This window comes from Brienomyrus brachyistius, chromosome 8 (assembly GCF_023856365.1).
Source record: "Brienomyrus brachyistius isolate T26 chromosome 8, BBRACH_0.4, whole genome shotgun sequence".
NCBI lineage: Eukaryota > Metazoa > Chordata > Actinopteri > Osteoglossiformes > Mormyridae > Brienomyrus > Brienomyrus brachyistius.
The window spans coordinates 1087593-1189015 of NC_064540.1; the positions used below are offsets into that span (position 1 = coordinate 1087593).

The 101423-nt window shown below is 45.5% G+C and overlaps 3 protein-coding genes across 6 annotated transcripts; all 3 read left to right on the forward strand.

Moving 5' to 3' along the window:
- Positions 1–260: 260 nt before the first annotated feature.
- On the forward strand, positions 261–9153 carry pigu (phosphatidylinositol glycan anchor biosynthesis, class U). Its single transcript, XM_049023734.1, is given in 13 exon segments — positions 261–455; positions 1045–1109; positions 1261–1320; positions 1470–1532; positions 1865–1974; positions 2294–2394; positions 2484–2581; positions 3221–3375; positions 3635–3778; positions 4081–4108; positions 4110–4206; positions 5210–5352; positions 7096–9153. Coding segments are annotated over 13 exon segments (1311 nt in total). The 5' UTR covers positions 261–322; the 3' UTR covers positions 7210–9153.
- An 8603-nt stretch (positions 9154–17756) lies between these two features.
- osgn1 (oxidative stress induced growth inhibitor 1) lies at positions 17757–24006 on the forward strand. Of its 4 annotated transcripts, none has more exons than XM_049023591.1 (6): positions 17757–17847; positions 19710–19789; positions 20256–20392; positions 20478–20669; positions 21224–21315; positions 21554–24006. In XM_049023591.1, exons 2-6 carry the CDS (start codon positions 19732–19734, stop codon positions 22590–22592), a joined length of 1518 nt encoding a protein of 505 aa, XP_048879548.1. In that variant the 5' UTR covers positions 17757–17847; positions 19710–19731; the 3' UTR covers positions 22593–24006. The 4 variants fall into 4 exon arrangements, with proteins under 4 accessions (XP_048879548.1, XP_048879545.1, XP_048879549.1 ...); XM_049023588.1 differs by having other exon boundaries at positions 17775–17963; XM_049023592.1 differs by lacking the exon at positions 17757–17847 and adding an exon at positions 17978–18738.
- Positions 24007–28142: 4136 nt separating this feature from the next.
- mtss1 (MTSS I-BAR domain containing 1) lies at positions 28143–75218 on the forward strand. The gene is given in 16 exon segments (XM_049022195.1): positions 28143–28888; positions 42753–42814; positions 45441–45514; positions 60571–60655; positions 62745–62836; positions 63285–63359; positions 69417–69574; positions 69990–70097; positions 70321–70412; positions 70922–71033; positions 71686–71868; positions 72307–72450; positions 73102–73255; positions 73746–73772; positions 74215–74377; positions 74379–75218. Coding segments are annotated over 16 exon segments (2187 nt in total). The 5' UTR covers positions 28143–28816; the 3' UTR covers positions 74965–75218.
- Positions 75219–101423: the final 26205 nt, after the last annotated feature.

A 101423-nucleotide genomic window follows, 5' to 3' on the forward strand; every position in this document is an offset into this window, starting at 1 on the left:
TAACACATATTATAACACAAACACCACTGCAAACATTAAATCCCAGTGATACTGATAACTTGACCCGTACCGAAATTAATATTGCAAACAGGTAATCGCATTATCACTTTCTCGCGTTAATTGTTCGGCTGCTCCTCTTCAGTTCATTCAAGAGGATCACAACACGCCCACCGTCGACGCCGCTTCTTACAATTGTTCATGGTACTTGTAGTTTGATTGGGTTTCCGGTTTCATTGGTCTGTGTATAATAGTTGTTCCATAAGAACTTCAGTTTCCATAATGCTTAAGAAGGCATGGTGTGGAAGACGTCTTCCTCCCGGCGATGATGGCGGCTCCCTTAACTCTCGTTTTGATTATAGCTGTGACTATTAGGGCTATACTCTTTAGATCAAGTCTAGCGGAGCTTTTAATCGAGAGAGTGGAAGTAGTATCTCCATTAAATGCATGGAAACGAGGTTAGTCAGACGTTTCTACTTTTTAATTTCTTTCTTCGATGGGCATGTGCACCTGACTTGCGACCCGTGCTGTCTGAATTAACCTAGTATATGGATATTTTCATATTTTTTTGGTAACTCGTTCACTTTTTGATAATTTTATTATTAGAATTTTGTTAAATCACTTGCATTGTTTCATTTTTTTCAGCGCGTAAAATATTGCACATCGACACGTTAGCTAGCTTATTTTAGCCGTGGCTAATGAAGTTAAAACCATGTCGGCTACTTTATGTAATAAGATTTTTCTGTCATAAAATGCAATTTGAAGGTCTTTTTAAGCAATTTACCAGTCGTTGATGGTCATTTTTAAAATACCATGTTTTCCTTCATAAGTTAGCGGATGGAAACACTGTTAAAATAATTAGTGGTAGCATGTATGGTTTATACCTCGTCAGTGTTAGTTGTCAGAGGGTGGAGAGCGTCGTGGTCGAATGCTTCGTTGGTGCTTTAGCAGAACTTGAAAAACACGAGGAAGTCAAGTGATAATCTGGCGTGGGTACTACGTTAGCAACATGTACTAACAGGTGCATGCTGTCATTTTTGCCTTCAGTTGTGGAAGGCCTGGCTCTGCTCGACCTGGGAGTGTCCCCATATTCTGGAGACGTCTTCCATGAAGTGAGCTCCCCTTCCTTGCATGTAACGGTTAAAATACCGCTGGTGCATAATTTGGGTCTGTCTGAGTACTTTAAAAAAATAACTAGTTTTATTAAATGCCCATATTAATGACGCTACTGATAAATTGATATTCTCTTCCTCTTCACTTTAGACTCCTCTTATTATATACCTTTTTCATTTTGTCATCGATTATGCGGATATTGTGTTTATGGTGAGTAAATGGCTCCTGATATTTTAAAACCCTGTCATTATGTCACGAATGTCAGACATGGGTGGCTTTTTTTCCCTTCCTCTGTGCTTGGTGTGAAGAATCATCAAGTCTGTCAGGGTGCTAAAGGTATCCTGTGTGTCACGCTGTAGATAGCAGATGGAATCACAGCGGTGGCGCTTTACCTGACCGTGCAGGACTATAACAAAAATGTGGTGAGTGTGTAAGCATGTGCATATGCACCTGAAGATACTCTCTCTCACACACACACACACACACACACACCACTAAGTATTCATGAGTTGGAAAAGGTTAATACTAAAACTTTTCCTCTACATGCACTTTATTCTTCATTCTGCCTGAACGCTAATATGATGCATTTTACTGTGTTGTATTAAGAATGAAACATTTTAAAAGCAAAAAAAAAAGCATCTTTAAGCACATTGTGTGAAGGTTTCTGATTCAGGTCCTAGGAGGGGCTCTGCAGTATAGGTGCATTTTATTCTCTCAGGAAAAATAATGGTTTTATATTTCCTCTTTGACATAGTTCAGGAAGCAGAAATACGCTCTCGAAGCTGACCGCTATCCCGCCGACTGCCTGGAGCTTATTAGGACCCCGAAAGAAATGTACTACATCCCTCTGAAGGTGGCGCTGTTGTGAGTAGCTCTCATGCCTGCCTTATGCACATATACAGTGTTTTTTAAATGAAATCAGCACAGAATACCATCGTATTAAATTGGGATCCATTTTGTTTCATGGAAATTGGAAGTGTAATTATGTCCAAAATCTACGTAAACAGCTTATACAGATGAATAATAATTCCAAAAAGGCAGTTCTGTAATAATTTGATGATACTTTTTGCATCTGTGGGTAAAATTGCCTTGACATTCCTTGTTAGTCATGACTTTAGGTAGTGTCGTGGCCTTGCGCTGTGATTGGGTGCTTTTGTCACATGTCTTCCTTTTGGTCTTTAAGCTACCTGCTGAACCCTTTCACAATATTCTCATGTGTGGCCAAGTCGACCTGTGGGCTCAACAACGCCGTCGTTGCACTCTTTATCCTAAGCACGATAAAAGGTACAAAGTCGTTGCCGTTTCGAGTTGGGGTGGCACAGGCCAAAGCCTTGGGCCCCGCCCTGGTGGTCATGTTTCCCATCCTTTTGAAGGAAGTGCCTTGCTGAGTTCCATTTTCCTGGCTGTGGCCACATACCAGTCCATCTACCCCCTGACTCTGTTTGTCCCGGCACTGCTCTACCAGCTGCAGGTAGGTCCCCTCAGCTCCCCTTCTTTCATCAGATAAGGTTGGGGGTTGCTTCACTCCTGCCAGCACAGGCGGCAGACTTCCTACTGGGATCCTTTTTGTGCCTTCGTGGCACGCATTTGCTCTAAAGCTACTCGGCGTGTTATTATTGGGGGGTGTAAACTACCGCATTTGCTTCAGGGGGGGTTGAAAGTAGCCGTGGAAGAAATGAGGCATTGAAAATGGCGGTTTGTAGCTCAACAGGTTAGTGATGCGCTTCAAAGTCCAGAAGGTCGTTGGTTTCAGTCTTGTGGCTGGTAAAGTAATCGTATCATAATTGGGGCATTGAACAAGAACCCATGGATGCCGGACGCTGCCTGACCTTGAGCTCTGACCCCAGATCTCATCTCCATGTACATGTGTGTCTGTGTCTCTCTGGAGAATCAGGTTTGCTATTCAATGAATGAAGTACCTTTGAAAAGTGGGTGGGATTGTTGTTCATGTCCACTTTCCTCTGGATTAAACAGGTTGTGATCAACAGTGCAGCCACAGTGCAGTGTGTCAAAGCCTCTTTTCTCCCATCTTAGGAAAAACCATTTGTGTCTGTCTGTCTCGCTACGATGGTGCCGCTTCGATGCCCCCTGTCCTCCAATTCTGTTTCAGAGGCTCTACATCCCCGTAAACCTGTACCGGCCCAGCTTCTGGCTCTTCACCTTGCAGTATGCTTCCATGTACCTGGGCAGTCTGTGCGTCATCCTCTGCCTCTCCTTCTTCCTGCTTAACACCTGGGATTTCATCCCCTCTGTTTACGGATTCATGTGAGTCCTGCATCCTCCCCGGAGATCTGATATTATTATTTTTTAGCCGGCCAGTAATAATTTAGACGCTGTTCTTGTTAAAAAAAAAATAAATAAATAAATAAAGGTCAAATCCGAGAACACACACAACTTGTAACCCCATTACAATAAGTTGCTTTGAATAAGCGTCAGATAAATGAGTTGAATATAATGGGTGTATGTGTCCCCCCCCTGCTTCCATCCCACTGGTCCTGACACTTCAAAAACTCCACATCTGCAGCCTCTCTGTACCAGACCTCACGCCCAACATCGGCCTCTTCTGGTACTTCTTCGCCGAGATGTTCGAGCACTTCCGCCTCTTCTTCATCTGCGTCTTCCAGATCAATGTGTTTTTCTACACCATACCGCTGTCCGTCAAGCTAAAGTGAGTGCCTCTCTAGCGCCGCCCTGCTGTTGCGTATTCTTGGTGTAAGAACTACATTTAAAAACAAGTTCAGCAAAGCAAAATATAGTTGTGTTGCTATACCGTTTTCTTTAGAAGTTATTAAACATATTGACAGACCTTATCCAGAAAGTTCTATTTCCAATGGACAGTATTGTCTCTCTAATTTTATACAATTTGTTAGTCATTGTGGATCCCATTCACGTTCGTGAGAGTAACAGCTTTTTAACGTGCCATACAGGTAGTTTTTAATGTGTTTCCTTGTGCTTGTTTCCATTTTTCAGGGAGCATCCCGTCTTTCTGATGTTCATCGCAAATCGCCATCATCTCCATATTCAAGTCATACCCCACCGTAGGGGACATCAGCCTCTACATGGCCTTCCTGCCCGTTTGGAGCCACTTGTATCGATGTGAGTAGCCGGCTCGGCCCGCGACTGCAGGACCCTCAGTCCCACAGGGGCCGATGAACTTCGTGGCCTTTAGGGCCACTGCCGCATCGCTGCATCTTTATGAAAAAGTAAAATGTGTTTCTTTGAGTCATTTGTTCAGGAGATGATTGAGGAAATTATTTGTTTTTTTTGTTAAAGGTGAATAAACTATTCAGGAGTATCGAATGGCTGGTACACTGACCTCACACTTAGAGTCGTGGGTACAAATACTGAAGTTTGCATGTCCTCCTCCTGGGTTTCCTCTGGATGTCCTAGCTTCCTCCCACAGTCCAAAAACAGTTAGGCGAGCATGTGTGTTTCTGTGTAAGTGCTCCCCTGCCTTGTGACCTGGAACTCCAGGCTGACTATGACTCTACTGGATTGACGTTGATGCAAGATGGATGTAGATCTCTATATGGCCAGAAAGGTGTGTGGACACCCCAAATAATGAGAGGGATTGCCTAATTAAGTCACAGCTATTGCTGATTAATAATAATTAATCCCACAATCACTGAATCTCTGGCATTAGCAGCTGAATAAGTAGCTGTATACCTGGCACCTGCACAGGATGCCGTCTTTCCAGCAAGTCAGTTCGACATCTTTCTGCTGGAGCTGTCCTGGCCTGCTGAAAGTGAAGTGGTTGTGAAGGTCAGAACGTTTAAGGTGCAGTTCGGTTGTGAAGTGGTACAACCTCCAAGCTCACAGAATGGGACCTGGCAACCCAACATCAATACCCAACCAGAATGGCAGCAAATGCCACCAGCATTGTTCCAACATTTCATGAAAAGCCTTCCCAGAAGAATAGAGGCAAAAGGTGGGCCAGCTTCATGTTACCGCTGGTTTTGGTACGTGATGTTGGACAAGATGGTGTCCACATACTTTTGACCGCAGAGTGTGTAAGCAGTAAGAAAATATTCTGAATTGCATCACATGAGTAGCTTTTGAATTAGATGGTTTATTAAACCAAAGTTCCCCCTCTCCCCAGTCCTAAGGAACATCTTCCTGGTCGCCTGCGTGATGCTCGCCTGCTCTGCTCTGTTTCCTGTCCTGTGGCACCTCTGGATCTATGCCGGAAGCGCCAACTCAAACTTCTACTACGCCATCACGCTGCTCTTCAACGTAGGACAGGTGAGGGAGATGGAGGGCACGGGAAAGGGCGAGGTCACGTTGTACTTTAACAATGGTCAGTGTGGCGTCCCTTCCCATAATGCTGGGCTGATCCAGTTCTGCTCTCAGCATGGTGGAGGACTCCATAGATGTAGGGCACGTCCAAAATTGCATACTTGTTTGCCGTGTAGTAGGCGAAATGTAGTATGCGAAGTTTCCAAATCCTCAGTATGGACGAGACGGTAGGTGGACGGTACCCAGATGACATAATACATTCTGTGGAATTCTGAAGTGTGCATTCGATAGATGCTCTGCTATCCCAGAAGGCCACTGGGCCTGCAAACGGAGATGAACGTGACTTGCTCAGAATTTATCAAGATGCCGGAGGAAATTTTAAGTGGGAAAACAAAACCGAGTTACGCAAGTGATGCATTATTTTATTTTTTTTTGATAGTTTTTAACTTTAGCAGGAGTCAGTTACATCATTGGTAAACATCCAAGTCAGCATTGAAGATGGTGATTTACAATATGTCTGAGTGCATACACACTGTTCATTCATACATGCAGTATGTATTACATTAACAGACAATTAGTTGGCTTCTAACGAAATTCACTCCGTACTTTGTAAATGTGTGATTTCATTGCCGCCCACAGTCTGGGTCCTGCCATGTGGAGTAACAGAAACACTCAAATGATCTGTTTAGAAACAAGTACAAATTCTTAAGTATGAGTAACATCAGCAATGTCTAATAACCAGAAATTAAGCGAATACTTTTTTTTGCTGTTTGACCTGAAGGAGCATGAATACAATATTAAGTGCTGTATTCGTAATGGAGTTCGGCTCTGTTTCCTGTGTATTCAGTCCTTCCACGTGCTGTTCATACTATCAAAACCATGTGCCCCCCCCTTTTTTTTGTCCGTAAACAGCCTGTCACTGTCCTGAGTGTGTGGGATTGGCTGTCGTCAGGCACTGGATAGATCCATGTGACACTCACTCCCATGTGTGAAGATGAGCTTTTGTACATCAGTGGCATTTTGGGGCAGGGGGGGGTTACAGAGATACGGTCTCACAGCTTGTACCAGGGCTCCTGTGTATATTGCAAACAGCCTAAATTAGGATGAACGTGACTGGCTGTGTCTAAATGAATGTTACCTTTTATATAGCAGTTAGGACATCTAAAGCGCTTTATAGAAGCAATGGGTAGCTACTTCAGCCATACCACTGTGTAGCCCCCACCTGGATGGTGCAACTGCAGCAATTCTGCACCAGTATGCTGACCACACAGCAGCTAAGGTGGTGAAGGGGCAGGAGAGAATCCACCAGTTACATATAGGGGATGATTAAGAGGCGTTCAGAACTAACTGAAATAAACATCAAATACTTTCCATTGGTTTTTAAATATTATTGTATTTAAATGTATACTATTTTTTATGGTCACAATGTTATTTGCAAATGGGAACCATTAAAAATAACAAATGTTTTGCACATTTTGACAACATTAGTACATAGTTTGCAGTAAGATTCTCTAAAAATCAGGTACATAAAATAGTTATACAAGTTTCAGCATGGAAATAAGATGTTTTAAATGAACAAAAACTGAGATATATAGAAACTAAACAGACATCTTTAAAAACCAATTCCCAATAAATCAGCACTGAAAATGAAAGAAAACTAAACTGGATTTCAAATAAAATTTGAAATTAGCTCAGAAATATTAGCTAAAAATTAAAAAATGAAAGATTGTGGGCTGTCGTCCCTCGCAGATCCTGCTGGTGTCGGACTACTTCTACGCCTTTCTCCGGCGGGAGCACCACCTGGCTCGTGGGCTCTACCTGAAGCGGAAGGACGGCAGCGAGGCCACCCTGGTGCTGAAGTAGGCCACAGCAACATGGACTGTGACTGGATCTTAGCCGGCTGGGTCCGAGTCCACCTCTGGATGATTTGTTTTCCCTCCCCCCCCCCCCCCCCCTCCTCTTTTTAATTTTGAATTTCGTGATGCTTTAAGGACCTGCCCTCACACCAAAACTGTTCCCCCCCCCCCCCCCCATCCTAGACGGGACTGCAGATACAGGGATCCCAACACCTGTAGTGTAGCTTGGTTAACATGCTGCTATCTGTCAGGATGTTTTGTGAGGGCTGGTCCTCCCAGTCTAAGTCTGCATTTTGTGTGTCGTTTGACTGTGGACTGGTTTTGTCTCCCCACTGCAAAAAAAAAGTATTCAGTGGAATGTTGCTGCAGTTCTGGCTTTACCCACTAGATGGCGGCAGGCTTCTAGGGCTGCCGTTAACTAATGCTCTGGTCGAAGGAACTATTATGCAATTATCCGTTTCCCATCGGTTCAGCGGGACTAGCAAAGACCCGTTTAGCCTGATTTGTGAACCTCCATTTCTAACCTACAGGTGGTTCCAGAGATCTTGAGAATGAGATCTTTGCTACCTGTGACATCTATCATTTTTAAATTTTACTAAATCATTGTAAACGGTTATTATATGCCTTCATAGGTTATTGTGTGTCTTTGTATATATATATATATAAAATCCTATTACTAATGTGGCTGTCCCTAATCTCCTCCAAGAAACTGTGCATTAAGGTCCCTTTTATAAACACTTTAATGTATGGTATTAAAAGGAGGTAGTTGCTTAAGCCCTGGTCCATGTGTAGACTTGGCACCCCTGGTTTGCCCCCCACCCCATTTGTCCTTCCTCAGGGATTACAACCCAGGAACTGTCTGTAGTATTTTATCATGTTTAGCTGCCAAGCAATCCAGCACCGCGATGCATGACACTACAGATGACCGCTGTCTCCCGACACATGGACGAGTTCTGAGATTGGCAACGTTCACTTGGGTGCCTCTCATTCAGTTTGTCTTTTTTTTTTTTGCAATTGATTTGTTGGTGGGACTACATTGACTAAAATTACTTGACTGCTGCTGAATGGTCTGGATTGTTCCCCTGGTCCGTTCCCGATTACACCCCCCCCACACACACGCTGTGGGGACTGTATAAAAGAATGTCACTCGTGAGCCTTTGTTTCGATGTCCTATGATGCATCGCGGTTTGTCCAGCACCCCTGCCCGTCTGGCAGCCTGCTGATTGATCCCCTGCAGATTTGGTGTCTCGTCCTGCTGCTCTGCACTCCACAGCAGCCCACAGCTACACAGAGAAGGCTCAGGCTGCCTGAAATTTCAGGTATCTGATGTCGACTCGCGCATATTCGGAAAATTTACGGAGAACAACGTATAAATAAATCATGGTTGGCAGTTTTTTATTGCTTGCTTCAGATCACCTACACCCAACAGTTTTTTTTTTTTTTAGAAGGAAACATTTATGTACCACAACATACACTGTTCAAGTAGTAGTATTTTTTTTTTTTTTTTTTCCATTTAATTTTTAAATGCCTGGATCAGTGTGAGCATGTATACAGGTGTCATTTTATCTTTTAATGAAAAGCAAGTATTGTGAGCTGCCCTTGTGTAATAATATATATCTGACAAGATGGTCATATTCTTTACCTAGTGTTGGCAGCAGTTTCCCTGGATGTAGTCACAACAGAACAAGTTCAAAGTATTTACCAGAGACCTCATTCATAGCTTTTCTGTTCTTTCTTTCCTCCCCCCAATTTCCACTCATTAATGGTCCATTGACCAAGTTTTTATGCTCTTTATTTTTGCATACATACATACATACATATACACACACACACACACACACAAAGTTTTCAATTTATTTTAGCCAGGAAGGCGTGGGCCAGTAAATGGAGACGGTGGAAAAGTCCAAACACTGGGTTTTAAAGTTATTTGTTAATAAAAAGTAATACAATGCACCCTGTATGTCTATTTTTTAGCATTTTAAAAATTTGCAGTTTAATCACTGAAAAATCCGACAGAGGCACAAATCAGTGTCAGTTGGCTTTAATTTCACACATGAATATTTAATAATAATAGGTCATACATTAGGAATTTTGTTAATTTTGAATGAAGGATAAATGTCAGTGTTTTCTGACGGGATGCTTTTAATCCCTCTTTGCTCCAGCGATCACGCAAGAGAATACCGGACGTTTGAGGGTATTCCTCAGACTCTTTGAAGTCCTTTAAAATGCAGTGTAGCTACCTGGTGGATCGAGAAAGGTGCATCGTGCAGGCGGCTGTCATTTCCTCCGGCCGCTGAATGTGATCCGAATGTGAATCAGCTTTCGAACTGGCCCCAGACGCACAAACCTGGCCTTTCTGGGTGCTGAGAGAACTATGAAGAGGATGGTCATTTGAAGAAAGTGGAATTTCAGTGTCACAGGGTTTTCACGCGATCTCGGCCAAGACCCCAGCTTATAAGAGGGTACTGGAGAATATGTGTCTGTGTTACAGCATGTTGAAAATGACCAGTGTTTTTCAGCAGTTTCCACTGGTTACTAATAAGATGAATTGCTGATGCTAAAATGTCCACTGTGAATTTTAAAAATATATATCTAGAGTTGTCAGTGTGACCGGAGGCAGAGTAACCAGGCGAGGATCCAGAAATGCGCACAGCCAGATAGTTTATTGTGATCGCAGAAAGCGATACAATAAAAGGGAAATCCGTAAAGGATGGTCGTGAGTCGTTAGCTGGGGTCGAAAGCCAGAAGGATGGTCGTAAGCTGTGAGCGGAGGTCGAAAGCCGGAAGGTCAGTCCTACACAGGCACACAGGACACGACCACGACCACACAGGGGAAGGGGAACTGGAGAAGCCGGGATCAGCAGGTAAGCAGGGTCAGGTACGGGAGTGAGTCTGGGGAAAGGAAGAAGACAAGGTAAGGCAAGCACAATAGGAATACAGAACAGGGAAGGAACAGCGGTACAAGTAATTGCTTGGCAAGGCTCATAGTAATGGCACAATACTTCGCATTGAGCTGCAGGTGTTCCTGGTTTATCTAGAGCCTCTCATTACTGAGACATTTGGAACACCTGGGAAACCCTGCCTACTCGGGCGGTGCTGAGAAGGAGTGGGCGGCGGGTTCCGCCTGAGAGGGCGTGACAGTCAGGATTACTTGGATAAACTTTATTTCATAAAGGCAATTGTTTGAAATTTGCCTTCTCGATTACTCAGCAATTTGGAGAATTACCCTGTCTGTCGTTACTTCGCTTTAAAGGGGCACAGTTATGCTTTTCCAGTTTCTCACTTTCCTTTATATACAGATCTGGAAAAAATTAAGAGACTACAGCAGCGTTTTTAGATTTGCTCATTTCTCAGTATGTGGCTATGCTTCTCTGTAAAATCCGACCTGGCTCTTCTCTGGTCTTGTCATTGATGAAGGTCTGCTTCCTTGCTTTATGGGTCTTCAGTCCTGCTTCTAGGAGCTTGTTATGAACTTGTCCTAGCAGTGCACGTCACACCACTTAATGTTTCCCATTCTTTTTGAAGGTCACTTGAGGTCATCTTACATCTTCATGAGATACTATCAGATAAGCTGACAGTCATCTCTGGCATTAGCAAGTTGCTTCTGCCCTTTACCTGGCTGGTTTCTGGTCATTCCCAGGGTCTCCTGCTTTACCATGTTGTTGTGTACTGCTGTCTTAGAAATTTTAAGCCTGGCAGCAACATGCCACTCAGTGTAGCCTTCTGCAAGCAGAACCAGGATTAAATTAGGATGTAACAATGCAGATTCTTAAAAAATATGGAGTGATCTCTTAGTTTTTTCCAGAGCTGTAGCTTTGTGAATATGTAAATGGTACACACAAAAGGGAGTTACCACAGAAACTACTCTTCCCTAATCTGCCAGAAGTGCCTTACTGGAATTCCAGCCCTTACTTCCGTGACATGGTGAGGTCACCTCGTAACCCAATTCTTATTGGCCACCTACCTGCAAGGATCTTTCTGCAGACTGCAAGATAGGGGTGGAACATGTTGGGCAAGTATAGCATATAATTTTTTATGAATGTTTTTTGTGTATTGAGTTGGGCTGAACTGATTTTTGGAATTTTTTCAATAAATATTGCAATATTTCTAAAACAAAAAGGGGAGTTAAAATACACCCAAAATTAACTGGACCTAAAGAGAACCTGTTGATATCCCTCAAAAACTAGGCAGTGTTGCCACAAGTGGCGGCAACAGACACAAAGAAGTGCTGACAAGTCACTTTGTTCTGCTAAATGTCATCTGTGTGTGTATGTGTGTGCGTATGGAGTTTGCATGCTCGTGCTGTGTGTGTGTGTGCGTGTGGAGTTTGCATGCTCGTGCTGTGTGTGTGTGTGCGTGTGGAGTTTGCATGCTCGTGCTGTGTGTGTATGTATATATATATATATATATATATATATATATATATATATATATATATATATATATAGTTTTAATCAGCAATAGGCTATGTGATGTTCATATTGGTGCAATACTGTAAGAAACTGAACATTGGCCAACCACACCCTGTGAGTCAGAACAGGAAGACGTTCATTTTACTCTTCAAGTGAGAGAAAAAAATACTTCTGTAATTCCAATTCCAAGAAATAGCAGGAATGACAGTAATTAAACTAATTGGCACAAGTCGTCTGCACGCAGAGAACGCTTTTTGTAATTATTATTTTTTTTTATATAGAATTGATTCAAAATACCTGTTTTGCACAACATCCCACAAAACCAGTCACGGAAGTCAGGTCTGAACTACAGTCTTCAGGCGTTATAATTTTAAAACAAGTTGCCACAACACTCTGCATATTGCCAGGCAAGAATACAAGTTATTTACATGATGCTTCACACTGTGAACTTTCAGTGGCAAAGATGGATCGATGGATGGATGGATGGATGGCTGGATGGATGGATAATCACACTGAACCCTGCCCAGGCTCGAGTACTAACAGATACCAACGTTAGCAATGTGATGCATAAACCCAAACACAAGGACGCACACATAATACACACACATCTGTGCTTTCTTACGCGCAGATAAGATATTTAGCTATCAACAGACTCAAGTGACCTCCAGTGTTTCCTGTTTCCACCTGTTACAGTGTCCGGCCACAAATCACAAAAAATACAAAATAAGATGTGAAGCTACAATGACCCCAACCTGAACCCAACTGATGCAGGACCAAATTTTCGGACTTGTAGACCTACACTTGTACAGTATGGAAAATGGAAGGACATTAGCATTACACATGCTGGGTGACAACATGGCGAGACATCAAAACCAAGTAATTATTGAAAATAAACTAGCTCTGCAGTTCATGATGTCTTTGAGCAAAATCGAGAGTAAACAAAGATATAAACACGATGCACGTGCTTCCGTTCAGCTGCTGAGAGACTGTTCATCAGCAGGCCTCTGAGTTCTCCCTGTCTGCTCCACAAATGTCCCTATTATTACCATGGCTCTGGCTGGGAGGGCTTTGCCAGTTGTCGCATTCCCAGAAAGCCAGGCTACGGAAAAACCAGGAAGTGCAGCTGCGCTAAAGTTCACGCAGCGCTAACATCCCACAGCAGTGATGTTGGAGATGCAGTATTCTACTCAGGAACATTGCGCATTTAAGGTCACATTCGGACAAATTCATACAGATTCTGAGATGTCTACGAAGGCGGCAAGGATTCACCACAACAATCTAGAGGAGGGTTTAAGAGATGATTTCCGGTACGAGAGATCTCTAGCCTTCAGCCACTGTGTAGCCCAGTTAATGAAAAGGGGGAAGGTCAGGTCCTGAAAGTAAAAATCCAGACCAGGATTTTGTTTCAGCCAGCCAATTCAGTACTCTGTGACTGTAACTCTTTATGTTCAAGTGGTGGGTTGAAACAAAATCTTGGTCTGAATTTTTGCTTTCAGGACCTGAACTTTCCACCTCTGCAGTTAATGGCCTTTTAACCTTAAATATGTTTTTGGATTTTTAAGAAGGTCAGCTGGGTTGGTTGGGAACAGCAAGAGTTAAGCAAAGCAAGAGGATGGCATTACAATAGTTTCTGCTTGTATGTTTTCTTGTGTTTAAAAATGTTCATTGTTCCATTTTGTTTTGAGGTGTTTCAGTAATAAAAGCTTTGCGTAATTTAATATATTCCTCTCCTGCCCTTACAGTGGTTCCATTGGTAACATCGTGGCCTCACACCTCCAGAGTTGCGGGTTTGTTCCCCATCTTTGTACCTTGGAACAGGTTCTAGAGCCTGCTCATGTGACTGAATGTTATCTGAAACTCCTCTGGTAAAGTACTCAGTTGTACTAATAGGTTGCTGAAAATTAAGAGTTGCTAAAATGGCAACAGCAGAATGGCTGACGGGTATTTCTTTTGTTGTGTTGTCTTGGCACAGAGAAATGGAAAGGAAAACAAAGATTCAAACCCCACCCAGCCTAGGGTTGCTGCATCTAGATTGTGCATATCAACTTATCTTAGATACACAGGAGCTCAGCCAATCCTTCATCTCCACGCCTCCACCCAGTCTGGCATGCAAAAGTATGGGAACTAATGCTCCACTTTAACAATTTTCAGTGACTCTCCGGCCTCACACCCCATAGGGTGTGAGTGTGTATACATATGTGCATGTGTGTGTCCTGTGACGGACTGGCATTGAGTCCTGATTGTTCCCCTGCCTCATATCCCATGATGCCTGGGATAAGCTCACCACCCCCCAGCCCCCCACCCCCAAGTCCAATGTATCACTTATCTCCTGTGCTTATTTCCAGTCTGTTATGTACATTGCTGTTCAGTTTATCCAATAAGCTTGCTTTTCACTACAGCTGTCAATAATTTACCATCTGTAATTGGCTAGAACAATAGTACAACCTCAGAATTTTTTCAATTTTGCCTTAAAATATTGTGTTAACAACAAAACCTCTAATGGTGACAGCTCAGTTTTTTTCCAGCACTGTTGTTTGTGAAAGGCGACAACACCCCGAAGAATATTGTATTTTGAATTTGTCCCTCATGGTGATAAAATCCATACTTACTGAGGTTGTTGATCCACAGGCTAAAGTCTGCACAGGCAAGAGCGGACGGTGTAGTATTTTTTGCAAGATAATTTTCTGAGCTTTCTGAATTAAAAACGTTGAACAGTGTGAATAATGCACAACTGATCTTCATTGCCCCATGGTGAATGGCTTAAGTGCATGAGGGTCCCAGACGTATTGAAGCTGAGTGACTATATGTATCTCCTGTTTTTTCAGTTGTGTTTATGGATATATTTTGATGTAAATTATTGGCAGCTCTGAATAGAATAGACTTTAATTGTCGTTGTGCAGTAGGTCCGTACAACGAAATTTGCTTATGAAGCAGACACTCTGTCTAGGAGTTTTTAATTTGTATGCTCTCCGTAGGATTACTTTTCCTGTGTAAATGTGAAATTTTGCATGCATATGTACATCACGACTAGTGACAGTGGTTAATGATCCCCAAATTTAAATGCTTAAACGTAATGGGAGGCTCAGCTGGTAGCATTTTTGCATCTGACCTTCATAGCTGAGGTTTCACTCTGTTTTTCACAGGTTTTTCCTGTCTTGTGCAGGGTTTATTCCACACGTAACAGACATAAATTTCGGATAAAAATCGGCCCTTGACTTTGGGCTGATTCATAACTCATAGATCAAAGGGATGTATGAGTTATGAATTAGACTTTTTTTTTGGGGGGGGGGGGGGCACAAAAATAATGCAGTGTATGTCAGCCCTACTATGGACTTTCATCCTATTCAGGCTCTTACTCTACCTTGTGAATGGACTTAATTCAGTCATGATCATGAAAATTTCAGGTTTGCCTGCATCGAAAGATCAGTGACGTTGCCTTTCATGTGTAGCATTGGTCTTCATATCTGCTTTGTTTCATCTTAAATATCATTATGACCTGTTTCACAAGAGGTTTCGGTTGGTAACTATTCTGCGATGTTAATGTTGACCACACTCCATCCATTGAAATGTTCAGTCAAAGCATGACTACACTCTGCAACATTATTAACTGTAATATGATTACTTACTATCACTTATTGCCACAAACATATTGTCTCCCACAGAGGAACAGTGAGTGGACTGCAATTTTGCTGACTGGCAAATGATTGCACAACTATGTTTATTTAACTTTTTTGATGTTTGTTTTTTCAGAAATATATAATAAAAAAAATTGCAGTTGGGAGTGTTTATTAGGAATGAAGCATATACACCGAAGAGAAAAATCAAAGGTGAGTGTGATCATTCTGAATGGATTTGTATTTACTGCCATTTATCTTAACCCTCTATGGCAATGTGTCCCAAGCTGGTCCTCGTGGACCCACAGACAGTCCACATTTTTGCTCCCTTGGGAGCTTGGAGGGAGCAAAAACATGGACCAACTGTGGGTCCCCAAGGACTGAATTGGGAACCATTGCTAAACATACCAGAAAAATGCTCACTACAACATGTAGTACCTGTTCCAGGCACTGCATCACTTGCAAAGGGAAATTGTAAATTATGCAATGTCATTTCTGAACATAGTATCCTTTCTGCCAAGTTCTTGAAGGTACTACCTTAGATTATCTTTACATTTGTTAATAAAACAAAGTCCAAATTCATAAAAGCAATAAATAAGAGTATAAGTTTATAAATATGAGGTGATGGTTAATGTGTTTATCTATGTGATATATATTTTGGCCTATTTGCAGTCACCCGGTCATAAACATAGGAGGAGTGTGAATGAAAAGCCTTGACGGAAATGAGCCAGATGAAACAATGATCTCAGTGCTATTTGTGGGAGTAAAGCATGTATCCACATAGAGATCCAACTGTCCCCTGTCAGGGCCGGCAGTAAGAATGGTGCTGTTATTATGCTCACCCACTTCAACCGGCTTTCAAAGTGCACTCTTATGCAAGTCTGGAAATTGAGTTAAATATCATTTTCCTCTTGCGCTCTCCCATCTTTCTACCAAACTTGGTTACAAAACAGCTTGTACACGTACAGTTTGAACACATATTTAACTCAATCTCCAGACCTGCATAAGAGTGCACTTTGAAACTAGAAATCAGTCAGTACTCAACCAAATCCCTTTTGCTCAGTCGCTACATGGGGTTGGAATGGTGGCTCTGAAATTACCTTTACGAAAAATAAGTATATTTAAGTATACTAGAAGTATAATTTTTCTAAACTAAAAAAAGTAATAAGTATACTCTCAGTAAACTTCTTATGTACTTAACAGAGATATACTAAACAAAGTCTGACTTAAGTACACCTGGCTTAAACTGACATGTATTGAGAAAGTAAATATGTAAAATGTATTTTATCTTTAATTTTGGCATTCAAAACAATATTTGTTCATTGTGGGTGACTAAGAGAAAAAAAAAATGTGTTTTGGAAATTTTTATTAGCGTAATCTACATGTAGTCATATCGCTACTGTGCTGTTTGTAGCAATTTCAGGTATAAAATTATAAATAAGTAATATTGCTAAATAAATACACTTAAAATATATACTTTAATAAAGTAATAGTGGGCCAGTTTAATCCCAAGAAGTATATTTAATAAAATTAACTTTAAGTATACTTTTTTTTTAGTAAGGGTAGGGATCCGTGGCAGCAACTAGAAGGCTGATGTTTGGAATCCTGTTAATGCCAGGAGTGATTCTATGTCCCTTCACCTGCAGTTACTTTGTCCTGGTTCTGATGTTAATCTACATCCAGCCTTGCAAACCAGTCCTGCAACTTACAGTGGAAATTAGGGGGTTGGTGGCAGGATTGACACAAAAACTTCACACCGTCCAGTTCCTTTTGAACTAGTGTGGTGCTGAGATATAACCCACTGCACGGCTGCAGTCAGCTTCTCATCCCTGAGGTGGCTGTCATGTGGTGGGTGTGGCAACGTGCTGTATCAGCACATGCTTGCCTCTCACATAGGCACTGCATTGATACCAATGTTAGTCATATAACCATAAAGTCAAGAAACAGCCTCACTGTGTAGTTCTTCAACTGAAACTGACTTTCTCTATAAGACATCCAGAATGGACAGGAAAATTATGATCTGCACTTGATGACACCACAGGGTAAGCAAATACGATTATACCCATCCATGAGGTGTGTGGTTCTTCATTTGCGAGCGACCAAAACGACGAACTTTAAAGTGCATAATTTGCCATCCGTTTGAATTCTGCTTTAAACAACAAATACCGATCACCTCCATTTGATTTCGTAGGTTTCTAATGTCTAATGGGCCCCTAAGCGGATACCCATCGTTTCCTATGCTTTTGCTGGTAGATCAAAGTTGAAGCCACACCACTCATTCAGTCGCTGATTATCGTGAGGCGTCAACACGCCTTTCAGGAAAAGGATGGTTTGTTTTTCTCTTCGCAAGCAACGCGCTGAAGATTTCTATTGGCCTATAGACGCCATGTGATACTTATAGACCAATCATTTAAGAACGGTGTGCTCGGTGAAGAGGAGCGCTACACAGAAGCTCTGATCATTTTGCAGTGTTTCTATAATTACCCAATAGAATCACACGACGTCATTGGAGCTGAAAATGATTGGTTGGCGAAGGAACAGTACGGCGAAATGACAAGCACGCAAAGACTAATACTGTAGCGGTTCTGGTTTTTCATCAGCATTATATTTCCTTAATAGGTGGGTATGTATTGTTGAACGGCAGTATTTCGCAGCCTGAAGAAATAATTGACAAAATACACGGCGTCTTTTGAAAATCGCTATTATCTGGCCGAATTTAATCGGAGAATAACCAGGTATTTCTTTCACGATTTTCTTTCTTTCCGTGTTTAAAGCTCCTGTTCTCGTGGTCCTGCGTGTTCGCTTTTACGCTTGCCTGTTACGGTCGAATAGTGCGTGTCCTGCGTTTTGCATGTCTGACATCTCGGGGCTAAAAAAATATATTTCTTCCTTCAACCAGGCCGAGGACAGCTTTTTGAACGGCTAAGCGCGTCTAAATTTAATCCGTTTTGAATTGCAATCCCCATAGTAATTGCCTCGCTTTTTCCAGACCACCTGCACATTGTAACCTAGCCGAATCTATAGTCGCCCGTATTTATCACGCACTTGGCTCTCGCTGAGTAGTATGAAACTGCCGAAGAACATGTGGGCTTCTACTATGTAATGCTTCATTTTCTAACGTCGAATTATTGCATTTTTATTATTACTCCTTTTGGACTAGGCAAAAGTATAAATGTACAATCGACTTTTTTTAAAATGGTATCATTTAACGATCCTTCTGTCAAAGCTTCAGAAAGTTTTAATTTTGTACTTATGGTACGCTTTAAAAAGCGTAGTAAAACAAATTTCATTGGGATCTACCCTCTTATGGTATCGGCGCGTGAAAAGATAATCTTTTCTGGAACTTTCGATATTAAAACTCCCATCCGCACGTACGCTACTGTAACTGGATGCCCGCGTCTGCCTGACATATTGGCTCAGAGCTGCATCCAAAAAACATTCCATTGCGCTTAAGGCGCGATTATATCAGTATTTACGGGACACGCATCGACAGTGAAACGCTTCTTAAAGGTACCTCGTGCTAACATGGCATGTCGTTCGACACATCAAAAGCAGTTTTTCTGATCGCATTTGGCCAGACCAGCATGTCTCTCAAATTACTATCGAGCTGTTTTGTTCTGTTTGTGGCAATTTAGTATTAACTGAAATATTGACTTGATGCTTTAATATATAAATCTTAAATGTATGTAAATTTCCCAATCAGATATAATCTAAGGGGTGTTTTTGGAGATATACATAGGGTGCTGGAGGTGGGATGTGTTTTTATGATTCAGAACCGTGAAAACCAAAAGGTGGTTTGAAAGTCTGATGCTACTAGTTTTGCGCGATTCTGCTGAGACGCGGGTCCGCTTAGCGGCCCGGGCTGTGGCCAAATCCGACACTAATGTTATAACAAAACAAAAATAACTTCCCTAGAACGACAAGATAAATGTGTTTTTTTTCTTTCGAAGTCGCGGAGGTTATATTATGTTATATTATTTGAGTGTGTGTTTAGGTAAAAAAAAATGTGAAATATTCTCACAGCGTTGCAGGCTGGTAGTGGTACCTGCATTCAGGAAGAATTTCTAACAGTTTCCTCAAATATTACTGGTGTAAATGGGCTCTGTGGTAAGGATGGGTATGTAATTCAGTATTTTTAAGTGATTGTTCAGCACTTAGGCAGCGGCTTCACGTGAGCCGCTTTCTGCACTCGGATTCTCTGGTCAGCAAGTGCGGAATGTGACTTGGGCTGGTTTTTTTCTTTTTTTAAATTCTTTTCATTTTAGTTTTGCTGAGTCACGCTTACGATTAGCTTATTCACCCCCCCCCCGCCCCTCCCAGGACGTGCATGTGCCTTTCCACTGACAACAGGAACCTCTTTCTTCTATTATAGGCGCTAACGTAACAAGGCGATTCGCTTCTGGGAATGGGCGGCTCCGAATAAAAGGTTCTTTAGAAAGACATGAATTGGTGTATAATAGCTTATTAATCGCTTATGCCAGTTGCAGATAAGGGGAGGCGGCCATGGACCCTAACGGCCAGGAGACTTTCCCCGGAGGCGTACTGCCTGTCGTGGTTATTGGTAAGCGTCTTTTCACCCTTATTCTGGGCAATATTATACCAATATTACATTTTACGTATTTACTGTTTAAATTAATTTGAGTGTTTCGTTTTTATTTAGATAAAAATATACTTTCCTCTCGGAAATTAACTTGCTTAATGGTGCCAACAGCAGCAGCGTTGCTGCCCAGTATTGCAATTAATAAGACAAGAAACATATGGTCATAGGCAGAATAAAGTACGTTTGTTAATCTATATTGGAAAATCTCGGAAGTATTAGGTAACATTAAAGCGTTTTTGCAACAGAAGGGCAACCAACAATGCATAATTAAAAATGAAAGCAAATGGCAGCAATCATTTGTGCATGTGTTTGATTTGGGTAGGGAATTTCTGAAGCAAACTTGTGTGACGCCATCCTCTTCAAAGGAGATTAGTTATTTCAGTAATGCAGTGATGCCAGATTTATAATTTTGGATGGTTGCTTTCAGGCAATGGCCCGTCAGGAATCTGCATGTCTTACCTGTTGTCTGGGTATATGCCATATCTCTCGCCCGAGGGCACCCACCCCAACGCCGTTCTGCAGGCGAAACTGGAGCAAAACCCCCACCTGTCTTTGTTGGAGCAGGTAAATGCCAGCTTTCCTGGTTATTGGGGTTAGCATGTAGCTGTGTGACGGCAGCCGGTAGCATGACTGAGCTGTGTTTCCGCAGGATCTGGAGTACCTCTGTGAGGGGCTGGAGGGCCGCTCGTCCAATCCGGTGGCCGTGCTGTTTGACTCCCTTCTCCTGCCAGACAGTGACTTCGGACTGGACTGCCCCTCCCCGTTGCTATGGCGATACCAGCCTGAGCAAGCCACGCCCCACCTAGTCCTGGGCAGGGGTCTGCCAGGTGGAGCCTGGCACGTAAGTCCGTTTCTTTTTAACTCCCGACATGGACCCCCCCACAAACACTTGATTATTTAGAGTTGCTGGTTAAACGCTGGACAGCAGGCAACCTGGTGGTGGAAGACATGCATTTGTGACCTGATGGGTGCTGACATAATGGATGTAAGTAAGAAGCTCTATCCCAGCTGCATAATTTATGTCAAAATGATAAATTTGCTTGGGTAATCAAGACTTGCCCACATGCAGGTGCGTAGAGCTTACGGATTGCAAGTTGAATTGCAATTTAGCTTGTATACCTGAAGCGAAGTCACAAAGCTCAAAGTATAACTCGGCACATCCTCCCCCTCCAGGTTAAATGCAAATCCGTGAATATTAAGCGTAATGTATGATTACTTTTAATTAGAGCCTTTTTTCCCATAATGCATTTTTGGTGCAAGCTTTGGGAAGGTGTTGCTTAGACTGTGGGACTGAAATCGAGTTTGGGGAGAGGCGGGAAATGCCATTGGTGTGCGGTGTCACATGACTGAGCGGTGGTTTGCAGTTTGCCTCACTGACCCCGTGTCCCCTGCCAGGCCATGGAGGGCTCCATGCTCACACTCAGCTTGGCCCGCTGGATGGAGCTTCCAGGTCTGAAGCTGAAGGACTGGGTTCGAGACAAGCGCAGGTCAGTTTCCTGGTAACATCCATCGGGGTGTGGTTTCCAAACTGCTTTGCATCTGTTTTTTTGTAATCTGTTGTAATGCCTTTTCATTGTTTTAAGGTGGGATTTGTTTTGGGGGAAATTGTCTGTATCTGTGATTGACTGGCATCTTTTCCCTTTTCCCTGTACACCCTGTCATAGACTTTATGTGTTTGAAATCCCGGTGTTTGAATTCTGGGTCTGACGCTCCTTTGGTCCTCAGTTCCAGGAATGTTCGTAATGATCGGGCCACACCAGCAGAGGTTGCCTCTTACTACCAGTCCTATGTGACGCAGATGGATCTGCAGAAGAACTTCATCAGTGGCACCATGGTGACATCGCTTTGTCGTGTTCCCCGCAAAGAGGGAGGCGCCCCCGTGTGGATGGTGCAGGGACTGCAGCGGTTATCTGAGCCAGGGGAGGAAACGGAGTGCCCGTTCAGCTTGCGAGCAGAGAACGTGGTGCTGGCCACGGGCACCCACGACGTGCCGGCCCGGCTAGGGGTCGACGGCGAGGACCTGCCCTTCGTGCATTATAGCTTTTGGGAGATGGAGTCGGCTCTCATGAAGGGGAACCTGGACCGGAACTCTGACCCGGTTCTGGTGGTTGGGGCGGGGCTGACGGCAGCGGACACCATCCTGGTGGCTCACCACCACAGCGTCAACGTGTACCACGCTTTCCGTCGCTCGGTCAGCGACCCGGACCTCATTTTCAACCAGCTGCCCAAGGTGCTTTACCCTGAGTACCACAAGGTGCATCAGATGATGACCCAGCAGCAGTGCTGGCGAGGGATGCCAGTCACCCACCCCGAAAACGCGCCCCTACCCTTCTCGGGCTCTTACCCCGGGTATGTCAGCTTCCCCAAGCACCATGTGGTGGCCTTCAAGCCGGACAAGAAGTGCGTGCTGGAGGACGCGGAGGGGCGGCAGACCATCCTGCAGGTATCCATGGCCCTGGTCCTGATCGGCGCCTACCCCAACCTCTCTTTCCTGCCCGACGACGGTCAGCACCTTGGCCTCAGCCCCCAGGATCCAATCAGCTGCCGGCGTAACCCACTGGAAGTCAACCCCTACACATACGAGTCCGTGCGGGAGCCGGGCTTATATGTCATGGGCCCCCTGGTGGGTGAGAACTTTGTGCGGTTCCTCAAGGGCGGTGCCCTTGCCATTGCCAGTGACCTGGCCAGACGACGGCGCAGTGCTGAACAGAGTACAGATGGGGACAAGGAATGCGCACACATCACACCTGCTTGTGACTCATAGCTTAACGTAGACCGGACCAAAGTCAACTGGTATGAACTAGACTGGACTAGGTTCACAGCTCATTCAGAAAAAGGCAGCTTCCAGAATCCTATCCATGAGATTAAGGACTGTCTTTGTATTAAGGGCATTTCGTCCGTCAAGCATTACTTGGATGTGTTATAATAGCATCCAGAGATCCTTTCATCAGAAATCTGTCTCCCTTTGGGGGTACAGTAAGCATTATGTATAAATCAGTTTATAATATATATATTTGAAATGCACAAACTTAGGGTGGAAAATATTTTTTCTATAACACTTTAGCTGTAATGTTAATAGCCTAGCCTGTGAACAAATTAAATTTGAATCTGTTTTTGATGGGGTGTAAATTCCAAATAATGTCTGTCGCTGGAGAGGAAATGTCCTGGTTTTTTTTGTTCACGTGTGGGCAATACCTCACAGCATGTGACCTGTTTAAAGCACCAGTGTGGGGTGGCTCGGGTTTCCGATTCACAAGGTGAAGTACGGTCTCCCGGGTTACATGCCACGCTGCAGGTCTAGAGCGGCTGCTTTGTGAAATCGCATGCAGCTTTAAATGCAGTCCGGCTTTAATGCAAATGCGGAGTCACAGAATGCACGGGGAACGATACCAGCATTTCCTAAACAAATCTCTCTTCTTTAACGGAGAGAAAAAAATTAACAGGTATTTATTTGCAAAGTCATGCAGCATTTATGTATTTCTGTGTCGTTTTTAGTAGAAGAGGCCTTGGAACCAGAGGTTGGTCATTTTTAAAACAAAGTATTGCACCCATGTACAATACTCATGCAACACTTACACACGGTATAATTTCAGCAGATATACATCTGTGTAATTCAGGAATTTAAAAACCAATACAGCATCCAATTCTGCTTATTCTGAGAAATGTATGTAATAGTTTGTATTTTATGTGGGATTCTGTAACTCGTGTAACAATGTCATTGTCCTTCTTTTTGATAACAAACTTTTTATTCTGAACTTTATGGCACTTTCACTTAGTCTGTTTTAAACAGCTTTTATCAGACAATTCGAGATGTCTGGGGTGATACGCCTGTTTCTGAAGCACACAGGTGATAGCGATGGGTTATTTTAATACTACAATGTTTACCTCTGCAGATATTTAACACACTTATTCATGGCACATACACTATAAATCCACAGATATGCCTTCCTAATGATCATGCACCTGATTCTGACAGCCTGCTGTTTGTTGTTCAGTTGTTCAGATTTTGTACATTTTTAATTTTGGCAGTCGTTTTATTCAGCAATGATTTCATTTACAATTACTAATTTCCTGTAGTAAAGACTATTACAGTTTTGCATTGATTCTAGAAATGAATCAAAGCTTATTGCATTGCTAAGCTTTTGTATGAATAAAAGTACAATGTTTTTTCTAACAAACTCGTGTTTTTTGTTTGCGTCACCAAGCCCTTGAAATTTCTGCCGATGATTCACCACAAGATGGCAGCAAATTCAAATTCTTGCAAGGGGTATCAAGGAAACTGGCTTATCACTGAAAGTGACTGGACAGGGAAAAAAATGTGTACATTTGTGCCAGAGGCAGCTTTTTCTAAATAGTCTGATTTAAAGTTTTTCATGAAATTGTTTTTGGTAGTTGACCCAAAGTAGAGTTGACCATAAGGACACTTAAAAAAAAAAAAAAATTGGTTCTCGTCCATTTTTTTTGGATGGGGTGGGTAGGGCGGGCGGGATTTTTTTTATTATTTATTTTTTTACAAATTTTGATTGACTGTTTGGACTTTCAAATATATAAGAAAATACATATTACAAATACATACCGAAGAGAGCAGACCTACTTAGTACGCCTCCTCAGTTCTTCGAGTTTGTTGCGTTTCAAATATATTAAATGTAAGAAAATACAAGAATGTAAATTCCTTGATCCATGTGTATCTCATAAATGCCTTCCCAACTATGGATTTGGATACTTTATGCTGATGTTTCATTCGTGAATATAAAAATGATACTATTTGAAACCAATATTCTGTTTGTCATTCCCATTCTAAATGAACAACAAGATTTTAAAATATATATCTAGAAAGAAAGTGTATTAAAACATGTTAAAACACGAGGAATTTACAAAATACAGGAATCTGAATGGTTGAACAAGGAAATGCAACTCTACAAACAAGTACTTAAGAACATGTACCACATCACTTCCCCAGATTTAAATCTTTGCACCAGCCCATCTCAGGTAGAGGCAAATTTAGGTTCATGAAACCATTCCAAGACTAGGATTACACAATTTGGATCAATCGTCGATGTGGAATGCGCGGGAAATTCAAATTTCGTCATTCTTGGGCATTTTCCATGCGATTTTAACGAAATAAAAAATAAAAAAAAATTCGGGTCGGAGGCATTTCGGCGGGTCGGGAAGGGACGAAAACCAATTTTTTTTTTAAGTGGCCTAACCTCTTCATGAACTATTACTATTTTTATTAAATTAAAATGTTCAACTCGATCTGACCCACGTCAGATAACACAAGAAATTATAATTAAAGTTGCTAAAAACCCGTCATATACTATGGATGATTTCCTTGTTGAACAGTGAACAAGATATTTGGTTTGAACTGCAAAGATTTCATGGATTAAATGTCTCCATATTTTTCTAATGTACAGATTTGGGAGAATTAAAAGCAAATCATATAGCCTAATTAATACATGTATTCATGTGTTCATGGCGCGTGGGCCACTGATTTTTATGATCCACAATTGTTAAGAGCATTAATTTCAGCGGAGCCAGATGGGAAATGTGCGATATCCCGTCAGAAATTTACATAATCACGTCCTTATAGTCCCTTTCTAGCGCGATTCCAAAAACTGACTTTTATTTTAGACCGTGTCCTCCATTGAGCGGACCGAATGGAAGACCTCGGGAGTGGGTCCCGCGTGTATCTGAACTGATCGGATGTGGTGTGACGGATTGTTAATGCTTAGAATGGCCGCTCAGTTTCCCCAGATGAAATCTATCGTTCACGGCATATTTCGCTTCAAAGCAAGGAACGATGCATTAATTTGTTTGCGTAAATGAGAGCATAAATAGGTGTATTCATATACGACACAGCGCTCGTTTCTTCCAAGACTCAATACCAACCTTCACTGAAAGACTTGACTGTCATTTGAAAGGTTGGGGCTCTTGGATTGAAGGCTTTGATTCCTCTCGGTAACCTGGAATGCCTTCAGCACTTCAGTTTCCTGCACTTATTTCCAGTTTATGGCCATATTTTTGTAAAATGTCTTACCCCTCGTTTACAGAGGAGGGCAGTGTAGTACAAGCCTAAGCATCATTTGTAGTTCAGGACTCACTGATTGTACCGGCGGCAGATTAACCAAACGTCACAAAACATCCACACAAATAACGAGCAAAGAAAGTGAACTTTTTCACATTAAAGATACTCACCAAATTAACATAGCATTGCAATTTCCATTTCTTACCACCAAATGCTCCAGCCCGTGATCTTGCATGGCTGATAGATATCTCCTGTATAATGAAGTTTGCTCTGAAAACAGAAGCCGAGTTTTACTGCAGAATGTCCTATGGATACCGATGACTAGGTGGTAATCTGATGGGCAGGAGAGTTTACTGCATGTCCAAATAGTTTTAGCCCCACTGGTCATGAATCATCCAGGCTGAACTCTGGTGTAGCTACGCTTATGGTATGGCCTGTCTGCGGTGCGTTTAAGAGAAACGTAGGTTTGTGTAAAGTGGCTGTCTTCGAACATCCCTGAGTCTTATTGCCTTCTTTACATCGTTTATCTTCACGAAGAAAGATGAAAGATCCTTTCAGCCGGAGCAATTTAATAGTTTGTTTTTCAGTGTAGAAGTTCATGTGGGATAACTTAAACCACCCTTTTTCCCAGACATATATGCCACATGGTGGCCTGGAATGAGTCCTCTGCAATCTGTGATGACCTTCTATCATAAACAGTACGGTCTTCATATGAACCCTGTATAACTAAATTCCCTTCTAGACACTCACCTTTAAAACACACCCCTTGCTACACCGGTGTCACTTCCTAATTATAATCGAAAGACACAGATGTCCAAGCATGCCAGCAATTTTTCTTTTGGGGATTTTACTGGAGCAAATCACTTAAAATATCTTTTACGGCTATATCCTAGGCCTTGAACCAACAACCAACCCTCTGCTCATGCGCCATCATTTTTTTGGTCATTTTGGCCATCCTGTCTGCTAAAGTCAGCAGTGACAGAGGTTCTGTGAGGAGCGTGGTTTGGATTTGCTAGTGACAGGGAATCTGAGCAGGGCATCGGGGGTTGCTTATGAGCTACAGAGCTCAGAATGTCCAGATCCTGACCTTTACTGACATTAAGATTTAAATCGGGGGAGTCAAAGCCTCTGAGACCAGTCCTCTGCTGACCCATGACCCAAACCCAGTGATAGGTGAGTACTGGTCCCTATGATATACCTCCCGCGGATAAGATGGTTTTGTTAGTGGCTCAGAAAAGTCCAGAATATTTTCGTGACAAGATCTGGCTGTTTTTCACGTCCAAAGATAACTGTCCTGCCCGAGTTAGTTCTCTTTTATTAATCTCTGCATTCCTCAACAGCATATGTTTACCGTTACAGATAACCTTTCTTTACTTACCCTGAGAGATTTAAGCTCACAAGAAGATTAACGGTTTGTGCCATATCTCGTCTGAACACCGTTTGTAAATGATAGGAGCTGATATATTTTTTGTTGGAAATCATGATCAACAAGACAAATTTCTCTCCTGACTGCACTGAGCATTATTCTGCGATTCATTACACTAAAAATGGTTCACGTGGCATCTCCGTTCAGACATGAGGTTTCTGGAGAAAAATAACCGGAATAGTTAAGTATGCGGAAGTATACAATCAAATGTAACAGTTGAATTTACACCCATAAACAAGTGTAAATTGTATGGATGTGTTGTTGATTGTGTGTGTATTTTAAGAAGGAACTATTATGCATTCGCACAATTATGTTTATTTCATGCATGGCCACTTACAGGATGCCACAAGAAAACACCGAGGTGCTTTTTGAAATACTTATCTTCACTACAATTCAATGCAATTTATTTCATGCACCGTTCACAACACGGCTTCATCGGACGTTTAGCATAAAATATTGCAAGAGCAAAGTCATTAGGCAAATCATGAGACATTAGGCTTATATAATAACAGTCATGAGCCAAAGTATAAGCAAACGATTAAGATTCTGAAGATTAATCACCGACTAATAAGGGGTAGTGTTGTTTCCCAGTTGCAATGTGCACCCTCACGTAGAAGTGTGTGTATATATATATAACATCTGTTAATTAGACGTTGCATTATTGCTATTTTTACAGAAAGGGCACAACGCTGACATCACTCCACCAGCCACGGGATTTCACCCGGCGACTCCACTGAGGGAAAAGTTCCACGCACGATGGAACTTCGGGAAAAAAAAGCCGAACACTGCCGAATCGGGAGGGGAGGGCATTTCGGACGCCAGTTGCCGGTGGGCACACGAGCGGTGCCGAGAGAAGCCGAAAGGCGTTAGCTCCGCCCACAGCAGCAGCAGCAGCGGCAGCTGAGAGCCCGACTCGGGAGGAGCGGGGAAAGAAGGGAATTCGGAGTACGGCCGCCTGAAGATCCGCACAGCGATTCCGCCGAGAGATAGACGCGGGTCCGAATAAGAGCGCGTCGCCGTGAGAATTAGGAAAGAGAAATCAAGGGGGACCTGGCTGTCTGGCTGGCAGAAGGCGCGGGTAACACAGGCTGAGCGGACACCGCGTCTTGTCGCTTTGGAGCCATGGGGAGTAGGAAAAGGATTTATTGATCCGAACCAGCTAGCTAAGCGTTAGCGAGTTAGCTAGCTCGCGGCTAGTTACTGGTCTCCGCTGGTTACCAGTGCGTCCCATTGCCTGGACTGGGTAAATTCCTGCTGGCGGGGGAGCAGAGGGCAATCGACGGATTAAGAACTTGTTAAAACTTCCAGTGTATTTTAAAAAAAGTCCTGCTAGCCGTAATTGGGAAATAGTTTTTTTATTCATTTTCGTGAAAATTTTCCAGGCTTCATCCAGTTTTTTAGGTATTTTTTTGGAGGAGATCCGACCCACTTTGTGCTTGAAGTGAATACAACCTGGCCAAGGTTTAACTGAGAAATCTGTTTTCGGTATTTTTTAAAGAATTTTATTTATTTGTATCATTATTTTTGGACGTGGAAAATGGATGCGGGTATAGAGAAGGAGTGCAGCGCTTTAGGAGGGCTCTTCCAGACCATCATGAACGACATGAAGGTAAAAAAAACATCTAGTTAGCTGTGCTAGCTACTAGCGGGGTGGGTAGATGGGCATTGAAGAGAATGAATATTAACTAAATTAACGCTGCCCTGGCAATCCGAGTTACTGGTACCTTTTGGGTTTTGCAGATTAATGTGTAAATTGTGTGCGATGTACCTAGAAATACTAGGAATATCTTGCAGCGATTAATGCGTTTTGCTTTGGCTGCTAACATTTTGGGAAGTGGTTTTTGGTGTCAGGTTTACTTGGATAATGGAAACTGGACCGATCGTATTCTCGCGTACCTAGATCGAGGTAAATATGGCCATTATGCATGAATCGGCTGCATAGTAGCTGTAACTGGCCACGTTGACCTCAGATTGCATGTGTATGTGTGCGCATGTATGTATGTATATATATGTATATATATGTATATATATATATATATATGTGTGTGTGTATATATATATATGTGTGTGTGTGTATATATATATATATATATATGTATATATATGTATATATATGTGTGTGTGTATATATATATATAAAGAGTATTGTATGTAAATGCTTTTGGAACAGTGTGATCGAAATGCATTGTTTATGTGTGGGATAAAATGCATTGCTCCTCGTAAAATACGATATTTTGCTGTGAAGACTGTTGCCTAATACAGGTTATATAAACCGTGCTGTTTTGTCAGTGTATTTAGTGAAGTTTCTGCCCAGCACCAGTGCCTATCCAGTGGCTGTAGCCAGGCTGTTGCAGTAACACCCGTGGGCTTCGTCCTGTAGGGCGCCAGTAGTCGGATAAGTAGGTTCTGTGATGCCGGTCACTTCTATCAGTGACAGTACTACGCGGCCCCATAGCATCACCGGTTCTCAGAAAATGGTTGAAACGTTGGGGATCTGCAGTCGTGGAGACTGTAGCTCTCCCCCTTCCCTTTGTCAGGGGGTTGGGAGGTTAAATGCGAAGATCAGATGGGATGGAAGACCAAGAGGTTGATGAGCCTATGAAAAATCCACCGACTCACTGCTGTAAATAAAATATCGCTTGGTTTTTGAGATGATCAGGAAGTGAGTCACCCAGTTATTCCATGCTGAACTTGGTTATCTGTGGTTACATGTAATATACTGTAACATACTTGCTTACAACCGTGCTTTCAGATATTCATATACGCATGTGTATGTCATTCCCCAGAATATATGTTTTAGTGGAGTACTGTTGTTAACACATCTGTGTATGGTTATGACCTGCTTAAAATTTCTCCTGTACCATCAGATCCATTTCAGGGTTAATGTCCTGTCACTTGAACACCACAAGATGCAAATGCTTTGAACTTGCAGAAATGGAAGCTTGTTTTTTTTCACCCTTGTGACTCCTCCATATGTTAGGAGGGCTGTTGCTTCTCCCTACCTGTTGATGCATGCTCCCCTTAACGGCCCTATAAATTCCCTAAATCGTTTACCAAACCGTATTTTATTTTATTAGTCTTTAATCTGAAAGGGTCCTTAAGTATGCAGTTACTTATTTTCTGGTATACCTCTTATTTTCCTTTCCTGCAGATTTTCAGACTGTAGTTCCCATGTTTTCATCCGATTTTGACCACTCATGCGTCAGACACGTTCAAAAGGCAGTCGGGAGACGCATCCTATCATTTCACAAAATGGAATCTTTGTTTCTCGTCTGTTTATCCCATCAGAAATGCTGCATGTCCATTTAGCTGTGGGGGATTATTATGCTTTAGCCGAGCAGGTTTCTGTCGATTCATGCTATACTGTGACTCAGTAAATACAGACATCTGAACAAGGCCGTATGGTGGAACTGTGGTATAGAAAGGTGCAGCCTGAGTCACGTGGATGCCTTCATGTATGTACTACTTTTATGGGTGTGTGACTGTGGAAACCTTGTCCTCTTTCCCCATTCTCCCACCTGACAGAATTTATCCCACCCTTTGTAGCACTCTCTCCCTGGAAGATCCTTTTCGCATCAGAGTAAAAGCATTGCATTATGGGTTTGGCATTTTCTCTTGGTGTGTCCACATCACCCCCTTTTGCTGGATTTACACCTCATTGCCTAATTACTTTTTAATAAACAGATTCTCTTTAATTGACCATTAATGAGGTGAAATTAGTAAAGTTCAGTGGGTCGTGCTCTCAGGTTGAGGCGACTTACTTGCCATTCTCGAAAAATCCAGCCTGTGCTGGTATGTAATTCTCCAGAATCGTTGCTGTTGTAATCAGGCGTTCAGAGGAACAGAATTCCTGTACCAGTCACAATGTAGGTTTTCCTGTCTATGTTCTTCGTAAATCTTTCTCATAGTCAACCCATCTTCAAAAGTCTCTTGCTCTCTGCTCCTGCTGACCTTACTAATAACTTTACTAATACTGGCAAGTTATTTGGCAACAGAAACTGTGCTCTCTTGCTGTCCTACCTACAGAATTACATCCCGATTTAAAAAAAAAAAAAAAAAAAAAAAAAAAAAAAAATCTTTTTGTACTATTTGGTATAATGATATATTTAGATTAAGGTTTTGATCCACAGCAGGAGAAGAGGTCTGAAGGTAGATGGGAAGACCCTTAAGTATGTTTACTTGCCAATTCTGGAATATGCCTTTCTGCCAGCTCTTTCGCTCATGGATAACGGTCACAGTTTTGATTCGCGTGTCATCTCCGGCAGTGATTTCCTTTTAGAATTTTGGTATTTCTGCCCTTCGACTTATGCAAACGGTTAAACCCCTGCCCGATCAGCCCATCACCTTTATAAAATATTATTGTGTGGGAAGGGTTTACGTTGAGATTTTTAAAACTGCCCTACAGAAGGAGAGGTTCTCCTGTTCCCCTCTCTTGTTTTCACCCTAACCCTGCTCTCCTTGCCTCACCGTCAACTACTTACAGATTAAATCTTTTCCTCTTAATTCGATTGACCTTTCACATTCACTGTTGCTAACTGTCATTATTCTAGGTAAAGGACCGACCCACTGCCTTAAGCTATCTCAGTAGGCAAATTCTCTCTGCTATGTGCTGTACGTTATGGCTTAGTGCCATGTTGGCACAGAGAGGTCCACGCTTAAGTTCTTATAAACTTTTTTTTTTGTCACTTACCAAGTAATCAGCGAAGGAGTGTTTTTCAAAAGCTGTGGTGCTTCTCTGGAATTCCTTATCAGGGCAACTTGTACTATTCTTGTACTGTTGTGATGATGTTCCTGCTGTTCTGTGGTCGCTCATTAGGGACTGTATTTGAGTTTGTGTTAATTTAAAACAAATGGATCAGATCAGTGGATTTGTCCAGAAGTGTGTTAATGTAGGAAATTCAAGCCGACTTATTTGCAGTGGTTGAATAAGGTGATAGATTATACAAATAGAGCTTAACCTGCTGAAAAATGTTCACTGTATTCTAACTCACTTAAAGTTATTTGGCTTAAGAGTTAGTGGTGACAGGGTGTGTTGTGCCTCGTGCAGATCATTGTCAGCAAGTATAGCTTGGCGATATGGCAAAATATTTTCTTATGATAATTTTTCATATCAGTCTATCGATAATTATCACAATATAATTCAAGTCATCATTTCTTTATTTTGAAGCTCATTTTGCTTAAAATTCCCTCAGGATTTCCTTTGAACCTGTGAGAACATGAAAAAGAACAAATTGAATCAGTTGCAAACGGGAATCTAGTTTTAATAAATAGTTCATATAAAAATAACTTTTTCGTCATAGTGCGTAATACCAGAAAAGCCCAACAGTAACGTTTTTCTTGTTTGTTTTTGACTGCTTGTTGCTCCTAGGGCTCTGCTGCCTGCCCCAAACTGAAAACCAAAACTTTTTGTCCTGGTTTGAACTAGTTCATGATGCGATTTGTCCCATATTTCATGATGCCCCCCTCAGCTAATTGCAGTGTTTCATCTACCATTATATTAGGGGAGCGCCCCGCCCCCCCCTTGAAGGTCAAGTTAGTTTTATTTTCTCTAGCGCCAGATCACAACAGAAGCCATTTAAGGTTTCCTTTCCTATAGAACATGTCTATACATTGTCCTTTTGTTAAACAAACTAAATAGCCTTATGTTATTTATCTTATTTGCACAACAGCTTGTCATTTTTGTCTCTCCACGGTCGCACGTTTACAATTCTCCTCTGCTCTCTGTATCACGCATGGCAGAGCTCCGCCCCAATGTGCTCACTCAGACGCGTGCGTGCACACACAAGTGAGCGCACTAACACCAGCGGACAGAGCGTGCGTCGGAAAGTATGTCGTGGCAACCACCTGAAAAGCAGACAAAAATATCTGCGTTTAAGTTCTTCCAGGGTAGTGAATTGTCATAAATTGTCATAAAAAGAAATGTTCTAATGTCTTAGGTCAGTTGTTATATTGACTGCTGTCATTCAAATAAACACATGGACACCATGAATCCTGTTGGTGTCCGTCTGCCCCCCCCCCCCCCAAAAGCTGTACACCTAAGGAAACCAGTGAATTGTATTGTGGCGGACTGGGTGGGGTTTCATCCCATTTCATTTCTTTTACAGGTGTGAACAGAACCTGCAAACATGAGTCGCAAAAAAGGGCTGTGGAAATTTCTAGATATATTTTTCACGTTTGGGAAATTAACCAACCCCTCCAAAAAGGAGGTGCTTACCAGTCCATAGACTGTGGGTCGGGAACCCCTCTTTTACTGGATGGCAGTGCTGCAAGTTCATATAAGTTCATAGCATATCCAGTTTTAGTTGGCACCAGTTTTCGGCAAAGTTTATAGTACAGAGCACTAGTCTGTTACCGAACTTCCGCCATGTCACCTTTTTACCATGATTATTCACAGAATCTCCTTTTTAAACATGTTGTGGCTGCTGAACTGTTTTCTTCACTGAATCTAGAAGTTTCCTTTGACTGAGCGTTCATCACTCCCATGAGTCGCGTATATTACCAGAATAGTAGCGTTCAGTAGGCTCTGCTCGCTCAGTTAAACTTGCTGTGAGTTTGTTGGGCATATAGTCTCTTATTAAAGGAATACCATATGATTTCATTTGTTTCAGTGATGTGTGAGGCTGATGCCTGTTATCAAGAAATGTTCTTTATTGACATTGTATCAAAGTTAATCATTTTGTTAGCATTTAAATTTTATATGATGATAAATCGATATATTGAATATTCCACGGCCTTGTCAGCAACCTTTTCTTTTTTCATTTGTTCAGCAATCATGATGTGGGACAGGCAGAGAGGTGTTACTCAGATCAACAGTTCAGCTGTTCGACAGCTGCAATAATAGGTCGGATTTGCTAATGGAGCTACGTACGGCTGCCGTTTGAAATAAAACTGGCAGATCAAATTGCGGATTGACCTGGAGTGCCGTGTGCGGGCAGAGGCGCCGAATGTTCTGTAATGGAGAGGTTTTCCCAACATTAGTTACTTTAAGCTTGACGTGCTGCAGTTAATTTTGAAGAAGAATAAAGTGCACAAATGGCCTGTTTTGATTATATGCCTGGGACTGTTAATAGCTTAGTGTCCCGAATCTGTCAGAAAGTCTCGCCCCTGAACCCCCCAATGGGGCTTCATGTTGGCTTCCTATGAGTGAGGAAGTGAACTGACATAATGTTGTGGGGGGGGGGGGGGGTAAGTCTTTACCCACAAGTAAAAAGACATCTTACACCCATAGCTCAACTTAAACGTATCATCAAGCTTGGTTGTTAAGGTTGCTATTGTCTGCTTTGCCTGAGATTGTTGCAGCATGGCTGAATCCTCTGTTTATTATAAAAGACACTGAAAGGGAGAGAAGTGTTAGGGCAGGTTACTGATGCCAGTGGGGTGAGTCTCCCTTTGGTCCTCTGAGAGTTGCTGATTGTTATTCCAGTGCTCACTGAATAAGGTGTGCCAGGTGCCGGTATTTCCTGGACAAAGCACGTCGCAGTGGAGCCAAATTCTCCTCCCCCCCGATTCTGTTGAGGACGCTCTGAATGTTGCTGGTAAGGTCCTTGCAGTCTAACTTCTGCAGAGCTGATGAAGGTGAACCTGCATGCCTGCTGTCACCTAACTTGACGTCAACTTCATACCCAACGCCTATGATTGAACAGAGATAACAAAGAGTTGAAATTCCAAAGCAGTACTTGTGTATACGATTTGTTTGTAGTGCTTGTAGTGCTTGAATGTACAGCCCTCCCTATTGGTTGCCTTATAGCGTTTTGCACACTGAATGATCACAGGCCAAGCCTCCTGGTCAATGGGACAGCTCCCAGAGCAGCTGACGAACTGTGAGGCCTGTGATTGGTTGTCTCCCCAGGGAGCGGTTAAGTCTGGTGAGAGAGAAATCTTAGATATGTCTTTGACCTCTAGTGTGTTATTAGCTACAGGAGTTTACCAGTGGGCATAGTGAGATGAGTTAACTGGTGTTGTAGGGGTTTTTTGTGGTAAGTGGAGTGGTCAGTAATGTGCTGTGATTTTTGGGAATTTGACAGTAAGAAAAATGCTTAAGTTTAGCAAAATGTGAATTTATGGCCCTGTACTGGTTACACAGATGATATCGGCTCATTTATATGTTTCGATTCGTCGATTCTACCTCATTTCCTCAAATATTGCAGACCTTCAAGATTATCAACAGGGAGCATGAAACAAGTGTGCGAAAGCGCAGTGCTGACTGCTCATTTTTACCGCGCCGACAGCTGCTAAATGAATCAAGAACGAGGAACCAGTCATGTGGCCGGACTGAAAGCGTGGAATGAGCCCTAGTGGAGGTTACTTACCTTTAGTACTCTGAAAGGTTGAACTGGTAAAAACACATTTCCAGCACGTTATGAACTCACGGCTTTACTGGACAATATTCCGGTTTAGACATCTGTACTAGGACAACCATCCAATACACCTATTGTTGTGCATTTTTTTTTCTGGGCAAAACTTACAACCCAGATAAATAAGCTTTGAACATTTCCTTTCCCTTCCTAAGACAGTATCGTATCGTATGTTTACATTTCTATATATATGTTACATCACTATTGTAACTTATTTTTTTTTATTTGTTGGGTTTCTTATTACATTACTTTTTTTGATAAAAAAGAAAAAACTCATTTAAATGAAACACTTAAATGAAACACAAGTCATGAAGTTTAGTTATACATATTTTTTGCTGTGGTCACCCTGGTGTCACGTAGAACTGGGCTCAGGTGATGCGGAGAATTAGGAGTAAGAAAAGCGACAGGTGAATGAAGCGTAACTCATCCTCTATTTCTTTATTCATATGTTTGTTTACACCCTCCCCAGGTGACATGTTGATACAGATACCCAGGATAGGTGTAATACTGAGGCCCTCATTGTTTTCTTTCCTGCCCCACCCTGCTGTCATTCCTCCCCACCGGAGGGCTTCCCCGTCTGGGTACGAGGTGTCAGCCTGGTGGAGGGTTCTGGCCAAGCCCTGGGTCATGGAAGGAGACAGGAGGGTATTCACAGTTTCTATTCCCTGGCTTTGATTCCGCGTCCCTTCGAGCCAGGTTGGAATTTGGGTGTGGCACTTGAGTCAGCCAACCAACCCCCCCCCCCCCCCCCCCAACCGAGCCAATTAAAGGCGGCGTATGTGTTGGCAGAGCAGGAAGAGGATGGCGGTTTGTTTCCATTCAGTTGTCAGTTGGCGACGCTTGTTTGGACAGGAGGTTTAACGGAGTTTCACATGGAAGAGCCCGCCATGACTCTGCTGTTCCCTGCGGAACTCCCGTTTTCCTGACGTTAGCTGACGTTTTTTGGTATTTTTAGTTCAGAGATGGTCTGCCGATCGGCAGTTGTCTGATTTCTTCCAAGCAGTTGTCTGTGCAAATGTGTCCCTGGCTTTTTGCATTTAGTCCCCAAAGACTGCCAACCTCAGCCATATTTTTATTATAATAATAATAATAATAATCATAATAATACATTTTTGATCTGACTAATAATAATTTTATTCTGTTATACAGTTGTGTGACTGTAAATTGTTTTTGGCGATTTGGTTGTGGGTAGCTGCCTTTCGATGTCGAGGGTTTTTTTTTAAATTTATCTTTAATATTATTGTTTAGAGTCTGGTTTGCCCCCACAGTCCAAAAACATGCTCAGGCTAATTGGAGTTGCTAAATTGCCCGTAGGTGTGCATGTGTGAGTGACTGGTGTGTGAGTGTGCCCTGCGATGGGCTGGCCCCCCCGTCCTGGGTTGTTCCCTGCCTCGTGCCCATTGCTTCCTGGATAGGCTCCGGACCCCCCGTGATCCAGTAGGATAAGCGGTTTGGAAAATGGATGATTGGATATCATTGTTATTATTGTTTAGGAGGGAAATTGATCCTGGCTGCTTCGAGTTTCTTTTTTCCATGTGCTAAGAGGTTCGATGCTGATGACGATCTGGGGACTCGGATCTCGCGGAAGTTCCCCTGCGCCCGCCGGCCGCCGGCCTTACGTAATACTACGCTCCCTCCGCGGCGCTGCGTGAATGTAGCGGTCAGCAACTACTTTGTGTGTTACATAAAGAGTTAAGACGAGTAGCAAGGCGTTTCTCAGGCTGAGCCTATCATTGTGCTTGAGTTATACGTTTGCTTAATGCTTATTATGCCTGTGGCATTACTGGTATGGAGCGTAGACTCCTTTGTTTTAAAAACAGGTGCCGGTTTCACTCCCTAGGTGCGTCTTAAGTGAGGGTCAATTTCTAATCGAGCTGCCTAGGCATTAAGTCAAAGAATAACATTCGCCCCGGCAGTATCAGAATGGTTTTTGGCAAACGTTGTCAGTGCTTTTGTGGAGAACATGCCTGAAAGCATGACATCAGATCGTGGTTTTTTTTTGGGGGCGTGGGACAGGGGAGAGTACTGAATAATGAAATGCCAGGTCATCGATGAGCATCTTCTCATCCCGCTGACCTCCTCCACCAAACATTCGTGCCATTTCTGAAAAGTTCAATATTGCGTGAATCTCTCACCCACCCCTCTGCCCAAGGGACATTTTTGTCGACGTTTTGGCCGCACGGCCTCGTGAGGGTGACGCACCGATGCTCACAAGCAGGGCGTTTAATCTCAACTCGCTGCTTGATTGTAAATCGGCTGCCTGCTTTGTTCGTATTGTTTTATGAAATTTCCCTCACATACCGTCAGTTTCGTAGTTCAATATATATGTATCTATGTTTTTATACAATATGTAGTTTGCAAGTTATTGTAAGTGTCTTCATGGAGGTGGTGTGTGGCTCAGTGAGTTAGGACACTGTGCCCGGCATCAGTAGGGGGCCAGTTCGAATCCCAGGGTTGACTGATCGTTGGACTTGTGATCCAAGGCCCTTAACTCCCAGTTGTCTTCTTTACTGTATGTCGCTTAGGATGAAAGCGCCCACTAAATGTTATATGTATGTCTCGCTCTCACTCCTACACGTTTGACTGAAATCCCATCTATGATTTCCGGATGTGTTTTGTGACACTTTCGGTAAGTGACGACTTGAAAGTCACTGTAATTTGAGACGCGTGACACACTTCTCGTTAAGAGACTGGGATGCGGCTGCTGAAGTGTCTGATGTTTTCTGGGCAGCCGCCGATCCCTTCGAGGACGAGAGCGGAGAACACCAACACTGACAATCGGATGCGCACCTCACAGGTCTCACAGCACCCAAGATCAACCCGGGAGAACTGGGTTTAGTGGCTGTTAGTGGTGATGAACCATCACTGGCAGATGTGCTGTAGGACCATTCCCTGGTGTTTTAGAGATAAATACAGGCCATGCTCTGCTATATTTGTTCTCTCACTACTTGCATCGGTCAATGTTTGTAGTCGGACATGTATGACAGAATTAATTTCTGAGCACCTAAGTTTCATTGACTGACCTTAAAATATCTTCACTTGTCTGTCTGTAGAAAACCTACAAATCAACAGAATCGCTCCATCTATCTCAAGGCTACATTTTTGTCCGAATGCACCTGGGATTCGTCGCTGCGGATGCAGGCTCCTGTTGCACGCATCCTCTCAGACTTACACCCGCTTTCAGACAAACTAGGAAACTTAATCACTATTTTTGGCCCAGAATTTCTGGTCCCCCTTAAGTATTTTTGGCTCACTGATGGATGTAGCCTTTGGCCGGCCTCACCGCGCGTCCTGAACCCTCGGCTCTGCCCCCAGAGAGCCGTCTCTTACCTACCAGCCCCCAACCCCCACTGAGGGCGGACATTTTTGTCTAGTTTCTCAGATCACCGGCTAATGCTATTCAGGTACCTGAGTTAATCCAGCTTTTAAACAAATACCATTAGTGTCTGCATTTCATGGGGGAAGTTGGGGGGGTGGGGGGGGGGTCACAAAATGGGCAGTTGTTGAAAAATTAATAAGGGAAAAGCGTTTATACCGCTTTAGGGGGAAAAAAAACGACTTAATTTGAGAAGTGCATGGGTGGATTAAAGTCAGGTTCAGAAATATAACCAGAACTGAGAAATGAAAGGAGAACAAAATGGGGCTTCAATATAAGAACTACTTTATTTTTAGCACTGCTGTGACTTATTTCCCTTTGAAAGCTGTGTGTTTCTGTGTATTTTAAACGAGCTTCTTGTTTTAAGATAATTGGAGTGCACAGATCATGAAAACGGTCAATGGATGGGCCTAGTACCTGGCGTCTTCTCACTTTTGACTCTTCCAGCCCAGCCCAATCGGCAGGGTTGCTGCTGCTCACCATCCAGCTCACCGTGCGGCTCTCGGGTACGAGGAGGTCATCAGGGGGATGATGCAAGGAGGAAATACAGTAGCGCCTGTCTCAGTATCGATGGTTGAATCATAGTTGACTCAAACTAGGCTCTTTACTCGGGCATCACTGTGGGGGGGGGGGGGGGGGGGGGGGAGATACAGAACCTTTGGGACAGTAATGGGTTAAAATCTAGCGGTGTGATTCAGAATCATTTCTTGGCTTGTCTGGGAGAAGCCGGCGGGAAGTGGTTAGTCCCACTGCGTGTGATGGTCATGCTGGAAAGGACATGCCTGGTCTGGATGTGGTTCCACATCACAGCTTTTCCATTGGGTGTTGGGTTTTTCGCGTTTCCTCCAGCTACCAGAGCTGCTGTTTTGACTGTGAGGGTCACGGGGCTTGCGGGAGGTTCTGCGACCCTTAAGAGTCCTTAGGCCGGGTTATCCTCACCGTTTCTGGGTGAAATGATGGCACACATTTATAGAGTTTTCAAGGACTGCTGTTGTAAGGACCTTGACCTTGTTAGCTGTGGTAGTGTCGTTTCTCTTCCTAACCTTGCCTCTGGTGATCGAGACAATGCGATTTTTCTTCTCATGTGGTTTCCTTTGTAACGGTAATCGGTCTTCCGTGTTACAGATTTATGTAACTGAAACTAGTCCAGTATGCATCCAAAATGTTTGTGACACAAGTCGACTTGGGTTACAATAGTGTGGTTTTTGTGTGTGTTAGGATGTAGGACGTAAATCATTGGAATAAATGGCTAAAGAGCATTGGCAAGAGTACATAAGCCGTTAACTAACCTAATCATTTCACAGCGTCTCATTATTTTTTTCGCTTTTGTGAGTGAATGATCTTGATAAAAATGATATTTTAACAAAAAAAAATAACCAAAGTTACGTAAAACGTTCTGGGATTTTGTATTTGTTCCCCCTGAGAAATGCAGCGACTGCTCCCTCTGTACCTGGAGAAGTTCGGTTCTCAGGTGACTCTCAGGTTTGTCTGATGTGCTGCCGAGAAGCGGCCATTTTTCATGTGGCTTCCTTGTTTGTCCTGTGAGACATTTTTAGTTTGTCGTTAAATTGCCGTGCAAAGGGCAAGGTGGTTTCCACGTGTACTATGTGTGGCCCTCGGACACTTCCATGCCTCTCAGCAGTAGATCACACTGTTTCACTGTAGCTGTTTCATGTTGGTTTCACTTTAATTTTGCTTTGTACTTCTTTTGTTATGCTGAAGACAAAACGATAAGGGCTTAGAAACACCAACGGCCGCATGCCCGCATTGCCCTGCATATTTCTGATTTTATTTTGACCCGTAAAAATCCACTGAGACTGGCTTAGGTTACTTTTCTTTACATTGAAATCTTATCGGTTTTTAGGGCAGATGATTAACATGAAAGAATCGATGGTTGTCTTACTAATTAAGTCGCGGCGAATGCTGCGAAGTATGCAGTGTCTGTCACCTGCATTGGTGAGGCTTCCTCACCTCCTGCGGAACGGTAATCGTCCCTGTCAAGGACTCGCAGCAGATCTGCGCGAATCCCGTGGGCTCTGTGTCCGCTTGGGTAGCTCGAGGAGACTTCGCTGTACATGACCAAAGCAGAAAGACTAGGTGCAGATTCATGATCTTTATTGGCCATGTTAGTAGGTACATTGTTAGTAGGTACATCCCCTTTTGATCCGGGCAAAGTCTAAATAAGACTGTACAAGACAACACAAGGCAGCATTTTAAAGACACATTAATATATGGCTTAGTGTTTGGTGTATTTTGTGTTAATGTCTACATGTTTGGTGCCACTTAATGATAAGCAGAATAACAACTAATACAAACAGGATGTAAAGAATGTTAGCAATGGCGACCCTTCCTGGAATGGCTGTTGGGACTGACCTGTGGTTGGGTGTATGGGTTGGGGTTTCTTCCGGAAGGGAGCGTTGTGGATGATTCCGCCGAGCCAGCAAACGTTTCTGACCCCTTGATATTTGCTTTAGGAAACATGCCTGCAGTATCTTTAGGAACGGAGAGTCCTGCTAATTATCAACAGAGCGGCACTGGCTGTGTTCTGACCATGTTCCAGAATCACCGACGCGTCTCCATTTTTGTTTGCGTTTTCCCTTTTTAATTTCATATTTCCTGCTGAATATGCGTACCTGGTGTAGAGGTATGCATTGAAAATTATATTTATTAGTTCTAGCTTGTAATATAGCTCTCTTTAAAAAAAAAAAAAAAAAAAAAAAACTTAAGGTTTATTAAAATAAAAATTTTCACAGAAAATTTTGTGGTCTTTCACTGCCTTTATTGGAACTTTTTCCCCCTCACAGAAAAATCTACACACGATAGAATTCTCGGTGGATAGATTATGTGCGGTTTTCCTCGATAGTTTTAGCCAGATTGTTTAAACTCACCTTAATATGGCAACAAATTTAAGGATATTTTTGGATTCCTGTCTCAGATGAACTAGATTTCTATGGTTGTAACGAATTCCATGCTCCCTGCCTTTGAACTCTGGTTAAACAAACCGTGTTCTCAATCGTAATGCATGCTGTGAGCATCTCTGTGGGTAATAAGGCATGAGAAACACGCTTCTTCCAAACAGGATATCTGCATGTCTTTCACGTGGGACTATTCTGCTTCACACTGTTTTTTTTCTAGAGTCTGGACTGTAGCAGGCGTTCTGTACGCTTACTTAATTTAATGCAGATGGCTGATTTTCTTATTTACTGCAAGAACTGAGATGTATAGCCATGGCCTGAGCATTGGAATGGGTTTTTTTAGGAGGTATTGTGAGCAGATTGGTTTAATTCTCATTCCGAGGTGAGCTATGAAACCACCAAGATGAAGTATCTGGATGAGGGGTACCACATGTAGCTGGTATGGCTCTGGAGATCCCGCGCTTGGCTCCTAACCCGGAGCAGTCCTGGCAGTGCAGAAGTATGCTGGTGTACTCTGGAGAATAGGCAGATGATGCAACTCCCTGTAACGTTGCGATGGTTTGCAGCAGGTAGCCCGGCGGCCAAGCGTGTGGGCTTGCACCTGAAGGTTACTGGTGCGAATCCCGAGAGGGCTTTTCTGGCCTAAAGGTCTTCTGTAAAATTTCCAGCTGCAGGGAACTGGAAAAAGTGGGAGTTATTTATTTTTATTTTTTTTGTGAAAGATTTCAGCTTAACTGGAACATGAAATTAGCATGAAGTTGATGGTGATCTAACACTTTTCGGGATTTATTGTTTCTCCTAATCTGTTTTTATTTTATTTTATTGCAGTCTAGCTACCCTGCCTGGGAGGACTTTGTCACTAAAGGAGCTAAGCTGCAGTCCCAGTTAAGGTGAGTAGAATTGTCCACAGATATGTGGGGATGTGGGTGCCGAGTCTTGTCCGCCTTTAGCCTCCCCTGTGTCCTGCTCCTCATTCTACCCATCATGCTCCTGTGCCCAGAGCCTTCACATGTTGTTTGCTGGTCTGGTTGGCAGGAAGACAGCCTCGTCTGTAAGGATGTGTGTGCGTGCAATCCCCCGAGCTCTCTCTCCTATTTTAATTTGTGTGCGTGAGTCTGTAGGCCAGGCGCCTTTGCAGTAATAACTGTGTTACACACTGTGTTGTCCAGCAGGTCATTGTGTCATTTCTCTGTAACCTTACACCCTGAAGGTTTCCTTTTGAAGTCCCCAAAGGCAATGGCTTTCAGTCATTAGTAATTGCGAAACGTTGAAGTCGCAGGTGGACAAAGTAAAAGAGAGCATCAATTAAGCAAGTAGATGTGTGGTAGCGTGAGCGGGTGTAGCGGCGTGACGTGTGTGAGCCAAGTTGGAGAACCTGCACGGGCACTTCTTTATCCGGAAGTATGAAAGACTTGAAGATCCAGACCCGGAAGGCCACTTGAAGCACTGGGCCAGCAGAATTCCCTTCACGCCCAGTTAACACCTGTGTGCTTTTTCGGCGTGGCAGGGGAGGGGACGGAGCTACGGCAAAATAAGCTGGCCAGAGTGCAAGAAAGACACTGTGACCTTTGATCTTGTCAGGGGGACAGAAATAGCCGGTTTGTTCTCTTGGCGAGGCCCGGGGATGGATTTGGAAGGCGGGCTACCTGCTACCTGTTCTCCGAGCTCTCGCGTAACCGAACACCAAGATGATCCCCCTCTGGAATTCCAGACCTTCCTAACAATAAGCCCATTGACCCGGCAGCATCTTAACCCGGAGCCACCTCAACTGGTTTCGTGGGGCCGGGGTGTCATTTGGGCCGGGCGACATCTCGTGTTTCCGCGCTATGGGTGTGTCGCATGTGATCCGGCCACCTCGTCAGTCCTGGTCTCGCTTCCGTCTTTTGATGTGTTCTTCGGATAAGAGAAAATCGGATCTTTGAATAGAGAGACTGAAGTTAGATCTCTGGGCACCAAGTGTGAATCACGAAGTGTATTCTTCTGAAATCGATATACAAAAAAAATTTAAAAAAAAAAAAATTGGAAAATATGTCCATGAAGTGGAATGTGAATAAGCACTTAAAAACAGAACGGCGTCATGAAAATGCCTTTAAGACCAGCTGGCCACCAGTTGGTCTTAATAGTTTTGAAGCCGGTCGTCGTTCCTGTGGCTAATTTTAAATACAGCTGTCTGGAGGCCAGAAATCGGAAGAATGCGATCATGCACATTGAGGTCACGCCTCTCCGATAGCTGTTCTGTCAATGAACGTTGTGGGTTTAAGCTTGCTAATAAATAATGGTCATGATCCAGCAGATTTACATTGTTAGTTGCCAAAGGAAACATGGAGAAGTGTACGTAACTTTGTTGGTGCTGAAAACGTAGTCCGCAACCATGACAAGTTATTTTTATTTAGCTGCTAAACGTAGCTAGCTTTATATAAATAAAATAATTGATAGCCATCACAAGTTAATTCTGTGTAGATCTAGTGAACAAAAATTGACATATTAAATGTAGACCACATGCTGTCTACATTTCAGATCATGTTTCATAGACTATTATATATTGTGTACGTTATAAAGATTTTGGGAGGCTGTATCGAGTTGTGCGGATCTCTTGATGATGTAAAGTTTATTTAATTATATTTGCTAAAGCAGGAAGCAGAGAAACCGCAGTTTGCCCTTGTTAAGAGCTGGATGTGTAGCTCTGCTTTCCGTCACGGTCGGCTGTGTTTTCACAACAAGTTGGCGTCCTGCGTGAAGAACGCATGCCGAGTCCTTATCTCGCCGATAAGAGCTGCGGCCCCCAACCCCGTGCTCTTCATACGAGGTCATTCGTCATAAATCTGTGCAATCAAATTTAGGGATGTGCTAGTTAGGAGGAGAGAAGCAGGGGAAGCTTGGTGACTCACCGGGGAGAGCCGCTGTCCCGCGGCTGAGGCATCCCGCATGGGCGTCGGCACGTGTGGGCGTTACCATGGTTTTTGCCCCTCTTCTTGGATTTCTCAATGTTCAAAGACATTCTGATTACATGAATTGGTGACCGGATGGCCATATTCTTCGTAATTACCCTACAGCAGAAAATAACCAAAGGAAAACAATGGGCAAATATTTCTAAACAAGTATTAATGCGCCGATGGTAATATACAGTCAAAAGAAACTACCAGCTTAGCATGATTCCATTTCGTGTCCATTAATAGAAGCAAAAACATTCCTTAGTTGCTCCCTAAAAGGAGTGGCAAAATATAAAAAATGAGTTGACCTTTTGGTCAGTTTTGGTTGAATTCTCCCTTTTTGAAGCTAACCAAATGTCTAATGGCTAACGTGAATGCTGTGGCTAATGCCAAGGCTAATGGTCAAGGTAACCCCCAACAGCTCACTGAATTTAACCATGTGAAATTACATGTGCTTATTTAGCTATCGGTGTTGAGTGTGATGAGCCATTGGGGAGGAAGGGAGCGCATACCATTTGGGAATCCGATCTGTAGACCTTGTTTACAGTCCGTATGTCAGATTCAAGTTGGTGATCTTGTGTTTCAGGACGACCATCCTCGTCACGGGATCTTTCCTGGACGCCTTTCAGAAGGTGGCGGACATCGCCACGGGGACACGAGGTGAGCGGCTGATCTGTAGACCTGTGTCATTGTAGTTCTTGCCCGTATGCCCCCCCCACCCCCCATTTTTAAAAAAATTTATATTTCTGGGGTTTTGGCTGAGCTTGCCTCAGCAGCTGCTCAGGCCTGACACAGATCGGGGTAATGGGTGGGGTGTTTTAACCGGGAATGCAGGCATATAACCGGGCGCTGCTGTGTTTTGTGTCAACCTGCATTGTTCTCTGCGGTCGCCGCATGCCATCGTCCCTCCTCAGCGAGACAATGTTGTGTTTCCGTGACACGTGACCGATACGCAAGTCTCAGGGCAGGCGCAGAGATTTAGCGGCAATTTTCCTGCTTCGCCTTGGCGGCCGGTGCCGTCTTCCACCGCAGACAGTAAGCAGTCACAGTGACGCACACAAACAGAGTAGCCCAGGGCTATGAGAGTTTACTGGCTGGGTAAATTTCCGCAGCCGCTTCAAGGACACAGCGATTCTGAACAGAACTACCTTGCGAGATTATCTCCCCCCCCCCCCCCCCCCCCCCCCAGCATGTAACAACACCTACCTGCTTTTTCTTTTACAGTATTGTCAAATATTGAGTTCGTGAGAGTGTTGTACATCTTTTATTACGATGTGTATCTGTTGTGTATTTTCCGCGTAATTGAGTCTTCTGGATCTAGGGCGTCTGGAAAACAATCTGATCGTTTTACAATGATAATACAATTTGCAACGACAAAGATGTAACCGACGTGTTTTACGACATGATGCCGATAATATAAATAACATAAACATAACATGAAGTCTCCCCAACTTAAAGGTATGAGCGAGTAATGTGATGTCCTCACACTAAGGGTTAAAGCTCTGTGTTATATGTGGAAAGCTAATTATCGTAAAAGGATTTTGTTAGGATTTCCTGGTAAGACAGTGTGTCTTTACTTATTTACTGGGCGCTTGGTCTCAGTTTGCTTCCCATTCTTGATTCCAATTTGGGGCTGTACACAGGGAACTTTGTGGTTACAAATTATCTGAGCCCAAAATGAGAGCGATAACTGCAGAGTCCTTTGGCCCCGTGACGGTGAAGGATGGGTTTATCCTACAAAGTGGCCTATTTCACTCTTGACTTAGTTTGCCTTGTTGCTGTGACTGTCTGATAGGACGTCGGCCAAATCAGCTTGGTGAAAACTACAGGATGCTGTCAGGCGAACCGGAGGTACAGGAGGGGGGGTTAGCGATCAACAGTGTGGTGGGAGGGGTGTCCCTTAAGTGCCCTGTCTAAGAAAGGGTGCAGTCGTGTTCCGGGAGAATCCAGAGGTGCCTCAGGCTGTGGATAGTGCGGGATTCCTGTCCGGTCTGGGAATAGAGGCATTGGCCTGAGAAATCGATCTCACCGTTCGGCATGGTTTGAAGCCTGCTCTGATTGGTCACTGGGGCAGGATGATTTGAAGCCTCCTCTGATTGGTCACTGGGGCAGCATGATTTGAAGCCTCCTCTGATTGGTCACTGGGGCAGCATGATTTGAAGCCTCCTCTGATTGGTCACTGGGGCAGCCTGAATTAAATTGCTCCCAGAGGTGATGCAATACCTGCAGGAGAGTGAACAGATACATATGTACATGTTTTTTTCTGAATTCTTGTTTTTAAAAAGTAATCTTTTTGTCAGATCTGTCCTGTCATTCTGTACCAGAATGGTGCTCTCAGCATTTCGACTGATACCTCTTTGTCAGTAAGAGGCCCCATCCATGGGCGCTGGCTTGTTCGACACACTCCTGCACCAATCCTAGCAGCGTTTCGCGCTTTCTTTGGGCCCGAAGCGATGTCATGGCAACACGGCAACCAGTTCTGTAATGCAGAAGCCTGCTTTAGCGATGGTGTGTTGTGATAAACCCTGCCCAAGGCTGATCTATCTGCAGACAGGCCTGCCTTGCTGAATTCTTATCCATCTCCTAGCTTTGGAGATTCAGCCAGGGTAAGAACCTACAACGTCTGCTACCTCAGAGCCAATCTCCCAAGGCAGTGTTTTGTTTAGCTTCATCTTTTCATGTTTCCATCCCCTTATAGCGTAAGATTTGGCATGTAGTTCATAGGGGTATGGATCTGCGCATGTGTTGTAAAGGTTGCAGGTTCAAATCCTGCCCAAAGGCCGTCAGCCATATTACCACTGACCCCTTGAGCAAGGCGTTTATCCCCTGCCCTAGAGATATGGACTGACCCTACTCTTTCACCCAAAAAAGCGTATGCCACACTGAATTCAGGCATCTTGTGAAATGTTCAAACCCTGAACAGCGTTCTTCCACACTCGCCCTTTCTGAGATACAGTCGCCGTTTTTTCGCTGATACTTCTAACAGCCACCGTGCCCTGCGTGACTTCCCTATGCTCAGTGTGTACCCTTCAGAATGTCACTTAACAGGCTGCTAATTGGATAATTCTTTTTAAGTTGAGATTTTTTTTCCTGTCCCTAGAGCTGCGTGGTTGTAAACTCTGCCCCTGGAGCGTTGCCGTCGAGTCCTTGCCTGTCACGTCACGCCTCGGCATTTCAGAACGATCCGTCACGCTAACCAAAGAGATGTTGAGTTAAATGTGACGTTTAATTGCCGGGCCGTTGGTTGCCCCTGGCGCCTTTTTTGTTCATCCGGATTATATTTTCTCGCCGATCTGGGGTGCTGGGAGGGGGGGGGGGGTGATCCTCGTCAGTTGGGAATTGCACAGTCAGGCTCCGGTTCAGCTGGCAAAAAGCGCACGTCAGGTAATCGCTGCCAGAGTTTGTTTTTTGTGGGAACGATCTTGACCGGAGGCGCTGCGTGTACCTGTGGCAGCAGACCGTTTTCGTCGCTGCCTTCTTTAAATATCCTGTGTCGTTTCCCATCGAGTTGGTTTTCCAGAAGGTGCCGATGGGCATGACGGGGTGGCCATCTCCCCGGGGAGCGCGACCCTCCGTGTCCGGCATGTCGAGGGAACTGTGAAGAGCTGGGAGCTGGTGGCTTCTCCTGTCACCGTTTATCCGCGGACACTGTCTTCCCTCCACACCACAAACAAATGCATTTCCACAAAAGATAGCTTATCGGCGCTTCCGGCCTGTCAGCTCGAGTCGTCACTGTCGAAGCTCGGGTTGGCGATTATTCTGCAAAAACATCGGAGGAGGCAAAAGCACGCATTTCACGTCCTCCCCTTATTCTCAGAATAAGCATATAGGCCTACTTGATTTGAGCGTCTGGGGTGGGGGGGGGGGGGGTTCATCGCTCATCCCGCCATTGCTGCTCGGCTTTCAACAGCCATTTTGAGGTCTGGCAGTGAAGCACAGGGCCTTCCAGCACTTCCAGTAGCTCCCCCTCTGCTAAATCTGCTCAAGCCTGGTCCTCCTGCTGGGGTGGGGGAGGTGGGGGATCTTCGAGAGCCTTTAATTATGCTGGTTGGAACCTGCCCCACCCAGCCGCGTCGTCTGATCCCAGCTGTACCTTCGCCCCTCCCAGGTATCCCACCCCTTTCCTCCTCTTGCCCCGTGATATATTATTCGATGGCAGGAGATCAACAAATTGATTTATTTATTTATTTTCTTGCTTGTTCCAGCCAGTCCCACGCCCAGAGGCCGTCAGCAGCTCTGGCCTGTCTGCTGGTGGCGCTGACAGCCGGTAGTAAAGCAGCAGCTGACAGCTGGCTGCTCGGCGTAGTAGCAGCTAACAACCAGTAGCATGGCAGCAGCTGTAAGCTTGTAACACATCGAAGAAGCGGCTAGCGCCCCTAGCTACTAGCCTTCCTGTCCCTAGCATGATACTGGCTAATAGCTACAGCCATATAGCCTAGCATTGGCTAATGGTGTACCACTGCAGCTGAGCTGAGTTTGTGAGCCCGTGTCTCACTTTCAGAATCTGACATAATTTTTAACATCTTGTATACTTGTGTATTTTGTAATTGATGTTGTTTATATGAGCTGTTAACACACAATGTTCCTTCTTGTCAGCTGGTCTAATTGCTAACAGTATCCTGGACTGCTTTATATACGATGGTGCGTGTGTTCGGCATTTATTTGCGGAACTGAATCGGCGCTCCGCACACACAGGGCCTCTGTGGTCGGTCTGACTCGCATATATAGTGTTACGGGATCGATGGCGCCACATAACACCGGAAAATGCATCCAGGCAGGCTTCAGGCCACAGGTTATTTAGAAGGTGAACTTCGGTCCTCCCCCGTGGTGGAATGGGGGCACAGCCACCTGTCTGAGACAGCTGACTGTCAGATGTGTCCCGGTGGGATTATGAAGCCAGTTGTTGTCCTGAAAAATCCCTACAAAGCTAGACTCCGTGACCACATGACACCGTTGGACACATTCCAAATGTCGATGGGGTAGTAAGAATGGATATTTTGGGGGTGGGGGGAGTATGGAGTTGGCTCCACCACCTGGCTGCTGCCCCCATCCAAAGGTTTCCCAGAGCAGTTGTGACCTTTCTACCGAGCTGACATCCCCAACCCCCCATTACATGGAAATGTTGTGTACAAATGTAGACCACAGGCCTACAGCGGCCAGTGTTTTTATAGGCGCTGAAACGTCGCAAGTCGCCTTAAAGTTATTCCTGAACATCGCTTCTTTAATTTTCTCCTGCCTTGTTAACCAGCCGACGCCAGTATAATTCAATCTCTTCCCTTTGTTTACTCCATGCCGAAGCACAAGTTAAACTGAAGCACTGGTTTGAGGAAAAGGGTGCATATATGCTTAGGTTTTTTTTTGTTGTGATATCCTGGAAAGGTTCTTTAAAGGTTACTTTTTAATGAGAAAACAGAATATTTGAGATGGTTTTTAGAACATCAAGATGCAGTGATTGCCAGTAGTCGGGATTTTGTTTGAAATTTGGACGAGAATCATTTCATCTCGAGTTTTTTTTCGTTAGTGTTCCTGGTCACCTCAGTCTTTCCTCCTCTATACCACCACTGGGCCTTTTTATTTGAACCGGTTATGCATCACTGTCCATGATGCTCTTTGACTCCGCCCTTGGCCCCGCCGACAGAGAGCAGGCACCATGGCTTTCTGTCTGTTCCTCAGGCTGTTCCTCTTTTAATCAATGCTTTTCATTGTGTGCAGGGCTTCAGTTACCCAGCTGCATTTGGTTGTTTATGCATTTCTTTTTAATGAATGGAAGGTTGCTCAGTGGGTAGCAGTGTTACGTCATACACGCCAGGTTGTGAGTTCAAATCCCATCTATTGGCTAATGGTGTACCACTTCAGCTGAGCTGAGTTTGTCAGCCAGTGTCTCACTTTCAGAATCTGACATAATTTTTAACATTTTGTATACTTAGGCATACACAATTACAAAATACATATTTGCATATTTCCTCATGTTGTATGGGTATCCCCCAGGTATACTGGAACTTTACCACAATACAAAGACATTAGGTTACACTATATGATGTCTGAGTGTGTGTCCTACGATGGACTGTCCTCCCATGTAGCGTGTCCGCCTGCCCCGTACCCTGTGCTCCTGAGGATCGGCTCCAGTCACCCTGGACAAGGTGGCATGGAGGAAGCGGTCAGAAGATAGATAGATGAGTACTGCAGTGAAGTCGAAACGAGAGGACGACCCGTCTCCTCAACACCGAGGGGAGCTATCCATCTCATCTGAGTGCTGTCCAAAGCCGACATGTAAACAGCCAATTTGTCCCCCTCTCTCTGGAGCTCACTTTGTATCTGTGTGGGTGGGGGCGGGGGGGGGCTGGTGTTTCTTGGGGCTTCATGGGAGAGCAGGTGTGAGTGTCAGCTGGGCTCTGAAAGGAGGGCTGGAGGCATCGTGCCAGATTCCCGACCACGCAGCTCTCGCTGAGGAGCCAAGGGACGCCAGAGAATGGAACCATTTTGGTTAACAAAGCTGTTGCTCCTCAGACTGGGCTTCCGAGAGACGGGGCATGGCGGTAATAAAGGTGTCCCGTGCGGGATAGCGGGCCGCGGATCCAGAAACCACGCAGGAAACGGGCATATTGGCGGACGCCTTCAGGAGGGGCCTCGTGGCACTAGGCTGAGCGGAGTCTCTGGATGATTGCTGCCCAGGGCACCAGCAAGGCCAGGTCTGAGTAAACAGTGAGTGGGAGCGAGGCCTTGGCGCGGCCCTGGGACAGAGGGAGCCTTTGTGCCGCCACGAGCAGTGGGTGCCGGGTGCTTTTTTCCTTAACACATTAGTTATTTATTTTCAGATGGAAAGGAAAGGATTCGATTCAGTCGGATTTTCCTGTGAATACGGTATATTGTGACGGAGTTCTACTGGAAAGATTGTGTGTGTTTTTTCCCTGTTTTGGTTACAGGGAGGGAGGGTAAATCGTAGCCATTGAGTAAAGGTGGGAACACATGAAAGAACAGGGACTCTGTGGTGGCATTTCCCAATCCGGCCCTCGGGGATCCACAGACATTCCACGTTTTTGCTCCTTACCATGAGCTGGGAGGGAGCAAAAATGTGAACTGTCTGGGAGGGAGCGGAAACATGGATCGGCTGTGGGGACCGGATGGAGAAACACTGCTCTATGGGGTAGCCCATCTTACAAACCCAACACCTTTATTTGACTTGATGTGCTTTTTATATCCCATCCCTACTTGTTAAGCTTGGCTTTTTTTTTGATTCACACCTTTTGCGGTTTCTCTCCCAGCCAACCGTCTGCTTTGTTCAAGTTATGTCACCGGCTGGCAGAAAGTGCAGACGACTGACAGCTTTAGTTGTCCTGAGGTGTTTCCCGGGTGACTGGGAGATGACTGACGTTCCAGTAGCGGTTTTCACAGTCTGGGATATGTGACACAGCCGAGCTTCGGGTGGTGATACCTAGAATGATGATGGTGAGGCTCTTTCAGGTTTTGGCAGCTTTGCAAGGATGAAGGTGGTCAGGGGAGGGTGTTGGAGAGGACAGACTGTGGGCGGCAAAGATTGCATGAAGATCCTTATTTGCTCCGGTCATTTTATTACCTGTAGCTTATTACTGGATCGGTCCCACTTTTGCCTCCAAAAATATTTGTACTTTTCTGAATTGTATTAGCTTTATTGAGTCATTCTCTCATTAACAGTGGAAGGACTGACTCTGAGAGGATGTTTTTCATTGCAACATTCTCTCTGAACTCCAGACGCTGTAATTTTGTGAAAATTCCTTGAAGGTGACTGTTTCTAAGATGCTGTAACCGTCATGCCTGGCAACAATAATCGCAAAATGTTCAAAATCAGATGGGTTAGCCTTAAAGGGACATCTTTAAGTGTGGTACTGTTTTCCCCAATATCTGTAATTGGAGAGAGTACACATTAACCTTGAATACATCAACCAGGGAAATATTTTATGTCTTTTTGTTTCTCGTTAGACATACCCTTGCAGGAAGCGTTAATGAGAATGTTTGTTACTCTCCTAGAATAGGTTTAGCTGGTCGTTGACAATTAAGCAGACAGTTATTCGGTCACTAATGAAGCTTTGGGAGAAACTCTCTGAGGATAGTTGGTCTTGCTAACCCTGGGCAGTTTACAGTTTTGTCTCTCTGAATATAACTGGCTCGGTTAGCAGATTCTGTCTCCTGAACATAGACCCTGTGAGGGTCCGTGGCCGGGTTAGCGGTGAGCACACTCGGAAGATAATCGGCCCTCTCTGATTTGTGTATGGTGGGGACTGGGAGCGGTTCTGCACCACTATGGGAAATCTGACGCACCCCGAGCCCCCAAAATAGTGCAAGAACAGAAGCATTTTAGGAAGTGAGACTGGAGTTTCGTTTCTGGAGTGGTTTTGACTTGGGGGGGGGGGCGCGGGGGGGGGTGTTTGTGGAGACTGCTGGGTGGAGTCATACTGTTGTATCGTATAACAGAAGTCTAAGTGCAGAAAAGGAAATTGAGACTCAAATGGAAGTAGACTTGGTCTCTTCCCGTGTTGGGTGACCCCCCCCCCCCCCCCCCCCGCACCCCTGCCTTCCCAACTGCGGTCTGCTGGCCTACTGGACGGGTCACAAGCTGTAGGTCCTGTGACCGCATGGCCTGATTTCAGTGCGTTACTGCACCTGATTCGTCCCTGATGCCTCATTTGTGTATAAGAGGAAACGCATGACTGGATCGTGTGTCGGCCTTGTCACCGACCCATGGAGTCCAGCTTCCCCGTCTGCATGCTCAACCGGCCACTTTCTCCAGCTTCAGTCATTTTTTTCATGGAAACGTGCCCCTATATTCCTGCATCCATATTCCTCTCTTCCCAAGCGTTTATCTGGTAAATACTTGTTTTGATAGACCCGAATTTAAGGGACCTAATTTTCCATGCCAGATTACTTCGCCATCACCAATTTTGGCAGAATGTTGTGATACAGTTCACAACTTAGCTAGGCGATCCGTTTATCCGTCCATCCAGTCCATATTCCATAACTGGTTTCCCTAAGAGAGGATTGCAGTGATCCTGTAGTCTGTCCCATGCAGCACAAGTCATGAGACAAGGGGCCATTCAGGATGGGAGGTCAGTACATTTCAGGCATTATATTTTGTTTTCTTGCATTATTGTATCTGAATGTCAAGTCATTTTCCCTACTGCACTGTGGACTTTCAGACTCCCCCTGCCCCTGTATTAAGTCTGTAAACTCGAGGCTTTCCAAGGGCGCTTTCACACCGCAGGAACTTTTCTCAGAACCTTTTTCCAGAACCAGGAACTTTTGTTGTGTTTGCACCTCAGGAACCCGGCCCAATTGTAGTTCCAGAACCCTTTTTAGTCCCTACTTCAGACTAGGTACTTTTAGTTTGAACACAGACTACTGGGGAGGTGTTTATAGTGATAAATTGTAGAATGGTTCACCAGAAGCACTGGTGTGAACTTCAAAGTTCCATGGAAGTGTGGGGAAAAGAGGTACAAGTAGCGGAGCAAAAATTTCTCAGATGGAATTACTTCTGTACCTTAATTGCGTCAATTAATACCATTTCGCTTGTGTCTCCATCTTTCTACATCAGTTAAATTAGATTGATTTACCAATATACTGTTGGTTAATGTTGCCAGTGTCAGTGGTAAAACTTGCCAGTGCTTATTAACGAGATAATGTTACACCATTTTTTATTCTACAGAAAATGAAAGCTCAATCTGCTGGCCATATTTAATGAGTTGTTGCAGACATGTTGCAGATCATATAACTAAAAGGCTGTGCCTCGTATTTCATTATATGAAATTGCTTTTGAAGATTAACCTATGAGCATTTTGTGTCTCCCATTCTTATTTAGCATAAAGGTCACAGTTCCTATTGTGGCATGAAAGCATTACACAGAAATAGCCAGGAGCTACAAAATGTCTTAGTCAAGACCAGGTTCTGGAACTTCAGCATGAAAACACCAGAAATATTCTGTAGGTTTAGGAGAAAACAAATGGCTGAAGCTTTCAACTTTCTGAAGACTGAGGTAACCAGCTTCGCAGTCAGTTCATTTCCTTATAAGCAGCCGTCAGGTGTGGCTCTCACTGGGCCGCTTAATTGCACGGCTCATTTATCTCTTTCCCTGAATGTGAAACTGATAGACAACTGAAAGTCTGTGTGTGGGGGTCCGGGAGAACGATGTGGGGGGAGAGAGTTGGGGTCCTATGCTGCTTCTGTCTCCTCACCCCACCCCCCATCAAACCACAATCCATTGTCATGTTCCTAACCCATGACTCTGTACATACCACTGGTTGGTTTATTTTGGAAGTTGTTCTTCAGGGGACAAATCTGCTGCTGATGTTCAGATGTTTCCCCCCGAGTGAGAATGAAAATGCCCGGGTCTTTGCTATGTGTCCATGGTGGTAAAAATATCTGAACATGTAAGGTATAACAGGCAGCTCTTTCATTCGAGCGTCCAGACTCTGCAGGCTGAATGTGATCCGCACAGATCAGGATACTTTGGTGATGAGATCCACGCCAGCTCCGATCGGAATTCCTCTCCAGTTATTCCTCTACCTGGTGTTTCCTCAAAGAGGCTTTCTCCACTCGCCGAAGGCGGCGTAGTTGTGGGCACATGCCAGTCTTGTGGGAGACGGAGACCATTTCAGCTGGACCAAAAACACCGGAGGAGTAAATTCTCCCCGCTCTGAGAAGCTGGGCTGTCCTGTCCGCTTCTATCAATGCCTTGTATTATGTCTGGGACTGGGGAAGGAAAATGTGTTTCGCTGTCATGAAACGCCGCTTTCAGAAAGCCTCCCTGAGACGTCCTCTGTGCCTTTCTGCGCCGCGACTTAAAGGGGGAGCACATGGGGTATACTGCAGGGGCCGCCGTGGCGGAAAGTTATTTTTAAATCCGTCTTGCGTTTCCCAAAAGTCCTGGGCGTTTCGGCTAAACAGAATTCACATCTGGCTGCCATACATTTGTTTACGACTTGAGTAGTGCCACGTGAGGAGCTGCGTAGCTTATGGGGAATGACACTATCTGTGTGCATAACTTAGTGGTCACCAACTGGTGGAAAATTGAGTCTGCATTCCTCCCCCCCCCCCCACTGGGAAAATTTTACCATCATGAGACCACCATACCCCCCCGGTCTACAAATGGTGTCAAATGCAGTGGACTTTTCCTTTGTGTCGCTGATGGAATTTAACCCTCGGAGGGGAAAAATACTTGGTGACCCAGGCTTCAGTGTGTTGCGGTACGCAGTGCAGTGCAGTGCAGTGCAGTGCAGTGCAGTGCAGTGCTTAAAGCTTGGGAATAGGCAGATCCATATAATGTCAGCTTCTGGCCCAATGAGTATTTGGGTCCACACTTCCCCCTCCAAAATCTAACACATCTTTCTGTAACTGCTGTCCATCACCCATATCTGTACTCAAGCTGGGAGCCGGTCAGTAAGCAGATTATTAAGATGGAAATTTTATTCTGAAAAAAGACACTAATTTATAATCAAAAGCTGAAGCTTACGGGGACATGGGGGGGGGAATCTGTTCCAGCCATGTTATAATTTTGCCAAAGCTGGAAAAAGTGTGTTAGCTCTATGTGATGATTTTAAAAATGCTATAGCCAGCATATTTTGACAGTTTTTCAGCAAGGATCTTCAGTCTTGAGCTGGTTTACCTGTAAGACTGCTGGGGTTAAACTGTGGAGGTGGTCGGGGTACTTTATGGAGAGGGGAGATGCTGGTAAGTTAGGGTTAAGTGGCTGGACTGCAATCCAACACCCAGGAAAGGGTTTGCAATTTTACTGTTTAGTTTGGTATATAATTTAACCTGGAAATGCTTCTGTGAAATATCCAGTTATTTGAACAGATAAAATGCCTGAGGATGAAAAGCATCTGCTAAACACATAAATGGCTGGAGCACCTCTGATTTGGAAAACATGCCGCAATGCAGGAGTGCCGGATGTGCCCCCCCCCCCCCCCCCCGACCTCACCGTATGACATAGGACCCAGCAGGCCTCCCCACAACACAGTGCCATGTGACTCGGGGGCGTGTGTTGAGCGGTGGGTGTGTCTGCGTGTGTCTGGAGACGTGGGGAGGAGCTGCGGAACTGACCTGTCTGGTCCTGCATGGTTCCTGTCACGGAATCTCCCAAAACCGCCCCGTACGTGCACGCTCGAACCCGCCAACCCAGCAACGCTGCACTGCTTGTCCACCTGCACCTGCTGTGGTAATTCTGTGTCACGCACATTTCCATGGCTTTACTAACGGCTTCTGAAATCGCTGTGTGGGGCGATCCGTGCAGTTACCCCCAAGGAATGACACCACCACCACCTAAAATAGAGGAAAAAAACAACTGTCACATGCAGATTAAGTAAAAGCTGCAGCCATCCAGCATGTTCTGCTCTTCCTATGCTGCCCAGTTCCAGTTCTAGCCGGTAGAAAAGGAAAGTAAATTGACGAGCTCAAGTAGAGGGCAAAGCGCAGCCTACCCTTCTGCAGTGTGACTGCGTCTCAACATGTAAAATGCTAATAGAATCTGCAAGGACCAATCGGCTCGTGTGCCTTCATGGTGCCATGGCAACAGTTAATTAATCTAGTTTATGGTAATTTCCTGTTGGAATATTATGATTAATTCATCAGTGGTTTACTTTTAAAAAAGAAAAAAAATGGAGTGATTTGGAATTTGACCACTTTGTCATAAGGTACTCGTAGGTGTAGTGTCTAGCTCCGACCATTAAAGGTCCACCTGCTGTGACCCTCCAGCGCTGTTTACCGAGAAACCCTTCGCTCTGAGGCTTTGCATTTACCTCAGAACTTTGTAGGCCTACGTTGAGAAGTTGTTTAAACTCGTGTTTTCAGACCGTTAAAACTGACGGAATTTCCCCCCAGTCACAAAAACCAGTCAAGGCCGGTCAGCCTTGGTTTTTGTCCAATGGCAGCTCCATCTTGTGAGCTAATACAGTTTAGCACGTATCAGTTTTGGTAAGAGAGCGGTAACCCAAGACTCAGTGGAGTTTCTCTCTTGTCCCCTGCTAACCCTTCTTACTCAGTCTGCGCTCATTCGAGTTAGCGGTCATATCACATTGGTGATGTCTAGTCTTACATGGAAATGCACGCCTCACACGAACATTTGCTTGGTCGGACTGAGATATTTCCATGGACTCCAGGTAATGACCAACCCTTCTACTGGACCCTAAAGCTCCAACTATATATATTTCCATGTATGTCTCGAAGGAGAGCATGATGGGATATGCGAAATTCCATTGTTCATGTACTAATACTTGTGCAAAAGGTAAACTGCGATATTTCATGACGTAGTTCTGCAGCCTCCTTTGAAAAGAACAAGTTCGCTCCATTGTTGTCCTCCATCTTTGTTAGCCTTTCGCTAGCCTTGCCAAGGTCTGTTATAGTGTGCCTTCTTGCATAGGAGCTGTTGTCCTGTGGAATACACAAACAGAATGCCGTATGCAGTTGGGTTATTAGGACAGCCGGCGAATTTTTCGGTTGGGGGAGAGAAGAAGCTACTTCTTAGTTAGCAGATCTTAATGCCATAATCCCATGCTGCAGAAGCTAAACTGATACCCTTGTCTGTGTGAGTTGAGGAGACCTTCGGATGCAAGTTGTGTCTGTCAGTAAAGCGAAGGAAGGAAGGTTGAGGAAGCAGAAATGTGATAAAGGGCTCCTGTTACGTCTCCGGATCTTGTGCTGATGAGGATGTGTTTACCTTTGTAATGGGTAAATTCGGGGGGGTCCCTTCCTCACCCAAACCCCTGTGGCCATCCTCGAAGGTTAATGTGTGTGTGAGGGCAAGGTCTCGGACACAGATATGGGCGATACACTCAGTGGCCTCATGATTATTATGAGCTTTGCCTCCTACGGAGCTTTCAGCATGATATAGGAACTCATGCAAGCCATTGTTTGTTTACTCTGTTTAGACGAAAGAGAAACTCACCCATCCTGAAGGACGAGTACGTCGAGGCGGTTTGTGTTTGCAAGTTGGAGTGACATTCGCCCGCTGCACTGTCTGTTCCTCTTTATTGGCGTAGATCCATAGGAGATGATGGTGTCTTCAGTGAATGTGTTGGGTGTGTTGAGGTTGTGTTACCCCCCCCCCCCCCCCCGATCTCAGTGAGCCAGAATAGTCAGAACGAGGGATAAATTCAGGGTTGCAGCTGGAACGTCCATGAGGCAAAAACTCTAGTGTCATAATGGGCTGCAGAGAGCACTGGATAGTGCAGTGGTGTCATTTGGGTTTTAGCTCTGTGCTTTTTTTCCTCTTTACCCTCCCTCCCCCCCCCTGCCTTCTCTTTCTCTCACACACAGATGCTCTCTCATTCAGTGGTGTATAATCTTCCCTTTCAGCATAAGGCCCCTCCATCTTAGGAAGTGCTCTGTGTTTGGTGTCAAGGTGCCACAATGGCCTATTTATTGGCCTCGAAGTGGAGGCTGTGTGTGTGAGCCCGGCCTCTCTGGCGAGGCTGAAAAGCAGTTCCGAGTGGGCAGCCGTGGGATATCTTTGCCCCCCGTTACCATAACCCCCTCCTCCGGAATAGATGTGACCCCCCAGAACTTCAGAAGGAAGCCAGAAGTCAGTGCCAGCCCACTGAGGCACTGTAGCTGTTAGCCTCCCTGTGGTTCCGTCTCGAAATGAAATGAAACGTCCTCCTGTCCATTGACAGCCTGGCAAGCAGCTCGCACGTAATTTAGCCCATCATGTCAGGGGGCACTAGATCTATGGAGCCATGACTCTGAGGGCAGAAGCTAGTTTTCACTGTATTTTGATGGTAGTATTTGGCTTGTTTTTATTAAATATTTCCTTGAATTTGTTGGGGTGGATGGGGCACTCTGCTTAAGGCTAGCTGGTCTTGTAATGGGGGCGTTTAAAATAAGTGTGGCCCATGATGGTTGGACTGATGTGTGTATATATCTGATGAGGCACTTCTGACTGGCGTCAAAGTCGGTTTCTGCCAGAGGTTTCAGCACAACTACCAGCCTGTAACCTTCATTCCGTTTGGTTTCTCTGACTGTTACTTATTAGAACAGCCCCAGCATTGTTCTGTGTGATTTGTTTGATGGGAGTGTGATTAAATCAATCGACTCATCTTCAAGCTCATAATTCAAGAAGGATGGAGAGGAAGCATAGATGATGGCTGGGGGTGTGCATGGAGCCTTTTGGTGGGCTGTGTTGAGAATTTGACTGCAGCGGAGGTGGACCTCTATCTGTCGGGACTCTTTTAAATAGAAAAACAGAACATCCTGTTTTGTCTGTATTTTCACTACATGGTGTTTAGTGTTCCCTCTGCCACGGCTGACACTAGTTAAGTGATCACCATTAGATGCAGATGGGCTCTGCCTGAACCAAACGGGACCGTCACTAATGCTCAGCATCTTGAGGGTATGGGGAACGTGCTCGATGCTTTCCAGACCTTCCACATGCTGCCTAAAATGTACCTTCCTGACCTGAGTTGAGACCAGTAATCAGTCGTTCTTCAACACCCCTTTACATCCACTTGACTGACATTATGATAAACACAAACCTCAGTTCTATAAACATACAGGTAGGTCTTAGACAGTTTTCAAAGAGCTGTCAACCTATCACCTCTTGGGATTGTGGCAGCCGTTTGTCTAACAGCTTTGTAGAAGTTGACCTTGTGGACTTTTGTTCTGGATCGTGCTCAGGATTTCAAGCTTTAAGTTTCTTCTTCTCCCCCATCCATGACCATGTCATATTGAATTCTTGCACACTTTCTCTCCTCCAGGAGCTACTAAAGAGATTGGTTCTGCTCTGACAAGGATGTGCATGCGACACCGAAGCATCGAATCCAAACTCAAGCTCTTTACTACGTAAGTTACCCTAATTTGCACGCTGCCTTTTCCTGCTGCATCCGATTGGCTGTCAAAGCGTGAATTGTTTTGAGAAGTAGGCACCGAGTACTAGTTCCAAAGCTAGTGGAGCTGGTTTCTAACCACCGGTATTAGACTGATTTACTCTTTACGTCATTGTTAATCTGAAGGTAACTGGTCCATATGCAGGTAGATGGTCCATCACTGAGATTATGACAGGAGGCTTTCGGCCCAATGTCTCTGCCACGGAATCAAAAGGTCAAGGAATGATAAACACAGCAATAATCAGACCATCTAATGAAATGTGCTTTTTATTTGATCTGAAGAGATGCTGTGCTTAAGTGTCCATCACAGGCTTCTTACTAGGCTTGCTGCTGTGATGGAGGGGTGGATTCAGCGTGATGCTGAATCGAAACTGGGCTTTTGGGAGAGCGTCAGGATCTGCGATTGGCTGCGCATGTGCTTTCTGAATTCTGGGGCCTGATGCAATGTTGGTGTGTAACACCGGGACAGTCTGATTGAATCCTAACCTTAACCCGCCTGAGAATGCTGAAGGCTTCTGCCGAGGGGCTGAAATATCCTACATTTTGAGCTCTCAGGCCATTTTTTCTGGGGTATTCCAGTTTAGAAGAGATCTGAGTCTGTTTTTTCATAATGAGAAGGAACGTGGGGCCGAGGTGTGTAAGGTACGCTCGTCCAATCGGTTTGAGTATCTGGTGGAGTTTTTGCATCCCACCCAGGCTACCTTGTCATTTGCATGTACTGGTATAGCCCTGTTTATGGGTTTTCTTATGTGGCATAGGGTCTGATGCCCAGTTAGGTCTGTGTGATACAGTAGATGATTTCTAGAAAAATAATAAATCTGCCCGATATAACTGTATGAAAAGTGTTTATCCACTTCGGAATGAGCAAAGGTCAGTACAGGTCAACTAGGCAAGAGCTCGACCCACTCTTAATGTGTAAACACAGGCTTACTAATTTACTATTGCTTGTCATGCCAGAATTCATGGAATACGTTTTTACCGTGATTCCTCAGAGAGGGTTTGCATTGTATTTTAATATTAATACTTTCCTCTAAGGGCGCTTTTCACACTGCACTAGATACGATACTTTTGATGCTTCAAGAAAGTGCCAATAGTACAGTACTTTCGGTGTTGTTTTCAGCTGGTGTAAAACTGGTATCTTGTACTGAAAAAATGATTGTAGTGTATTATAGGGCTGCTCTGTGTGTGATATTAATACCAACATTGTATGTTAGGCACATGCAATTCTTACATCACTGATCTGCAAGATTAACATAAGGCTTTCTCTTAACATCATACTGTACAGACATTGTAGACCAGTGTGTTTAAATTTCACAAACGCATATTTACTCTGCAAAACTTGCTTTTTTTCCTGTGACAATTTTAATTATTATTTCTTCAAGATTATGTAGAATGTTTAAAAATCCCTTTGTTTGCATGGACTGCATGTGTTTACCAAAGCAGTCATAATGATTTTCATCCTTGCTGTTTAAATCACTCCTGGATGGTTTTGTGAGAAATTGATGTTGAAATGCTTTTTTTTCTTTATAAATACCCCCAATATTTATTACAACAAAATAATATCGTGCTGTCCTAGTATTTCATATAAAATACTTAATTTTCTTGTCATTCCTGATCTTGTTGAGTCTGTTCTTCCAACCAGATTGCAGTTTAAGCTTGAGTCTCTTCATTTGTTCACACATCCATTATTATTACATTTCTTTCAAACTTTTATTAAAATGTTGGTTTTGGAGCAACTTTTTTCAAGATGGCTGTATTGCGTTTCACACACAGACTACTTGTATAATCAATCAGCAAAGAGAACATTTGCAAGTCTCACCCCAAAGTACCAAGAATGTACCCCAGCTTGTTTGGTATTTTAGGTACTAGAGCTTGTGGTATTGGTACTCGAAAAGGGAATGTACCAAAAATGTCGCACGTAGTACGGTGGGGAAACGCCTTAAAGGATAAAGCTTTTCTCAAAGTGAGGATGAAATGTAATGATTGTTTGATAAAGGCATTGTGGAGCTGATTAAATCGTGACTGACCATTGTCCGTCATGATAGAGCACTTACAGAGAATCTCATCACACCCCTGGAGCTGAAAATCGAAGAGTGGAAGAAGGTGGCAAGTCAGCTAGACAAGGACCATGCCAAAGGTGAGCATGCCCTTTGGACATCTGCGCTCCGGGGAGGGGGGGGGGGGGTGTTAGTACATTTTTAAAATTCCACATTTTAGGGGAGACTAGCAAATACAAGTCAATAAGTGATCAGCTTATAAATAAATTGGTTATAAGAGGATTATGATTGTAAATGCATCTGTGATGATAATGCTATTGTTAAGTTTTATTGTAATGTTTTTACGTGTAATTTTAAGGTTCAGAGTGGTCTGGGGGTGCATATATACTTGAGAAATAACTCAAGTATGGGATCGTTTTATACATTTATCAAGGAATTCAAATGCATTTTTAAACACGTTAAGCCAGCAAAATTTATTCTAGGTCATATTTTGCGTAGTATTATTCACGCATAGGTTAGAAGTCTTGTATGAATTAAAATGTATATGGAGTTGAAAGTCTTTCTTTAACCGTTCGCCGCATGTTGCAGAATACAAGAAGGCACGGGCAGACATCAAAAAGAAGTCCTCCGACACCGTGAAGCTTCAGAAGAAAGTGAAAAAGGGTAAGAATTCTGCGCGACACTTTTGGTTTCTGTCAACAAACACTAGCTGGGGGGGGGTGTGGTGGGGGGGGTGTTACTGCGCCTGTAAACAGCACAGAGAATCCAGCCTGGTCCTCACAGGAGAATCATGTTGCGTATTAACTCTCTTCTGCACTTAGTAGGTAGTTGTCAACACTTTTTATATATATATATATATATATATATATATATATATATATATATATATATATATATATATATATATATATATATATATATAGATAGATAGATAGATTCTGTGGTAGCAAAAAACTTTTCTTTTTTCTTACCATCTCTGCCAAGGGCAGAACTAAAAGTGCAGCTGTTTGTCTTTGCTTCTTTATGTACAATTTATCAGGGCATTTTTGTTTAATTAAAAGGATTTTTCCCCCCCATCTGCCTTCAGTGGATTGTTTATTAGACTGCTGCTTGTATTGTCCCTGTAATCCTTCCTCTGCTGCCTGGAAGCTGTGCGTGAGGTTTGCTGGCTGCCTTTGCCAAGAAATGGGTCACGCAAGGGCTGTGCAGAGCTGTTAGCTGTTAGCTGTTGGCTGTTGGCTGAAGCAGTGCATCTCCAGCTTTCTTCTTCTTCTCCATCTTAGAAAGGAGTCACGTAAGGCAAGTAATGCTGTGAGCAGTAGCCGTGTATCTAGTACATAGGAGCCACATGGGACAGCTGGCTGCCCACTGAATTACTGCATCTCCAGATTTCTTCCGCGTTACATAGGAGTCACATGGCACAGCTGGTGCTGTTAGCGCATATGTAACTACTGGCAAGCTTGGTGAATGCGTAGGAGGTGCCTACTGGTGTGACTGAAGATGGGCAGGCTGACTCACCTGGCCACAGTGAGTGAAACTGCGATGACTGGAGAGACCAGCCTCGAGTCCACTGTAGAGCAGACGTGTCATTTACAGGAGAACGTCGATGGGAGTCTTTGGGCATAACCCTGTCTGAATGCCTGAATTGCCTTGGACCTGCCTTTCAGTCACCTTTGCAGTGATGTAATATTTCGGTGTGTTTCCTGCAGAAGTTTCAGTCACAGCTAAATCATGGTTGGCAATGTGAGTGTTTTTAGCCACCCAGCGATGAGCAATCTCACGCCGCGCGGGGGTGGAGATGAGTCGGCGGGCTGGGTTATCGGGGCTGAAGGTAGGGGGCGCCATTTCCCGCCTCTTCTTCCCTCGCGCCCCCGTTCCGTGGGGTTGGAGTTAATCAGACGCGTTGAGTCATTCTGGAGAGTGAGGAAGTGACAGAAGGATGAGTGGCGAAATGAGCGCTTGAGGCGGGGGGGTTATTTAAAAAAAAAAATGTTAAAAGCACCCGTTGCGGCAGGAAGGAAGAAGAGGACAATGGGGCGGGAGAGCGAACAAAGGACGTGCAGGCCGGGGTACACCACCATGGCTTGGGGGGGGGCTGCTGATGTCAGGACAGGAAGACGGTGGGCGTGTCCAGGAGTGAGGGAAGAAGGGTGGGCACTGGGAGTTTGACCTGCCCTCGGCTTTTGTACCTTTGCGGTGGTCCGGACCACTTTGGGGGGGGGGGGGGGGGGGGGGGGGCTTCAGCATTTGGCCTCTTTGTGCCTGAGATCCTCACTATCATGGACACCCACACTGAGTACGGGGGCCGGAACAGGTCGCATGCATCTGCTGTGTCCCGTCGTCATGACGCAGGTTTAGCGTGTTAAAAAGGGACCCGGCATGACGCTGCACTTTGCCCCTGCTGCTCCATGCAGCCATTTTATGTCGCAGCGCTTTCATGTCCTGCACCTGGAGTAGTGGGTGCGGGTGGCGTGGGGGGTGTACGGCTGAGTATCTGGGGAGGATTTTCTGCATGGCTGTCCCTGTTTACCTTTCTCCTTTTTTTGCATATATTTCCACGCCGGACAGCCCGGCTCCTGCCCGTGTCGGCTTGTGAACACGAGGGAACTTTCTGTTGTACTTTCACAATAAAAATTCCCAGCTCTATCCGTGAGGCCATCCACCTTCCGAATGCTTGTCCTGGTGTGGGTCGCCACGGGGAGCCTGCAGCTGATTCCAGGCAGCTCAGGGCACTGCGGCACACGAAGTGTCTTTGGATCACTGGAGGAAAGCTGCATGACATGCAGGGCAAACAGGGAGCAGAGGTGGGATCTGAGCCTCTGACCTTGGAGTGAGACGACTGCCGCCCGCAGTTCCGTTCTCATCTGTGCCCATGTAAATGTCTGGGTACCCTGTGAGTAGCTCTATCTTCAAGGCAGTGTGCTTTGTTTTTTAACATTAAAAAAAGGAAACTCATTTTATTTATTTATGATCAGATTCTCAGCCCCGAAGTGGCGCTGGCAGTCGGCCGCGCTTTGAATTTTAATTGCGCTCGACGGCTACGCATTAGCACGCTAACGAGCCTCGCCGAGCACTGCAGCTGGACGGTGTGGGGGTGTGCCGTCGCCTCCCAGCCTAGCGCCTCATTGCAGACCTGACGACGGGTGTCTTCTCTGAAAAGGGGGGGTATAATCTCTGCAGTTTTTGTGAGCCTCCCCCAAAGGTAATAAGAGTAGCACCGCCTACCCGCCTCAGAACAAAGGTGCAAGTTCCTCTTTGCTCGCTCTGACGTTTTGTATGACTAGTTAACCTGGAAGTCTTCCCTGACCACGAGTTTTGTGTGTGTGTGTTCGTGTGTGTGTGTGTTTGTGTGTGTGTGCGTGTGTGTCTGTGTGTGTGTGTGTGTGCGTGTGTGTCTGTGTGTGTGTGTGCACGCCAGTGCCCCACCCCCCCCTCTCCTTGGTCTGGGCTCGGACCTCCTGAGTTCCGGCACTCGGAAACGGGAAGTTCTGGAATGACATCACTTGGTCTTATGGAAAGTTTAGACTCAAGCAAAAGTAAACCTTTGCCACCCGTGCATACACCAGCACACACACACACACACATCCACACCCAGACGCAGGCCTATAAACGGATCCTCTCAGCCGGCTATACAATGGCCAGTTATTCCGAAGTGGCCAAACGCAGGTGGGCGGCACTTTTGGGCAGAGGAGGGCAGAGCGACCCCCCCCCCCACCCCCCCCCCCCCTCGCTCACAGCTAACAAACGTGCTTCCTTCCTCGGGCTTCCTTGAGACCACGTCGCCTTTCCCGGCGGCCCAGAGTCCCGAAGCAGAATTGTTCTTGCCCACCGGCGCCGTTTCCTGTCCGCTCTGACGTACAAAGGAGCTATTGGACCCGGCTGACACTAAAAGTGGCCTGTGGAGAGAGAGAGGTCACTGGGCCCGGCTACTGAACAAGGTTTCCTCTCTTAAAGGTGGCGTCTTCTGAGTGTTTAAAATACCCCATACCTTTTTTTTTTTTTTTTTTTGCTTCAAGCTGCTTCCCTTTGAAGCTGAGATGACTTCGCCAGACCGGTGCATTGCTGACCCCTGCGCTGACCCGGGGGAGGGGCGGTGGGTTTTGGCTCAGCACAGGAAAGTGGCCTGTTTCTGACCTTTTACTTTAACCGTTTTCCCAGCCTTTTGGCTTCTCTCGCTCCTCATGTCCGAGCACTAATGCACGTAGCTTCAAAGCGACACAGACGCATTTCGGTGGAGGCGTGTCTCATCACGCAGTCTGTGCAGTACAGGACCTCTCACTTAATCTGTGTAGTCTCCCCCCTCCTCAGTCATTAAATGATTCTGTCTTCTCATGCCCCTCGGGGAGGGTGTCACCTGCTGAGCAGGCCCTTCTGTATCAGAGAGAGAGAACTTTGTTTCGCAGGGCGCCGCCCTTCTGGTCAAGAGCACTTATTGCGCGAGGGCTGTGTGTGTGTTCCCCGTGTGAGTGTGAGGCTCGTGCCGGAAGGCGTGCGAGTATGATCTCGCTCACTTTTCCTTAAACCCGAGTCAGCTTGCCGGGAGTGCGGCTGGGCCTCAGGGCAGCGTCTGTGGCCAGGCTGACGCCCCCCCATTCCCTCTTTGGGAATTCCGTCTCATTTTGGCGGAGTTCGTATGACGCTACAGGAAGTGCAGGTCCCAGCCGCTTTCTTCACGTTTGCACACACCTGGTCTGACTGGGTCCTGCACTGCCCCCTTTAGGTGAATTCAGGAAGTGTCCAGCTTCATGATAAAGCCAAAATGTCTATAGGAGGCATGAAGCACTTGTGAAGTGCCGCCGTGGGTCACCTGGCGTGAGGGAATCCCGAGTGGGGAGGCGCCGTGGGTCATCTGGCGTGAGGGAATCCCGAGTGGGGAGGCGCCGTGGGTCATCTGGCGTGAGGGAATCCCGAGTGGGGAGGCGCCGTGGGTCATCTGGCGTGAGGGAATCCCGAGTGGGGAGGCGCCGTTGGGGAGGCGCCGTGGGTTAGGCACCTGGCGCTAGTCACCAGCTGTGTTCACTTCGGTGGAGGAGTCTCCGGTTCCACAAAACTGGGGTATAAATTGAAACTGTGGCTACGCTTTACTCCTCAGATGAGGTGAAATGTTACTCTAAAGTGGAAGCAGCATAAAAATGTGACTGAATAACACAGATAATGTTCTGAGCGTGTTTAAGCTGCTCACGTTGGCTCTGATGATCTGTAAACACACAGGTACAGGCAAAGGCTCCCAGCCTTGAGGCAGTAGGACCAAATGTACGTTTGAACACATGCAGGCTGTGGTGATGACCGCTGGCCGTCAGTGAGCACCAGTGCAGCCAGAAGGTCAGGCGCTGCTCTCTAACTGCTCCTCCCAGGCCTTATTTTCCCTCTTACCGGCTGACTTGTGTTCAATCTTTAATTAAAGGATTTGGCGGTTTTTGTGCATCTTGTCCTTAATTTTAGCTTTTCATGTATGCTGAATTTAGAGTTGTGCGTTTGCTCTTTAGAAAGAATCTACAGAATCGCTGTGAAGGATGTCTGTCTCCCGAGTGCTTAACCCACGGTCAGAAATGTTTTCGTATTTTGTTGAGGGCCTGATAATCATGATGAAGTGCATTACTGTGCTTCATGTTCTTGTGATTTTTATTTTACAGTATTTTTAACAGTTTCCATTTTTAGCTTTTAAGATAGAAAATCATCAAAAGGTTTCTATCTGTGAGAAGCTGGTCCCTTTAAGGGTTCTGTGTCTGAGAAGCTGGTCCTTTTTAAGGGTTCTGTGTCTGAGAAGCTGGTCCTTTTTAATGGGTTCTGTGTCTGAGAAGCTGGTCCTTTTTAATGGGTTCTGTGTCTGAGAAGCTGGTCCTTTTTAAGGGTTCTGTGTCTGAGAAGCTGGTCCTTTTTAAGGGTTCTCTGTCTGAGAAGCTGGTCCTTTTTAAGGGTTCTCTGTCTGAGAAGCTGGTCCTTTTTAAGGGTTCTGTGGCTGTGAGAAGCTGGACCCTTGAAGAGTTCCATGGTTGTGATTTGTGGATAATTTGTGGCTGAACCTTTAAGCGATTTTTGAGAGTGCGTGTTTTGCCCCAACCCCACCCTTTGGAGAGTCTCCTGATGTATAAAGTCGACTCACGTGGCAGCTCGTGGTTTTCAAGTCCTTTTTCCTCGTGAAAATAAACCCTTAAATCTGATTAAGCCTTAATCAGTTTTGATTTCCCCTGTTTCACCCAATTTAGCGTCATGTGTGGCTTTAAGTCTCCTGGGCTCGGTGGCGTGTGTGGGACAAGCTTATTTTATGGAGGGGGGGAGGCAGCTGATCTCCTTCCTGGGAGGGGACAGACAGATGCAAACGTTTCTGCACTGGTGTGACTGAGTCTCTGGGGGACAGCAGCTTGTTCTCACCCATGCATCCCCCAGCTTATGAAACAGCCCAAAAGCATCACAGGGAGAGTAGAGACAGTCCTCCCCCCACAACCTCAGTGGTACATTCCATCATGGCTCTGTTGTTTGAGGAGTAAATGAGCTGAAGGCCATGCAGGGGCCACGGTAAGCCCATTTAACCAAACAAAGGAAAGCTGGAGGCAAAAACTTTGGCAAGCAACCACTCTTACTATTGTGTGGCTTTGCTGCCCCCTAGTGGTAGGACTGTGAAGTTCTTCAAAGTAAGACATTGTAATAAAATTTTGCTAACATTTTAACATGTGTCCTCCCTAACAGCTACATTAAATACTTGCATTTCCCATCCCCCAGGGAGGGATGATGCAAGAATGCAGCTGGATAATGCCCTACAGGATGTCAACGTGAAGTACGCCGTCCTGGAGGAAACGGAAAAGAAGGCCGTGTGCCGGGCGCTGATTGAGGAACGCAGTCGTTTCTGCTCCTTCGTCAGCATGCTGCGGCCTGTGCTGGTGGGCCACCCCTCCCCCTACGCTACGCAACGCCCCCACCCCACTCATGCTTCCTCTTCCTTCACCTGAAACACTTCTGTCATCTAATTTTCCTTACGGGTGGTAGGACTGGGCACGTAATCAAATTTTACTGGCAGTTACAATTGGCTATCAACATAAAATATTCTAGATAGAACGTTCGCATCTTGTTCTACGTAATGCTCCCGTATCGTCTTGTCATAAATCCAAAATAATCGTGATTATGATCGCAACCAAAATAATCATGATTATGATTGACCAAAATGCTCGTAACCAAAATAATCGTGATTATGTTTTTTTTTGTCGTAACTGAGCAGCCCTACCGGGTGGACAAATGTGCGGGGTGGAATTGAGTTAGTGCCTTGGAGAGTCACACCCCCTGAATTTGCCCCCCCAGGATGAAGAGATAGGGATGTTGGGAGAAGTGACGCACCTGCAGAGCATCCTGGAGGACCTGAGCATCCTCACTGCCGAGCCCAACAAGCTGCCCCCTGCCAGCGAACAGGTGTGCCACCCACCCACACAGGCTTACACAGGCTTGCATAAAGTCTCCTTATTGTCCAAGCACAGTATGTCACTTGCCCTTTTTACGATAATGTGTCGTGTGTACACGTCAACCGTCATATGGGGAGACCCAGCTTCAGCTCCACACACTCACATCACAGTGCCTTCCCTCTTTACTTACCTTCTCTGTCTCTCTCTCCCTCCCTCCGTCTGCCTCTCTGTAGGTGATCCTGGACCTGAAAGGGTCGGACTACAGCTACCAGACGCCGCCAGCTTCACCGAGCAACACCATGTCCCGTAAGAGCAGCATCAGCAGGTACGGGGGGGGGGGGCGCTTCCTGCCGCCGTCAGCGACTTTGGGTCAGCCCCAGTGACATACAGGAAACAAGCCGGGGGTGGGGTTGATGATTTCAGCAGCACACTGTGCTTCACTGTATCCGAGTTGAGGGTGAGGGGTAATTGAAAGAGCAAACAAGTTTGAGTGGCTGGAGAGGCTATATAGTCTGTGGGGGGTGGGGGGCTGTGTTGTTGTTGGTTTCCAAGTTACCGTCACCCAAAGCTTCCCATAGGTCAGTTCTAAACACTCAGATGGCATGATGACAAGAGGGAACTGACAGAATGACCCGGCACCGTACAGCCGATGGCCGCTTACTGCGGGGCTGTCTGTCCTTTAAAAAGCGCAGCTCCTCTGTAGCCTCGAACAGCGTAACGGTGGATTACATTCCCACTGGAGATTGTTTGTGTCTCTTTGGTCCCAGTTGCAGCTTTCTGCCACATGTCCAGCATTCCCAGCTTACACCCTGATTCTACTCTCCCTTCCCCCAGTAACTATCAGTCTACCTCGGTCCGCCACGTCCCCTCCCTGGACTCCATCTCCAGTGCCGTGGATGGCATCCACCTCCGTCCCCCATCTGCCCACCTGCTTGAGCCAACACAGGTAAATCAGTGCTCCCCTTGGGGGGGGGGGGGAGTCAGCAGCCCACCTGCAAGCAGCAAGAGGTTTTTGTGGCAGAAGTGGGGCTGACGTCTGGGCTATGAAACATTCAGATCATTCCGAAATGGTCCTGAGAGTGTAAAGTCTAAATTTAGTTAGCAGACACTTTGGTCCGAATGAAATAGCATGTTACAAACGTACGGGATTCAACTAGGCATAAGTGCAGCTAGGCTGAGCTTCCAGCGAATGTCCAGGTACAAGTGTAGTTAGTACTGGGAAAGAGTTACACAGCATCTTCCAAAGAGAGAAAGAACCCAACAAGACTGTTCAGTCGCCATACAGGGCAACATTAGTTAGTCAGGCTAGTGGCGTTGGTCCTGGATAAAGATGGGTCCTGGGGCATTTCTTAAAGGTGGAGAGAAAATATGCTGGGTAAAAAAGATGGATGTGTGTGTGAGAGAGAGAGACAGAGAGAGATTTCAGTATAAAATCTTCTATATATGGATACTATTTTGAAGGATTTCAAAATTTATTTCAAAATTTGTTACTTGTGACTTTGGGTGGAGTTTTCCTCCGAGGAAAAGCGTGACCTGGCGATGGTCATGGGCGTCGTTCACTGACGTTGCTCTGGCTTGTTTCGACTGCCCCCTCTCAGCGCACCCCCTCTCAGCGCGGCCCCCTCCAGCGTGCCCCCAGTCCCATGCTGCGCTGCGAGGGCTGGGAAGGACCCCGTGCCCCAAGCGAGGGCGGCGTGGGCACCATGGCCCGGCCCGGCACCGGGCCCCCCCGGAGTGGCGTGAGCGCGCGTACTGCCGCCCCAGGCTGCCAGCGGCCCCGCGTACGTGGCGGTGAATCCGCGTGCATGTCCGTGCCGTGTGTGTGCCCTTGGCATGTCCGTGGCATGTGCGTGTAACCCGTCCCTGTGGTGCACTTGGACTGGGCCCTGGCCCTCAGTGACCCCCCCCCTTCACTTTGTCTGTCCCATCCCGAATTCCTTATTTCTGTGATATTCCAAGGTCCCAGTGTCTTTTAAAAAAAAATAAACACATCTGTCTCTGTGTCTAGAGGAAATTTCTAGAAATCGATAAAAGCCAGGTTTTCTTTCAGCCCACTGCCACCCCCCCCCCCCCCCCCCATACAGTCGATGTTTACTCCCTCCCAGCACACCTGAACCGATCAATCGAGAACACCCAAATGCCTGCTTCAGGTGTCCTGGGAGCTGCGCAGTCTGGGCTCTGTGTGCGGTCATACCTAATTGCCCCGCTCCACTTCTCAGCAGGAACAAGGCATGATGAACAACGTGGCCCCCCGGCCGGGACAGGGCGGCCCCACCGCTGAGAATGGTACTGGCGTCCCCCCCCCATACGGCGCCTACCCCCACCACGGGGAGAGAGCCCGGGCCCTGTCCACATCCAGCAAGGTGCGTCTCCAGCCCCTGCTTAGCCAGGCTGCCGTGTGAAAAGAATTATTCTCTGGTGGGAAGGTCTTCTGTTAGCATATTAGCGCATTAGCACGTTAGCGGCACCGGAGGGCAGCTAATACTTACCGTCTGCATTACAATGTTCTATTATTGCAGTAGTACTTCTATTAATGAAAAATTAAATGATCAATAATGTTCCATATTGTTTTGTGTTTATTATAAATATTCTAATATATTATTATATATCTTTTTATGAATTACGGTTATAATTCTAGAAGATATATGCTAGTAAACATAGTTAATAAGATACTTCTAAAATAACATGACACCATATGAGCATGCAGTTTAAGTTCCAGCTTCATTTCCGAGCCCTTAAGCAGTACAGTGACCCCCCTCCGCCTACCGCAGAAGTTACATTCCAGACCCAAAATCTGCGATATAGAAAGACCATATAAATAAACATTTTTTTTAATAACACAATATAGCGGGGATCACTGTATATCAGTTTACACTTGTGTAATTCCTTGCTTCTAGCAATAGGTGGCAGTGTTCCCCTCATCTTTCTCAGTCACTGGACTCTGGTCCCACTGAGCGGTGTGTTTTGTTTCTGTCCAACCTGCAAGCTGTCTGACCCAAGTCTCCCCCCCCCAGCCACAGACGGCACGGGAGCAGCTGGCCCTGACACTGAGCAGTGGGCTGAACTCGGAGGCGCCGCACACCAGCCACGACTCGCTGCACTGCTCCAGTGGCTATAGCACGCAGACGACCACGCCGTCCTGCTCTGAGGACACCATCCCCTCGCACGGTCAGTACCCCAGCCCGGTCCCCTCCCCAGACCAGCATGCCTGCCTGTCTGTCCCCCAGGGGGCCGCGCCAATACCTCCGGTCTGCATCCTCCGATACTCTCGGTCCCAGCCGCCTCCGACCGCATCTCGTCTGTTCGGTCAGCAACATGCACGGGGGGGGCATGTCGAACCTCCACCCACCTGTCAAGACGGCTCCCAGCCCCCAAAAAATAAAAACCACACTCGCGGTCATTCCGGAACCTGTCCTCGTACGCCTGCACACCCTTACCAGCAGTCTTCGGTCTTTCAGCGCCATCGTTCTGAACCTGCTTTGTGTTCCTTTCCCAGAAAACCTGCCACTTGCTCGTATATTTCCGTTACAAATTGATATGACTTCCCCTTTTTTTCAGACTTTTTTTTTGCACGTCTGTGTTACCATTTACAATGTGTGTGGTTAGTGTTCTTCTCCTGGATGAGTGGTTAAATGTGGTTTTATATATTCTCTTTCAGCTATAAAGAAAGACCCTCCTCTTTATGGTAGGTCCCTGGATATCACACCTCCCCCCCTACCCCCCCCACCTACCCCCCCACCTCTCACTCATCTTCCGCTATGGAGATTGAATGTACATCCATCTCTGAAGTAGCGGGCACGTTGCACGGCATGTTCCTACTGCTTTGTTGACGGAGTGGCGAAATGTTCCGGAGATTTCCGTGTGGCTGCCAGCTCTGTAATGTTTGCCATCACAAGCGGATAATCCTGTCCATTGTTTGGCCATCCATCAAACGTCTTGGTTTAATGGCCGCACCCTCTTCCTTCATGCCTGGGAACAGCTCAGTCTGAAGTAAGATGGGGCCCCACCCTGCGTGCTGGGGCCTGTGGGTCAGAGCTGATCTGCGTTTCCACGGCAGCTCTGGATGTGACGGCTTGTGAAGGTGCTGAGTGTCACTATGCCTCCCTCTCTCTCTCTCGCTCTCTCAGATTACGACTACATCTCCCTCCACGGTGGGGAGGAGACGCACAACCAGCCCAACTTTGATAAGTCCTCCACCATCCCCCGGAACAGCGACCTGAGCCTGAATTACCGCCGCATGTTCCAGGCCAAACGGCCGGCCTCCACTGTCAGCCTGCTGGCTGACCCCGAGCCGCTACCCGCGACCCCCACACGTGGCCACCATCCGCCGCAAGCCCTCTAGCAAGCCGGCCTTCCGCCGCGGCACCATCAGCGGCGTGCCCATCCCCATCAGCACTCCCCAGGTGCCGGGGGGCAGTGGCGGCCGCTCGGACCTGGGCCACGGCCGGCCCGGCCTGTGCGTGTCCACGCAGAGCCTCAGCGCCACCTCCTCGCCGTACTGCTCCCTCATCCCCGGGCAGCCTGTGATGGTCCAAGTGGAGCAGCTGCACCAGTTTCCCAAACAGCAGCAGCTGCACCATCTACATCAGCAGCATCAGCACCAGCAGCCGTTGCCATGGCAGCATCAGCACAAGCAGCATGAGCAACAGCTCCAGTCGTACGCTCTCTCCAACCCGGGTGGCAGCCCCGTGGATAGCAGTCCCTGCCCACACCCCTCCGTCGTCCAGCCAACTCCCCCTGCAGTGCTGGCGGAGGCGGGGCCAGAGCCCCCCGGGGGCGGAGACATGCTGAGCATGATCCGCCGTGGGGTTAAGCTCCGACGGACTGTGTCCAATGACCGCTCAGCCCCGATGCTGACTCCCGGTCCCTATAACTGATGCCACTCCCCACCTCCCCCCTCCATGGTTGACACAGTACTCTCTGCATCTCCCTCTCCACTGCGGTTTCCTCCTTGACTTTCTCACCGGGACTCGGCTTCCTCCTCGACCCTTGAAGACAACCTGCCGTTCAGAGTCGTCACCCGGCAGAGTGGGTTCGCTCCGTTCTCTGTGTGACCTCATCACGCCTCGGGCTGCAAAACTGAAACTGGGAAAAAAAAAAAACTCATCATTTAGCGTATAGAGTCTTAATACGTCATTGCAGACGCAGGACATGTGTATATATCACCATCGTATACAGGAAATGTAATATTGTACTTAGTTTCGTTTGGTGAAACTGTACCGGTGTCTCCGCACAGATGAAGCGGACTGCCTGTTTCGTGTTGGGTTGCTACGGCAGCAGGCAGGACGGCTGATCATTTGTTCACGCCTGGGTTCAGTTCCGGGTCAGTGAAAGGGCAGGATTGAAGAGTAGAACCAGGGCTCTGATACTGCGAGCAGCTGGAAGGGGCTGCTGTGGGCTCTTGCCAAACTGGACCCAGTACCAGCGCTCCTTGTTCTCTTATATAGGTATATTTTCATATGTATTAGCAGTTCTTCATTTCTCAGTTCAGTTCTGACTGCTTCCTTTCCAGTAGAAGGTTGACCTGATGGCAACTACATGGTGGTGGAACGTTGTAAGTGGAGAGGGGGGGGGGTTGTGACAGGGACAGGTCGGGACAGGTGAGCTAGGGGCTCCTTGGGGAGGTCTGCTCTTGGGGAATGACTGGTCTGGTGTCCCTAGGAGGTCAGGTTGATTAGCCCTAAAACAGTGTTTGGCTGATTTTCGTATAGCTTGGTGGTACCTTCTGGGGCTTCTTCTGGCCCTTTTCGGTCATATTTTGTTCTGAGTTCAGAAGAATGACCGGAATGGTTTAATTCTTCTCCTGCTTCAGGGTGTGAGATGCTGTTCTGAGCTGCAGTCTCTGGTTTATAGATGAAGGGTTTTCATTTTAATGGGTGTTTCTGTGTTATGAGTGGGTCGTCTACCTATGCCTTACCCCCCCCCCCCCCATGTTATTTGTTTGAGGGTGGGGGACGCCTCACAGTGCCACGCATTATAGTCCCACGTGACGGCAGAGGTGATAAACAGTCACCTCCCACCCTTAGCTGTTCATGCACAGACCAGTCACAGCCAAGTGATTTTTTTTTTAAGAATTGTTTTTTTTTCCCACCCGATTAACTTTTTTGACATCGACATTTTTTGAACGAATTCTTGTTAGAACAAAGTTCATGAATTTATTAGTTTTATTTAACGCATATTAATATAGACCTTGTGGGATGACTCAAGGGTTTTTGGGATTCATGGTTAAATTGTGTTCAGAGAAGTTAGGTGGTCTGTAAACCCCCCCCCCCCAGCCACTCCAGTCTCCCTTCTGGATCCAAAAGGCTCACTACTGCTGGGTGGCATGATTCTGCCGGTACCAGTCCAAACCTCACCCTATTCGATTTCATTCAGGATGCGAGTGGAATGAGCCAATAGGAATCTTGGGTAACCACTGTGCGATTCTGTGTAGTGGACCAACACTGAGTTTATATATATATATATATATATATAAAATCAACTCTTGGGAAATATTTTTAAACCCCTCAGACAAAAATAAAAGTACACTGCCCTTAAAATATGGGTGGTATGTTTATTCAGACCACAAAGTTTTCTACTATTTAGTTATTTTTTTAAAGCAATTGACAGTATGCTCCCTTTAGTGAGAGAATGCTTCTTCATGTGATTGGACGTGCTGACACTCAGACGGCGTTCGGTCGCTGTGGAGACACCCAGCTGGTCTGGGATTTTCTTCACCTGTGATTTGCTTTGACGATCGCCCTGCCCCTTATTGTCTCTGACAAAAAGGACACTTGATATTCAGTCACACCTATTGCCTGCGTGATCTCTGCCAAGTCACACCTCTCACTGCCGTCTGGCCTGGGACCGCGGGGCTCCGGCATTGCCGCTTCACGCTTTGTGTCTCTCTTATTATGAAGTCTTTGAAGGGCTATCAGGTGGCAGCTAAAGCCAATCCCTCTGTAACCCTCCCATACCTCTCGTGTGCAGAGTTATTCAAGCTGAGTAAGTTCTTCATGCATCTTAACAGTAAGACGCAGTAGATTTTGGATCTTGTCTATTTGGAGTGAGTTGGGCTTGTGGCACTGTGATCAATGCTGCTTTCCACCCCAGTCAGTCTGCAGGCACAATGGACCGTAGATACAGCCCCACCCCTCCCCCCACCCCCCTTCATTTAAGAAAAGAAACCTTTACTGTACATATTAAAGGTCTGTGTTCGTTTTTATTTATTGTTTTTTTGCAAATAGTTGCGCGAGAGGCTTCTGTGTGTTTCAGCAAAGTTGGATGGGACTGTACACATTATTGGAAACCCCCCCACCTCGCCGTGGGAAATTGGAACATGCCAGGTAGCTCCCACTGAACAGGGAGGGGGCCCCAGCCAGGGACTGGAGGACCCAGGTGACTCCGGACCGGTCCACTTTACCAAAGAGGGTGATCGTCACCCGGTCCAACGAAGAACGTGATCTTAATGGGATAAATAATTTGGATTTAAAAAAACTTTTCAAAACTGGTTGTTTTCATTGAATTCTTTCCCTTGGACGTGGAAAGCAAATATATTTACATGCTTCTATGTAATATGGCAGAGACTAGAGAGTTGAGAGAGATCAAGGTGTTGGCAATGTATTTAGATCAGCTTCTACTGTATCAGTCCTGGGTGTGTTTTTGGGAGTTGATCTCTCATTGTAAATCATCATTGTACATTGCGGACGTTTAAATTCCGTCTCTGTAGTGAAGATAGAGCTTTAACTGAATTTTTTTAAATACAGAAAGTGGGAAAAAGTTGACTGTTCTTACTTTTATTTGCTAATCAGCTGTTCTATGTAGCCTTTAATCTTTTTTCCGATCAGTGGCAACAAACAAGCTAATCTTACCTGGAAAGGTTATATTCAGATTTTTTTATTTTTTATTTGAAGGTTATCGGCCGTCCTTTTGCTTATCGTTTCGTTGATTTTAATGTTCTATGTGACTCAGCACCATAAATACATTTGTTGTGCTGTTCAGTGACACCTGATCACCAGACCGGAGTGATCTCATGTGGCCTAAATACAGATTTAGAGGTTTGTTGCATTTCTGACTCATCTGCCTTGTTAATGATCGCCAGCAGGGGGCGCACACGTCACAAAGCTGCAGCTAAAGGCGACAAGGTAAGACGATATTCTCTTACAGATGGATGAATCGTCTGGATGATGGAGATAATCGCTCTGATTCTTTTCACACGCTTTTTAAAATACGATGGCTGCTGCATTGTTTCTTCTCAAGGTTACAAAAATAAAGAAAACGGAGAGAGAGAGAGGAATTAGTCACTGGACTTCGGTCCGTGACACAGACTTCACTCATCCCTCCGAAACGCTTTGATCATCCGCTGCTGAGTCACTTCCAGGGTCCCTGAATGATGCACAACCACAGCATGCGGAGTGCTGGCATCCTGCTGTGGAAATAACCAGACGGTTGGCTGCATTTATTTCGGGTTCCCTCCATTTCTGCCACATCATTCTTGCGTTTTCCTCATTTAAAATCACAGCTGCTCCTAATGCATATTTGAAATCCTGCCTGCAATTCAGTTAAAGCTTTAGAAATGCATTAAGGAATTATATTAGTAACAGCGAAGAAGGTGATAAGTTCAGCTTCTGGTTTTAGAGGGGTGGCTTGATCAACCTACATTATCCATCCTAGAATGAATATTTTAACTGGCTACTTCCTCATAGGTAGACGTACAAGAAAACTTTTCAGAATCCGAACAAAGCCTGGTAAGTTAAATCGCAGTCGCATGTGTCGGGATGGATATTAATACAGCGATGTCATACATCATCTCAGCAATGATCTCATGACCAACATCAGACGGTAAACGAGTAAATAATTTTTCTTTGATGCCAGGGGTACATTCTGGACGGCACACAGATACCCGCAGTCATAATTCTGTTCAGGGTGTCATAAAATAGTTCAAATGTTGCCCACAGTTTTGGATTTCTGTTGTGTAAACAGAAGCATAAACGAAGAGACTGATAATGCAGATGGTGGTATGGAAGCGTTTCTCCGAATGATTAACGCGACTCCTGTAATCGGTGACGCATGAATGTTAGTCAGAGTGAGGATTAAAGACCCATTTGGCCTGAACTTAATCTAATTCTTCCATGAATGGGAGCCGCCCCCCCCCCCCCCCCCCAAACACGCCCGTGGCTCTAACTTGAAAGAGCTGATAGAAAAGATACTGATGGACCACATTCCAGCTTCTGCTTCGGCCCTGGGCACCCAGGGTCTCGCTGTTCCCGGTGCCACTGACTGGCTTACTGGACATGGGGTTCAAAGTACGGTAACTCTCCAGTCCCACGGATTGTTCAGGTGCCATCTAAACTGCTCCCGTCCAGGGATAATAAACCTCGACAGTGCAGACCGTGTCATAAACACTCCTTGTGTTCTGCTACTTGGCCAAACTCTACCCCTTGCTCTGCCCCTTGTACCAATTGTAAATATTAACGTTTTACTGTTTCAGAGGTGTGGAGTCTGTGTTCTGTTCTCCGCATTTAGGTCACCGTGCCCCTTCCTGTGGCAGAGGTGGCTTTGTCCTCATTGGCTCTATCGTATCAGTTCTTATCAGTCAGATGTGTTCTGGACTCCAAAGTCTCGACAGGAAGCAAAACGGCAAACAACGTAGGGAAGTAAGCATCACAATAGTCAGCTTTTTAATGGCTTTATTGCTTTCCTGCATTACTACTGAAGTACCACTAGATGCCCTCGTTATTTAAAAATCTCCAAGTGCCCTAACTGTAAAAAGCCCGGTGCCGCTTCTACTCATGCCCAGTGGCTCCGGCCTTTTGTTCTCCACCGCGCCGATTACGGCAGAAGGAAGCCCGCGAAACTTCAGCCAATCTGGGCAGAGGGGGCGGGGCTTGCTCAGGGGAGGGGGTGAGAATTCCTCTATGCTCTTTGACAATGGGAGGGCCTGTTTCCCCGCAGCATTATGCAAATATCTGGACAGCTGCCAGGGGCAGATTCTTCCAAAGGACACCCCTGAGAGAAAGAGAGAGAGAAAGTAGGATTTAAAGTAATTTAAAATCTTGCATCTAGAAGCATGACTCAGTTTCCTGTTTCAACAGCCTCCCCCCTTCCCGCAAACTGACTTTTGTGCCTCTGGCTTTGCTGGGCAGGACTGTGTGTACACGCTAGAAAAATAAACTCAGTCAGCAGGCAAACATTTTTTAACAGAAACTATTTAACTGTTTTGCGGTTTTAAACATAACAGGTTGCCCCTCAAGATAAGCTTTCTGGGAGAGCTAAGGTAAACAAACATGTCCTCCCTCTGAAGTCGTGCGTAAGAGGGTGTCGGTTAAGATGGTCGGTGAAAATTCCTCTGTGTGCAGAAGGTCAAAGGGGAAAGGTTATGACCCAAACAGCTGGGGGAAATGATGGCTTTTCCTTGGGGCACAGAGGAAGGGACAGTAAATGGCTTTGTAGTGGGGCGCAGACAACCTGTCTCACTCGTGTTTCCCAGCCTCTGCAGACATCTTCCACTCATCACTGGTACCATCCCATGCCAGGGGGGCTTGGTGCCTGAGTAGTGGGAGCTTGGTGGGGGGAGGGTGCGTCAGGCTGTAAACTTTCAATACTATGAGGTTTGAGACGGCACACCCCTGGGACGTTGGTGCTGGGGTGAGGGGTGGTGGTGGGTGGGGGGTGATCAGCGGTTCCTGACAAACAGGCAGTGTTAACCACAAGGAGGGATCTCACCCTGAAGGTTGGCCCTTTTAGGAGCGGAGGGGGGTTGGGTGGCTGGTTGTGTCGATTGACAAGACTACCGACTGGTGACCTCTATCGCTGGGCTGCCCTGAGGTCGTGGTGTCAGGTTAGGGGCCCGGCGAGCTTTCGCAGGGTGTGCCTGCGCTATTACTGATGAGAAGGACCCACCAGGACATCCCACGCAGCCAGAGATCTGACACAGACTCGTCGTCTGCGGTGATGCATTGTTCCAGCCCGTCAATGGATAGCTGACTAACAGATGGTCCAGCATTTTTGGCAGAGATGGCCTCGTTCTCCAGGGAGCCCTCGTACTCCAGTCAGCCCCTCTCGGGTCCTCGTCCTCAGTGAACCCTGGCACAGTGCAGTGTGAGCTCACCCAGTCACTGCCAGGAATTCCTCTGAGTCAGAAAGCCCCCAAAGTTCTTTGGCTCTGTGCTGGAGCTCAGCCGTGAGAAGTTTTTCCCTAAAGTGGGCTGCAGTTTCACCGCCAATCCCCCTCTCAGCATCAGACCGAGAGCCATTTAAACCAAGACTTGCGTCTTTCTTCCAAGCCAGTGGCCTATACTACGAAGAGGGGTTACTGGCTTACAGGGGTAACGTCGGATTTAAGGTACCGCAGTTTAAATGGACTTCATATTTGTTCACTTACATTTTGCCCAGACTACCTTAAAATCAACAAGTTACCCCGATAAGCCAGTAACCCTGCTTCGTAGAACAGGCCCCAGGCCTATCTGCAGATGTTTTGGTTCCATCTGTGAGGCTGTGCCTACACTCCCCTGAGACCCCATTATGCAATGTTATAAAACCATCGGCACGTTCAACTGAAATGACTCTTCAGTAGAAACCTTTCCTTCTCGAAAGGAGAACTCCTTTTCTTTCCTTTTTAGAGCCTCTGTGATGATGTTTGCTGCTGGTCACCACATCATTACAGCGGTCAGTCTCAGGGGCCCAACTCCTGCCGTGAAGCATGTGTGAGTGATGTGTGAGTGTGTGACAGTCATACTGTTTTTTTTGCAAAAATAATATGAGATTTGTTACACAAGGAAGATCCAGTTATGAATCTGGGCAATAGATTGTCTTATTATATTTTTCTTCATCCATCCATTTTCCAAACCGCTTATCCTACTGGGTCACGGGGGTCCGGAGCCTATCCCGGAAGCAATGGGCACGAGGCAGGGAACAACCCAGGATGGGGGGCCAGCCCATCGCAGGGCACACTCACACACCAGTCACTCACACATGCACTCCTTGGGGCAATTTAGCAAGTCCAATTAGCCTCAGCATGTCTTTGGACTGTGGGGGGAAACCGGAGTACCCGGAGAAAACCCCACAACGACATGGGGAGAACATGCAAACTCCACACACATGTGACCCAGGCGGAGACTCGAACCCGGGTCCCAGAGGTGTGAGGCAACAGTGCTAACCACTGCACCACCATGCCGCCCCTATATTTTTCTTCATTTGTATTTTAATTAATTTAGCAGACGTTTATATTCAAAGTGACCTATGATTGAGCAATAACGTCCGACAAGTCCTGGATCCATTGGGGGTTAAGGGCATCCCTCCGGTGTCCAATGGTAAAATCGCTCTGTTGATCCTGGGATTCAAACCTGTAACCTTCTGAACAGACACAGCAGCCAAGCCTACCCAGCCACACACCAGCCCATGACGTCACAAGATGCCTTCAATATTTATGGGGTGCCAGCAGGGTCTGATAGCCTTTAAGGTTCAGGACAGGTTCGTCACCTCCTCTCGCTCACCTGCGATAAGTCTATTAGCCGGAAGTGTCCTCCTTCCAGCCAAATGGTTTATCTGGTGTGAAAAACTGGGATAGAGTTTGCATTTGCAGTGGTACCAGCAGAGGGGGAGTGTGGTGGAAGAACTCCTAGCGACTCTGAATGCTGCCTGCTCCGTTCCCGCTTCCTTAGTGGTTCACAGCCTTACTTTGTCCTCGTTCCAAGTACACATCCCCTGCTTTTTGCACTTTGGCGCTGCATGACCGGCGAGCCGGCTGTGTTTGACGTGTGACGATAAAGAGTTAATCATTAACGCTTTTTAGCCTCTTAATAAGAATCATCTAGCCGAAAATATAAACGTTGCCTCACTTCCGTTTCCTTACCATGAAATGCTTCGATACTTCTTCAGAGGTAAACTGTCTTCTGCAGCCCCCCTCCCCCCACACAAACGCACAGACGTTTGTAGTTGTTTAAAGATACATATCGGAACACGCACAGACATCGAGGGACTGTAGTAACATGAGGGAGTTTTATATTTCATACGGCTGCCTCAGCATACTGCTTTGCTCGCCTCTATGCTTCATGACACTGTAGGAAGTATCAGGTGAAAGGTAGGTGATATTGACGAGGAGTGAAGCCATGCAGACCCTTGCACCACTCTTACGTTATGGTGACGAGATGACCCCAACACCAGACAGCCGCTAATGTTTGAAAGGATTGGAAACATTACTCTGTCTAGCGCTCTGTCTGGCTTCTGCAAATTGGACATTCATATGGATGTTGCCTCACAGGTAACACAGGACATAGACACAGGGTGCACTGGAAATTTCAAACATATATAGTAGGTACTGAATTTCTTCAGAAGCCTACTACCCAACCAGTAATGCATGGAGTAGTAATGTACGTATGTGAGAACAGTATGCATGAACTTGGACACACCGTGGACGTCACCGTGCATATTACCTGACCCGGATGTTTGTCAATGACGTAGCTATGGAAAAGGAATCAGGCAGTATGCCCAAATCCTTAGTATGGATGAAACAATAAGCAAATGGTACCCAGATGACAAACAATATTGTGTGAAATTCCAATGTGATGGTTGCTACGCTATCCCACAAGGCCACTGGAGCCGCGGCTAGAGATGAAGAATGTTGCTTAATCAAAAATGCGTGCCAAGATGGTGGAGAACGCGCCGTCCCTACAAATTAAAACAGAAAACATAAATTGACTCGAATATGCTTTTCGTTTTTGAAGAAAACAGAACATTTTCAACTGCATGTGCATGCATGTCCTTCTCATGCATAAATACAGTATGCACTACATTAAGTATTAGACTTCTAACAAAATTCAGTATGTACTGTGTGTATGCATTTTGGATGCCCCATAGAGTAACTGCTCTGATAATGACTCCCACATTATAGGCCTATGACAGGGAAGCAGTGAGCAGAACAGCCCATGTGCCGGTCAGCAGTTGTCCCCAAAACCACTACTCGCTATCAGAATGTAGGACTGATAGTGAAGTGGACCATAATGTGAGAATGCTGGTTTGGGCAGCAGGGGCCATGTGCCCCTTTGCGTTCCTGGCTATCCTGAAGTATTTGGCAGTGAGGAGAGCCTGCGGATGGAATGTTCGCACTGTTGCATGGCAACGGTGACGTTCCATGGAATTTTTATCACTCACCCGCACTAGCAAGAAACTTCTGGATGCTTGGCAGGGAAAAAACATTCTGCCAGAATGGGAGATATTGCGATGGTGCCTCGTCACTGCAAATTGCATCACACTAAGGCATGAGCACAAGTAGAGTTCAAGTACCAAAGTAGGGTGCCACTTTACAATAAGTTTATGAATGGTTTACAATCTGGTTATTAATTAAGTTGTAACACTTTGTAAATTATTAATAGACAATTTTAAACAAGTTATAACACAGCTTTCTTTTTATTAATGAGTTACTACCATTTACAATTGGCAAAAGAGAGCTTTATTGTAATGTGGTACCCAAAGTAGTATATGAGGAAATGTCACACAGACAGGCATCTTCATGTACTTTTTGCACATTTTTAAAATAGTAAGCAGTAAATCAGCCTTAGAGCCTGTTTTATAAGCTGCCCCTACATACCTGCGTTTTCTTTTTGGATGGTTTACGAACTTAAGCTCAGTTCTCAGTCTGCTTTGTCTTGCAATATGGCTACGATTCTAATTCCTGAAACCTGCAGCTCCACATTCTGCCTTTTCTGGCTGGACTCAGGTGCCGCAATGACCTCGGCAGGGGAGAAGCCATAAGGAAACGTGCCACATCGATCCAACCAAAGAGGGCTTGCTGTGGGGCGTCGCTATGCCAACCTTGCCGTCAGTTTGACTCACACCTGAGAGGTGAAGTGCTGGACAGCTGGAGGCCGCTCAGCACCCCCCCCCCCCCCAGCCCCCCCAGGGCCACTGCGAGTAACGCTGTGCCAAACAATTAAATCCCAACGGCTTTACTTCCCCAGAAAGACTGAGGAAACATCCGGGATGAATCCGGGAGGATGTTCAGACTCGCAAAGACAAACAATCGCCAGGATGTTCGCTGTATCAAAAAAATAAATAAATAAAAAAATAACGCTATTGCCTCTCGTTGGTACCCGTGCCATCAGAACGTCCTGTTTAAGGTGTTAAACAGTACGGAGGAAGGAAGGCTTAACAAAAAGCATCGAATGCAGCAAGTAAACAATCTGCCTGTTAAGGGCCCTGTTTGGTCATTTTTCCTGCTGAGAAATGTGATTTATATAAAAATATGAGGGTTATGTTAATTAAAAAGACATTGCAGTTCTCATAGAGGGATGTTCCTGTTTCTAGGAGTCCCTCACAAAGCCTTACCCCTCCTCAGTCTCCCACAGACGTCACTACTTGGGGAATGTGCAGGCTGTGTGTGTGAGAGTCGCTCCCTACATGCATCTGCACACATACGCATCCACGCTGATTTTCCTCCACCACACAAATGTGTGTCCATGCCTAAAGGGACGCGGATTTCTCAAATTAACGCAGTTTTTGACGTGCAGGCGGAGCTTGTGTGCATCCTAACTATCTCACTGCTTCTCTTTTCAAAAGTGCTTTCCTTTCTCTCTCTCTGTCTTTGGCTTCACCCTCCTCCCATCCCTCGCTCACACCCTTTATCTCACTCTCTGGGAATGCTCTTTGAAACAGTATCTTTGCCCCTGCCCCCGTCACACGTCGTCCACCTGTTCCTGAACAACAGCTTCTTATGGGAAAACGAAGCCAGTTTCTCAAATCGCAGCTTTTCTGCGGACATTCCAACTGATGATCGTTGGGGGGCGGGGTTGGGGCAAGTGCGTACCCCCACCCCCCCTCCCTAACTGTGTTCTTTACGTTGTCTGGGCTGCTGGTTTGTAATATAGGCAGGGAGAGATGCCTAGGTACCAGAGAAACGTGTTTCAGACAGGTTTTTCTCCCAGGATTCACGACGACAATGGCCTGTCGGGGGGTGGCCCGTGAGCCGCTGGGAACCAGGTAGGTGGTGGGCAGGGATGAGCAGGATTGGGCTGCTGGAGCCCGTCGGCTCTTCCCATGCCTGTCCCCAGGCATGCCGGCGCTAGCAAGCCGCCCACGCTCGCTCTGCTAAACCAACGCCTCTGCCTGAGCAGGTAATACAACAACCCCATGCCATCAATCCCATTTTCCTGCCCTCCACCAGGACACAGACCGTGTCCTGACATGCGGGAGTGGGAGAGAAGGCAGCTACACTCGTCCCTTGGCAAGATTCCACCTGTGGGAAAGGCCGGGCCAACGCAAGCGGTTAGCCGCTAAGGAGACGCTTGGCCTGCTTGGGAGGAGTTACTGACAGGTAGGAAAGCAGCCAGCCGGCATGTGCTTACTGAGGCCCACAGAATGTTGAGGGATGAGCTGTGGCTTCCTGGGTGGAATGATGAAGAGGTGCTTTATTGGTATTGATCCCCATGGGGCAATTGGGTAGATTCAATTTACCACAGTGAGAGCAGCGCTAGTACACAACAGTGATATGATTACTCTTTTGGCTACCGGATTCAAACTAACAACCTTCCAGAAATGGGCACAGATCCCTCACTCATGGACAGGGCTGGACTGAGATTAAAAATCAGCCCTGGATTTCTGCCCAGTCAGGCCCACCACGCATACATACCTGCAATAAACTGCCCATCGGTGAGGGCAGGTGTCCTCCAGGAGGCCCAGAAGCTGATCAGCCGACCGGGTTTGCCAGATGGCCAGTCCCGCCGTGCCGCCAGGGCAACCCTCCACAGACACAGCAAGATCCTGCTTGGACACTTCAGCTGATAGGTTAGTGGTAAAATGCATGAATTTATGAGCCGTAGGTTTTAGGATTGAGTCTTATTGGATGCTCTGTTGTTGAACTCTGGAGTGTGAGATTAGCCAGTGATATATCCTGATAAATAAGCTATAAATCACTTGGAAATGAAAACTTTCATCAGAGCCAGTAAATGCAAGAAGTCACAACTGAATATGCGGTAAAAAAAAAAAAGAGAATACGCTTAAAGCTATGGTTTAATTACCCCCCCCCTCACCCTCCATGTATCCCCACTCCCCCCTTATGCACACAAAATCTTATCTGTCTCCTATGGGCTGTAAAAATCTTGAACTGCTGCTCTTCACTGAAACTCAGGACGGTCTTAGGTTTGCTATGGCAATCCAGGTGTGATCTGTCTTTATTGGTTTATTGGTTTGAACCAAACTTGTGATCTGAAATCACAGTATCACCCTGTTACTGATCTGCACTCTTGATCCCTGTATGGGATCAGTAACTGGATCCAGTGATCTGCCTAGTACTGTCCAAAAATGTTACCTGAACTCTCAGTTCCTAAAACTGTGACACAACCTCCAGTTGCACGGACTCGAGAGTAGAAAGCATGGGAAGTGGAACTGTGCCGCATGCTGACACCAGTCCAGTTCCACGAGTGAAACAAAAGCCAATGTCTAGCTGCCATTTATTAACTCCTTCCCCACACCTGTGATTGGCTGAACACTGTGTCACTGTTTGCAGATTACAGCTCAACAATTTCGTATCCAGCATTAAGAAGGTCTCCAAAGGCAACACACAAATGTCCACATACCCTTATGGAAATCTGCCTGCTTAAGGATGAGATGTATAGGCTAGTTACAGTTTACGCTCAAAAAGAGGTCAGCTATTCTATAAATATTTACGTTTTTTTTGCCCACACGTTCCTGCCACTTTGCCAGCATGGCATCAGGTTACCTCTCTCAACCCCTGCTGGTCTAATTTAGATTCTGATGCTTTTGTGTTCGTATGTCGGTGGTTAAATTTGGAGGTGAGAGATTTCTATGTTTCTGTATCTTCTCATCTTTAAAAAAAAAGTGGCGTGACACACGACTTCCTGCTACGTTCACGTCTCGGCTGTAACATAGCATGTGTGCGGCTCTGCTTCACTCTACTCACCACCCAGCTACATCCTGTTATTAGTTTTTCTCGATCTCTGCTCTTACTCACTACTATGTGCTCACTACTTGGCGGTTCATCACATTACATTTGTACTCCTGAATATTTCACTGCCACATTACAGACATTCGGGCGGCATGGTGGTGCAGTGGTTAGCACTGTTGCCACACGCCTCTGGGACCCGGGTTCGAGTCTCCGCCTGGGTCACTTGTGTGTGGAGTTTGCATGTTCTCCCCATGTCGTCGTGGGGTTTCCTCCGGGTACTCCGGTTTCCCCCCACTGTCCAAAAACATGCTGAGGCTAATTGGACTTGCTAAATTGCCCATAGGAGTGCATGTGTGAGTGACTGGTGTGTGAGTGTGCCCTGCGATGGGCTGGCCCCCCATCCTGGGTTGTTCCCTGCCTCGTGTCCATTGCTTCTGGGATAGGCTCTGGACCCCCCGCGACCCAGTAGGATAAGCGGTTTGGAAAATGGATGGATTACATACATTATTAACTTGCTCTGCTGCTCAGAGAAGCTTCTTGGATCAGAGCCTTTCAGTGAGTCCGCATCCTTAACCACCTTAAATGCCGCCCTGCCCTCCTTAATGGTTTGGACTCGCTGCAGCCGTGATCTGCCTGCTGTGCACCGTGGTGTCATGGTGAGCAAATCCACTCACCCTTGCTGCCTGGGGAGAGTGCTTTGTTCTTTGCAAGACGGCTCTCGACAGAAAGGTGTCACAGATGCATGTCTCAGCGAAAGCAACAAGATGTGTTCCCACAGTCTCTACGTCTTTTCAGATAAGAACATATCTTGATGCATTTGTGATGATGCACCTTCCTAAACCCCATCTTGCTTTTTCCTCCAAGGTATTAAAATGTAGCTGCTACAAGCTGCACATGCTGACCTGTAGTGGCATGAATTTGGCAGGATTTAGGGTTCTATTTAAAGTAAAAGTCATCCTAAACAAACAAACGCTTGTGAGCATGTAAATAGTAGTGTGTATTTATATATATATATATATATATATATATATATATATATATATATATATATATATATGTGTGTGTGTGTGTGTGTGTGTGTGCATACACACCTCATCTAACTGAACACAAAAAAACAAACAAGTGTGTGTGAAAGAAAAAGAGTTCATCAAGGTAATATCACCTTGGAAATCACTCAACATGAACCGCAAAACCCCTTGCAAACAGGAAGACCTGCAAGAAACGGTTTTAGCATAATAACTTGTAGTACAAGAATCACATGCCTGCTTTTAAAAAAGAAGACATTTACCATGTGTTTCAGTCTTCACAGAGATCTGGATTATTGTCTCCTGGTAGTTTATGGTCAGTCTCTGTGCCTCCCTTGCACTAAAATTATATGGGAAATTTAATGTCCTGGAAGGATGCCATGATGTACAATTAATCAGGTACATCAACATTGTGATGTCTGAACTGACGCAGCAAATGCAACAGTGCAAGCTTAATTAAAAAGCACCCGGGGGTCCTCTGCCTGATAGCACGTGAAAATGCACACAGCACTACCTTTTCCCCCGTCTGACAAACATAGCTATCTCCTGGGGGTGAAAGGAACATCCCGTCTGCATCAAATCTGGCATCATGCCATAGCTGGAGGAGGTATTCTGGTGAATTCCTGAGAAATCCACACCTGCATAGTTCCCACAGCAGACAGGGGCACATTCGGCCATCCAAGAGTAATAGGTAGGGTTAGGCTTAGGGTCCACCTGAGAAAAGATTCTCCTGTTGTACCTTCAATTAGTTGCTTAACAAGCTGTTGAAGTGGGTAGAGATGCTAAATCACTTTGATTTAATGTGTCAGCTAAATTTCCAAACGCAACATCATTCCCATTACTTATCTAACACATTCCCTGTCCGGCACACACCTCTCTGCCCTCCTTGAGTACATAATCTCCCATAATCCCCGGCTGTAACCTTGACGAAAATAATTTCTTACTGCTGTGTGTCACGTTTAAAACACAGCATAACCACTTCCCGTAAAGTTGGTTTGGGCAGGCTTTCTCTGTAAGTGCATAACTGTTACCCCCCCCCCCCCCCCCAACTTCGTTTGGAGAGAGGAGGACCAGCATAACCCCTATTTTATTTTTTAGGTTTACATGTAGGGCAATTTTAATAACCAGTATTAGAGGAACCAATTAAATACAATGGAAAATAAACAAACTTACTAATGACTTATTATGAGTCTTGATAACTCTCAGTAATCATGTAGATGCTATTTTCCCAGAATGCCCTGTCTTCTTTCTGGTTCTTCAGACTTCCAAATGGCACGTTCAGAATTGTTTTGGCAACATTAGCTGTTTAATGTCCAACCATGTCATAAACACCAACCATACTCCATGGAACCCTTAGCTCTTCCTCAGTGGCTTAATGAGTGCCTTCTGGCTCTGGGGGGCTCATCTTCCAGCACTGTATTGACACTCAATCCGCTGTGTCCATCCATCCATTGGGTTTTCTTAGTAAGGTGCTGTTCAGGTTTCCTGTTATCTTCTCCCACGCAGGCTGAAATAGTGTCCTTTCTATTATCACTGCCGCGATCGTCTGCTACATGCACTATCCTGTATCACTCCTGCCCATTATAGGTGGAAGGGTTGGTCCTGTTTGCCACAGGTGACCCTGATGAGACTCCTGACAACACAGCCCTAAGCTCCACTGAAGTACATAAGCCACTCGGCCCCAACAAGGGACCACATCATGAGGTGAAATAATGACTACACCGTATGACTAATGAGTGATAACCTATTACAACCTGATTGCAAAACCTCAGTGAAAGCAGGTTTCATTCTACCAGTTCCTTATCCGGTTTGGACTCATGTGCACATTTTTATTAACTGACTCATAATCTGTTGCACCTTTATCACCCTCTTAATTTCACCTTTTTTGTTCCACAATATTCCCATATTTTACACATTTGATACTCAGCCTTAAGTATTAGATGCAATGGCATAAAAAAAACCCTCTCAACGTGTCCAGTGTCCATGTACTCGGTGTGTGTGTGTGTGATTGTGCTTTTCAGCCCTACTTCTGTGGCAATTTTGTGACACCTGCTGTTAGATTATTTACGCCATGGACGTTGTCAGGTTTACAGTCCTCCCCACGGTTTTACAGCCTGCTGTTTCTCCTACGCCGTTTTAATGGACTGGACAGGCATCCGGCATACGAGGAAAAGGCTGCTCTATCAAAAACGCTGGTTCTTCTTCAATCTCAGCTTGTCTGCACACTTCAGTGGGCGTGAAGGCACCCAAAGCGCTTAATGCTTCTTCTTAGGGATGCAGGCCCTTCTGTGTGTCACATTAAGTGATTTAAAGGATAAAAGGTCTTTATGGTCCCTCGAGCCCCGCCAGTTACCGCAGCCTCGGCCAGTCAAGGTGCACGAAAGGCACTGTAACGTTACTTGGTAGCTTCAGTGTCTTAAAAAAACTGAGCGAAATACACCAGGAAGCCGCCACAACCCCATAAACTTTAAAAAATAATCATTTAAACCAAGACAAGTTGTCTGACATATTCTTGCGTTATCTGCTAACTAGTACACACCAAGCTAGATAACACCTATATTCTGCCAAAAGCACATGGTCAGAATACTGACGCCCGCGTTTAAACAAACGCGGCTCAAACTCAAATACAGCCGCTAATTAATCGTTCAAAATGCACGGCAATAGCTTTAGGTTAAGCTGTAAATGGCCAAAGTCTTGTTAACACGCCGATACGAAAGTCGATCCCGTCGGTCAATCAAAGCGACTGAGGGAGTGACAGTAGCAGCGGCACAATGAAAACAGCCATAAACTGGGAAACGAAAGGGCTCCGGCAATTTCTAAAGGCTGCTTTCTTTGCTAAGGACAAATGTCACCAGCGTGCCTCTGTTCTAGCCATTAATTGTTGAATAATTCTCCCATATTAAATAAATGTAATAACAGACGCAAACATCCTATTCGTGATTTATGTATGTACCCCACCATTATATTACAAAATCAGCAATTTCGTGGCCCCACCCCTCGACACACATAGCCGGAGTTGGGTGTGATGGGATCGTGAGTGGCCATCAGACCCCCCCAGCCGTCACTTAAGAATGTGTCACTGCAGTTTAAAGTGACGTTCAAAACGAGGGGGGGGGGGGGGGTGGGGGGAGGGGCGGCGGGGAACAAGAGCTGATTCACAAAAGGTTTTTACTGCTTCATTCATACCTGCATATGTTTGGTTTCGGGTTAAAAGCACCCAAGGCGGTGAAATTATAACACAAATAATTGTACAGAGTCTGATGAGGTCACCAGAACAAAATATTATCTCTGTTATTTTATTGTTCTGCATTCTTACATTGTTTTTCCAGGTTTCCATTTCTCATCCTTCCAGAATATAGATTATTCACCGTTTCATGTCCTGCTACAGACTTGCCTATTTTTACGTCACCCCAAAAGACTATTCATAGCATGAAACATATTATAAAAATCTGATTTGAAAAGTGGTTAATCTTTTAAGAACGTTTAGTTTCTTAGTCTAAAGAAGATGTGCCAACACTTTCTGTGAATGCCAAGAATCTATATAACACATTAATAACACACTATGATGCATTCATAAGCATTGTAAAAAGCCATAACAAATTAAAGTCATGTTTATTAATGCTTTATGAAGCTCGTGTGTAATGCAGTGTATTGGAGATTCATTCATAATGTAATATACTGCCTTTATTGTTATACTAACCTTTAGGTATCTATAGTGCATTATAGATGAAAACTTAATTGCAGCTTGTGGAATAGTATAATCAACACTTTAATGCCTTATGACTGTCAATAGGAGATGCTGTAATAATCATGGGAGGAGTTAATTGGGAAGACCAGCATTGCACTTGCTCAGACCTGGTACTTTGCACTTTTGCACAAGTAGTTTGTTGGTGCCCTATAGACCAAATAACAGGTTGTGTGTTCATGAGAGATATGCGTCAATGCATAAGCTAAGCAGGATGCTGTTTTTTTTACCCCCTCCCTCCCCCCCCAAGACACCAAACTCTGCTTTTGATTATCATGCGTTACAGATGACAGCTTCAAGTTACCAAAAAATGCTTTTACGTTTCAGTATTTGCTAAAGGAGTGTCCGTAATTTGACCGATACCTTACACTGAAAAATGCTCAAAAATGTGTTTAGGTCACTGCGGAGGAATTTCTAGCGATTTCATTCGCTGAATGAGGCAGTCTTCACCATAAGGGCCAGCTCCCACGAGTGCCCTGGTAGGGGGCCGTCGTCTGGAAGCTTGCGGACGTACCATAATCTGCTGACAGAGGAGGGGCACCGAAGGTACCAGATACTGATTCTCTCCCTCTGGGCTTCGATGCAGCGAATTAAAGAAGAGCATTTGGCTCAACACACACTGGGTCCTCCGGTGTTTCCTTTGGAGGGGAGTCCTGGTCTTGGGTTGGGTTGGGTTGGGTTGGGTTGGGTTGGCTGCCGTACATTTACGTTTGTAGAATTTCACGATTTGAGTCACTTTTAAATTATTCACGACCGCAGTCCTAGTTGTTATGGTGGCTGCTGGAGAACAACTCAGGATGAGCTGGTGGTTCTTTGTTTTTTTATTTTGGGGGGGGGGGGGGGGTTAATATTCAGGAGTCGCAGTCTCCTTTGAGTACTTTCATTGTCACACAAGTAAACACGCAGCAGTGTCGAAAGACCCGCAGCAAACAAATTCCTTCCGACGTGACAGTGACGAGGAATCCTTGGATGACACTGCTGGTGCTGCTTGTGCTTCATGGGTGTATGTAGTGTAGATGCGGCCAGCGGGCCGAAATGGGAGACGCTGCGTGTCCTCCAGTTACCCGGGAATAAACGACACCCAATGATGTCACCGCTGGTATCACAATGATACAATGCAATTGTGGAATGTTGGGTAGACACTGCTTTGTACCTTTTGGTTGTATTATCTGGGGTGAATTAAAGAATTTCAGTGTTTTTTCAAAGCAATGCTCAGTAATTTTATGGCAGTTTTCTCATTTTTTTTTTTATGTTTTTTTGACTTAGTGAAAAAAGTTTTTAACAACATCTTAGTGGGAAAGGCACCTTTTAAGCTTTGATAGAGTGTTAGTCAGGACTATTAAAAATCAACTGAATTAGCATCAAAATCCCGCTTTTCTAAGACATGAATGGCTCTCTGAAGAACTCACAGCCTTGCCTGGTTTCTGCTCTTTGTCACTATAATCCATACCTCCCGTGTTGCCTATTGTTACTTGTCTTTCTTCAACCAGCCGGACAAGAGCACGGTAATCCTGTCTTAAACGTTAACGAAGAGACTGGCAGTCAATGGGCCGCTACCGTTTTCTGCAACCAAACCTCAAGGGGCTTCCCCCAAACTCTCCACAGCAGCCTATGATTTATCAAACATGCGTCACCTCATATGCATATTGAGTGCGATTTTCGGTTTGAATGCATGGAGAGAACATAATCTATATACACTCCCGGCTGTTTCAGCATTTGCGTGGTCCGCGGTATGAAAGCCTCGAGCAGAGGGGGTTATTGCGGAAACATCCTTGTTTTTTTTATATATTTTTCAGTGAATTTTTCAGTGACACACATTTCTGCTGCCAGTCCAGGGAAGGTTGAATTTCTGATAAACTAAAGGCTTAATGCTGAGAATTGGTTGAATTCCAGGCTTTATGTGAGTGTTGCTCAAAACTACTTTGGTTTTTCGAAATACCGTACAGACGGCATATCCTTTAAAGAGAACATTTCTTCAGTACATCTATGTATCTGAAAATTAGGGACGTTTTTCTGTGCTCTGTAAGAAATAAGGAAAATCAGAGTAATGGGTTAAATTCATGTGGCCCGCTGAAAAGCGGTTTACAAATAGGGTATTTCAGAACGGCAGCTCCATTTGCATACGGGTAATTTGCATTCCATTCAGATTGAAGTTTGCAGTTAAATCACAATACTTATTTCAAACGCAATGTTTAGTCATCTACCCATATAAATCATATAATTTTATGGGGTGGCTGTATGGTGTGGCTGCAATTGGCAAGAAAAACAAAAGAAGACAGAAAGACTGAAGGAAAGAGTTGGAGCTTTTGGGACAGTTTTGTCGGGAATGTCAGGACACTTGGTTACTTGTGCTTACGAGTCTAGACATGGGGTCTGAAATGAAAACCAGACTTTGGGTGATTCCCCCCCCCTGCCCCCGCCCCCCAGGTGGTATTTAAGAGATGCCTGGAGAACAGAGCCAAGTCCCTCCCAACGTTCAGGATGCTAATGTATTTTAGCCCAAAGGCCTGTTGACACCCTAAGGATCCACTCATTAACCCATAGCAGTCTAAACCCCCATCCAGTCCACTGCCAGGCCTGTCACTTACATCAGCCTCCATCGTCATTTTTAAAATTCACCTGAATGTCATTTCAGGTTTACGCCTCAAGAATCGAAATTTCTCATGGTGGCTGCACTGGATTCTTTGGGCAGGAAGTGACTGGAAATCTGATGCAGGTCCGTGTGGTGAATGTGGCTTCTTCAGTATAAGGTCAATAAGGGTAAATCTGAGTATGTTTACCCATTTAAAGATTAAGTTTTTAATGCAAGTAAGTTTTCAATTTCAATTACAGGCACAAATGTGAAATATGATATGTTTAATGCTAATAATGTTATTGCATCGTTTAGTATATACGGTAATTCAAATATAGAAATCCATCTTTCGGATGAGCTAGAGTTTTTCTAATCAAAATATTATGTCAGAATTTCCTGGTGTTTTAGATGCTGGACGACCATTTAAGTCATTGAACAAAAATGTATGACACATGATCTGCTTCAGAAAAACACATGTGTCCTGTTTTTTCTAGCTGCTTAAGAAAAACAATGCGAAGACCTTTAATGACAGATGGCAGCGGAGTCTGACAAACGCACCAGTGATTGAGGCTTCACTCTGTCGCTCGTGCCTTTTGTCCCGATTTCACGGTGCCCTCTGGACATCTGTCTGCCATCTATCTCTGCTGCATTTTCGGGGAGCGCCCCCCAATATGAGACTTCCTGCCCTCCCGCGGGCATGTGTCGGCCTCGTCATCGCTCTCCGGGAATGCTGAAGGGCCTTGTTGTATTGGGGGGGGCAGATGTCCCAGAGAACAGGCTGCGCTGGTGCCCCGTTTCGTCGGAACCAGGAGAAGGACAGAGATCGGAACACACCCATGTGACTCCTCAGAATATTTTTCAGACGGACGAGCCCTTAAGCCGATTAGTGGGTGAATGTTTTTCTTAAAAACATCCTACTGTTGTGATACCTTTGCCCGAGTCTAAATTAATTATGTATAGTACTAGTCAAAAGTCTGGACACACCTACTTTTAATGCATTAGTCTCCGTTCTAGCTATGTTATTCACGCAAGGCAAGGAAGTGAAACGTATCAGATTTTGCAATGACCGAGAGAAGTGTTCAACATCTCAAAATCTTTCAAGGCAGCCCCCTTTTGCTTCTAAGACAGCGTTGCAGACTCTTGGCGTTCCTTCAACCAACTTCCAGATGTAGCCACCTGGAACACTTCACCTGCAAGAGTTCTGGGTACAAGTTGGCTACCTTGCTCTTTATACGTCAGTCCAACTCATCCCGAACCAGCTCTCTAGGGTTTTGGTCAGGGAATTGGGGGGGGGGGGAGGTCAGACTGTACTGTACAGTCTTGGGAACTGAAAAATATGGAACCCCTCCCATCCCATTTCTGTGATTTCTGTGATGTGTCTTTATGGACAATTAGCCCAAAGTCTTAGACCTGGACAGCAGAGAAATTCGATCCTATCCTTCTGGTAACAGTTCTTTTACTACAAAGTGACCTGCTCTCTGATTTGCATTTACATGTATTTTATTTAGCAGATGATTTGGTTCAAAGTAACGTACTAGTGAGGCAACTAGTACATTATATATATATGGCTGTTGAAGAGTCTACTAGAATGAGTGCAGCTAGGCTGAGCTTCCAGTGAAAGCCCAGTTACTAATGCAAGCAGTATTTAGGCCAGAGGTACAAAACACCTTCCAGTGTGGTCTGAGGCAGGGAGGAAGTTCTCCAGCACATCTGACCTCTGCTAGCTGGGAACGTTGCGCTTTGGACTCGGAGAATGTGGCCGACAGGCAGAGACCTGTATCTGAGACGTTGGTGGGGCAGGTTCACCCTGAAACATAAGGAAGCTGCACATTCCTTTGCGTGACACAGCCCTTGGGCAGCGCTGAGCAATCTTCCACCCTGGTTTGAATATATTTGCATTTGTTGATGACCAGTGAAACATCTGTCACGGCCTATGGCAAAACCTGCGTCTCTCAGAAGTTCAGCTAATCTCTGTTTCTTTAACATGGGCTTTTTTTTAGTGTCGGTTATGGAAAGTACCTTCTTGTATGGGCTGTGGCCTCCTTTGCACATCTGCCGGAGACCCCTTCGCCAGGCAAGCGTGAATGTGCTTCTAGAACAGTTTTTCTCAATCTGGTCCTTGGGGACCCCCAGACAGTCCCACGTTTTTGCTCCCTCCCAGCTCCCTTTCAGACAGTCCATGTTTTTGCTCCCTACCAGACAGTTGACATTTTTGCTCCCTCCCAGCTCCCTGCCAGACAGTTGACATTTTTGCTCCCTCCCAGCTCCCTGCCAGACACTTGACATTTTTGCTCCCTCCCAGCTCCCTGCCAGACACTTGACATTTTTGCTCCCTCCCGCCTCGATCAGGCTGAGAGACACTGGTCTACACATCCTATTCTCACAGAACCAGCTTATGAAGGGTTTCTATAATCCCAGAGGTGGCTGTGTCCAACGGCATAATTTTGGGTTAAGCATGGGGGGTGATGGGGGGTTGAGGTCTCCATCCATTTAAGAGGGTCCAAAGGGTTGTATTGGCTGGTTATGGTTATTGGGGGCCTATAAGTTCCCCTTCACTCCCCATAATTTACACCCATGGCTGTGTCCTCTGTCCAGGCTGTTGAACCAAAAGTCAGACCTCTTTTCCTCCCCAGAATAAAAAAAATGGTCCTAATGATGTTAACAATGTCAAGGACTTCTACATGTTTTTGTTTAAGCAGTATAAGGAATTTGTACTTTGTGAAACCTTCCTTATTATTAAGTTTGGGCTTAAGTTATGGATGAGTATTGTGATAATTTTTTCACCTGCGTTCAGTGGGAGCAGTGGTGATTTCTATTACGTTCCACAGGGAGTTTCTCAGGGAAACACATTTCATTGCCTGCACCTACTGCTGCATGACATACTGGATATTTGATAATTAAACCTTGATTTGATTCGAAGGATGGGAAAGTCTTCTGTCCTGTTCTTCTGTGCAAAGAGCACCTAAACCAAATGAGGTGACGGAGCAGCATTGCAGAAACCGCTGCTGTTGTTGTTTACTGATATTATCGCTGGATATTCCATCCCTTCTTGAAATCACCATCCGGGGCTAATCGACAGCCTGTATGAAACCCCCCCTTCCTCCACATACACACCTTCTTAACATATGAACGCTGCCCGCAGCCTTTTCAGCCCCCTCGACACCCCTGCACCAGTAAGCGTGTGTGAGACACATTCGCGAGGTGTTCAGTGTGAAAACTGAAAGTCCGGTGAGTCACGTCGGTGGTGAAAAGTCAGCACAGAGGTGCAGTGAACCCATTACAAAAGGAGGAACATACCCAGCGACAAGCGGAAAGACACAAACCTTTATCCTTTGCTATACAGTTAATAAACCCGGTTCATTAAAGTGCTGTAATAAACAAGAAAGGAAATTGATTAATCTGTTTTGTATAACTGCTTTTACAGGGCAGGTTTGAGGCGAGTCTGGAGTTAATCCCGGAACACACGGGCCATGATGCTTGGGATATACTGGAAGGATTGTCACATGAGAAAAGGAAAATACTCAACCCAACTTAACAGTACAATATGCTTGTAAAATCTCTGGTATCTAGCATTAACCAAATGCAACTATGTGTCAATAAGGTCCAAACCTGGTCCGTTCTGCAGCTGTTGCCTTTTTTCACTTTTTAACTAAAAATATGGTTTTGTGATGATTATTGACGGGAAAGTCCTGAGCAGGGTTTGCAGTGAAGAATGAATGTTTCCGTGTCACATGCATGAGGGAATGTCACATGATGCTGTGTTATGTTTCCACTTCCTGTACATGTTCCATGTCCCACCTGTCTTCACTGAATGATGTCATTGTTGTTTTCTTTAATTGGAAGAGAGCAAAGGTGTCTCTAGGATGGAAATGTTCATGTGCCTGGGGCTTACGCACACGTTTGTGTACAAACCGCAAGATATTTAACCATAGTCATGTACCTCAAACATAAAAAAAAATCTAAAAGGAAAAAAAGCCCTCAGAATTAATGTCAGGTTTTATTAGTTATCTCTATAATACACATTAAAAATCAGCATGACTCCCTCCATCCATCCATCCATCCATCCATCCACCCATCCATACATTTTCTGTAACCACTCATCTTACTCAAGGCCAAAGGGGATCTGGAGTCTATCTTGGAGGCTATGGGTGGAAGGCAGGGAGCAACCCAGGATGGGACACCAACCCATCGCAGGGCACATTCACACACCATTCACTCACACACGCACACCTACGGGCACAAGGCAGGGAACAACCCAGGATGGGACGCCAACCCATCGCAGGGCACACTCACACACCATTCGCTCACACGCCATTTACTCACACATGCACACTCAAGATTCAGATGCATGCCCAGTTTGACCTAAAAAAATAGTTGTTCCATCACCAATAATGCAAGGCCACCTTAATCTGCATTTTCTCCGTGCAATGGGTTAATGGGCTGGGCTTATTAACACGGACCGTTACCACGGATTCAATGCTGGTGTCCACACTCAGACCGGCTTGCATTGCGATTGGTTCAGCACGCGAGCGAATGGTGACACTGAACTCAATCACGAGTGTTTTTAGAGATGATTGTTTTCTGGGGGTTACAATGTTGGTGCAGCGTAATGTAGCAAAGGTTACAAGAATGGGTGGGAGACAGGTGTAGGACCTATGGAAATTCTCACATCTTTTTTGCCCCTTACTATTGTCTTGTGGAAATTGGAAAGACGTGGGTTTGAGAGAGAGTGCCCCCCTCACCCCCCCCATGTATTTCCCACACATGCAAAATTATTTACTGAAATAGGTATGCACTGGTGTATTGTGGAAAATGATGTGCTGTTTAAATATCTTTAACTTGAAACTTTTAGGAGAGCTTTCAAAGGCAGCTGGCATGCTGAACCAAAAAATCGCCTTGAGTGGGAAATGATGTGTCCTCAGCATCATTTTCTGAAGAAAAAAAATAATAAAAAAAAATTCTTATCTGACTGAAAAGTTTTTTTTCAAGGAACAGAAGGTAGTAGGCGCTGGTTGAGTAAGTTCCCCCCAGTCATAATGCTAAACGGGTAGTGACTTTAACTGATCCTTTGACTTGGTTTCTGAATGAATCTCCCCCTCTGTGGGTGTTTAATTCACCGCACAATTTCTGTTTTTGGCAAAGAAATGGCCGACTGCACCAGCGGAGTGGATGCAAGCACTCCTTCACCAGTCGTGATAAATAAACCGCAGAGTAAGTGAAACGCGCTCCCTTTTCTACTCGAGCATGCTTGTAGAGCTTACAGGAAATGTGCAGAAATAAATCAAGTCTTCTAAGGTTGTAATACACCACTACAGTTTGCCGGCCCACGACACCAAATGAATTTAAAATTTTCAGTACAGTGAGAGGCTACAGCGCAATCCGGGAAACCTGAGGCGATATTAAAAGCTCCTGTTCGTTACTGATGCGAGTTGCTAATTCTGGGTCCTGAGGCACTTAAAAGCCACCAGGCTTTCCCCTCTCCATCCCACCCCCTTTCTATGAGAAGAATGTGGGGGTCAGAGGACGCTTTGGGCCCCTGCGACCACGTTGGCGTGAAAATGAAATGTCAGACAACACGTGTGCGTGTTGTGCGTCAGACGTTACCATTTACTGACGTGCACAAGTTCAAAGGACGTGGAAATTTCGGCAAGTAACCAGGTCACCTAGTAACATTCCAGGTGATGTTCAAATATATACTCTGATCCCAACCTTTGTGTTCATTTACTAACATTGCCATTGACTACCGTCAAAACATTCAGCATGTGTGAAGCTAAAAGCAATCTGGTGCTTGTGAATACATGACATCAATTTTGTTGGTTTTCAAAGTTCATTACAATCATTTGTTAAACGCAGAAAAGTACGGATACAAATACTAAACTGAAACACCTCAATCTTGCAGTTACTGACATAGGCCAACACCATGGTGAATTCTGACAGAAACGTACATAGTGTTTTTGCAATGGAACATGTTTGCCTGAGTACAGGAGGGTTGACGATCACTGGGAACTGATCTATCAGTATTTGTCGACGATTACATTCGCAAGCATTTGCGTTAAATTATGTTGGTGGATTAGGGTGGGGAGGTTCAAACGAAGAAAATGAAAAGCGTTTGGGGG

What these genes read in the sequence shown, in the direction of transcription:
- osgn1 (XM_049023591.1), top strand. Translation starts at nt 19,732, where the DNA reads ATGGACCCTAACGGCCAGGAGACTTTCCCCGGAGGCGTACTGCCTGTC. An exon ending in TGCCAGGTGGAGCCTGGCAC is followed by an intron (nt 20,670 to 21,223) that starts GTAAGTCCGTTT and finishes GTCCCCTGCCAG; the next exon opens with GCCATGGAGGGCTCCATGCT. An exon ending in TGGGTTCGAGACAAGCGCAG is followed by an intron (nt 21,316 to 21,553) that starts GTCAGTTTCCTG and finishes TTTGGTCCTCAG; the next exon opens with TTCCAGGAATGTTCGTAATG.